General features: G+C 44.9%; 3 protein-coding genes and 2 long non-coding RNA genes across 7 annotated transcripts; 2 read left to right on the forward strand and 3 right to left on the reverse strand.

Annotated features, from left to right (window-relative positions):
• Positions 1-3,590: 3,590 nt before the first annotated feature.
• Positions 3,591-47,329, reverse strand: PVALB (parvalbumin). Of its 2 annotated transcripts, none has more exons than XM_081879553.1 (5): positions 47,305-47,329; positions 15,227-15,295; positions 11,403-11,535; positions 6,993-7,102; positions 3,591-3,809 (listed from the first exon to the last, which is right to left on the reverse strand). In XM_081879553.1, exons 2-5 carry the CDS (start codon positions 15,285-15,287, stop codon positions 3,781-3,783), a joined length of 333 nt encoding a protein of 110 aa, XP_081735679.1. In that variant the 5' UTR covers positions 15,288-15,295; positions 47,305-47,329; the 3' UTR covers positions 3,591-3,780. The 2 variants fall into 2 exon arrangements, with proteins under 2 accessions (XP_081735679.1, XP_081735678.1); XM_081879552.1 differs by lacking the exon at positions 47,305-47,329 and adding an exon at positions 24,237-24,393.
• Positions 41,109-42,923, reverse strand: LOC309350589. The gene is made up of 2 exons (XR_014160465.1): positions 42,664-42,923; positions 41,109-41,366 (listed from the first exon to the last, which is right to left on the reverse strand). It is a non-coding gene; the product is annotated as an uncharacterized lncRNA (long non-coding RNA).
• A 12,863-nt stretch (positions 47,330-60,192) lies between the features above and the next one.
• On the forward strand, positions 60,193-74,540 carry NCF4 (neutrophil cytosolic factor 4). Its single transcript, XM_081879521.1, has 10 exons — positions 60,193-60,390; positions 63,325-63,409; positions 64,829-64,982; positions 65,276-65,346; positions 67,873-68,000; positions 68,138-68,195; positions 68,925-69,023; positions 69,488-69,618; positions 71,037-71,102; positions 73,981-74,540. Exons 1-10 carry the CDS (start codon positions 60,365-60,367, stop codon positions 74,207-74,209), a joined length of 1,047 nt encoding a protein of 348 aa, XP_081735647.1. The 5' UTR covers positions 60,193-60,364; the 3' UTR covers positions 74,210-74,540.
• Positions 74,541-77,620: 3,080 nt separating this feature from the next.
• Positions 77,621-81,674, reverse strand: LOC309351720. Its single transcript, XR_014160944.1, has 2 exons — positions 81,533-81,674; positions 77,621-77,979 (listed from the first exon to the last, which is right to left on the reverse strand). It is a non-coding gene; the product is annotated as an uncharacterized lncRNA (long non-coding RNA).
• Positions 81,583-100,961, forward strand: CSF2RB (colony stimulating factor 2 receptor subunit beta). Of its 2 annotated transcripts, XM_081879459.1 has the most exons (13): positions 81,583-81,713; positions 83,330-83,456; positions 86,040-86,206; positions 88,564-88,721; positions 89,306-89,486; positions 90,675-90,813; positions 90,909-91,069; positions 91,819-91,961; positions 92,055-92,217; positions 93,312-93,402; positions 96,287-96,356; positions 97,240-97,319; positions 98,308-100,961. In XM_081879459.1, exons 1-13 carry the CDS (start codon positions 81,653-81,655, stop codon positions 99,389-99,391), a joined length of 2,625 nt encoding a protein of 874 aa, XP_081735585.1. In that variant the 5' UTR covers positions 81,583-81,652; the 3' UTR covers positions 99,392-100,961. The 2 variants fall into 2 exon arrangements, with proteins under 2 accessions (XP_081735585.1, XP_081735584.1); XM_081879458.1 differs by lacking the exon at positions 81,583-81,713 and having other exon boundaries at positions 82,797-83,456.
• Positions 100,962-105,175: the final 4,214 nt, after the last annotated feature.

Genomic DNA, 105,175 nt, shown 5'->3' on the forward strand with positions numbered 1-105,175 from the left:
AAGAGATGACTGCTGACATCCTGACGAAACCCCTACCAAGAGAGAGTTTCCAGAATCTACGTGTCAAGCTGGGACTCTGGGTGGTTGAATAAAGTTGTTTATGTTTTGTGTATGTTGTATTGCCTGAGAAGGGGTATGTGGGATGTAAACACAGGAGCAGTCAATGACAACATTCCTAGAGTGTACATGTTAGAACATGGGGAGGGATGTCTGTCCAGCAAGCAGGTAAACTTCCTGGGGACGGACTTCCTCCGCATGTGACCAGAGGTGGGTGTGGCCTCACCTGTGCAGGTAATGATAAAAGCACAGGGCAGGCAGCCACTCTCTTGCCTCTTGCCTCTTGCCTCTTGCCTCTTGCCTCTTGCCTCTCTGCCATCTTCATCTTCTGAAGGAGCAACATGCCCTCTTGGCTCCCAGCCAAGAGAGGACAGTACTATCTTGCTACAAGATAGATTCTAAGTGCATGTAACCTTTTTAAGCCTGCCTACCTTCTGGGATCATATTGTGAACAGAACGTGAGTAAACTCTTTTATACTTTTATAAAGACTGTGTCGTGTCTTGTATTTTAAGAGGGAACAAAAGGGGAAATTACCAGAGTAATTATTATAGAGGTTCTAGCGAACCTGTGCAAGCGTTACCGTTGCGAACTTAAAGGGGAATGTCTATAAACTCTGCTGATATTTTGGGAACTTGTTAGCACAAGTTGGATAAGGATATAATTAGTCAATATATCCTCTCCTGCACCCCAGAACATTCCAACAAATCTAATCTAATCTCTGCAAACAAAGCAGGCTGAAGGCTCAATAAATGGGTTGCTGGGAAGCAAGTACCCTCAGTGACATGGCAAGGAATATACCTGCAGTAAAACAAAAGTTTAAATCTGGTCTGGAGGGGCCTCTGGTGTGAGGCAGCCTAACTATGAGGAGAGGAAAGGTGAGGTGGTCACCTAAGGCAATGGCCTTAGTAAGGTGTAGTGAAGATCAGCATATTTGTGGGTGGGTGGGTTTAAATCTGCCTATGAGGTAGGGGAGAACCTTCAAGAGGATGCTGCGTCTGCACCTTATGATTACACAGACCAGCGACTTTAAAGCGGTAACATCTTGGAGAACTGGCACAGTGTGTGTGTTTGTGGGGTGGAGGTGGTTAATGGGGTGGGAAGGTTATTGTGACCCCAGGCAATTCTTTTGGGTGCCACAGATTTTTTTGGGGGAGGGGGGAGTTTAAAAAACAATAGGGAGGTGTGTCATGTAGATGCACCGTCAGGCTGAAATCCACACTAGCACAAATCCGAAAGCCGTTTGCACATTGCGCGTGTGGTGCTGCACATAATCTGTACTGCAAAGAGCTTCTGACTGTATTAGCAAAGTCTGCATTGCATCAGGAGGAGCAGTGTTGCAGCAACCTGGGTAGTCGCATGACACACTGCTCCTCTGAAACAAGGATATTATGACATAGGATGGCTCATTCTGCAACAGGGCAAAATCTTATTAGGAGACCTTATAGGCACCGTGTCATCTGACCTGAGACATTACAATGGGGAAAGGGCCTTCCCAGTGGTGGTGCCCCATTTGCAGAAGGCTTCTTCCAGGGCTGCTCACCTTGCATCTCTCCTGATTCCTCTTCAGTGCTAGATGAATACCTTTTTTATCTTCCCAATTTTGTCTTTGATTTGTGCTGCTTTTATCTGCATTTTTTAAAAAAGTTAGTTGTTGTTTTCCTCTGTATTTTATTGTTTAATTTTAAGCCAATGTTTTTTAGTGAATTCTTCAAATCAAAGCTGGGGTATCTGTCGTCCTTCAGATGCTGTTGGACTCCCAGTTGCAGTCAGCATGGCCCATGATGGCTCACCCTATCTGGCTGCTTTAGCCTGATGTGGCGCACAGATACGTTTGCACCGTAGCAATTGAGGTGCTTCCTGTGCAAGGTACGTGGCAGATCCACACAGCTCTGCTTTGTTTGGTTTCACAAACCCCTCAACAGTCTGCAGACTTGAACTGTTACTCTTGCACCAGAGCTTGGTGGGATGGGGTTGTCCTTCCAGTCTTCAGGTACTCTGTAATGTGCTATTGATAGCTGTGCCTCTCTCATAACTCTGATGCACCTTGCCCTATGTGGGGCACTGAGCAAAGGCTGGAGAGGAGGACTGAGGTCGAGGGGAATCATTCAGCCATGAGAGACAAGTGGCAAGGTTCAAGAGAAGGCGACTGTTGTGACAATGGCCAACGCTGAACTAAAGAATTTGTTCTGGCTTGGCGAGTAGTCAAATCTGTACCCCATGCAAAATTTTTAAAGTAATTCCTGACTAGGCGCTGTGTCATGGGGGACCTCCATGTGAATGTTCTGAACCTGCAGCTCACAGAGTAGTGAGAAGCCTCAGATGGTTGTTGAGATAGCAAAGTAGCAGATACAGTGGTACCTCGGGTTAAGTACTTAATTCATTCCGGAGGTCCGTTCTTAACCTGAAACTGTTCTTAACCTGAAGCACCACTTTAGCTAATGGGGACTCCTGCTGCTGCCACGCCGCTGGAGCACGATTTCTGTTCTCATCCTGAAGCAAAGTTCTTAACCTGAAGCACTATTTCTGGGTTAGCGAACTCTGTAACCTGAAGCGTATGTAACCTGAAGCGTATGTAACCCGAGGTACCACTGTACCAAGGAGCTATGAGCCCTGGTGCTGGAGAATGGAAACAGTGGAGAAAATAATTCCCTTTTCCAGGTTTCTGACAATAGCACTTATGCTTCTTTGCTGCAGAACAGTAGCAAGGATCCAGGAAGAAGATGCTTTTCAGCTTCAGAAACAGCCTTCATATTGGATCAGATTTAAAAGCAAAACCTTGCTTGTTGTCAAGGATAAAAAGAACCCTACATTATTTTTTCATGGGGCAGGAGTGTTACTAGTTTTGCTGAGGTCTCAGTGAAGTGATTTCTTTTCTAATCATCTAAATTTCTTCATAGCATGAGTCACTTTATTTCCTGTCCTAAGCTACTAACTAGTACTACTGGTTGACACACACTGTTTCCCGTCCTAGAAATGGCTGCATTACAGCCATTTGTGAAACGATATTTGAGTTTGATCGACACAGACTGATGTAGCTGTATGGCCTTTTTGTTCATATGGCTCCCTGCATTTGGGAAATGTAATGTGCTGAATGTATTGGGGAAGATTTACTGAGCATTTAAAAAAATGTTTGTGGGGAAATCCGAGGCAAGCCATTAAAACATGTTTTACAGCTTCAAGAACAGTTAAATCAAAGGAATCGGCTGCCAAATGAAGTTGTGTAATTGCTATCACTAGAGATTTGTCAAGGCTAAGTGTGCGCGTGCGCATGAGTGCGCGTATCTGGGAGAGTATGAAATCAGTCTTGCCGCAAAGTGAAATGAGATTAAATTATTTGCCATTGGCATATCCCTACTGAAATAATTTCCTCGGTGCTGCTGACCTTATACCAGCCTAAGCTGCTTCGGCAAAGGGGTATCCAGATAGCCAAGAGGATTATGTCCCTAACCTCATCCTACTTTTCTTTGCCTTCCCTCCATCCTTTCAAGTCGGAATAAAATGAAGCACATGTCAAAGGCAAGGAAAATGGAGCCCAGATTGATGTGACCTTTATTATTTTAACAGCATCTTTCAGCACAATTTACAGAGTTGCAGGGCTGCAAGGAACAGAGTTGGAGTATAAAATAACATAAATAAACAGAAGAGGAACCAAGGAGGTCAGCAAAAAACAGTTGGAATCAGGCAATGAAGGGTGCATGAAGGGTTGAGATTGGTCAATGCCTTTATGCTTCAGCCACCAAGGTTGAGAATTCTGGAGGAAAAAGAGAGAGGAAGAGGAGACAGTCACGTTTGCACCCTATGAGGGCTGTGATGAAAAGGACCAGCCTCGTTGTTCATGTCTTCTGAGATCCAGTTGTCAAATCACCAATTTCACTGGTGTCAGGAGCACAATAAGGGAGTAAATGTTTTAAGGCAGTCTGCACCAAACTGATCCCCTCTCCAATGTTTTGGACTAAAACTCCCATGATCAGCCCCAGTCAGCATAGTTGTGGGGCTTGGAGCTGATGGGAATTATAGTCCAAAGCATCTGGAGGTGGTAGGTTTTATTTCTCTTTACTCAGTCAAAAACCACTTATTTCACTTCGTTGTTTCCTGACAATTCATAGAATTGTAGAGTTGGAGTGGACCAAAAGGATCATCTAGTCCCACCCCCAGTTGCCAGGTTGGGATGCAGGAGATTTGGCATTGTTACACAGCTCTGTACACAGCTCCCACCCTGCAAGCCGGGCTGACCTGGGGGAGCCTCAACCTGCATCGACCTGAGGGCTGGGCTAATGTTTAATTAGGGTTCACAATTAAACATATGGTCAGGCAAGGAGCAGGGTGGGGAAGGAGGTGCAGCCTCTCCCCATCACCACCATTGTGCTGAGAATAGGTCGGTTGAATCCTGCAGAGTGGTACTTTCTCTGCAGGGAAGCCACTTCTGAAGGAGTACCCTGTAGTCTACAGGATTGAATTTCTTGGGGGGCCTGCATCTCCACAGCACATTCCTGTGGGTTTTGTGTGTGCCTCACTTTCTCTTTGGTTTCTCAGCTGCTCTCCTTTACCTCTGTGGAATCTTAGGGCAGAAGGGTTCCTGCACATATCACCCAATTCAAAGCAACCAGGAAAAGGTTAGAGACCTTAGCTCTTAACAATATTGACACCCCCATTTCCTAGTCACTATGCAAATCGAGAGGCCCATCTAGACTGACTTTTATTGGCTTGCTTAGAGATCTGTTTGGAAGGGCCACCTTAGTAGATCTCCATCTCCTTCTTGGACTCTCTTTTGCCTCTTAATGGCCATGGAAGACTGCCAGATCAGCACATGACATGTCCCTCTCTGTTCCTATGGCCAAAGACACAACTGAAGTGCTGGCTCTGGGACACATGCCAGCTCCTGTTTCTAGTACACCAATATGACCTAGATTTATGAATCATGCATTTCCCCTGGTATGCTTCATGGAAAGCGGTGGTGGCACAAGAATACAAACATGGTCACAGTAGAGCCAAAAGGGTGGAGGAAGGTGTCTTTTTTGCAATGTATGCATATACCTAACACATATACCTACATGCTGTCCTGGCAGATTAATCAACAGCAGGAAGCTAAAGCCATGTCCCTTTGCTTTATTTCACATCCTTCACCCTCAGCTGTGGGTAGCAAAGGTGGCAATGATGCTAAATTGCCAAGTGCATGTGAACTGGCATTAGCTCTTTGCTCAGACCCTTTGGCAGTTGCTAGGACCCACTAGTGCTGACACCTGTCCTGGGCTGCCTAACTTGGTCTAGGAGCCACATTTTTAGTTTCCTCCAATGCCCATAATGTAGCAGTGCTCTGTGGGATATTTCATGCAGTCAAAACAACAATACGTGTTTTGCCAGATAGGCACATGAAAGGGCTGAGGCTCACAGAGCTTTCCTGTAAACTTGCTAGAGAGAACTCTGTGAGGTCACTTCCCTTGTGCCCTGACAGGCAGAATCAGCAAGCAAAGACCACAATTTTAAGCAGTATTTCAGATGCCCAGATGGTGCATGATAAGGAGAGTGATACCGCAGCCCAGATTCATGAGAGTCTGGAAGTTTCATATGGATTTGCAAACAAATAATGAAGGGTTTGCTTAAATTGAGACTGAATTCTAAGACAGATTATGCTAAACATGTGACAGAGTTCTTGAGAGAGAGGAGAGATCCAAAGCAGACACTCTGGGGCGTTGTAGGGAATTAAAATGGTGGCTAAGACATGATTCTTTTGTTATCTGCTGCCATTGCCAAGTAAGCTTGTCAGGACTTGATGGCCTAGGAGGAGGCCCATCACACAGTGCTTTGTCAAGGTTCCCCTCATGTCTGAAGTCAGCTGTGCTTTCCCCCTGAAGCCTGCCCTTTCACCCAAGTCCCATCACTTTAGACTAGCATTTCTCACCTTCTGATAACTGTGCCCCACTTATGTTCTGAATTCAAAATGGAGATACACCTCACCCTTATACCCGGGAGACTCTTTAGACAATGACAGAATGAGAGGAACTCACTCTCTGAGGCATATGTTTGCATGACTGACTGTTCTGCCCCAAAGGATGTGTACCCAAAGCCACGACTCTTGCAGAGATGCAGTGGGCAGCCTCCTGCAAAGAGAGGTGAGTGTCCTGCTGCACCTTTGGAGTGGAAATGATTGCACTTGGGAAGACTAATATCAGTGTACTGGAAGAAGCAAAGATCACCAGTGTTGAAGCAATGATTCTTCAACATCATCTCTGTTGGACTGGTCCTGTTGTGTGGATGCCTGATGATCATCTTCCAAAGCAACTACTCTGTTCCGAACTTAAAAATGGAAAGTGCAATGCTGGTGGTCAACAAAATAGGTTTAAAGACTGTCTCAAGGCAAATTTAAAAAATGTAGCATAAACATTGACAACTGGGAAACACTGGCCTGCGAGTGCTCCAGTTGGAGAACAGCCTTTACCAAAGGTGTCATGTGCTTTGAAGACACTCGAACTCAGGACGCAAGGGAGAAACGTGCTAAGAGGAAGGCACACTTGGCAAATCCACACCGTGATCAACTCCCACCCGGAAACCAATGTCCCCACTGTGGAAGAACATGTGGATCCAGAATTGGCCTCCACAGTCACTTACGGACTCACTGTTAAAACTGTGTTTACTGAAGACAATCTTACTCAGCTACGAGTGATCGCCAAAGAAGAAGAAGACCTTCCAGTGCAATGATGTGGCAGAATGACTGATTGGAAGGAGATGGCAGAGACACAGTGGACAACCACCTTGGAAATTAGATGCCTTGGGGCAACAGGAGTATCAAATTACTGAATTAACATCTTTCTTGTGTCTTGTTTCTTGTGTCCCAGCATGCATTTTGAAAATCATTCCTTTTCAATGCATGGTTGTTCTTGGTATTATTTCTGACCTGCTGGTGTTACACTTGAACTCTCCAGGGCAAAGCACCTACCATCAACACCGATTTTGCCATCTCCATCCTTATCTCCAGCGGCCAAGAATTCCTTGGTTTCTTTATCAGTCAGGTCCCTGGCGTCAGGGGTAAAGCCCTTCAATACAAACCTATCAATGAGAAGAACGGGGGAGGGGGAGAGGAAGCTAATTCATGAGAACTCTTGAGTTACCCAGTTTTTAAATTTCGTGCGTGTAGCACATATTTGCTATCTAAATGTACAGACAGCATTTCCTCTGAAAGGTGCTCCAAAGTGGTTCAAAGCACAGAATAAAAACACAATCAAACATAATTTTGTTCTGTTTTTAAAACATTTCACAATAAAAAAGTAGGGCAGTACTAAAAATGGCAGAACAGGAATTAAGCCATATGTAAGGGTCAGGTAGAGCAAATGCACACCCACCAGATACTGAAAGGCCTTGGGGTTTGAACTGCAGGTCTATTTGGTGAAGGAATACCATACTTCAGGCATAATCATAAAAATAAAACAAAATACCAATTTCTGGCCACAGGTGGCATCACTTAAGATGATGGTGGCATCTGGAGCAACATCTCAATTTATAGGGGTGTGTGTTGTATATGGGACAAGGTGCTTCCTAAGTTTCAAAGGGCTTTCAAGGTCAAAACTAGTGCTTGAATTTAGCCCAAAAGCAGACTAGTATAAAGGTAGCCAATGTGGTGCCTTCCAGATGTCAGAGTACAACTCTCATAACCCCTGTCCATTGGCTACCCTAGGTGGGGACACAACAACTGGCTACTCCTGGACAAGGAACTAGTAGAGCTTTCAGAGAATCAGTGTTACACCATGCCCCCCCCCCCCCCCGTGGATAGTACCATGTAAAGGTCACACTGCCTCCTTCTGGACCACCTGATGTTTCCAAATTGTCTCAAGAAGAGCCTCGTAGAAGGCATGTTCCTATAGTCAAGCTGAGTGGTTTACTATAACATGCATAACAATGGCTAAGTCCCTGCTCTCTCTTTTTTTTTAAAAAAATATTTATTAACAGTTTTTTAATTTAGTTACAATACCAATAAACAATACAATATAGCATATCTCTTAACATATTTTTCTTAACTTCTTTGGACTCCCTCACATCTCCCGCTCCTACGTTCCTATTCAAAAAAAATTTTTTCCAGCAAAATTTATCCCCTTGCTTCCAATCTTATTATCTAGTTTTCTGATGTTATGTCTCTAATTTTAGATATCCTTTATTCAAATCTTAAAAAATTAAGTATAACCTAAAAATTCTCCAAAAATTTATCTTTTCTTAAATTTTACTTATCTTCATATATCACTTCCTCTATCTTAATGGTGCCCAGTTGTTTATAATCTAGCATCCTTCTTAGCATTCATATAGTTTACAATATTTTTGTAGATAAATCTTGAATTTCTTCCAGTCTTCTTCCACCGTCTCTTCTCCCAGGTCTCGGATTCTGCCAGTCATCTCAGCTAGTTCCATATAGTCTATCAGTTGCATCTGCCATTCTTCCAGTGTGGGTAAATAAATCTTGAGTTTTCCAATACTTAGCGACGAGTATCCTTGCTGCTGTGGCTAAGTCCCTGCTCTCCAGGAAAGGGTACAGCTGGCAGATCAACCACAGGTGAGGGAACATGCTCCTGGCTAGAGTTGTCACCTGAACATCTGAAGCTAAGAGCGCCCCTTAACCTGCAAACTTAAGGAGGGGTGCAACCCTTTTCACAAAGCAGCATTTCCCCCAAGAACCACCATCAACACCTCTACCTCTGCTTTTGCCTTGCCTGGATTGAGTTGATTTGCTCTCATTCTGTCCGTTACTGAGGTCAAGCACAACAGGCTAACATGGAGAGGAACAGTTGGCCCTGCCCTGCCTTGTGAGGGTGACCTTCCTAATGTCGCTGAAAGAGAGGAAATTGTCACATGAGGCTGCTTCAGGTGGAAGAGAGTCTCACAAGGGAAAGCTCTATTTCAGATGCTTCAGCAGTTATTTCAAGCCACGTTACAGATTCCTTCCATCCGTTCTCTTTTGAGAATACTCCTCTTTTTAAGTGCTTACTTCATGAGCTCAGCCCCTGCAAGCAGGGCTGTAGCTGGGTGGGGGCAAGGGCTGCAAGCCCCCCTCAGGGGATAATCCAGATCCCCTTCCTTGAATTTTCATCTTTCATCTCAAAAATAAAAAGGCTAAAGCCCTCTTACTTGCAAAGATATAAGGGAAAATAACATGCAGGCAATATTTGATCCAGTAAGAAGGCAAACAACTCCAACCCAATCAGCACTTGACACTGACTTTTTAATTTTTTTCTATTAACATGAAATGTTATTAAAATGTTTAAATAAATGATATACCTTTAGGCTGCAGTCCTAAACAGTAAGCCTGATTTAACGCAATGGACTTACTTCTAAATAGGCATACATAGGGTTGCACTAATATTTTTGATTAACTATGTCCATTTCTGCTGCTCTGCAGATGTTTAGGCTGGAGAAGAAAAGACTGAGAGGGGAGACATGATGACACTCTTCCAATACCTGAAGGACTGTCCCACTGTAGAGAACAAAGACTTGTTTTCCAGTACACTGGAGGGCAGGGCATACCTAATGGGCTTCTGTGAGATGAGGGTAGATTTTGGTTGATCATTAAGAGAAACTTCTAAAAAGCAAGAACAGTTTGATGTTGAAACTAAATACTGGGGGTGGGAGTCTCACTCCCCAGAGGTCTTCATGCAGAAGCTGGACATCCAACTCCTGGAGATGCTCTTGCTTTGGATTTCCAGCCTCAAGAAGGTTGGGCAAGATGGCCTACAAGATTCCTCCAAGTATATGATTCTTTGACATAGGACTTGAATGGAGAACCTTTGGCCCTCCAGAAGTTCCTGAACTACAACTCCTATCAACCCCAGCAAGCATGGTCAATGGCTAGGGATGATGGGAGTTGTAGTTCAGCAACATCTTGAGGGGCAAAGGTTCCCCACACCTGATTTAGGATTACCCTTAGGATGAGAGCCCTTAGGATGACTTAGGATGTAACCTTAGCCTTTCTTCCCCCATGTCTGGCTACAGAACTGAATTTAAAATCACCGGCTCTTACTCTTGGTTGAGCTCTTGGATCTGCATTAGTTGTATTTCACCAGTCAAGAACATTGAATAAACTCAGCTTATCCTGGTTGGACAAGTGACAACAATTTTTCATAAAGCAGGCCTTATCACAAAACAAGATATCCCTTTGGGTCCTAAAATGGCACTTAAACAGCTCAGAATCACTTGCAATACCTAAAGGATTGCCTCTCCCCATATAAACCACCCCAGACCCTGAGATCATCATCAGAGGTCCTTCTTCATGTGCCTCCTTCACAAGAGGAACATGAGTTTTCTGCAGTGGCTCCCCAATTGTGGAATGCTCTCTGCAAGGTTTGTCTGGCACCTTCATTATACACCTTTAGGTGCCAGGCAAAAATGTCCCTTTTCAGCAAGGCCTTTGGCTGATTAACATCCTACATCATTTAAATGTGTGTGTTTTTCGTGTGTGTGTGCTATTGGCTTGTTTTGTTCTTGTTCTTTTTTTTTATTATGCACTTTATGGTTTTATTCCTATGAACCGCCCTGAGATCTTTGGATGAAGGACAGTATACAAATATAAACAAACAACTATTCAGAAACTGTTCCACAACTTTCCCACAAGGATCTCATTATTCACCTGATGACTGAAGTTTGGCTGACTATTGCAAGGCATTGGAAGACACTAAATGCAGACTTACTCCATTTGAGTTCTGGATCTCACAACTCTGGGACTTACCGGTAATATTACTGGAGAAACTGACAACCCTTGTCCAAGAGAGCTGAACAGAAAAGAAAACTACTACTTTCTGATTAACCCGGCATAGTTTTATTACATCATTGTTGTTGTTTAGTCATTTAGTCATGTCCGACTCTTTGTGACCCCATGGACCAGAGCACGCCAGGCACCCCTGTCCTCCACCACCTCCCACAGCTTGGTCAAACTGTTTTATTACATATGCAACATCAACAGAACATTGTTATAGGCTTCCAAGGATACATGGCAACCTGTGGAATGTTACCTTTGATTAAAAACTGAAATGACTTCAAAGCTAAATGGAATTAAACAGACATTTGGTGCTTCTGCTGGGGGTGGGGGTGATGGTTGGTTGTTGATTGCTTCTCCTTGTATAAATAAGTGAAAACAAAATATTTTGACGGTGGGGAGCAAAAAGATCAATTAATGTTTAGGTATGGGGCATGTGGATATTGTCTTTTCTGTTGGCTGATATTAGTCATATGATGGCTGGTAGCTTAACATCTTCTATGCATATATTGATATGACCAGATGCTGAAATGTTTAAGACCAGTCCATGCTGCACATTATTTCTACAACCCATATTTTAGTTGGTATATGAGAGGAACACGAATCTTTCCTTACTTTAGTTCATCCTCCTCAATGTAACCGCTTTTATCTTTGTCCAGAATGTGGAAACATTTCTTCACATCTTCTTTGCTCTTAGCTTTCAATCCCACCAGCTGAATGAACTTCTTGTAGTTAAAAGAATCGGGAGCTGCAGGAAGATGGAGAATTGAAGAGGGCACCTCAGTTTTAGAGTGGCTGACAAGGCACTTTAGCAACCTTAACTCTGTAAACAGGCCCATTCATCTTTCACTTTTCAGATGGCATGGGGTTGGTTAATTCATGCCTGCTCATTGGTAGTGACAGCAACAACACCAGTGGATGCTTGCATGTGCGAATGGGCCACCGTAGGTCTGGCACCACAAATAATTTCAAACGCAGTGCTTTCCAGTAGAGTCAGTTCACGCATTCTGTGGCAGGCAGCTAAGTACAGAGAAAATTATTATCTATATCGGAGCAGGAAATAGATCTGTTTGAAAGGCCAGCTCCTTGTCTCTCCCACTCTGTGGGCCTAGTTTGACAAGTGGGCAGCTCTGCTCACCTGTCATTCACCCAATGTCACAATGACATCAGGTGATCCATTTTGGCCTCTGGTAACAATCAGTTGATTGTCAGGCCTTGCAAAGTGCCTGTAATTTGTTGTTGGAGCTTGCAAAGCACCAGAGAATTCATATGTATAGATTCCCTTCTCTCCCTGTTGACGGAGGCGCAACTACCGTAAGTATCAGAGAGGATTACAACAAATATGTCTCCTTTCTTCAGTTATGGAGCTCAATAGCAGGATCCTTGAGAGTCCCAAGTAGTGTTCTATCCAAATAGTGAATAGAACCAGAGCTTGTAAGCTTTAGCAAAGTTGCTGCATTGTCTAACACCATGGACATAACTGGGAAACTGCACCAGAATGACTATGGTAATCTGGAAGGTAACTAGTTTCTGCCCCACACCCATCCCCCTTGGGGCTGTTGAGAAAATAATAGAATTGTAAAGTTGAAATGGACTCTGAGGGTCATCTAGTCCAACCTCCTGCAATGCTGGAATATTTTTGCCTAGTTGGGGCTCGAACCCACAACCCTGAGATTAAGAGTTTCATGCTTGATGTGCCACAAATGTCTAACAGAGGTCTGTGTGAGCTGGGAACCTAGAAGAAATATTTGTGGGCTAGTCACTTTTGTGGCTGAGAGTGGTGGAAATTATTGATTTTATTATAGCATTTCTGTCCTATGTTTCCCAATGGTTTGAAGCAATTGGACATCATGGGCTGGGTGGTGGGTGAGAGATACAACTTAAATATAAGCCAAGGGTGATTTTGACTTTATTTGGAAGAGACTCCCAGAGGTATTCTAGCTCCTCACCCACAACCAACACACACATTTCAGGAACCAAGACCGACATTTTTCTGGTCCTCGCTGGCTGTCCATGAGACAGGCACATTTGTAAAGCAGAGACAGGACAGAAAAGACAGGCTTTTGAAAAAGGGTGACTCGGGTAGCTCTGAATGTGGTATGACCTGGGAGCAAGGGGTGGTGGAAGACACAACATTTCAAACACACCTCCCTCCCCTAAGCATCACTGTAGCAGCCCTGCTGCTGGGGAAGACAACAGAGGCCTGCTGTTTTACTTGTCATATTTTGAGTCTGTCACCTGCCCTGCACACCTAAGCAGCGGGGTGGTGGAGGAAGTGGAATAGAGATAATAAATAGCCCCACAACTCGTAGTCAGGTGTGCTGATAGATCAAGGTTTTCTCCAAAGGCTTCCCCCCTTATCATTCCTTGGTATGCATATTATTTAGGGCAGTTACCCAGAGACTGCTGTAGCACAGCACAGTGTTTCTTTTTCTCACTCTTGCAAATAAAGGACATCAGAAGCTTAAACGCTTCTGAAATGAAACTTCGAGACCCGTCTCGCCAAGGGCTCTAAATCCCGGGGAGGCGCTAGAGAAATCGAACGCAGTGACCTCTAAGAAGTGCCCTGATTAGGCCGGCCTCCTTTGATGTGGGCAGCAGCTTTTGTCCGCCGCTGCATGCAAATCAAGAGAGAATCAATGAATGAAAAAGAGGGAGAGAGGAGCGGGGTGGGGAATCAGCCTGGTCTTCATATTGGCCCGTATTTCCCGCGGGAGGCAGACTTGCGAGAGCAATGAAGTGCCAAGGACTAAAGCGATTTGCAGACGAGCTCGCCTTCCCTTCGAGTTTTTGGGCTGCTACTGCGATGAGTTTCCTTCCGAGCTCAGCCCTTGGCTTGGGCGTTCTCGGCAAGGTCGCTGCGTGAGCAGGGAGAAGGAGAAGGAGGCAAAGAGGACATCGTAGTGGTTTAGGGTTGGGGGCGGGGGGGGGAGGTGGGTTGTAGCATGTCCATTCAGGTCGAGGCCAGAAATGTCCTGGTTGGTTGGAAGTTGCTTAGAACACAGATAGCTGGGCAAAGCAAATATCTTGTGCAGGCGATCTTCGGAGAGCCACAGACACCTGGGAAAGGTGGATCTGGCCTAACTGGGGTGTGATCCTGGTTTTGCATGCTAACCCACATGTCTGAGGGTATCATGGACTGCAGAGTTGGAAGGGGCCCTGAGGATCATCTAGTCCAACCCTCTGCAATGCAGGGATATGCAGCTGTCCCATACAGGGATCGAACCTGCAACCTTGGCGTTAGTCTGCCTATGCGTGTGGACAGGGCCGAATTAAAGGTTTCTCTATTCAGTTCTGTCATTGCAAGCTGCCTTATACGGAGTCAAACCATTTGTTCTTCGAGCTCAATATTGTCTACACGGACTGGCAGCACAGACAGGAATCTCGCCCAGATTTACCTGGAGATGCCGGAGCAAGCACCGACCCTGGGACCTTCTGCAATCAAGGCAGGCACTCTAGCCACTGAGCTATGGCTCTTCCCAGGCCAATGATCTTCATTGACCTTTATTTACACCCTCACCTTCCTTTCATAAGGGAATCCAAGGCGGCGTAGATGTGGCTCCCAGGAAGTCTCCTCCAACCCAGGCGCTGGCCAGACCCTGGCTTGCTTAGCTTCAGCAAGGCGGTGACCTCACATGCCTCCAGACCCTGACTTGGGACTGAAGGCCTGCTTCCAAGGAGGGAGGTCTCCGAGTGGGAAATGGGAAGGTCCCTGCCTCACATCTAAGCAGTGGGACTGCCAAATCCTGCAGCCGGAGTGGGTGGGTGGTGGATCGAGACCCTTGAGTTAACACTGTCCTGCCCACAGTCCTGAACCGTGGACAGCAGTTTGCATGTTCAAAAAGAGGGGAGGAAGCCTTTCTTGCAGGCGAAGTTTGGACCTTTGCAGCCACCACACCCGCAGCCCCACATGACTGAAACCCACGGAATATCTTTAAAAAGTTATGCATCCTGAAAAGCAGACACTAGCAGAGCAAGGGATGCGAGTCCTTGGAAAGATGGATAAGGAGGGCAGGTCGTAGCTGGGGGTGGGGTGTGGGGTGCTGCCTTGCTGCCAGAAGGGCTCCAGATTACTCAGGGCTCCCTATGCCAATCTTTGGGGCTGTCCAAAGGTGGGGAGTTCTCCGCTAGCTGCGGCGCAGAGCCCTCCCGCAGTGGATTCTCCGGGATCTTAGCAGTAAAATCAACGAAGCATTGCCTTGCCGTGCTAGAGGTGTTCCGAGGAAGTTAGCAAGCAGTGGAGGACGTGAGCCCCGGACTTGGACCGGCTCAGCTTGGCAATATGCGCTTGCAAAACCCCAACCGCCCCCTTCTCTCCGCATCTCCTTGGGCCGGACTTTGGAAGATATGCGCCCCACTCTCCGCAATGCCTCCCCCACCCCACCCCCCGGCCACCCCATCTATCCCGCCGGTACTTGGAAGTCTCCGGCGTTGCTCACCTGCACAGGCTGCCACCGCCTTCTTGATATCGTCAGCGCTGAGCACGTCAGTCATCGCCATCCTTGCAACTGTTGGGAGGGAAAGTGCCAAAAGATTTAAGAAGAAGAAGACGGGAGAGGACGGTGTGGGGAGGGGGGCGGAAAGCGAGGGAGGGAGGGAGGGAGGGGGAGTGCCCTCCTCATCATTTCTGCTCATATGACCAAAACTGCAGTGCCGGGCGGGGATGGCACACCGGGAGAAGGGCTGGAGGGGTGCCAGCTACAAGCAGAAGCAGCAGAAGGAGGAAAAGAGCCACGAGGCTGTGTGTGTGTGTGTGTGTGTGTGTGTGTGTGTGTGTGTTCGCATCTCTCTGACTAGCACCAGTTTGTCCAAAAAGAGAGGGGCCGGTGCAGGCTAAAGGGGTTGTGGCCGGGGCAAGAGGTTTGTGTACTTTCTCTGCATCCGCAGTCCCAAGCAGCACCTGGCGTGGCGGGAAAGAGTTGCAGACAGGAAGCGAGAGACAGTCATGTCAAGGTCAACCTGTCGGCCGGTACAGGGAAAGATAATGTGGTGGGACAAAAAAACAAAAACAACAACAACAAAAAAAAACAGAGGACGACAGGACTGCCTTTGGAGCATCTCTTGGTGGAGATGGGAGGGACAGCGATGTCTATAGACATATCCCTATCTTGGATGGGAGGGTTTCTAGATTTATATCTAGGACTGGAGTGGTCCTATCTATAGATAGATGAAAGCTAGGATGAAAGGGGTGGCTATCTATCTAGGATGGGAGGGATCTATCTACAGTGGTACCTCGGGTTAAGTACTTAATTCGTTCTGGAGGTCCGTTCTTAACCCGAAACTGTTCTTAACCTGAAGCACCACTTTAGCTAATGGGGCCTCCCGCTGCCGCCATGACCCCAGAGCACAATTTCTGTTCTCATCCTGAAGCAAAGTTCTTAACCCAAGGTACTATTTCTGGGCTAGCGGAGTCTGTAACCTGAAGCATCTGTAACCTGAAGCATCTGTAACCCGAGGTACCACTGTATATCTCTATATACATCTAAGATGGAAAAGAGCTATGTCGAACTATAATCTATCTATCAGCTATCTCTCAAATATCTACCTGTATCTTTGTTGGGACTGATACCTCTGTCCTGGACGGGAGGGAGGGATGTAGGATGTATCTCTAGGTTGAGGGCCATAGCTTCTCCTCTCCTTCCTTCCCAATGAATCCTCACAAGAAATCCATAAATAAGTTTTGTGGTGGAGCTTAGCTCCCCACCCCGTTTTTTTTTAAAACAGAGCTTACTGATTGGCCAAAGTTCACTATCACTGTGAAGATTTGAATCCAAGCCCTCCAGGCAAAGTCCCCCTGCTCTAAGTAGGAGACTTTGTTTATTGATTCTAGAGAAAGGAGAGGATTTCTTCAGGTGTAGCTTTTGCCCAACCCTGCACACCTTCCCAAATCCCTTTTTCTGCACAGTTATATAAAGTACAACCCCACCAACATCACCTGCTTCTTCCCATCCAGTCACCTTGTGGTGGTTCCACCTGTTAGCAAACCAGCAATGGAAGCAGTAGAAAGCCTACAGGTGAACCACAGCATCTCCGGTGTGCTCTAGGATCCAAGCTGCTGTCCTGTAAGGTAAAGGGACCCCTGACCATTAGGTCCGGTCGTGGCTGACTCTGGGGTTGTGGCGCTCATCTCGCTTTATTGGCCGAGGGAGCTGGTGTACAGCTTCCGGGTCATGTGGCCAGCATGACTAAGCCGCTTCTGGAAAACCAGAGCAGCTCACGGAAATGCCGTTTACCTTCCTGCTGGAGTGGTACCTATTTATCTACTTGCACTTTGTGCTTTCAAACTGCTAGGTTGGCAGGATCAGGGACCAAGCAATGGGAGCTCACCCCGTTGCAGGGATTCAAACTGCCCACCTTCTGATCGGCAAGTCCTAGGCTCTGTGGTTTAGCCCACAGCGCCACCTGTACTGAGGAGTAAAACCCCACTGAATACAGTATGGCTTCCTTCTGAGTAAATATGCATAGGATTGGGGTTCACAAGAGTCTACTACTTCATAGGCTTGTTGGATCATGCCAAGGGATCTATCTCATTCAGCGTTCTAACAGTGAATAAACCATATGTTTCTAGGAAGCTCACAAACAGGGCATGGAGACATTTGCCTTGCTTGCCCTCCAGCAGATGATACTGAGACAATTTGCAGTCATAGAGGATCTGTTGAGTTATCATGGCTAATAACCATGAATTTCATCCATGAATTTGTCCTTTTCAAAGCCCACATCCTGCGGCAGCGGGTTCCACAGGAATCTTCTCACATTTACTTTTATTAGGTGTCACTGAGTTCTAATATGACAAGAAAAATGTCTCCCTATGAACTTACTTGGCAAGAAAACTCAATGGACATAAAAAAGGAGAAGCTTTGAGAAGAATGTGAGAGTTTCCAAGGCATGCTCTGGTTCATGGGGTCACGGAGAGTCAAACACGATTAAGATGACTAAACAACAACAAATGCACTTACTGCTCATCACTCAAGATTTTAAAAATATTGACCATGCAACCACCCTAAACTTATACTAAGAAGCTCAGAATGGTTTAGCCTTTGCTACTAGGGGAGGTTCAGAAAAGGGCAACCAACTCCTTAATCATCATGGCTGTCCTTCTCTGCATCTTTCTCAGCTATAGGATATCTTTTTTTAGATTAAGCGATCAGAAGCACATGTGATATTTCAGATGAGCTACAGATTTTTTATAAACACAACATGAAACACAGCATTTGATTTTCAATCATTTCCTAATGACCCCTAACACAGAGGGTAACATTCAACTAATGTTTACTCAGAGTAGACCTACTGACATTAATAGACCCAAATTAGACATGGCCATTGGTCATTAATTTCAGTGGGTTAAAGTTAGCTGAATACAACTCAGTACAGTATTTGATTTTTCAAAACGCCTGCTGCTCACTGCGTGATGTATCCATCAAAACATCAATATCTTTTTTCTTGATGAGTGTCAGCCAGTTCAGAACCATCCTATGTATACAGAATCATCGAATCATCGAATCTTAGAGCTGGATGGGACCCAAGGGTCATCTAGTTCAACCCCCTGCAATCCAGGAATCTCAACTACAGCATCCATGACAGATGGCCACCAAACCTCTGTTTAAAAACCTCCAAGGAAGGAGTGTCCACAACCTCCCAAGGGAGAGTGTTCCACTGTTGAACAGCTCTTACTGTCAGAATCTCCTTTCTTGTAACTTGAAGCCATTGGTTCGAGTCCTACCTTCCAGAGCAGGAGAAAACAAGCTTGGAAGTGTATTTGTTTTTTTGACCATAGTTTCCTTTTCACCCAACTTGGAGAGCTCTTTCTGTCCTCTTGGTTATCAGATAGCAAAGAGCTCTCAAAACTGGGTGAAAAGGAAACAGAAATGTACTCTGCCCCCAACTGCAAATAATCTGCAGACCTGTCCATCTCATTACTTACCTTGTATCATATCATTTATAAACAGATTAACTCTTTTCTTTCTTTACTACATTTATAAATTTCCCTTCCTCCGAAAGGAACACAGGGTAAAAGATAAGACAGCAAGACACATCAGTAAGTAAAGCACATACGCACACAGCAATCTCAGCTCTTCAGTGTTAAAACAACAAAATATTGATCTGCAAAGGTATCCTCCCTAAGCCACTGTGGGGTAGTGGTTAGAGGTTCAAATCCCCCACTAGGCCACAAAGCTCACTGTGTGATTAGGCTGAAAAATAAACAAAACATTATTAAAGCTGGGTGACCTTGGGCCAGTCACTGCCTCTCAGCCTAACCTACCTCACAGGTTTGTTGTGGGAATTAAATGAAGAAGAGAAGAACCATGTATTCCACCTTGAGCTCCATGGAGAAAAGGTGGGATGTGCATTAAATACATAATAATTAACACTAAAAGTGTTTAGCAGTGATAAGTGGAGAAAGTGATAGAAGCTGGGCAGAGAGAGGGGGAGGGAGACACAATGAGTTTTAAGAAGCCATTTGAGCATGGGCAAAGGAGCAGCAGATCCCAAAACGAGAAAGGAATCACATTCTGGAAGTGAGAACTGATAACAGAGAGGAGGAGGAGAAACAAGGACACTTATTCCAGAAAAGAACGAGCGGGAACATAGCAGCCAAAGCAGGAGATGCATGTGAGCGAAGCAATTACAAAGATGAAAAGTAGAATTTTGTATGCCATGTTGAAAATCAGCAGAAGATAAAGAAGCCCAAAACGCAAAAGAAAACATTTGCTTTGCGGGAAATCAGGAAATAAATTGTGTGGCAGCATTTGCTAAGTGTTGACCACTGAGGGGAGTCATGTAACTCTTTCTATTTTCTCTCACTCCCTCAATATCACCTTCAGAAATGTGGTCAAGGGGTGACAGTAGGCTCCAAATATTATATTACTTTTCTGAGCCTGCCGTTTCCATCCACAGTGATTCTGCGTCCTTTCTATAGCGTTTATGTCCAGGGAAAACTGTATTCTGTTGACTTCTCCTTGTTCCACCAGGTCCCTAATACACACCTATCCTCTTTTAGTACCAAGCATTCCAATGTTTCCATTTTGTTTTGTTTCTGCGTTTAACACAGAAGCGCCTTTAAATTGTGTCGCTCTCCAAACAAAATTTCCATATGCAGTTTTGCCATATCATTCTTTGGTCTCCTTTTGTTTGCTTGTTTATTACATTTATATCTCATTCTTCCTCCAAGGAGTTCATTTTATCTCCACAACAGCCCTGCACAGTAGGTTTGACTGAAAGATAGTGATTAGCTTAAGGCCACTCAAGTGAGTTTCACTGATGATTAGAGAAATGAAATTGGGTTTCCCAGGTGCTAGTCCAGTACTCAAACCACTTGGCCATTGTGTTGCCATAAGTGATCTTTCTGCAGAAACATTTGGCTCTATTTGTGCTAATTTTGCCTTATTCCAGAAGAATCAAGTAGCTGCAATCTACACTAGCCCACTGGCCTCTACATCACCCATGCTTACTGCAAGGCAGGCCACAGATGGATCAAGCTGCCTTTCAATGGTACACAGTAAATATGTCCATCTGCTAGCAAACAGAGGAAGATCTGGATGGGAGAATCTGCTAACGGGCATTACATGCCTCTCTGCAGTTCCTCAGTGGAGGGGCTGATCCCAAAACAAGAGAGTCTCTTGGAAAGGCTGCTCACAATGTGCAGAAATGCTTTCCAACACTCTGAAATCAAACCTTGGGGAATGAACGCCTCATTTATTTTATGGCTTCCAGTAAAAATGCAATGCGGGGCTCCAAGATCACTGGGATCTAAAGAGATACCTATGTCAGCAGTAGGCCCAGGAAGAGACTCATAGGGCAGGGCTGTAGCAGACTGTCAAGGCTGTGGATCTGACAGCATAACCCTGGCTTTGGCAGTCATTTCTGTGCTGAAGTTAACAATATGAAACAGCAGAGCGACTCTTCTGCATAAGATTTTTATTTTTTATTTTTTTATTACTTTCCATAAGATTTTGTAGGCAACGGCAAATGGGTGACGCTGTGGTCTAAACCACTGAGCCTCTTGGGCTTGCTGATCAGAAGGTCAGCAGTTTGAATCCCCGCGACAGAGTGAGCTCCTGTTGCTCGGTCCCAACTCCTGCCAACCTAGCAGTTTAAAAGCATGCCAGTGCAAGTAGATAAATAGGTCCTGCTCTGGCAGGAAGGTAAACAGCGTTTCCGTGAGCTGCTCTGGTTTCGGTGTTCCGTTGCACCAGAAGCGGCTTAGTCATACTGACCACATATGACCTGGAAAAACTGTCTGCAGACAAATGTTGCCTCCCTTGGCCTATAAAGCGAGATGAGCGCCACAACCCCAGAGTAGTCTGCGACTGGACTTAACTGTCAGGGGTCCTTTACCTTTTAGCACTGCTATAGGTTCATGCTTAGAAGAACCTGTGATATATGCATGTTTAATCTTAAAGGCAGGGCTGGGGTGAGGAACCTGCTACCCATCATATGTTATTGGGACTACAACTCCCATCATCCTCGGTGATTGCTTGGGGTTGATGGAATTTGGAGTCCAACCATATCAGGAGGGACCACAGGTTCTCCTGCTCCACTTTAAAACATGACAACCCTTTTTGCAGCTACTGTGGGCCACATCACTCTTCTATGCTTTCAAGGAGGAAGCAGTTTCAGAAGTACAGTAGAGGAAGCTGAGGACCGGGATTTTATCCATCCTCTTCTCCCCGTTATGCACTCTCATCCAGTCCAGGAGTTTCCAATCATCTTCATAGGCCAAACTGCACCCAACATTAAATACCCCTTTAAAAGGTGCTTCAGCTGGCCACTTTTACTTTGAAGAAAAAACTGCCATGGAGCATCCAATCCAGATCTGATGTGGTCCACACGAGTTTGCCTCTTGAAAACCCTCCCTAGCTATTGTCAAACACACCTAACTACATAGGAAACGCACCCAGGGAAGGTGACCCGCAATGGTTCTCCTCCTGCCACTGCTTGCTGTTACAAGGCAGAGGAAGAGCTCTGTGAAACTCCCAAACCGTGTGAAATTCGGGTCAAACATAACTTTCATGCTACCACCAGCTGTTCCTCTGCCTGGTATGAGGTTGCAAAATAGGGGTGTGTGTGTAAAACTATCGCTGCTTTATTGCGGATCTGTAGGAGAATGCAGGTTTTCCAGTGACACAGAACTCTTTGTCGGGCAGAAACGTGGTCCACCACAAATCACATCTTGAGGTCCTATTTTAACAGAGAAAGGGCGTGTTGGGGATGCAGATCACTCACCATGGTTTGCCTCTCTTTCCCCAGTGCTTTACCCCCCCCCCACACCTTCAGTACAGAAGAGAGAAAAATGCTTGGGGTCTCCGCGGAAGCAGTGAGGACGCCCATGGGAACAGGGAGAAGTTTCACTTGCACCCTTTATCCGCGCGTCCCTTTTGCTGTTAAAACCAGAGCCCCCCCCCCACCTCGTTTCTTCCTACACGATCGTGTCAGCAGATCCTGGTTTAAACACAGTTTGACCTGTCGCCGTGGCGTCTGGTTTCCCCCCAAAGCACCCTAGGCTGTAACTTCGTCTCTTTCTCTCCCACTCGCCCCCCACTGCTCCCGATTTGGAGAAGGCGGCTAAGTAGACCCTTGCTTGAAAACTCCCGTCTTTCCATCCAGAGAAAGAAGGAGAGAGAGAGAAGCGGGAAGGAAGGAGCTTGGTGGTGTTGATGCAGCAGCACCTGTTCCCTACGATACACCCGATACTTTCTGCCCTGGTTGCCGAGGCCCTTACTCAGCAACCCCTCGCCCTCAGGCGCCGCCTCGGGTCACGGTGCGCCAGATCTTCCCTTGACCGCCCGCCAGACCGCAGAGATGCTCGGCTTGACGCTTGCTGCTGCTGCTGCGAGCGGGACTCGAGTTTCGCACCCACTCCGCTCAGCTGAAGGTGCGATTGCCTTTAGAGGACTGCAACCCGAGGCCCGCCTCCAGCCTACTCTGCTTTTGCTAGCCCATCCGCAAGTAGCCAAACCAGGCTGGCGCTCCTCCTGCGCAAGCCTTTACTTAACAGGAAAGATGGAGGTGATAGGAGGCCGAGGAGATGCCCTTATCCCCCTGCTCCCGTTTCCGAGGTTAACAAGGAGTTACCAACGCCCCCAAGGGGGGACTAGAAAGAAAGTAAAGCAATTACATAAAGAAAAATCCAGCGGAGGGAGGGTCTTTGGCATGAAACCAAATAATGTCGGCGATAGTTGAGCCACCTTTGCAAGCAAAGTTAGGAAAGCAAGCGTTAGAATAACACAGGATTCTTCGTCAGGGAACAATCGTTCCTTTAGGCTTTAAGGAACTGGTGCAAGGAAAAATGCTGGACCTTACATTAATTTAAAAACTACATAACAACTGTTCTAGTAACCATCTGTGCAATCTGCTCCAGTCCAACTTATTTTGGGGTTGAGTGGGGAAGCCTCTTTCAAGTAGGGCAACGTAAAGCGTAAAGCGTGGGAAAAGCCAACAGGGTTCTATCACCTACGCACTCACGAAAAGCGAACATAAAGCATTGCTCTTCCTGTTTTTGCAAACTGAGAGCTGGGCTCGAACCTCTGAGGCGTCAATGGGACCGCCGCAGCATGCATTGCGCTCCGCAGGCCCTCAGCTCTGCGCTCTCTCGCTCTCTCTGTCTCTCTCTTGACACCTGAGCGCTCTTTGGTCCAAGCCGCAAGCAGAGATGGAAGAATACGCCCGCCTCATCTTTGCAGTTCTCAGTTTTCCTGCCTGCCTCTTTTGAAATCATCTCCAAACTTTGCACACTTGACTTTAAACACACACACACACACACACACACACACACACACACGCTTCTTCCCCTGAAGAAATGTGGCATGTGCTGCTCACGTTTATATGCAGGGTTTTTACGAAAGAAAAACATACCCCCGAGAGCAAATCGGGGGCAAAACGCACCCAAAACATTCGGGTTGCCATCATCTTCGGGGTTACAAGAGAGCACGAGGGCCCAGCTAAACAGGCAGCCGATGAGGGCGCTTGACAATCCCTTACTCAAAGCGATTGTTCGTTCCCTGATCTCGGACTTTCCACGCACAAATACGCACCGAGATCGAATGCTCGCCTCCGCCCTTCTCTCTAGTTTCAAAAAAGGTCTTTTTAAGGCACACCGTGGTTGAATTATTCCTCCCCTTCCCGTGCTTTCTCAATAAATCCCGCTTCTCGCTTCCCCATGCCAGTTCCACCGCCCTCTCCTCCCTCCTCCCTTTGAAGTTTCCTCCTTTTTGGATTTCCCCCCTTCACCTGTTCCGATTGCCTTGCTGGGGAAGGAGAGAAAAAAAACAGCCCCGAGCTTCTTCTAACGCGGGGGATACTTCTGTTTTATTGGGGTGGGAGAGTTGTACCCTACAGGTAGAGAGAGACACCGCACCTTTAGAGACCCACCCCCTCGTCCCCCAAACCCACAGATGAATCCTTCTTGGAGTAACGGGATCCACTCTCTCTGCCTCCATTCCTGAAACTTACCTGTCTAATGTTTGTGCCAGGCGCGCTAGGAAAGGCTGGTGGGTTTTTGAAGGTGCTCACACAGGAAGGTGAAACCCCGGGTGGGCACCCCACTTATATAGGCTCCTTGCCTCTTCTATTTCGGGAAGACGATGTCCCCCTCCTCGCCGGTGTCAGATACTCAGGGACGGTGATGGCAGTATCACATTTACCTTTCCCTAACTAATCAAGCGGCACTATTAATAATCCTTGGCACCCACCTTCCTCTCGCTCCCGAAACCTATTACATCGGCAATCTGGCGGGACGCTCTGATGAAACTTCCATTTATTTGTCCCCGGAGAATCGAAATGACATCCCGTCCCCGCGCGGCTATTTAAACTGTGTGCCAAACGGGAGGGAGGATGGGATTGATTGGAGGAGCCCCCGCGCAGAGCGGCCACACCTGGGTGGGGAGGAAGGAACCAGGGCAGAGCCGCGCCTCTGTCAAGGCAGGTACGGTGGTGGGTGTATTATGGAGCCGAATCTGAGCTCAAAACACTCACCCCCGGATACTGGCCATCAGGAAAAGCAAAGATCTGTGAAATAACAACAACAACAACAACAACAACAACAACAACAAATAATAATAATGAAAATTAAGCTAAGTTGTATGTATTTGCTTAATTGGCTTCTACTAGACACCAGGAGGCTCAGGAAACATCACGTCATTCCATGGATTCCTGTAGAAAGAAGAGAATTATACAAATATTACATTTTCTTGCCTAGTGCTTCATGACATATATTTAGTTGCCAGGCTAAAAGGTTTCTTTGTAACCAGGCCTTTGGCCTTCTATGACCTTTGAAATTGGGGGGGGGGGTTGCCTTGTTTAGGTTTTTGGAGAGGTTTCTGGAGAGCTCAGTGATCTTCAGATGAAGGGTGGTATACAAATTACATACATACATACACACACACATGCTATTGCTTAGCACTTTTTGGCTTCTGAATTTTTTTAAATTGTTCAGTTTCATTTCCCCAGTCATAAGGACTAAGAACTTTTAAACAATGGAGGAAAAAAAGAAGTCCTTTTAGGAAAGTGGGAAACTGCTTCCTACCAGGATCAGACTGCTTGTCCCTCTGCCCTGAATGGCGCTGGCTTTCCAGGGTCTCAGGAAAAGATATTTCCCCATCACCTGTAACCCGATCCTTTTAACTGGAGATTCCCAGGATTGAACTTGCAGCCTTCTGCTTGCAAAGCACCTGCTCCTGAGCTGTGGTCCTTTCCTCCTAACCCCAGTTGTAAATTGCAGACATATAGTATCCTCATAATCCATGGTAAAGTTGAATGGCCAGAGGACCTTTGCTTCCTTTACCCTTCTCCAAAGTGTCTTGCTTATCCCTGTTTCGTAGTCATCATGCACCAAATACAGAAGTCTGCCTTTACTCATCTCTGTTGGTGGTCTCTTGGACATGTGGCAGGCTTGAGCCCAATACTAAGGAGCAGACCATGCACTTCCTGTTACTGAGAGTGTGCTGGAGTGCAAAACAGGAAGTGCAAGTCGCCTTTGCCTCCTTTTTGCCCCCCCCAGGTCTCCAACCATCTGAAGCCAATCTGAGGATTTTAGCATTAGCTTTATAAGTCAAAAGAGCTGTGAGTCAAGAAGATCAGAGTGTTGGGACATTCCTGTGATAGCAACAATGCTGGAAGATGCTGTGATAGGATCTACAGCCTCTGTTCAGAACTGGGTGAGTGTGGGGGAGTCACAGCACACTGTAGTGTGTTCAGATGAATAAGTCCTGCCATGCAAACAATTTCCCGCTATTGGGCGCTGTGTCCGCAGGAAACTGCTGCACATACCCCTGATTAAATAAATGGTGCCCGTAGACCGCATTGATCCAAGGCTAACTAATCTAGTCCCTCATGCGGCCCTCAAGGACTTTTTGGTGGCCCTCGGCAATATTTGACACTCCACCCCCCTCCCCTGCCAGCTCTTGTGCTTCTTTCCCAAAGCTGGGTAAGCAAGGTGCTGGGCTTTGGGGAGGAGGTGTGAGGGCTCTGATAGGGTCCTAGAGTCTTCCAGTCTCCTTCCCAAAGCCTAGTTAGTACTTTCCCAGTTTTGGGAAGGCTCTCAGACCCTGCCAGAGCCCTGTGCATTCTCCCCAAAGTCTGGCACCTCACTTATCTGGCTTTGGGAAGGCAGCATGGGGAGGGCGTCAAATTTCGGCCTCGCTTCCCTTGCCGCCTGCATGACATGGCAGCGTGCAACCCATGGGTTCCATGTTGAAGTACTCTTGTGGCCCATTTGGTATGAGGGCTGCCCTGTTCAAGAATAATAGAATCACAGAATTGTAGAGTTGGAAGGGACCCCAAAGGCCATCTAGTCCAACCCCCTGCAATGTATTATGATCAGAACTCAAGGGCAGCTTCTAGTCAGGCACCTTGAATGCAAAGCACAGCCAGTGAAGGGAGTGGCTGGGGGAGAATTCCGAGGGCCAGACAGAGATGGCTGCATTTGGCTCCTGGGCCTGAGTTTCCCTACCTCTGCTCTGTTTATTATGTCACACACCCCGGGTTCCATGGACCTGCCACATATACAAGCAGCTTAAACCAACCCTCTTTATATGTGTGCACTTTGATTTTTATCCCTTTATATGTGTGCACTTTGATTTTTATGTGTGCACTTTGATTTTTATAGGGCAATGGGGAAATTTGTTTTCCTTTGAATTAGGGAGGGATATTGTGGAGCGATCCTCTATTACTTACAGGTGATTGCTAATCACATTTGTCTGCAGGCTTGTTGTCTTTGACAACTGGGGGGAGGAGGGAGAGTTCCATTTCCCCTCTTGCAAGCCAATGCAAGATGCATCTGTATAAAATCAACTGCCTTCAAGCACTGGTTTCCTTGCTACTTTGGACAGCTGCAGCAATGGATGGCTACAGCATGCACATCTGGAAGTTCCAAAGCTGAAAATCCCAAAGCCAGGATGCAGGGCTTGCTGCTCTAATAGAAAGCAGCATTACTCAGTGGGAGTTTTGTTGAGCAGTACATACTACACAAGCACACAAAAACCCACCCAAATCCATGGGTAATCAGAGGAACAGACTGAAATAGTTCCTTACCCTTTGAAAGCAGTCCTTCAGTGTGGCTTATTGGCAGCGCAGCTCTCTGTGAAGGAAAGAAAATCTATAACTCCCATCAGCCAGGGAGAGAGGGAGAGGACTCTGTCAAATGCTAATTTACCTGGCAATATTTCACGAGCCAGCAAGCACTTTTTCCACCTGGCAGGACTGAGAATGAGATGCAGAATTTGACATCTCTAGGTCACCCTTATGAATCCAGCTCTAGTTAGGAGTCATTGAAAACTGTCTCTGACATCAGTCTAGGTGGTGACATTAGATGGACATGGAAGGGGGAGGTCACTGTACAATGGTTTACTGTTTGATGCTTCTCAAACTTCTTGGTACTGGGGTCTTGTCACGTGAGCAACTTTTGGACTTTGTAACCCTGGGAGGAAACAGTACCACATTCAAAGTGATAGGAGTACCACATTCCCAACCAAGCAGATACCATGGGGCAGGGGCAAATTCAGGAGGAGACAAGAGTACCAGGCTCAGGGTGCACTCTGCTAGGGGGTTCCTGGCACTTAGCCTTCTATTCAACTATCCTGTCAGTAGTGAGAATAATACCAACAGTTAATCTTCATCTTGAACTTTGTGACTGGTTACAGATAGGTAGCCGTGTTGGTCTGCCATAGTCAAAACAAAAAATTCCTTCCAGTAGCACCTTAAAGACCAACTAAGTCAGTTCTTGGTATGAGCTTTCGTGTGCATGCACACTTCTTCATGCACACTTCTATCTGAAGAAGTGTGCATGCACACGAAAGCTCATACCTAGAACTAACTTAGTTGGTCTTTAAGGTGCTACTGGAAGGAATTTTTTGTTTGTGACTGGTGTTAATGTATTAAAAATTATTTGCCGGGCTGGCAAAAAGTTTAGGGTATTGCACTAGATGCTGTCCTCTTATGATGAATGGGGCACTGCCCCACTAACTCAGTTTGTCCTCATTCCTGTAGGAATATGCAGCCAAAGTCTAACAATGTGTGTTTGCTAAAAAAGGATACAAAAGGGTTAAGACTCACAGAGTTCCTGATTTCATTTTGAAGTCAAATATTAATTTTATAATTTAGTAGCTGGATTTGCCCACCTTGTTTTCATTACTGTTACTGCTGGCATCAAGTGCAAGACTCTATGTAAGTAAACACTATTTGTATGCTTAATCCACAGTCTGTTGCACTATTCATTTAATTAAGAGGGAAAGGGAAGGGAAATCCAGTCTGTTACAGTAATAAGGCTACATGGCCTAATCCCAAAATTTCCACTTTAATGCTGCCTATAAACCCAATCCAAAAGCTCCCACCCATCTGCTTTCTTACTTCCATCCAGTGTCTGCCAGCTACTTCCTCCTTAGTTCTAAGGATGGAGAGAAAGATCCTCTGGCTCCACCTGCTCTGTCCTATGTGAGGATGGCACAGAGCTCCAGAATCTGGTTCATTTCAGTACATTGAGGCCAGGTACAGCCATGTGTACCCTGTGATATATTGTCATCTGTCCCCCACCCCACCCTTTTATCTCCATTAAATACTATATGATGTGAACACAAGCATCCTGTCTTTATTTGCAGCAGAACAAACAGACAATAACATTGGCAGACTTGAAATATGGCCCCTGATGTATGTCTTGATGATTTTTTATCTAGTCCTGGCTAGAAGTTAATTTTTCCTGGTTATAGATTATTCATGGCAAGGCTAGGAATAGATCAAGGGGTTGCTTATTGAAAAACATGTTAAGGCATCTGAAGTGAAGCTGCACATCTACCCAGGGGCATAAAAATTTGGACCTTAAGGAGAGTATTGTCTCATCATGGGTCAGCTATCATTTGAGGTCACTAAATAAACCCTCCCTCAGGCACACACATCTAGCTATAAGAGGTAAAAGTGTATTGAAGTGGTTAGTCTTTGAATTGTTAATTAGCTGTTTTCCTTTGAATTGTTAAATAGTCTTTGAATTGTTAATTAGATCCATCATGCCTCTTTCACTCTGAGCACAAGGGCAGCTTTTGTTAGATTCAAAGCCAGACAGCTTTGGAGAGGGGTTTCTGATGCTTCAAGTGCAGAGTTGAGAAACACAGAACCTTCTGGTTGCTTTTGGTTAAGCCCTCTTTTGCACACTTGCATTCTTCCAGTGGCAAGGAGTTCCTCAGTGAGAACCAGAAAAAGGTAAAAACCTAACCATCTGTCTCTATTTTCTGGGAATTTTTATGATACACATCATACTCCCAAACCTCTCATTTTCCTTCTTCTAGCATAGGGCATTTCAAAACATTTAGATCTGTAATCTAAAGCAACTGCAGTTTTATTTATCCCTGTGTGGCTTGGCGTAGTTTAGTCACAACACTCCACTGTGTGATTTATATGCTTTATTATTTAGTTTCAATAAATGAAGGTTTCATTATTTTTGCATGTTTTTTCTTGGTTCACACATCACTCAGGCACACTTAGAGAGGCACCCTTCTCATTTTCTGTTGAGGTCCCATCCTTCTCTGTGAGATGGGTGTTAGAGGGATCCAGTGAGCAGTGGATGAAGTCAGACATTCCTAATGCCCACCAGTCTCAATGAGCATCAGCCTCTGTTGGGTGATTGTTGACATGGCTCAATAGACATCTCCCCTGGCAGAAGTGGCTATGGGAAGCCAGCACCAAAGTGCTACAACTTGCAGGACAGCAACAAACCACTTGCCTTTTTTAAATTTTCCACAGTGCCCTGATCACAGAATCATCAGTATGTTTCCGAGCACAATTCAAAGCGTTGGTGCTGGCCTTTAAAGCCCTAAACGGCCTCAGCCCAGTATACCTGAAGGAGCGTCTCCACCCCCATCGTTCAGCCAGGACACTGAGACTTCAACTCCGAGGGCCTTCTGGCGGTTCCCTCACTGCAAGAAGTGAGGTTGCAGGGAACCAGGGGCCTTCTCGGTAGTGCCATCCACCCTGTGGAATGCCCTCCCACCAGATGTCAAGGAAATAAACAACTAGCCAGTGTGGTATAGTGGTTAAGAGCGGTGGACTCATAATCTGGTGAACTGGATTCGTGTCTCCGCTCCTCCACATGCAGCTGCTGGGTGACCTTGGGCTAGTCACACTTCTCTGAAGTCTTTCAGCCTCACTCACCTCACAGAGTGTTTGTTGTGGGGGAGGAAGGGAAAGGAGATTGTTAGCCGCTTTGAGATTCCTTAGGGTAGTGATAAAGCAGGATATCAAATCCTAACTCTTCTATCTGACTTTTAGAAGACATCCCTGGGAACAGTCACCGGTTTTGCGAATAAGTCCCCGGACAAATTCCATCCCCAGATGTCCCCAGATTTCATCTAACGTCCCCGGGAAATGCAGCGGCAGCGGTCTTAGCAGCCCAGAGCAGTTGGCTTTGGCTGGCTTCAGGAGCAGCTCAGAAGTCCCCATATGATGGTGGTGGAGGGGCTCGAAGATGCAGCTTCCGGGCTGCCTCCACCTTTCCTGACCCCAGCAACTAAGCTATGAAGGGAGGCTTCATGCTGCCTATCGGAGCAGCCTCCCAATTCCTACTTGCGTGCAAGCAGGGCGGGGATCTCTCAGCTGTGAAGGGAGGCTTCACACTGCCTTTCGGAGCAGCCCCATCCCAACTCCTACTTGTGTGCAAGCAGGAGGGGGCAGAGATCTCTCAGCTGGGAAGGCGGGCTTCCCGTTACCTAAGTGAGAGATTCCTACCCCCTCCTGCTTGCACACAAGTAGGAGTTGGGATGGGGCTGCTCTGAAAGGCTGTGTGAAGCCTCGCTTCCCAGCTGAGGGATCCCTGCCCCCTCCTGCTTGCACGCAAGTAGGAATGGGATTGGGGTTGCTCCGATGGGAAGGGAGGCATTGCACTGCCCAAGCCTCACTGCCACCGCCGCTCTCAACCCTCCTTCTCTGCCTTCCATGCTTGACCCACCGCCCACCGCTTCCCCACCACCACCACCAAAGAATAACCAACAACTCAGGGGCTGTCTAGGCTCATGGAGAAAGGAGATAGAAGCCTCAGAGGAAGGGGAAACGTGGCGGTTGAGGTCAAGGCAGCAGCTGCTCCTCTGCCACCGCCATCGCTGCAGCATCAATGTCCCGAACGTGTAGTAATTAATTAATTAATTAAAGTGTTAATTCATTGAAAAAAAAACTCTGGTAACCTTAATCTAGAATATATCCAATAATGGTCCTTTCGGCCTTGCTGAGCATTGCCTTCCCACTGAAATCATGCTGCTGTCAGATTGTCTCATTTGCCTGTTTCTGGAAATCTTAGGCCCAAGAAATTGAATGTCTTTGCATCTGTTCACAATGAGATACCCCCCTCCCCTGTCTGCTACTCTTAGTTGTAGTTTTATGCTTGGGATCATGTGAGGGAAATGCACACCATTGTGCAAATGGCTCGGATTGGAAGACATCACATGGCTGTTAATCTTACAGCAGCTTAATTTCTTTGGTTGAAACATTTCGGGTCCACCTTTCAATAAAATAACAACCAGCAATAAAACAAGACAGAAAGCCACAACAAATAATGAATGCAAAACGTAATTTTGGCAGACTGTTTGGAGGTTTGTTTGTTTTTACAATCAAGCAGCATATAAATTTTCTGAAATAAATAAATAGCCAAAAAATAACCACTTTGAACCCAAGTGGCAAACTAAGGTTGCAGCTCCAACTAGCAAATTCAGGGTTTGCAAGCTAGTCTGAAAAGAAGACTTTGAAGTTTTGCGTAAAGTATCTAATATTCCTCTTCGCCCAGGCCTTTGGCTAATTAAACAATTGATGGCATTTTAAACTCTCTCTCTGTGTGTATTATTTTTGTTTGTTACTATGTGATGCATTTTTGTGTTTTTTTATTTTGAAAACTGTCCTGTGACCTTCAGATGAAGGGCATCATAGAAATTTAAATAAATAAACAATAGACTTCTTAGAGTTGTTCAGACTCCACACTCCCCATTTAGTGAACATGTGAGGAAGAGGAAGCATTGTGCCTAACAGGCAAGTTCGGGTTGAGGCTGACACACTGGTGATGATGCTCTGTTGTGGCTGAACGTTTGGTAATAGTATGAAGGGAGCACTCATGTCAGCATGAGGGGGCATGACAATTCCATTCATGACTCAGAGTTGTCTGGACACCACTTTCAGTGGTGATGGGTCCATAATTTTAGAATTGTAACAGAAAAAGGCTTCATTCACATGGCAGCCTATTCTGTTTCCATGAAGTTTCCCTAGCTTTTAATTGCCACATTTGAGCTTCTGCACAATGTAAAAGCCACTTCCAGAGCTATAGTGGGTGTATAGTAGAATAAAAGTCAAATTGAGCACTCATATTATTTGCAAATGGATTCTGGAAGCAAATAATATGGAAATTAAACTTACACTATATTCTATTATAGTTCCAGAAGTGCCTTTAATGTCATGTGGCAGTGCAAATATAATACTGAACTTAACAGTTAGGGGGGAAATTATGAAAGCAGAATAAATTGCCATGTGAATGCAGCCTAATTCTATATCATAGAAATCATAGAATTGTAGAGTTGCAAGGGACCCTGAGGATCATCTAGTCCAACCCCTTGCAGGACAGCTGGAATATTCAGCTGTCCCTTCTGGGGATCGAACCTGCAACCCTGGCATTATCAGCATTTTAACCAACTGAGCTACCCACATCCAGTGCTTTTTTTCTAAAAGAAATGTTTAGGGGTACTCTCATTTTCCTATTCATATTGAAATATTGCCCCTCAATGAGGCCAAACTTAGAATCACAAAATGTTATGGGGCATGCATACCCCTGTGTCCCCCCAGAAAAAAGCACTGCCCACATCCATATTGTTGCTGCTATATCTCATTGCATAGGAAGGTATAACAAGGTACTCATGGAATGAATTTAACCTTGCTGTGAATGTCCTGAATCATGGAAATTTTTTTTTTGCATTTTTAACTGGTAGTATGCAATGCTTCTCAGGAAGTCCTGATACTGAACTACATCTAGCCTATTTTAATATTCCGAAGCAGTGCTGAGGAAAAGCATCAACAACTATTGATATTACTTTAGTGGCCTTGTGTGCAATGCTGCTGTATATATACTGTGTTTAGATATAGATCTAACCTTGATTTGTCATAAACTATCAGACACAGGCAGCTGTCACATACTGTCAAATATCAAACATTAAAATCAAACTGCAAAGTCAAATATCTAAATCAAAGCATGATTAGTTGTCAAATAGTGACACCAGATATTTTGTGAATATTCAGCAGACACCTGAACATTCTGAGAACATCTCATGAAAATTTGATGTCCATTTGCAGAGGAGAGTACAAAGGAGATAATTTGCAAACAAAATAGTTTCCATTGTATTTTGCAACCATTCACTATTTTCTCAGTCCTTCCCTTCTTTTGTTCTCTCTTTCTCTCAACACTCTGCAATATCATTTCCTCCCTCTTTCTGCAAGCTGTAGCCTCTGTGCTCTTTGGTCACACCATCTTTCTGCATATAGTAAAAGACAGTCACAGAACAGAAACATACCCAGGGGGTCATTTAGCCCAGACTTCAATCCCTATATGTTCTTAGACTCCAACTCCCATCATGTATGACCACTGGATAAGCTAACTCGAGATAATGTGAGTTGTAGCCCAACAGCAGTGGAGCATGAGACTCTCAATCTTAATCTTAGTCTCCTGAGTTTGAGCCCCACGTTGGGCAAAAGATTCCTGCATTGCAGGAGGTTGGACAAGAAGACCCTCATGGGTCCTTCCAGCTCTACAATCCCCTGATTCTATGAACATCTGATGTTGTCTATTTCTGTTCCAAGAATCATCTTCCGTGTGTTTGCTTGAAAACTTGCAAAGTAGAAGATCTCTCGCATTCCATTCCCTATATAATTCCCCCCCCCCAATATAACCTAATTCTACATCAGGGGTACAGAACCTGTAGTCCTCCATGTGTTGCTAGACTACAATTCCCATCATCCATAACTTTTGGCTGGGTCTGAGGGAAGTTGGGGTCCAACAACATTTGAAAGCCTAGAGGTTTCCCACTCCTTTTCTACTTTCTTGTATGTAAGGTGCCAGACGACTTAACCTGGGGTTTCTTATAACCAGATGTAGGCAATCTACTCTCTGCACCACCATCACAGCGTGTCATAAGAGGGAGCTGACGACCTTCCCTTTGTTGCGCTTTGGTACTATAGCTTCTATTTCAGCAGGTGACAGAAAAAGGCAGATGAGGTTCCACCTGGCACTATAAAAAGCCTCAGAATCTGTTTTGGCTCCTCAGAGTGAAGACTGCCTACAGTATTTGCCAAACTACCCATGCCTCTGCCTGCTGATAGTTTGCATTGCCTTCAGACAGACAGCCCTGCCGTTGCAGTGAAAAAAACCCAAGAATTTGCCATACACCTAGCAGAGAGGGAATGCGATTGTGTCTTTCTGAAATCCTTGTAAGGCTGCAATCCTAGGCACATTTACCTTGGAATAATCCCAAATGAGCGTACCTGGACATAGTTCTGAAAAAGCACGCATAGGACTGGGTTGCATATTTAACATCATCAACCGCTAAATATCCTTTTATCAGAATAAGTTCCATCAATCTACCCCCACAGGATTTCCATTCAAGACCCATTCCCTCAAGATCCTTTCCAACTTATTGTCAACACCTTTCTTGGATTATTATGATGCTTACTTTTCAACATGAGCTTTTCCCAGTAAGACTATGTTCTTGCTACCTTTTTATGTAGGATTCAACCTTTAAGTCCTTATGCTTCTTCCTAGGCATTTATTTCCTATTTTATATTCTGAAAGATTTATTGCTTTATTACCCTCTTGGAACCTGATTCAAAACCTGATCATGAAATGTGGCTGTTCATATGAGGTCCCCATTGGGTCACTACTGTGATGGGAAATTTGTTTCTTCCTTTTCATAATTCATTTTAAATCACAGAGAGTACTGACCCAGACATTGGTGGGTTGTTCTCAATCAGCATGTGGAGAATCAGCCTTCCCCCATCATACAATTCTTTTTGTGAACTCCCCCCCCCCCATGTGAAATTTTCAGTGTGTGACTTTTGACACCCAACCCTTCACTCTGAGCAGTTGAAACAATTGTGAACATTCTGTAATATCATCAATAGCTGGGGGAAAGAAACAGATAGCCCTTGCCTTTTGCCTGTGAAATACAAATTCATTGACAGCTTGCAAGCATGGATGCATACCATTCTCCCCATTTTGCAGCTGCTTCAAGGGTATGAAGGGGAAACTTTTACAGCTTGGTATTCTGTCCTGTCTTATGCCTTGATCTTGTATAAGTAAGGGCTGGAGTAATGATGCAGGTTCCACAGAAGAGGAGTTCTGAGTGTGGGTGCAGCCTCTGAGGATCGATAGGTTAGGTGATCTATGAGAAACAGTTAGTGAACCTGATGGTGATGTTCCATAGTGTGGTGTCGATGTGAAAAGTAGAGATGTCAATAACTCTTGTAGCAGCTAGGGTTCATTCAGTGAACTGTAGTTGGTAATGGGTCAGCCAGAGTATTTGGGTCTTTCCTAGTTTGACTTGTATTTCTTGTATCAATATAGGATTGCCTTTTTGCAGAAGTCTGTTAGGTGGTGAAAACTTTTGGCTTGCCTTTTCTTTACTTGGAAGCTTTAGAATGCATTGTGGAATGGTGGGTGGTGGACATGGGGAATTAGTGGGGATAGGGCTGGGGACGGTTTCCTCACTTTTTCTTTCCATGCTTTAAACATGGCCTGCGTGAACCTTTTGTTGTTGTTGTTGTGGGGGTTTTCTTGAGTTTGTTTTGGAGAAATAGATACACTGTCACGGGGGTGTTTCAAATTATATCTGTCTCCATTTACACCCTCCCCCCTTTGCTTCATCTTCTAAGATGTATGGAATTAGGTGGCATACTTGGTTAGGGATGCAGTATAATTCTATATTGGGAATGCGGGTGGCGCTGTGATCTAAACCACTGAGCCTCTTGGGCTTGCCGTTTGGAAGGTCAGCGGTTCAAATCCGCACTAAGCTCCTGTTGCTCTGTCCCAGCTCCTGCCAACATAGCAGTTTGAAAGCACACCAGTGCAAGTAGATAAATAGGTACCGCTGTGGTGGGAAGGTAAACAGTATTTCCATGCGCTCTAGTTTCCGTCTCAGTGTTCCGTTGCACCAGAAGCAGTTTAGTCATGCTGGCCACATGACCCAGAAAGCTGTCTGTGGACAAACACTGGCTCCCTTGGCCTGAAAGCGAGATGAGCGCTGCAACCTCATAATTGCCTTTAACATAGTTGCCTTCAACCCCGTCCAGGGGTCTATATATATAGATGCGTGTGTGTGTGTGTGTGAGAGAGAGAGAGAGAGAGAGAGATTCCCCAGCCTCCTTCTGAGGAAGGGAAGTGCAGGAACTTGGGAGGTTATCGGTTGCTTTTTATGTGAGAGGATAAATGAATGGAAAAGAGCCAGTTCTATAAGCAAAAAGGAGCTTATACACCAGATGTTTGGTGTAATTGCCACTGTGGCTTTATTCACACCAGGCTAGAAAAGCCCATGTAATTATTGCTGCAGGGGTTTCCAGGCCAGTATAAACTAGCTCAGCAGAAGCCAGCTACATTGCTTAACCCCCTGCCTACTTGAGACTGAGTGAGGATTAAAAAGATTTCAATCAGGGGAAAAGTAGTTGATTGGGATTCTCTCATGCATCCATTTTTTTGTGACAGGTGGACATGGGCACTATGAGAAAATGAATAGGCAAATTTTGCCAAAGGTGTCCCCTTCTTCCATGCTGGACTTTATTATGCTGCTATGACTAAGTGGGAACCTGTTGCACTGGTCATTAGAGCTGTCTGCCAGTTCTTCCGCACTTCCTTTGCCTTCTAGTTAATGAGGACCAGTTACATCAAGCATAACTGAGGCCACTTCATGGGGGGATGACAATGTCAGTGTGATATATTAGTTACATCTGGAGAGTCACAGGCTCCCCATTCTTGTGGTAGACAATGCTACAGTACACCATGGATCCATGGTCTGACCTGATGTATGCAGTGCTCTCCCCCCCAAAAATGTTTAGTGGTACTCTCATTTTGACTCAAGAAAATCACCATTTTATAGTTCAAATTGGGAAAAATAAATACAGTAAATGGACAAAAGTACAAAGATTCACAAAATGTTTAGGGGTATGTGTACCCCTGCATCCCCCCAGAAAAAAGCACTGGATGTATATATCCATGTAATGATAAAATGAACCTACAAAATTGAGATGGAGAAAATGATCACAATCAACTAAAGCCTCTCTGTTTTTTTACATGATCTGTTCAAAATCACTTTGTTCAGCAGCCAACTATTGAACTTCATATAGCTCAAGTCACAGCAAAGCATGGTTTGCCTACCCTTGCCTATGCATTCACTGTCATTTTTGAATGTATATTCCTCAAGGACAGAAGAGGTGGATTATAAAGTGTGTGCACAAGATAAGATGATAGTGTCAAGTGGAATATATTATTTCATGCCACCCCAATCCTTGAGTGGTGCGAGATTCCAGGGGTTCTGGGCATTTCCCCCAGGGTTTCCTTTGGAATGAGGTACAGTGGAGTCTTTGTGATATATTGCTAGCTTATAAACAGCCTGTGATGGAGGAATATTGCTCGCAGCAATAACACCCCAAGAAGCTCTTGCTTCTCCCATAGCACAGCCTTGGATTCAAGCAGAAATCAGGCATGGCTCCATCTCTCAGCTACCCAACCAGCTGCAGGCTTCTTATTTCTAGCTCACACACCTCACCTCTGACTCTTTGTCTTTCTAATTACCAGACAGTTGAGGGAGGGAGGCCCACCCATTTGCCCTCTGGCACAGGGCTACTTCCTTTGTTACCTTAAAGACCCAAACTTAGGGGGCAATTATGGCCCTTGGCTGGCTAATTCAGCAACTGAATCCCTGCAGAAGGGATTCTGGCATGTGACCAACCCCCCCAACTCATAACAACATCTTAGTCTGTCACAACCCTTTTAGGTTTGCTGAATGCAACTGCCATCACCTGGACCGACCAGCTTCATAGTGGCACCTAATGGCATCTTCAGTCAAAGGGTGAGCATAGGCCTGGTGCCCTCCAGATGTTTTGAACTACAGCTCCCATCATCCCCAGCCAGCAGAGCTTATGGGTCAGCAGCATCTTTGTAAGAAAGAGAATGGCCGATGCAAAATGGGCTTGGCAGAGTATGCCCTTTAAATAATGGAGAGGAAATAAGATAATCACATAACATTAATTCTGAGAAGCGCTGGCCAATTTGGACTATCTTGCTGCTTTTTCGCATTACAGTAATGATGCTTTGATGTGCTTCTGTATATTTCTACAATTCCATCCGTCCCAGCCAGCAGAGCTACACAGTTGTAGTCTGAAACATCCGGAGGGCACCAGATTGGCTACAGGAGTACTGACCAATTCAAGTTCCTTTGAAAACTAGGTATTTGTGAATATGCATATCATGGCCATCTGCATCTTAAATAAGAGTAAGAGAAAACAAACACCAGAAGCTTTGAGAAATTAAATCAAAATGAACTTGTAACATTCTAAAGTGGTACATACCCTCATTACCAGTTATGTGGAACAGGGAGCATAACTTGCAAAACATTCGTTTGGTCCCAGATGCTATTCATAGTACAAAGCAAAATTGGATTGATTATAGATGTTTACAAAGATTCTGTTTTGTTTTTTTTAATGCATTCATTTTATATCTCTTAAAAATGCTGTAAGCCATCTTGAGCAGTGCAAATGCATTTGACCATGACTGCAGCCTTTAAAATCCTGGTGCTTATATAGGAGATGGCCGGAGCTGCACTAAGGAGAACATCATAGCTCTGATCCCAGAATTTTGATCTGGGGGGTTTCCTGCCAACATCCCAAGTGAAAAGTGCTGGCTACGAAAGTCTAAAACTAGCACGAGGCAATGAGTGAGGATTCCGTCAGCTGGCAATGCACCTTAGCAATATTTCACTGGTCAACAGTTTTTTTCCCCTTAAGTGACAGGCTCAAGAAAGTGGGCTATATCAGCCAAGCGTGCAGCAGGTTTTGCAACAAAGGCATGCTACTTGGGCTCAGCTGTGTGATTGTTAGCCCGTCCTCCTTGCTGTGCCCTCCCACCAAACACTTGGGAGCACTGCAAGGAATTCATATGACAACTGGTGCTGGAACAGAAGTGATGCAAACAGTGATGACTGGTGCCCATTGAAAATGATTGTGCAGAAAGCACGCAGGTCAAGGGTAGGCGGAGCAAGAACCAGCTACTTCTTCTCTCTTGAGTTCTACAAGGGCAACACTGAAGAAAGAGTAGGAAGCCTACAACCAATGTCACCCACCAACCCCGGACTAGTTCATAGACTTGTAGAATTGTAGGGTTGGAGGGGACTGCTGAGGGTCATCTGGTGTAGGAATCCTGCCAACAGCAATCCCTGGGTGGGCTCAAACCACCAACCTTCTGGTCAACAGCCAGAGGCAACGACCCATTGTGCCACAGGACTAGTTGTAACTAAGAAGGCAAGCAGGTGGGTGAGGAGAGACTAAGGTTGGTAGGCAAAACCCCATTTGCTTTAATGGACCAGCTTCACTGGATGCAAATGACTTGCTTTATGCAAATAGTCTACTGGATGAAAATGACCTGTTCATGCAGAGGAGGAGCTTATTGCCAGGACACAACTGAGATTTAGAAAGAAGGCCCCTCCTCAGTGTGATCATTCCCCATTGTGTTATTTTTGGAAGTCTTAATCCATCCTTCTTGCAGATCCACTGAATGCCAAAAGCAGCAGAGAAGGTGTATTAGGGGTTGCACTAGGTCTAGCTCAGTGGCTCCCTCAACCATCTATGGTTCCTTGGCAGCTGTCCATACTCACTGAGTGCTGGTGCTGGTCTAGCATCCTTTGGCCATTCACTGCTTTGCATCCTGCCTAAGCCGATGGTAATTAAAACCATTATATTTAGCATCATAGGAGCCAACTCCTAGGGACCGAGGTCCCTTTGGCCCCCTCAATAAAATATTTGAGGTTTCCAGGCTCCCCCAAAGTAGATCAGCATTGCCATTCAAATGGTGTGCATGCACTGCGCCTTGTGATTAATTATGCGGGGCTTATCTGCCCACCCCCTATATTATTCAAGTTGTCACCCCTGTTTAGCATATATGCCACACTTGAGAATGCTCAAAGCCATTGCACACATTGTCTCAGTAAGCCTTGCAAAAACCTAACCCAGATTTTGGGGCTATAAAGCTCTCCTCTTTGAGGTAGGTTGTTACGAGTCCCTCCAAATTCATTCCATAGCCTGAGCTCAGAGAGCCTTTCTGGCAGCACTAGTTGATTCCATGCATGCTTTCCAAACAGCAGCAAGTCTGGAATCATGCTAATTGGATTGCAAAATGTCTGGCCTTACTGGAGATATCACATTATCACATTTGAGAAGGGGTGGAGCTCAGTAGCAGAGCATCTGCTTTGCATGCAGGAGGTCCCAGGTCCAATTCTTGGCATCTCCAGGTAGAGGTTGGAAGCATTGCCTGCCTGAACCGCTGGAGAGCTGCTGCCAGTCCGTGTAGACAAAACTGAGATAGATGGACCACTGGTCTGGCCCAGTACAAGGCAGCTTCCTATGCTCCCATTGCAACTCCAGAAACAAGGGACCCTCTTTAAAAAAAACACCCTAAGGTGTATGTGAAAAATCTCCAGCAGGGAAATACATATGTAGAGTTCAGAAAACCAGTGATTCTTCCCGAGTGCTGATGGACCAACAGATCTTTGTAAGGCAGAGAATGTCTGATGCAAAATGGGCTCGGCAGAGTATGCCTTTTAAATAATGGAGAGAAAATAGGATCATTACATAAGGTTAATTCAGAAAAGCCCTGGCAGATTTGGACTATCTTGCTGCTTTTTTTGCATTACAATAATGATGCTTTGATGTGCTCCAGTCTTCTGTAGATTTCTCAGTAGTGAATTACTTAGTTCCTCTGGCAGAAAGCACTAGTGGGCGTCTTCTGTGATATGAAATCTCCATATTCTTTGAGTGTCCATGCAAAAAATCAGATATGCAATTCTTTTTCTTTATTTTTTCACCCCTTTGTTGTACCTTATGACAGGGACAGAAAACGACGCGCTTGTTATTACAACATGCAATTTTGCCTCCTTAAGAAGCATTCCTGGTCTAATCACGCCAGTTGCTTTGACTGTAATTGCAAGTTTATCCTAATAAAGGATCAATCCATCTTGTTTTCTAAACTACTTTCTTTATGACATACAATTATTGGTGCTAGTGGTTTCCATTGTTGGTTCCAAAGATATGAGTAATAGTAAGAGTAGCAGAAGCTATCAGCTGTCATGACCCCAGAGCAGTAGCAGTTGGTTGGACAGGGTGTTCCCTGCCGTCCTTGTGGTGTAGTGGGAGGGTGAGGGGCTAGGCAGCAGTGTGGATGGTGTGGTGCAAACTCACCAACAGAACAAATCTGACACTGAGATTTATTCTCCCCTCCTCCTGACTGGACAGTACATCACTGTACTGTACTCGACTGGACTACTGCAATGCACTCTACATGGGGCTACCTTTGAAGGTGACCCGGAAACTGCAATTAATCCAGAATGCGGCAGCTAGTCTGGTGACTGGGAGTGGCCACTGGGACCACATAACACTGGTTCTGAGAGATCTGCATTGGCTCCCAGTACGTTTCCGAGCAGAATTCAAAGTGTTGGTGATGACCTTTAAAGCCCTAAACAGCCTCGGTCCTGTATACCTGAAGGAGTGTCTCCACCCCCATTGTTCAGCCTGGACACTGAGATCCAGCGCCGAGGGCCTTCTGGTGGTTCCCTCATTGCGAGGTTACAGGGAACCAGACAGAGGGCCTTCTCGGTAGTGGTGCCCACCCTGTGCAACACCTTCCCTTCAGATGTGAAGGAAATAAGCAGCTATCTGAAGGCAGGCATCTGAAGGCAGCCCTGTTCAGGGAAGTTTTAAATATTTAACGCTGTACTGTTTTTAACACTTGATTGTGAGCCGCCCAGAGTGGCTGGGGAGACTCAGTCAGATGGGAGGGGTATAAATAAATAAAATAATAATAATAATAATAATAATAATAATAATAATAATAATAATATCACACCAACAGTGGTGATGGGAGATTAGGTAAGCAGTGCTCCTTCAGCCCACCTATAGCTACTGCCCCAGAGTCCAGCCACTATATCACCAACAGAGGAGCTAGCCCACATTTCAGGTTATATCTAATAATGGTGATCAGGGAAAGACAGAACCTGAGGCCGGCAGGCAGAAGTTCATCGAACCAGATCCTACCTTACCAAGGCCCATTGAACCCCTACCAGGACCTTCCTGGGTGCTTTTTTTCCAGATCCAAAGAACTGAGTGCCTCCTATATTACCTTGCCAGTCTAATGGCACTGGGAGCACACCAGGCAGGTCATGGAGCATGAGAGAAGTGTCCATCTTCAGGCCAGAGAGTTGGCCCTTTTAGAGACTCTATTTCTTTAAAAGGGGGTGAAGCCCAAGAGAGATGGACTGGAGACAGAGGTTCAAAAGACCTCAGATGACTTCTAACCCTTGCCAGAGCAGGTTGCTAACGAGGAGCTCTCCTTGGTGCTGCAACAATAGAACTGCCTTGCCCTGTGGGCTTGTCTGCAGGACCAGAGCAATTGTGATGCCATTGATGCCACAGGAGTGACATGCATTTTAGAATGTTTATTTTGCATGGCCTTCAAACAGCCCTAGGTCAGTCTGAAACCACAAACATTGGCAACCAAATGAGCAACAAGCGAGACTTGGTATATGACTATTGGTTTGACCAATTAAGGAGGGAAATTGGGAAAGGAGTAAGATGTCAAAAATATGCCTAGCTAATGATGGATAGATGTCTCCTCTTCATAAGTTGATGCTTTTCACCTCTAATAAATTGATGGACAATTCTACAGTTTTTCTAAAAAAATAATGGACAGCTCATAATTACAAACTACCCCTAACCAAAAAGGGAGGGCCCACATAGAGCAGTGGCAGAACACATGCTAGGTCCAATCACTAGCAATTCCAGGCAAACAGCAGCTTAATCAGGTACCAGGTACCTGGGATAATGAACTGAGCTTGAAAAAATGAAGGCAGACAGTGCAGATCCTTCAGAATCAGTGTTACATGAGTCTAGCAGAATGAACTGCTCAACATTCCGGCTGCACCAGTTGTAGTTTCCGGGCCATCTTCAAGGGCAGCCCCATGTAGCAGGCACCTTTTCAGTAATCAAGTCATAAGGCATGGATTATCGTGTCTGTCCTATCTCTGTCCAGGAATGGCTGTAGCTGGTGAGCAGGTTATAGTTAGAAATAAGCACACTACCACTAACACCACTTGGGTCTCCTATGACAAAGCTGGATTGAGAACTACTGCCAAGCTTGGGGTGTCTGCTGCTTGCAGTTTGAAAACGTGTGGAACTCTGCCAAACCAATTCCCAGTTCTGAGAATCACCACCCCTAAGTGCCTCCACCTTGTTGAGTTCCAGCCTCAGTTTATCGGTCCTCATACAGTCCACTATTGCCTCCAGACCACAACAGCCCCACTGAACGCAGTGGAATATTGAGATACACAGAATTACACTGCACATGTCCCAATTGCCCAAGGGACTCAATCAGCCTAGTGCAAAATATATTTCTGCTTATTGGATGGAGAGGCATCTGTTTCAGTGGACAGGCTGGTCATTTTGCTCTCAAGTTACTCACACTCCTAATCCCTCTCTAGCTTCACATGTAGACTCCAGCAAAAGAAAAGTAAGCACTATCCAAAAGGCCTTCTCCCCCTCCTGATTCTTCTTCTTCTTCTTCTTCTTCTTCTTCTTCTTCTTCTTCTTCTTCTTCTTCTTCTTCTTTTTGCTTTATGGACATCATTTATTACTTTTTTTGGGTAAATCTTAATGACCAGTTAGCACATCCTATTTCCAGAGATGGACATTTCACCTGTATTTCTGGCTAAGGAGAGGAGGTTCCTCTCTTCTCCAATTGCTGGTCTATTGAGGCCATAGAGTTTCTTTTGGAGGTCACTACTCAGTCTAAAAAAACATTTCAGTCTCTTCTTACCCAGCAATTCTCCAGTCAAATATGCTGTTTCAGTTAGTGATGCAGGTTCATTTAGTGCCTATTGGGACATTGATACCGGGAAATGATCACTCTCAGTTCTTTCTAGCACTTTAAAGGTATTCCATTAAAAAAGAATAATGATAGTGAGATCACTATGTGGTCAGTGGCATCACCTTCACGTTTGCTCAGGTAAGCATAATGCATATGCAAATTCTAAAAATGTTAGTTCCCTTGCTGATTTTATTTACTATTCATGGAATTACACAACGTTAGAAAACTGTCTTCCAACTCTAAACCTAATGGTTGCAAAAGACCTGCTGAGACTGCTCCAATTTGAGCACTGAAGTCCCCACAAAAGAAATATATGTGCTTTGCAGAATGTGAGATGAGTCCATTCCAGTAGAAATCTCTCCATATCACAGCAGTCACTGGGAAACAATTAGTAGGGGGGAAGAACCATTGAGACTATGTAAGAACTCTTGCCTGGAGGAGAGGAGAAAATAAACAGAACAGCGCCAGAAGACCAGGCACCAGTGCTTCTGCTGAAGCCATTTACTGACCTGTGACTAGCATTGGGGGTGAGGGGGGTGGGGCTCTGGCATAACTCCCTCAATGTAACCCTTACCATGGAAAAGGCAGGATATACAAACTGGGAATTCTCCTAGGCTGCATCTGATTATCTGGGACATTCTGTGCAAAGTGGGAAAGGTAGTATTATGATTAGGACAGTGGGCCCTCTGCTGGTCTTGGGGCTCTGACGAAAGCCCAGCTTGGCCACCCTTTGGAGACAGATCTGGAAGGTAGCTACAGGTGGAAGCAAAGTCTTTGAAACCAGGTGATCTGATTTATTCTTGATGGGATTTCTTGTACTTCACCCCTGCCATTGATTTTCGAGGACAGCTGATTTACTTAATTTACTTAATTATTATAATATTAATAATAGTAATAAAGAACTCTACAGCTTTTCTGCAGTTCTCACCTCAGTGTGGAGCAGGGTAGAGAGCAAACTGGGAGTCACTCTTTTGGATCACTGTTAAGGGCCAAATTAGACTGAGAGGGGAAAAGAGATAAGGGCAGAAGGGCTGCCTTTTAATATTTACCGGTAATTCCTTTTAACAACAACAACACCCAGCCCATCTGGCTGGGTTGCCCTGGCCACTCCAACAATTAAAAGTAGGGGTGAGAGCTCTTAGCCCAAAATGTCATAAACTATTTTTCAATTTTTATTGGATGCATGGAATAAATTACAGTATTAAATTGAAAAAATCAGTTGTTTAATATGGAAAAATATACGGTACATCTGCAGAGCCAAAATTCAGTGCACAGAGAAGCAATCCATTGGAGAATCTACTAATCTACTAATATATTTTACCAGCCTTTTTTCAAAAATAAAATAAGTTTTTAGTCTTCATGTGGTCAGTATATCAAAAGTTCAGAAGGCGTATGTCTGCACACTTCCTCATCCTTTCCAGGAGCCCCAGACCACCTCCCTCAGATATTACAAATACATTGCCCACTTACGGTAATCCCACTTAATAGAAATCCTTTTCTATCCTCAATCCTTGTTGAAAATTAAGCAATTTCACATATGCTTGGAATTCACTGTTGCTCTTAAGAGGAAAAGAGTCATAACTGGTGATTTCTAGTTTCAGAAGCTGAGCATTTCAATGCACAGATTTCAAGCCTCCATTAATTTTTCTGCGAATCCCTTCTGAGGGAATCCCTTCTGAGGGAAGGGGAAAGATGTTTTGCTGCATGCACTGGAAGTCAGGTGTTTGTGTCCACATATGCTCACATGCCGGGGCCACTTTTTTGCGTTACACTTTCAGGTCTGTGCCTGTTTTAAGCGCAGATCTAAATACAAAATGTATGAATGTGACAAACACATTTCATCTAACCAGGGCTTTTTCCCCAGTCGGAACTCAGTTCTGACACCTCTCAGGCGGCACCATTGCCTTTATAAGAGAACAAGGGAGGCGTTCATGGTGAGTTCTGGCACCTCTTTTCGTAGAAAAATAGCACTGCATCTAACACATGTACAACACAAGGACACTGATCTGCGTATCTGCCTGCAGCTTCCTATTGATCCAGCTTTGCCCCTGTCTAATGTAAGAAATGGCTTTGGATAGCAGAGGATAAGTGTGCGAGAGACTACATCTGAGTAAGTTATGGGAAAGGGCACAGGCATTCTCTTTTTATTTTTTTATTAATTGACATCCAAGAATATCATACACAATCTTAAATACACATACAAAGAAAAGGTAAAACTACTACTAATAATAACAACCTTTATACCGTTAAATATTGATTTAAATTTGTACTTATATGTGCTCTTTTCTTATACTTTCTAACTAGACAAAAATAAACCAAAGTAAAATCCAATAAACTAAATTATGTCAAAATGTACTTCCCGTCATTTCCCGATGTAAGTTACATTTACAACATTGAATGTACTTATACTTCTTACCTTACTCTTACTATATTTTCTAATACTTTCTTATAACATATCGTACCATTTTTCCTTATTTAATAATATTTAATTTACACAAGGGTCATTCAAACGCTGCCATAGATGTTACGTCATTATTGTATTTTTGTAGGTACAGTATTTCTTGAACATATCCCATTTTTGCATGAATGACTGTTTTGTATTTCCCCTTAATCTATTTGTCAATTGAGCCATTTCTGCATAGTCTAATAACTTATTCTGCCATTCCCTTACTGTTGGTACTTTCCCCCCTTTCCAGTTCGATGCAATTAATAACCGGGCAGCGGCTGTCGCATATAAAAAGATTTCTCTTATATTTTTCTCATGGATGCACACTTGCTATCAAAGACCACAAATTTGCCATGAGATCACAGTGTCACACATGCAAACATGCAGAGACAGATCAAACCTTGCAGTCAATGCCTGGCATGTGTATGTCCAGACACGATACTCAGACACACCTGCTGGACAGTAGGTGTTTTGATTGGCGCACTGCACCCCTGGATCAGTTTTCCGTCATGTCGAAGCCACCAAAACTGTAACAGGCTTGAAGAGGTGAGAAAGAAGCCTCTGGTGTGAAGGATGGCTCCCCTGGCAGCTTGTAATTAGGACACTCGCTGGTTGCAGCTCCACCTCCCCTTAACTCAAGTGCATCTGATACACTCTACATGGAATTCCAAAGTTTAATTTAGCTTAACTCTTGGCTAGAATCAACAGCTGATAAATTTAGTTGGAGGGATTAAGGATTAAGACTAAGACCTCCATAAAAGGAGCCCAAAGACAGGAGACAGCAAAATCCAACAACCGTCACAAAGCCCACCATGAAAAACTGACGCAGAAATGCAGTTCCTGCTTCAGGCTAGGATGGGTATCCGCTGAGGGCCACAGTCTAAGAAGGAGCTCTCTGATAAGAGCCCTCAATGCAATTTCAGACATAAATAAAATTGCTGTTTGTGTGGATGGGAAGTATGTTACTAGAAGTAACATATCCATCATGTTTAGTGCGCCCTGGTAGCCTTATTCTCCATGAGCTGATCTTACAAAAGGCTAGGGCTTTTTTCCCCAGCCAGAACTCACCGGAACTAGGTTCCGGCCCCTCTCAGGTGAGCACCATTGCCATTAAAAGAAAACAAGGGAGGCATTTGTGGTGAGTTCTGGCAATATCTCTTTGTCCACCCATTTCTACTAGGACCTAGCTGGTGAAGACTTGTCCAATAAAAAAGCCTTCCCTAGACTGCATTTCAGGTTTCACTCAGAAATTTATTGAAGGAAAGACTTTTGCTGATGAAGCTCTCATTTCAAATGGGTTTCTCAAGGGTGTTTTTTATTCTCTTAGCAGAAAGCATGCTGATAGAAATGTTTTCAATACTTTCAATACAACCAAGGTGAACGTACAGATCACCTGGTATACCCATTGTGCTCTTGTCCAAAGTAAAACTGACAATACACATGATCAAATGTATACGATCACCAAGCCTCATGGAACATGTGCACATACTATTTCCATGAAGAGGGAATTGTACACATTAACTGGCCAACATACACTGTGTTCATAAGGCTATGGGGAATGTGCACATCTAGGCTGAATTTTGTACATTCTCCAGCCATTATACATGATCCCCAACAGGCCTTGTGGAATATGCATCTCCCCCCACCTCACCATCCCAGTATAGCTTAGGGCACCTATAGACTGTCAGAATTTTGCAGGATTGATTGAAGTACATGCTGAGGAATTTAGGGTTGTCCATTTGCAGTAAATTAAAGTGTTCTATCTTCCTAGTGCAACAGATACAGTTAAGAAAAGAAACAGAGTTTTGCAGTTAGGAAAGTAATGGGGAAATGCATTGAACGGTGTGAAATGAATGAATGATTAGCAGGCAGATGTACAAGGACCTAAGAAACAAATTAGGATGAATGTTCATAGGCTGCTTTTGATCCTGGCCTTTGATGTTGGAGAGAGATATTTTTAAGACTTCCAGTCTAGTGGTGGTTGTAATTTGTTTTAAAGTGTTTTTAATATTGTACTTTCCATTGTTGGATCCTTCAGAATGAATTCTCAGTAGAAACCAGACATTGTGTAACCTCCATATAAGCTTTGTGCAAGCAAATCATGACAGATGCTCAGTAAATAAATGCTCAATAAATAAGTCATTTGGAGCAGCCCTTAGTCACAGACAGTGTCAAATAGCATTTCAGAAGGGGTATTGGCCCAAAGAGATTTCTGGTGCTAAACCCTTGCTGCTTATTTTACAAGAATCATTAAGGCAGGCCTGACTTTCCATGGGATTACCGGGTCAGTTCCTGCCCTGCATTCCAGAGCTTCCTGTCGTGCCTCACATGCCACTTGATTAAGAGGGAGCTGAAACCGGCAAGGCAGGGGCCAAAGCCAAGTCATTAGCTGCCTTGAGGAATTCCATTCTCCTTCTTTCAAGGCCAGAGATGGATGGGCAGGGGAAGGAATGTGGGAGGTGGTGGATACAGAAGAAGGCTGTGCCTGCACAAGATTTTGCAGCGGGATGGATGCACTTCACTAGTCCATCTTTGAATTAAGCCTTGCCTGCATGGTCCTAGGTGTTAACACAATAGCATTTAGATCAAACTTTTAAACTGAGTGGACACATCGCAGCCAACTGTAATCCTAAACAACTGCTCCCTTTCAGACCCTGGCCTTTGTCCTGCTAACTAACTCAGACCTGGAGTCGGGGCATCTCCCAAGGGCCGTCTGGCAGGGTCCCCTCTCTCTGGCTTTCTTAATGGCCCATTACCTTCCCTTGGTCTTTGGTTAATGACTGATTTCATGAACATGGAAGTTTGGCTTGTATTTTAGTTTGGCCTATATTTTACACTTTGCTAAATCTGGCAGCCAATTGTATTACTCCAAGCCTTGATTAAATTCTAACACCTATCAGACCCAGGAATCAAGGGGAATCTGGAGTTCACAAATGCTGGCACCCACAACTCAAAGCACTATCATGAAGGTGGAATGTTTGCAGTATAGAAGATATGTTGTATGATTTTGTGCCTCTTGTGCAGTGAGTCTCCTAGTAGTTGGATATCACCTCAAGGTATCTCTGTAAGTTTCTGAACCACAATCATGTGTGTGTAGCAGACACAAGAGGAGTAGTGGGCTGGAATCTTGTTCAAGTCATGCATCCCAACCCTCCTGTCTACATGGCTTAGCCAAGAGGAAAGATTTATGGCTAGCTGCTGACTAGTCCATCTTAGTGCTTCCCATAAATTAAAAAGCAGGACATATGTGGGTCAGGTTTTGGAGCTGTACTGTATGTCTTTGAAGACCGGGTTGGAGACTCCCACTCTCCCCACTTGTTTGCCCTTCTCGTTCTTATCTGCTGTGGTGTGGTGGTAAATTTTGAAGTGCAGGAACTCATCAAGACAAACTCAAAAAATGCAGACCCCTCCTCTCCCTCCCTCCTATACATAGGGATGGAGAGGACGTTTGATCCCCCCATTTTAATATGAAACCATACTTTTCAAAGCAATGTGCAAGCTGAACACAACTATCATTTCAAATTCACATTTCTCTGAATTTTGTGATGCAGTTCTCCAACCAGACAATATTAGCATAATGTGTGTACATAGGAAGAATAACATAAAAATGCATTATAGAATGAGACATTACTATCTATCTATCTATCTATCTATCTATCTATCTATCTATCTATCTATCTATCTATCTATCTATCTATCTCTATATCTATCTATATCTCTATCTATCTATCTATCATCTATCATCATCATCTATCTATCTATCACCTATCATCTATCTATCTATCTATCTATCTATCTATCTATCATCTATCTATCTATCTGAAAATTCAGCAGCATTTTAGTGCAAATTTATCCTAAAAATACATTTTTGTATGATTTTGACACACACAGTCAAAACCATACAAAATGTGTTTTTTAGGAGAAACATGCAGTAAAATGCTGCTGAATTTTCATAAGGATTAAGGAAAAATATCACAGATTGGTACAGAAACATGAAGAACTGGAAAGAAGATGGGAAAAATGAGAAATGCAGAGAACCAAAATTGAGAGATTTGTCCATCCCTACTTATATGCATAGACATGTGTATTTGAATGTTTGTCTCATACATACTGAGGGAGGGCTGTATATAGCATAATTCCCAATTTACAGAGATCACCATGACTGCCACCCTGTGCATGGCTTCCTGAGCGTACAGCTCTATTAAACGCTATAGTGCTTACTTCTGACTGCAGAGGTTCAACTTGTCAAATAAATTGAGCTTAAACAAAAGGTCTCCAGCCTTTCAATCTGATGCGCAAACAATCTTGCAAATAAAAGTGTTAACTTCTAAACCAGTAATATGAAACAGGAACTTCATCAAAAGCAAGAAAGGCATATTCAGTGCATGTTTGGCTATTCCCCTTATCCTCCGACTTCCTCTAATCAGTCACAAACAAACCTGAAACCTCATTATCACCTCATTCACTTACCAGAACAGGGAGGGTTCATCAGAAAGAAAGAAGTCCCAGAGCTGTGCTCCTTAGCACCTTCCCCCCGCTACACCACTGTAAATAAGTATTTCATTTATTGAAAATATTTTACTCATCCTTCATCACAAAGTTATATTAGGGTTGGGTGCAATAACATAAGTCACAATAAGAACTTTCAACTTCAAGAATGAAACTAACAGATAAAAGAGATAAGAAGCATAGCAAAGTCATCAGGGTTGGCCCTCCCATGAGACAAGGTGAAGTGACTGCTTCAGGCGGCAGGATCCACGGGGCAGCAGATCCAGCCTTCAGGGAATTCATTGCCTGCTGCTGCCGTAGTAGTAGTAGGAGCCAGTGTGGCATAGTGGTTAAGAGCAGTGGACTCGTAATCTGGTGAACTGGGTTCAATTCCCTGCTCCTCCACATGCAGCTGCTGGGTGACCTTGGGCCAGTCACACTTCTCTGAAGTCTCTCAGCCTCACTCACCTCACGGAGTGTTTGTTGTGGGGGAGGAAGGGAAAGGAGAATGTTAGCCGCTTTGAGACTCCTTAGGTAAGGTAAAGGGTAAAGGGACCCCTGACCATTAGGTCCAGTCATGGACTGTGGGGTTGCAGCGCTCATCTCGCTTTACTGGCTGAGGGAGCCGGAGTACAGTTTCTGGGTCATGTGGCCAGCATGACTAAGCCTCTTCTGGCAAACCAGAGCAGCGCACGTAAATCCCTTCCCACCAGAGCGGTACCTATTTATCTGCTTGCACTTGACATGCTTTCGAACTGCTAGGTTGGCAGGAGCAGGGATTGAGCAACGGGAGCTCACCCCGCCATAGGGATTTGAACTGCTCACCTTCTGATCAGAAAGCCCTAGGCTTTGTGGTTTAGACCACAGAACCGCCCACATCCCTTGAGACTCCTTAGGGTAGTGATAAAGCAGGATATCAAATCCAAACTCTTCTTCTTCTTCTAGTAGTGAAGGCTGCAGTTCACTCCTTGGAGGCAGGATCCGTACCTCCTTGGCAGTCCCCCAAATGGCACCTCTAAAGGGACCTCTGGGTGAATTGGAGGTGCTGCTGGTCTCCTCCCACCCGCAGGTTTCCTAAAAAAAAGAAACTTGTGCCATAGTTGCAGTAGATATGTCAGGGAATTATGTTCCACAACCTTGTTAAATATAATTAAAGTCAACAATAAACTAAAAGCAGATTAAAACAGATGCAATGTCCACGTGTTTGGGAGGGGAATGGGGTATTCCTAAGAACTCTCAACACCCTTCACAAACTACAAACCCCAGAAATCTTTGCAGGAAGCCATGGCAGTTTAAAGCGGTACTTGGTTGCACACTGTGAATGTGGCTAGGCCATCGGGAGGGTTGAGAAAGGGAGTGAGGGGGAAGAAGGAGGAAATCTGTGCAGATGCTGTTGCACAAGGCCAGGAGTTATCCAAACATCCTGAGGCCAGCTTAGACATTTGCCTGATATCTGCTTCTCGGCAGCACAGGACGGGTGTGTGCGCCTGGGTTGGCAGGCTGCTGAGAAGAGTTTCAAATTACAGAGCATCAGAGCCCTGGGCATAAAATTAGCAGCAGAGCTTTTTGGAGTGAGGCGCCAGCAGAAAATGTCACATTCAGCAGAAGGAGAAAAGCGGGAGACCTGGAACCTGAAGAATGATTTCTCACCACAGCCACCTTGCTGTTCCCCCACCCTTCCTCTCTCTCCTTCTATAGTTCTGTGCTTGCTGTTCCTGGGAGACCCCAAAGCCTACTGGCTTCTTAATAACAGAAGTTGGAGGCAGAATAATTAGATGGCGTGGCCTCCAAGCATCATCATCAAGGACTTTGGCTCACATTTTATTTCCCTCCTCTATTCCTATGCAACCCCTTCCCTCAAATATGGCAAGAATTCACATTCTCCCTTCCAAGAATTTGCTCACAAAGAATGCCCCAAAAGACTAAGACGAGAGTGAGGCAGCCTGTGCTCTGATTCCTCCAGTGTTTCGGCCTAATTCCTGCTCAGCCGTTTCTTCCTTTGAAGGGAGGACAGCAGGTCACAAATTGTCCATAGATGGGAAGCATCAAAATCAGTGTAAGTTTTGGAAGCAGAGGTGAGGAGCAGAGGTACCAAGGTCGGCAGCTTGCCAGGAACATGTTCAGAATGACCTCTCTTCACACCTGAGTTGAGGGAGTGGGAGGACATATAATGGAAATCTCCTCTTGCTCTCTCTTCCCAGCCACCCCACTCCTCCTCTAGGGTGACCACTAGAGAGGGAGGAGAAGTATTTAGTTCACATTTAAAAGCAAATCTAACAAATGTGCAATTTTTGAAAGGAGGCCACCCCCACCCCCTGAGTAAAGAATGATGGGAAACATAACACAATATGAAGAAGGGGGTAGGACCAGGTCCCTGGCTATTACAAGAAGCAGCACAGAGATGAAGGATCTTAAAAGAAACGTTGTACAGAGTTCCTTTGCTTTGGGACTGCTTAGCATAACCTGACCACATGTACTGTGGTAGGGAATCTTTCCCCCTTACCCTGACAACACAGTATTTTTTCCAAAATAAAAATAAAACCACAGTATGATTCTCATAATTATTTCCTCTTTCTGCCAGGGGTGAAGGAGAAATTCATTTTAATTCCTATTTAAAGGTGAATCTAACAAATTCACACTTTCTGAAATAATACGAAGCTTAGCCATCCTCTGAAATTTTCACTTCTCTCAATTTTGCAATGCATTCCTCCAACCTTGTAATCTTTACAAAAATGCATACACTAGGGTGAAGTGTGCAAAAATGTACGTGTTAGAGAAGACAATGTACAAAAGTGCATTATATTAGGGAACACTGATTTGCACAAATTTGCATATCGGGGAAAATGCATGTGAGTGTGTATTTTAAGAGAAAATGGCACTAAAATGCTGATTAATTTTCTTGAGGACTTTTTTTTAAAAAAAAGCACACTGATGTGGAAATGCAAAGAGCTGAGGGTTGAAAAATATGAAAAAATGAAAGAAACTGAAACTGACAGATTTGCCCATCCTTACCTTCTGCAAGATAAACGCCATCTTGCTTATCTGAAAAGAGATGGGTGTTTGGTATTCATGACAAGTAACTCTAACAGTCGCTGGCACACCTTGATGCTGGCAGGTACCAGGTCTCTTGTTCAATATCCATGCAGTACAATCCTATGCACATCTACACATGTGTAAGTCCCACTGTGTCCAATGGGGTTTACTCCCATGGAAGTGTGCACAAGATTGCAGTCTGAGAAGCCTGGGGCTTAATGGTTCAGATGATTTCCTCTTCCTTCTCTCTGCACCCTTTGTACTTTTCATCAATGCTGACATGTGAGGTCCAGGGTTATTCTCCATCATCACTGCAACACTAAAAGAGGCCCTATGTGCTCCTATCAGGGCTCTTCCTTTTTCTTTACACATCTGTAAGGGCTGGATCTACCAGTTGGCAGAGTGAGGCAGCCAGCTGATTTGGGTGTTACAAAGAGGCAGTAAACTATTTATTATGAGTTAGTTATTTAATTAGGTACACATGAATCTGCCTTATACATACACCAGCATTTTCTGCACTGACTGGCAGCAGCTCTCTGGTGTTTAAGGCAGGGGGCTCTCTCAGTCCCACCTGGAGATATGAGGGATTGAACCTGTGACCTTCTGCATGCAAAACAGAAGCTCAGCCTCTATGGCCATTCCCATTTTTTTTTCATGTTATCCTTTTTTTTTACAGCCAGGGAGGGGATGCTTGTAGAATCTGCTGTCTCAGCTGCCAAGATAACTTATCTGGCCTTGGGCACCATGCACCTTGACTTGGATGGATGGGTGAGTGTGGGGTACCATTTGTTGTTCTTCCTCAGTGTCAGGAGTCTGGGAATCCAATCCCCCTATGGTAGGCTTCCAGGAACAGATAGACAAGGAAGGTTCTTACCAATGTCTTTTATTCAATATTCACAGAGAGAGGCTTAGAAATGCAACTTCGTGGAGTAGTGGCGTTGCTCCGAGCAATCCCCACCCCCCTTCCCTCCTCAATCATCAACAGCACCACCCACCTTACGGTGGCTGCTTAGGGCCATTTGTCTCTGAGCTCATTGCTCTCCTACTTTCAATGCTCGCCGGGTTCTGGGAGAAGGGGGGTCTGGAATGTTTTCTAGTGATAGCGAGTCAGCCAGCTGCTCCAGCTCTGCTTCCCCCTCCTCTTCTCCCATTATTTCCCAACTTTGCTCCTCATCTACCTCTGAGCTGTGACCTCCTGCAAACCACTGTGGTAAATCTATACTTTCTTGCTCTTCTCTGGAAGCTTCAGGCTGGGGGTGGGGTGGTCTCCACCATTCCTCCTATCTGTCCAGTCCCTGACACTCAGGCAGTAAAATGTTGCTGTTGTTGTTGTTTTACACTGTCTCCAGCAGGTCCAGTCCAGAGGCATTTTGCTGCCTGAAACAAAAGAGAAGATGGTGGCTGAATCTTACTTGAGCCCTGGAAAACAGGACCACACCCTCTGGCTGCCCACTGTGAGATCAGGATTCTGGACTAGATGGGACATTGGCCTGATCCAGCAAGGGGCTTTTTCTGTTCTTATCAGTGGCTTTTTGAGCACAGGACAGGCATTTCACACACAGCTCAACACCTCACCACCACTCCACGTCCTGCAGCATCTGCTGCCTGAGGCTGCCACCTCCCTCTGACAAAATGGCAGGGCTAGCCCTGGCCTCCAAGTTCCTTTCAAAAGGAAGACATTTGTCTGACGATAGGTGCTCTAGCCTAGGCTTTTAGTGGTGCTCAGGAATATGCTGATGGTGTTTCGTGGCATCTCATTCCTCAACAATGTCTCTGAAGAGCAGCCAAGCAGCTCAAATGCAACATCCATTAATCTGTTCCTCTAGAGCAGCTCAATCTGGTGCTCAGAGAGGGGAAAACCTTGAAAGGAGATTTGTGGACTGTCTGCAGCAGACCTTGTCCAGCTCTCTTGTCTTGTCCTGGTCCAATGCCAGAGGAAGTGTGGGGCTCGTCAAAAGCTGCAGTACCCCGGAGAGCTCCAAGTAAGCAATTTGCTCCAGTCAGAGGTTGAAAGCAGAAGGAGGCCTTTAAAGTCCTAGTCCCCAGACTCCCTCCTCCAGCCTCTACCCCCTGGTGGAGAACATCAGAGGCCAACCCTCTGGCCTGAAGATGGGCACTCCTCTTCCTCCTCCTCCTCTGTTCTGTAGCCTCCTTCCCAATGCTGCTGGTGCCAGTGGGAATCTACATTCTGGGTCCGAGTGGTTCTTCTGGGGGCTCCTGTCCAGCAACCTCAGGCCCACTGGTGTCCTGGTCTCCAGTGGTCGGCTGAGAGCCCTGAACTTGATCTGGCTCCATAAGCTCTACAGCCTCTGGCTCTGTGTCTGGATTGCTGGTGGGTTCATGGGCCATGTCACATCCAGACACCCCAAAGGGTATGCAAAACAACAACAACACCTTAAACAGGGAACCTGCAGCTCACATTTTATTTTTAATCACTGTACTATAAAACATTAGTATATTGTACGGTCTGTATTGCAAAGAAAAGGCACGGCTAGTGTTGGGGTTGTGCATAAACCTCCAGGCTCCCCTGATCTAACCTACATCACCCTCAATCTTGTGAGGATACAATGCTGCTCTGCCCTCATCGGAAGACGACTGGGGTTCAGGTGTGCAAGAGAAATAAAACGCGCTCGCGATCTTAAGAGGCTGGGAAACCATGGCAAATCCCATAATGTAAAAGTCAGTGTGACAAAAGAACTTTGAAGTGTGTGGGAGATCCAGAGAAAGATGCTGTTTCTAAGGCTCAAAACAATTAATATCTGTCTGTGCCCTTGTTAACCTGCGCAGAGGCAAAAGCACAGAGCTGGTTCTTTAAATAGGCTTAAGCCCACAGCTCAAAAAGGCAAGCAATTAACCTGTGGAGAGGGCACAGCGAATACTGAAGAATTTATTTAGTGCCCCTTTTATAGCATTCCCTGGACAAAGAGAAAATACTTGAAAAGCTGGAGAAGGGTACCTCGAGGAGACACGACTTTGCATTTCAAAAATCACCTGGTGTTTCATAATCCTTACCTTTCCCCCCTTTGAATAGATATGGTACCTTATCTGGGATTGTTATCCTGCACACCGGATTCAAGTGTCTCTGAATTCAATAGGATTTACTTTTGAGCAGATATGCACAGGGCTGCACTGGCAACTTGGCTCTTGTGGATGTGAAACCTTGCACTGGTTTAAGGTGAAACCAGAACACACAGGAATTTCAAATAGATCTTAAGAACTGCTGATCTGATTCAGAAATAAATACTTTGTGACAAAACTATGTATAAAATCTGACAGTGGATATGCGTGATATTATTTCTGCTATATATCTGTGCTGTCTCAGGAACAATGCTCATGTCCTCTCCTGAATTCACCTCTGTTGGGATATTTCTTTTTTTTTTTTTACCAGAAAAATAAAGTGATGGAGAATCATATTGCTAAGCACTGCCAGATGCATTTAGAGCTGGAGATGTAATGCAATGTTGCCCCCACCAGAGAGGTAAAATTTAAAGACAGTTGAAGTCATAGGGGTTGGTGGGAAGAAAATTGAACTGTAAGCAGTACATTTGATCAAATCTTAAACTTCTGTTAAACCACTTTTAAGAGTGAAATGTTTGAAGGGTAACATAGGAAACACACCAATACCGTTCTGTGCTTCAGCAAATTTGTGAAGTATAAATACCTTAATTAAAATTACTATTGCAAATACATAGATATGCTGCATCCCAGGTCCTAGTCCTATACTCTAACCACTACACCAAACTGGCTCTGCATTTTTGAATTTCCTGCATCTCTAGATGAAACGTAAACCCTATCTTAGCTGAAATATGGATATGCAATCTAACAGAATTTGTTTGTTTTGACCTCAGGGTTATACACACAGTAAATGTAGGGGTGCCTCTCTCTTTCTTTCATCTCTCCCTAATTAACAACATTCACGTATGCAGGCCCAGAGCATGTGGCTTCCTCAAACGCTTTACATGCCATGTGTAAAAATAATCTCTCTTCCCCTTTCCCTCATGAACCAACAGGCCGGATCTAGCTTTTGTGCATGGTGATCTGGCCTCTCATGTCCCTCGGGTTTTCTGAGGAGGAAGCACAAGGACTGTGGTTAGAAAGTTCTGTTAACAGACTCCCCGGAGAAAGGAAAGGTGGTGCTGAGTCTGCCTTCTTCGGTTACATGAAGACTGGACACAGTCAGCATTGCTCGAGAAACAAAGGCCTCATCTGTGCTACACATTTAAAGCAATATCATGCCACTTTTAACCAGCCCATGGCTACCCTGCCCAAAGAATCCTGGGAGCTGTAATTTGTTAAGGTTGCTAAGACTCGTTAGGACATCCCCATTGCAAGGCTTCAGTTCCTAGAGTGGTTTAACAATCAATCCTTCTTCTCTGGAAACGCTGGGAAGGCAGACTGCTGTGGTTCCCTGCAGTGCAACAAAACCAGCACCTGGAATGTTTTTTTATTATTATTATCTGTTAACTTTCTTTCTGCTCTTTAGGAATGGTGAATTTTATTCTATGATTGTGTTTTGTCCCACTTGGATTTATTGATAATACTGATTTCTCCTCACCCCTTTGCCTTGTATTGTCGTTAGGGTTGCCACCCCATCCCTAGAAAAACAGGTTTGCCCCGTTTTTGCACCAAAGTGTCCCCTGTCCTATTCGGACTTCAAATGGGACACCTTTCCCACCGTATTCAAGCTTGGTGGGCCCAAAATGGCTGTTGCATCGCTGTTGGTGCGACTGACAAGAAAAAATTACATTTGCAGCTTTGTCTCCTTGGCATGTGAGCTCTGGAAGGCTCATTGAAAGGAATCTGGCCCTCAGTGGAGAGAGCCAGTGTGGTGTAGTGGTTAAGAGTGGTAGTCTCGTAATCTGGGGAACCGGGTTCGTGTCTCCGCTCCTCCACATGCAGCTGCTGGGTGACCTTGGGCCAGTCACACTTCTTTGAAGTCTCTCAGCCCCACTCACCTCACAGAATGTTTGTTGTGGGGGAGGAAGGGAAAGGAGAATGTTAGCCGCTTTGAGACTCCTTAAAGGGAGTGAAAGGCAGGATATCAAATCCAAACTCTTCTTCTTCTTCTTCTCTGTCCCCTCTCTGAAAATATAAGTGTCCCCTCTTTGCAGATATGAGCGCCAAGGTTCCCCTCCCACCACTCTAAGTGGCAGCACCACACTTTAAGGCCACTTTACATGCAAGAAGGGCCTGCAGATGGGCAGGTGGCCTGTAGAAAGTGTGCTGCAGCCTGGAGAAACTCAAAAGTCATCATTTATCTAAGCAGCGTTTCTGCCTAGCGAATATGCTCTCATTTTCACTTTAAACACCTTTGCATTTAACATGCAGGTTTCAAAAACCAAAACAGCATCAGAGGGGCAGTAGGAGGGGACTAATAATCAATAGGATCAGAATAGGCATGGAGGAGAGGAATTAACCCTTTCCTGCCAATTTAACCCCTCTTAAATGCAAAAATGCGTTTAACATCATCTGTCCTCATTTCACCCTGAGTGTATTCTCTGCCTGGCACATCCTGACTGATTCATTTTACATTTGTGCAAGTGGGTTCTTCAAAAAGGGGGTTGGGTGGGTTGCTGCCTTTTAAATGCTCCAGAGCCCAAATCTCACAGCTTTGTTCAGGTGTCAATATTTACTTGGGTAGGAAACTGGCTTCTATTGCAGTTTGGCCTTACTTGTGCATGTGTGTGTTTTAAAATAGGGTCAAGCATTTTTTACACAGGCATATGCACAACTGTTCTCTCTGTTTCAAAAGCCCCGTTCTTTCAGTTGCACTTCCTCAAATTGGATGAGGGAAGGGAAGGCCGATAAAAGGCAGACTCTTCTGAAAACAGAGAAGTATTCGGAGGTCTCTGAAGCCTCACAGAGAGTTTGCAGCGCACATTTTAGGCCAAGGCAGGGTGCTGAGTTTGCCTTGCCTGAGCTGTCCGAGGTGTGGAGAAGCTGAAGGACCATTAATCCCTTTGGCTCTCGTGCTGACAAGGAACTGTAGGAATGTCTCAGCAGCTGCGAGGTGAGAGGTGAGTCCCTCAGACACTTTCTCCTGGATACTCTAGCTTTCGCTTGAAAGAAAATGTCAGGAGCAAAGGGGGACAGGGGGCTCCCACATCTTTAATAGTTGTGTAGAAGAGGGCAGTGATGGTGGGCACCCATTGGAACTGGTAGCACAGAAGGCAGGCAGCCCAGCAATAGGTGGAGCCAGAGCCAATGACAGGCAGAGGCCATTAATCCTGGTTTTTCTTCTATCCTCCTCTCTGCTGAGTTCTGCAAAGAGGGGGAAGCTGCCAGGGCCACCCAGTGGACTGGATGTAAGTAAGAAAGCAGGCAGGTGGAGGGTGACTGAGGATAGACTGAGGTTGGTGGGGCACTGCTCCATTAGATTCAGTGAGGCAGCCTCCACTGGAAGATTGACGAGCAATCCTCTTCTACAAGACCAGGGGGCAGCAAACTTTTTCAGCAGGGGGCAGGTCCACTGTCCCTCAGACCTTGTGGGGGGCCGGACTTTTTTTGGGGGGGGGGGAATGAACAAATTCCTGTGCCCCACAAATAACCCAGAGATGCATTTTAAATAAAAGCACACATTCTACTCATGTCAAAACACGCTGATTCCTGGACCATCTGTGGGCTGGATTTAGAATGCAATTGGGCTGGATCCAGCCCCTGGGCCTTAGTTTGCCTACCCAGGTACAAGACTGTTGGAAATGCAGGAGCCTACAGTCCTCTTCTCATCTGGCCACTCTCATTTGAACAGCTCTCTGGAAAGTTTGTCTACTTGATCCAATGTTTGGATCTGCCTCTAGAAAACATAACAATGTCAAACACTGGTGAGCTTCTTTTGGGGGAGAGAGTCCTACGAGACCTGAGCAGATACTAAGGAGGCCCTGGTCTTAGATGCAAAAGAGGGCAGGACTCCTTTTGCAAGGAATACCTGGTAAAATTCCTTCTTCTACATAACTATTTGAGGAGTGAGAGCCCTGTCCCCTTTTGCAGCTGGCCCCTCTAGTTTTAAATTATAAACTGTTTCAATTCTTCAACCCAGTGGTGGGGAATCTTCAGGCTGCAGGCCTAACCAGGCCAGTCAGGTATCCTCATCTGGTCCACGAGGCTGCTTTGGCCAAACCATCGTTACCTGCCCTTCACCTGATGTCATATAAGGTTAAGGTAAAGATGTGCTTGGGCCAAACTGGAGGTTAAGCTAACCCCTTTCCAGCCCCGTGAGGAGCGTGGGGAGCATTCGTGCAACACACTTACACACTGCAGCTGACACATTTATGTGTCGCCACACACAGTTTGGAAAGCTCTGCCCTAAAGTAACCTCCTGTCCTCAGGTGCAGTAGGGAACACTGACCCATCACTGTGGGGATTCGAACCACCAACCTTCTGATCGGCAAGCCCAAGAGGCTCAGTGGTTTAGACCACAGTGTCACCCACGTCCTCTATTTTTACCTTTTTACCTTTTCCATCACCGCTGTTCAGTTGGCTATTTTAGGTGGAATGGTACAGGTTGCCATCTTGTCCTTTGCCTCAGGTAGCAAAATATCTTGCTTGTTTCATTCATTCATTCATTCATTCATTCATTCATTTGATTTCTTACCCATCCTTCACCATAAGGCCCAAGGGCAGGTTACAGCAATATATTGTAGTATGCAGTTTTAATTGTTTATAACAGTTACAATTATAAGAACAAGTGAAACCATTTCAACCAAAACAGAGCAGTCTAGATTCAGCAAGAGAGGTGGGTCCTGCAAAAACACAATGCTTTACCTGCCAAAGGGGAAAGCTATTCAGTTTATGGTGAATGTTCTACAACAGAGGTGCTAGGTGAACCTCTGTGGCGAGGGAGTTCCACAATTTAGGAGTGCCACCAAGAAAGCCCTCTTCCAGGTCAACCCCCCCCCCAACATTTCTGAGAGTGGTGGAACTATCAAATAAGCCTCTTTGCCTGCCCCAGCACCCAATGTGTTCTGTAGGGATGGAGGTGGCCTTTCAGCTAGACACCAACTTGGATGGCTTTAAAAGAGGAGTTGAAGGCTATCAATGGCAGTTAGCCATGATGGCTCTGCTCTGCTTCTATGCTTGGAGGCAGCAATGCTTCTGAATACCAGTTGCTGGAAACTGCAGGAGGGGAGAGGACTCTTATGCTTGGGGTCTGCTTCTGAGTTTCCCACAGGTGGCCACTAAGAGAACAGGATGCTAGATGGGTCATTGACCTGATCCAGCAGGCTCTTCTTGGGTCCTTATGTTCTTAGATTTGGGGGGCCGAAGTAATTTAGGGCCTGGATACCAATGTGACTATTGTTTGTGCTTTTTCATTCTATGTACAGTCATACCTCGGGTTCAGGCTGTGTTTTTTTGGGTTACGGACCACCGAAACCCGGAAGTACCAGAACAGGTTACTTCTGGGTTTTGGCGGTCGTGCATGTGCAGAAGCACTAAATTGTGCTTTGTGCATGCGCAGAAGTGCCAAATTGCAACCTGTGCGTGAGCAGACACACTGCTGCGAGTTGTGAATGCTGTGGGTTGCGAACGTGCATCCCGCATGGATCACGTTCGCAACCTGAGCGTCCACTGTATTATTCGTATTTGTAATACACCCTGATTTTTAATTCATAGGTGGGTGGGGTAGATGTCTCTTGCATCATGACTGCCACCACAGTAACGGCTGTCATCGTCTTCACTAATACAATATTGCCCCAAATATAAGCCACACTCCCCCCCCCCCAATTCTGATCGTGAAAACTTAGAGTGCGACTTATACCATGACCTTATGCTGCCAGCAAAGTGGCATGGGTCCCCACCCCCCCCAGAAGCAGCCCGGGAGCCCGGGGCAATGGCACCCATCCCGTCTGCGTCTCCTAAGCCTCCTCCAAGCTGCCAAATTTTAAAGGTACAGCTTATTTGCGGGTGTGGCTTATATTCAGGCCGATATGGTAATCTCTTCACTTGTTTTCCAGTGATTTTGACCAGCTTCCCGATGATGTGCCTGTTTCTGCTAACATCGCAGACATTGAGGAGAAGAGAGGCTTCTCTAGTTACTACGTAAGAGAAGGACTTTTCTTATGAGTTTTGATCTGGGGATTGATGGGGAAACTGGAACTGCAGGAAATGTTTCCTTTTTGGGCAAACAGAATGTATCATTTCACAAAAGGAACATTTCACATGGGAAATTACTTGCTTCACAGCACTAAATTTCACAATACAGTACTGTGATGACTGATGGTTATTACACAGCCTTATCTGTTAGACTATTTCAAACATAAGCAAACGTCCCTGATAATGTAATCCTGTACATTCTGAATGGGGAACCTGCCTCCTTCCAGATGTTGTTGTGCTACAACTCCCATCGTTGGCCATGCTGGCTGGGGACTGATGAGGAGTTGTAGTCTAACAATATCTGGAGGGCCACAGGTTCTTCGCTCTGCCATAGATGTTTACTCAGAAGTACTTTGGCCACCTCATGAGAAGAGAAGACTCCCTGGAAAATACCCTGATGTTGGGAAAGATTGAGGGCACAAGGAGAAGGGAATGACAGAGGACGAGATGGTTGGACAGTGTTCTTGAAGCTACAAACATGAGTTTGACCAAACTGCGGGAGGCAGTGGAAGACAGGAGTGCCTGGCGGGCTCTGGTCCATGGGGTCACGAAGAGTTGGACACGACTAAATGACTAAACAACAACAACAAAAGCCCCTGAGATACTCAGTGGGACTTAATCACAGGGAATTGTGCATAAGATTCTGCCTAAATATGCATTAGGACATAATGCTAAACCATAGTTTAGTGTTATGTGAATGAACTTGGGAGCAGAAGCTCTTCCCTCCCACCTCCTCTGGAGCAGCCAAGCCGAGGAAATAAGATGTGTTCATTTCTGTTTTCAGCTAACCATGGTTTGAGATTATGTGCAGAGCAGACAAACTATGATTTGTGTTAGCTATGGTATGAGGAAACAAGGCCACTTCAACCTGAGCCTAAACCACAGTTAACATTAATCCTGGTTCTGGGTTTGTACATAACAATAAACTACAGTTCTCTGAGAATTGAAGCCTAAATGGTTGTATCAAGTTCTCAGTATTCAGTGCAAAACCCACTTATACTCCAGCGCCACTGAGAAAGTCAAGCACAGAAAGATGGTTTGCATATTTGTATGTTCCTGTCTTTCCCCTGCCTGTTTTAAGGGTATAAGAAGCTTAAGCTAAGTCAGGCTACAGGTCCAATTAATTCACACCCCATAGTTCTTTTCCAGGGATGTGGAATCTGCAACGCTCCAGATGTTGTTGGACTCCAACTCCCATCAGCTGCAGCTTACATAGCCAGTGATGGGAGATGATAGGAATTGTAGTCCAGCAACATCTGAAGGGTCACATGTTCTTCATCCCTGGTCTATTTTGACAATAGTTTTCTAGGCCTTTCCAAGTCACGCTGCCCAATGTCCTTTAACTGGTGTCTTCTTCTCTTCCAGGTCTTTGTGATCGAGGTGAAAACAAGAGGTGGAGGCAGGTATATGATATTCCGCCGTTACAGCCAGTTCTATAACTTGCATGCCAAGCTAGAGGAAAGATATGGTTCAGAAAGCAAAAACAGTCGCTTTTGCTGTCTACTCCCTGTCCTGCCTGGTAAGACATAAAAACTTTCCTATACCTATCTTTCATTCTTAGATAAAGCTTTTAAAGAAATATCCAAAGTGGCTGAGTAACTGAATAACAGTAAATTCAGATGCTTCCCATGTGTTCCTCCTTTGGATTTTCTGGCACTTGTGTCTGGAGATGTATGAGGAATTCATTATTTATGAATTCAGATACAAACTGCCCTGATCTATACCTACCAGGCTAATGTGTAGGTATAGATCAGAATGTAATTATTCTTTGGATTTCACGCTTTCTGGATCTCTTAATTTGGTGTTTTCCAGGAAAAGTTTATGTTGGTGCAAAGAGGGAGATTGCTGACAGCCGAATCCCAGTACTCAATGCGTACATGAAGGTAACTCTGGGCAGAACTGTCCACACTGGTGCATGAGGTTGTCTTTATATTGGATCATAAACTGAATGCAAAACCTATTCAGGGTATGAGTGAGCACTATTCCACTCTAACAGCATTCAAATATGGCTCAAAAAACTGGGGAAGCACCAAGGCAAAGAATTGCATTTGTTTCATATGAACTTTGCCGTCACGGCTTCCTCCAAAGAATTCTGGGAACTGTAGTTTGGTGAAGGAGCTCAAAATGGTTCATTGGTGATCACTGGCCACCCTTTTAGAACTATAATTACCAGAGGTTGCTGAGGGAAGGAAATGACCGCTAAACCAGCTTGAATATTATTATTTTCCTTGCTGCATTTGGCTTCGCTAAAGGACACTAAAGAAAGCCATCCATTTTGTAGGAATGAACCCATGCCAAATTCATAGATTTTAAAATCACTCCTCCACACATACAATGGGGCCACTATGAACATGTACAGGAATTTTCATTTTCGATTTAACAAGATTTATATACCCCATAATGATTATGATATAACTTACCTATGTGTAGTAGTAGTAGTAGTAGTAGTGGTAGTAGTAGTAATAATAATAATAATAATAATAATTTATACCCTGCCCATCTGGCTGGATCTCCCCAGCCACTCTGGGTGGCTTCCAACAAAATATTAAAAATACAATAAAACAATACACACACACACACAGTTTTATTGTATTTTTAAAATAATAATAATAATAATAATAATAATAATAATAATAATAGATATAATAACATTTTTAAAAATGTAGATGAAGCCAACAGTTTTCTAAAATATAATGTGGGCAAATATGAGGTAAAACTAATTTTTCTCTTGCATCATCAGATCACATAATTTCAGCTCAGCCGTTATGTGCTAACCTGACAACTTTGGCTTAACTTCATATCAGGAAAAGGCTAAGGAAACCTGCAAGAACTTGCCTTCTCATCATGGGGAAATAACTCACAATAAATGGGTTATAGTACCCGACCTCCCATTCAGACACTTAGGCCCAAAGTGCAACTTCAAGCCTGTAGTTGCCCAACTCTGACCTAATAGTTGAGAGGATTCTGCACAGTAGTGGGTAGTCCTAGCATGCCCCTCACATGTTCAGGGATTATGTGAGGGGACTGCATTTGCAGTTCCCACCCCATAGGTACAGCTTTATAGTCACACAGAACTCTTTGCGTGGCAAGTTCCCGCCCCCCACCAGGATAAATAAAGACACGAGACACCATAATTAAGGTTAATTGGGCGAATTAGGCCACAACTTTATTGAATTCAGGAACGAGAGGCGTTGGCTTAGGCATTGGTCCTATCGACTATCCGGCTCCAGCCCATTTGCTGGAGACACGGGGAAGGGTTAACACTTTATTGGCGGAGTCTCCTGCCGAGGCACGTCGACTAGGAGCTCCCCCGGGTCACCGCTCTGGGGCGTGCCTTTGGCCCACACCTCCATAGGCTTCGGACAGGGCCACACCCCCCGGAGTCCTTTAACGGACCACCCTTCGCTCACTGGGGGGAGGTGATGGCGTTCCTCCCCCCCCACATCCTCTTAACCCCTTCTTACCAATGCCTACCACCAATGCCGAAAAGTTGTGACGAGTTGCTACGAGGTAGGCGAAAAACCAAAAGGCTACAAATTGCCAATTGGGAAAAATTCCTACCATGCCCCTTGTGGCGACAGACTTAAGTCCATAGCAAAGTCAAAGACCTACCTAAAGCATACCTAAAGGGAGGGAGGGTGGGAAAACGTGAGGGCTAGCCGGCGAAAAGAGGGCGAGCCCCCTCTGTGCCGGCCCTAAATAGGGCAGACCCAGCCGGGATTCCCCTGTTCTCGCGGGGGCTGAAACCAGCCCCCGCTCACGTGGGGGTGGGCGTGAAGCCCGCAACCCCACCTCCTGGGCAGGCCGGAAGTGGCTTTCTCCTTAATGTTGTACATATATCAGTGTTTAAGAAGTGGGGCCAATACACAAAATCCTACTTCACTTCCACATATTCATTGTAAGGTAAAAGGTAAAGGACACCTGGATTGTTAAATCCAGTCAAAGGCAACTATGGGCTTGCGGCGCTCATCTCACTTTCAGGCCAAGGGAGCTGGCATTTGTCCACAGACAACTTTCTGGGTCATGTGGCCAGCAGAACTAAACTGCTTCTGGCACAACGGAACACCATGACGGAAACCAGAGCGCACAGAAATGCTGTTTACCTTCCTGCAGCATTGGTACCTATTTATCTACTTGCACTGGGGTGCTTTCGACCTGTTGTTTGGCAGAAGCTGGGACAGAGCAATGGGAGCTCACCCGTCGTGGGGATTCAAACCTCCAACCTTCTGATCAGCAAGCCCAAGAGGCTCAGTGGTTTAGACCACAGCGCCACCTGCGTTATATTCATTATAGATGGGTGGGGTGGGGGTAAACAGCCCCAGAGATATCTTCTGTTGCTCTGGAACAGAATCTTATCAGGGGTCATGCCCCATATTCATATACCCCCCTCTCGTTTTCCTTTGACCCAGAAATTGCTTAGCTTCCCAGCCTGGTTGCTGCTAGATGAAGATGTCCGATTGTTTTTCTACCAGTCGGAGTTTGACAGTCAGCAGGTACCTCAGGGGCTGCGAAGGCTTCGCCCACGTACCCGTCGCGTGTGAGTATCTCCTCCCCAGTCTTTCTGCCAAATAAATAAGACATCTCCCCTATTTTTTTACCTGCCTGGAATTTAATCCTGTAGCTTCATGGCCATACATCCAAATGACACATTGCTCTCCCTTTTCTTGGTGACAGCAAGAGCGTTTCACCCCAGGAACCTGGCTTTGACCGACTGGCAGCCCCACGGGCAGAGGTGGGTACCTTATACAGCAAGTCGCAGAGGTGTATAAGATTGAATTTCTTTGAAGATATGGAATGTAGGGGCTCATCAACACTTCCCTTGTCCTATGCCTGGAAAGCATGTGTCTGAGCAGTTTCCCATGTTTTCTAGGTCTGGGTCCAAGCAGTTTTGCCTTTGCCCTGCTGCTTGCCCCCAGAAAACCCACACTCCAGCACTAAATTGGGACAAACAGCAATCCACCAAAAACCTGATTGCCATTTCTTCTGATTCAATATTAAACATCAGGTTTCCTTGGGGGAAAGTGGTGGAGCATATGGGGCCCTATGTTTCTAATACCAAAAAGATTGTTAAACTAACGTAGCCTGAGTTACCCAGCTTGTGCAACTAAGTATTTTGGCTTAGGAGAGCATATTGTTTAGATACCATGGGTCACCCTAGTTTGGGATTCATAAACTAACCTTAAACTCTAGTTTACAATCCTGGCTTGATCCTAACTTGTCTGGGAGCAACAACCCAGAGTGCTGGGTTTTCACGTTGTGAGAAACCAAGCTTAATAGATAGGAGAAATATAGTTGAAGTTAAGGTGTGTGTGTGTAATAGAATAATAAACTCTGCAATCTCATTTATTGGACATCCCCTTCAATGATTGGAACTATGGGGATGTGATCTTTATCTTCTGTGAGCCTAGACTCAATCCATTCCTCCAGTTCTGTTACTTTATTTGTTTGGTTCTTTCGATAGGCACTGTTTGATTTTACTGGGTCCACTAAACTGGAACTGAGCTTCAAGAAGGGAGACTTGATTTATTTGCTCAGCAGGGTCAACAAGGACTGGTTTGAGGTAAATATCAAGGCCTTATCTGATCATATATTACTGGCTTGATTTCTAATGTCTACCCAGCTTGGAGTGTGCTTTTAATCAGGGGGTGGATTAGCTTTATTGCCATTGCTGGATAGATAAAGACACCACCAAATTTTGAGGATGGATTTGTGATTCCACTCCAGGTCAGAAGTGTGTGTGTTTTAAATGGACAATCCAGACAGCTGTGTTGTTGTGCATAGTTTGCTGCTTTTTGGCCAGAATTTTGTCATTAATGGCACATCCATATTTGGGCATTTTACTTACTGCCCTAGTCTTCTGCAGCTCATTTCCCAGCACCCTCATTCCCTCTTATGAAGATCTCCTTTTCACTACGCTCATTAAAGGAGATCCTGTGTCACATCCATAGTCAACAAATTCTCGCGCAACCATAGAGGTGTGCCATCCTTTTAAAGACATTGCTTGTCCCCACCATCTTGTCCCAGGGAACTGTCCGAGATGCCACTGGAATTTTCCCAAGTGCTTTTGTGGATATCATCAAAGAACTCCCACAGGAAGAGGACACCATCAACTGGCTGCGCTGCTATTATCATGATGACAATGTCAGCAGCATCAGGTAGTGCGGGGTGGGGAAACTTCTTCAGACACGGGGCCACCTTGTGTTCTGGGTAACCAATAGTGGGTGGGGCCAGAGGCAAAAATGGGTGGAGCAAAGAATGTAAATTCACTAGGATAGTTTCCACATGCACTTCTTCCTATCCTCCACCCAGGCAAAGGAACGACATTGTTAGAGGTCAGTGACACACTTCAGCCAGGCGAAATATTCAAGGAGGGGCATTGTCTGGGGAAGATGTGTGGTTTGGGGAGAGTGCTGAGGGCTGGATAGAAAGGCTTGGAATTGCTGCTTCTGGGGAGCTATTGCAGCAACCTGGGTTGACTCTTTGTTTATTTTTATTTATTAAATTTGTATACCACCCTTCATCTCAGGGCAGTTCACAAAACATGAAAATACAAGATAAAAACGCAAAATACATAATAAAAACAACACCCCCACAAACCAATAATGCTCCCCATTGCTTCCCACAAACATATTTGAAAAGGGTATCAGATGTTAATCAGCCCAAGGCCTAGTTGCCTCTGCTGTAAATTCAGCAGATGGTTTTAGGAAACTGCTGCCTCTTGAATCCTCCCACCTAACAATATGGGAATTAATAGTTCTGACATAGCTTGCAAGGTAGTTGTTAGAGATACTAGATAATGCACCTGATTCATTGCTCTGAATGTTGTTGTTGTTGCAAAATGCTAATCTTTATGCTGAGTTGGGGAGAGAACTTGCGTATTCAAGAACCCCTGAAGTCTTATATGCAGTGTTTCCACAAAACCCGGCCATTTAAACACACACATGCCTTTCTTACTGGAACATGGGATGTTTGTATATTTGCCATTTAAGCGCTGATATAATGTCAGGTTTTTCCAGATGACCTATTTGGTGAGCATTTTTCCCAATTTGTTTGCACAAAGTTTGCCACAAGATTTTACAAAGTCTGCTGTTTGTTGAGCATGCTTTCTGTTTTGGTTGCAGAGAGGTTATCATACCCTCCAACATTTCTCCAATGAAAATAAGGACATCCTAAGGAAAAGTGGGACATTCAAGGATCAAATCAGAAACTGGGACGGCTTTTCTAAATCAGGGACGTCCCTGGAAAATAGGGACACTTGGAGGGTCTGGCTTATAAGACGTTGTATTAAGCAATTGTTATCCCACACTTTCTTGTGCATTTCCCCATTACTTTCCCTTCTGCAGAAAGGCCCGATTTCCTTTTGGAACTGGATTTGTCCCGCTAGAGCACCAACTCCACTTTAATGTACAACTTGATTTTTCTGGTCTGTGATCAAATCCCTTCTGCAAAACAGCCACAGTTTGGAAAGGGGCCACAGACTGAGTTCAAAAAGTGAAGTGCAAGCAAGCTCTTCCTGTTGGATTTCCTCTTTTGCACTTCCGCTGCAAGCTGACCTTGTGCCTCTCTCTTTTAGGGACATATCGGTGGAGGAGGACCTGAGCAGCACCCCACTATTCCAAGACCTCATGGAATTAATAAGGTAAAAAGCACAGAAAGAAAGAGCTCTCTCAGGCAAAATACACTTAAATCATTTGCTCTTATGTGCACTTTGCTGAAATTCCAAATGACCTCTGCAATTGTATCTGGGAAAGATTTTCTGTATTAGGAGTTGAATTGCTTCCAAAATAACTGAAAGAATCCCTTCATATTTTTTTTATTATTATTTTTTGCTCTTAACAAGTGGAGGGAGTCTTCTGTTCCTTGAAGCTGTTTGTGCTGCTCTTCTCTTTGGAACTTTGAATGGGGAAATTTGTGTCTTTAGTTTGCCATTCCAGTGCAAGTCTCTAGTGTAGGGTATGCTCACACTGCTATTAGCGCGCATAGTCCCCTTACCTAATACTACGTACTGTCCTGGTTTGCACTCCGCTTCCTTTATTTAGTGCCAAATTTAGCAGCTCATTAAACAGATAAATTGGTAAGTGTGTCCATTAGTGCTAACTTTAGCATAGGATCTTTCTTCCTGCTCACTGTCTTGTCCTTCCTGCTTTGCTCATATTGGGATGCTTGATATGGCTTTGCACATGTGCTTGTGAGTTAATCTGATTTTGGTCCTGTGCACTACTCAACTACTTTCACAAAGGAAACTTTAACTTTTAATTTAAAGGGCATAGGCGCCACAACATTAAAGGCCTGGTCCCTATTTTGTGCAGAATGGACATCACTATAAGATGCTGTCTGCAGGAGGCCCTTACTGAGGGAATGCAGTGTTCAATACTGTAGGGTATATAAAGACTGATAGGCTATTTCAGGTATCCTGGTCCCAAACTATACAAAGCTTTATACACCCAAACCAGCACCTTGAACTTAGCCCAGTAGCTAATTGGTGACTCATGGTATAAACATGGTGATGATATCCTTCCCCAGTGACCAGCCTCAAGGGCAGTACCACACAGAGCACATTGCAGTAATCTAGCCTGGATGTTACCAGTTCACGGATGACCACGTTATGAGAATAGAAGGAAGAATAAAATGTAACTATTTAGAGAGAGAGAGAGAGAGAGAGAGCGCGCTACAACCAATCAGGAGAGGATGAAATATGTACCAGTATGTGCCGCAAATCAGTTGCACAGCACACACCACTTCAAGAATGTATATTGTCCAAGGACAGCCAGAACCAATGGTCCAGGGACAAATACTGCTTGCAGCTGAAGTTCGCTGATGAAGATGGAGTCTGAGAACTGAGTCAACCATGTCACCATTTTTAATGAAGTTGAAATTTGTGTGGAGGACCACAGGAAACTTTCACATGTATGGAAACTAACTTGGTTTGGCCTACTTGTTTGCATTTGTGAGCGTGTGTGTGTGAGAGAGAGAGAGAGGGTTGGGGGGTTGGAGTGGGAATGGCTTTAAAAGATTTAGACAGATTCCTGGAGACAGTGCTTTCAATGGCTACTAACCATAATGGCTACGTTCTACCTCCCCTGTCAGAGGCAGTATGTCCCTGAATTCCAGCTTCTTGGAATTGTATGTGGGCAGAGGGTTGTAGCGCTCATGTCTTGCTGGCAGGCTTCTCACAGGCTTTTGGCTGGCCACTGTGAAAACAGGATGCTGGACTATAGGGGCCATTGGCCGGATTCAGCAGGCTCTTCTTCCATCCTAAAAATCAGCCACACCCACAGGGCACTGTTTTTATACCCTGCCACCCCCAGGTCACACTACAAAGCCTTCACATCTCTCTCTTTCTCCCTCTCTCCCTCTCTCTCTCTCCCCCCCTCTCCCTCCCTCCCTCCCTCCCTCCCTCCCAGCTTGGTCTCCTCAGGAGTTGTTGCCAGGACTAAACACAGGAACGTTTGCTTTTGTGTATGGCTGCCCCATGTGGTGAATGTTCAGAATTTCATTTTGGAACATTTGCTTTGCAAAAACATGTATGCTAAGCTTGCAATTTATGCAAGGGTTCAGTTCCTGGGAACTGCACACAAACACCAAAAATGTGTATAGCCAGGAAGGCCCCTTAATCCCGTTAAAAAAATAAAATCCAATGAAGAAAAAAACACCACTTACCAACAAATGATGGCTGTGTTACTTAGTCTTCCTCTTCCTCTTCTGAGCCTGGTGTTGCTTCAGGGAATGAAATTACAACGGGGGTGGGGGTGGGGTTTCACCGGTAGCCAGTAAAGAAGACGGTAAGCTTGGCCGTGGTCCAGCTTCAGAGCTGGGGTCGGTTTCTAGATTATGTCCCCTTGCTCTGAGACCACCTCTGCCTGTTCTCTGTGCTCTCGCTGGGCCCTATATCAGTCTCTGACTCTCTGACAACACCCAAACACTCTCCCAAGGTTAGTGCAGTTGCTGATGGGATTGCCAGCTCCTGACATTTTTCTACTGTGCATTTTGATTTTTCCGGTGTTTTTCCAATTTCTTTATTTTCCAATCGCCTGTGTATTGTTGTGTTTGTGTAAGAAAGGTGAGTGTAAGTTGTGGGCTTGCTGTATACTAGGCACAATTGCACAGAAGAGCATGTACATCTGCAGACATTTGCACTGAAATTCTTTTGAATTTTCATGAGGACTTTAGAAAAGAAAATCACAAACAGATGTGGAAATATGGGTAACTAAACTTTAGTAAAATGAGAAACCCAAAGAAATGAAAAATGGAAAATGAACACCTCAGGAAAAACAGAGACTTCCCCTTGCCATGTAAGTTTGGCTTGCTCTGTTCAAACAAGCAGCCCCCTGACTTGCCTTCTGAGATTGTGTGGTTCAGGGGTGGAGGACTACATTCACTGGTAGCCTTTGAGAGGTCAGGGGTCAGGGTGAGTGGGACGAGAGGCAAAACTGGCCAGAGCAGTGGCTTTACCTTTGTGCAGTAGGTTGTAGGTTATCAGGAGAAGCCATACGATTAAAGTCTTCCTCTTTTTCCAGGCGAGCGTTTGCACGTGACGATATTGCCCTGAATTACCGTGATGCTGAGGGCGATCTGATCCGCCTGCTGTCTGATGAGGATGTTGTACTCATGGTGAAGCAGGGCAGGAGTTGGCCTTTTGAGAAGCACATCTTCCCGTGGAAACTGCATGTTACTCAGCAAGATGATTACAGTGTCTATGACCCAGCGGGAGCTGGAATTGCAGCACAAACAGCAACAGGACCATGATCCTTGTTGTTTGTGCTGCTCAAGAGGGGTGGTAATACAACAACCTGGAACCATGTGGAACTGTCCTGCAGGACTTTCTTTATATTTTACTACACATTTTCTTTGGTTAACAATATGCATTGCATTATCACAGAGGGTTATTCTGGGTTTCTCCTAAATACGGGTCCTCGTGTTGAGTTAGACTGTACCCACGCACCTCTCTTCTTGTGGGCTTTTTGGCTACTATGTTCTTGATGTAGAAGATTATTATTATTATTATTATTATTATTTTATTATGTTAATGTAAGTTATATGATAATATTGTATTGTAGTAAAAAAGTTACTATAAGCATGCTCTGGGTTCTGTCAGTCATTTTTAGGTTCTAACAATCTCATGATAGTATTATATTATGGTTAGCAGCTACAACAGTTTCCTTTAGCTCATTTAAACATGAGTTTAAGATTCATTTCTCTGGCTACCCTGTAAATAAATGTCTTTACTCGGGTATCCAGCTATATGCAAGCTTATGTTTACCAAGGCATCTATTTATGTACAAAGACTAATCAAAGATGGGTTTTTAAAGAACGCTCGTTTACAGCATTGTTGGTTTCACTGAACTATAGAGCATGCCAGAGCATAATTCTTTTTTGAAACATCATTCCCTCTGCTTCTGATGCTTAGACTGTGAGTGACAATGCTTATGCTGTTAGAATGGTACCGCTTGCATACAAGGGCGAGGTAGCAGCGGGATTGAGTAGGTGGCCACTGACTACGTTTCAACACTCCTGGGTGGTTTTTGTTAGTTTGCTGCTTCAATAATCACACTGATGTACTTGGGGAAAGGGGTTTAATTGCTGGGAATTAGTGTGTGTTGTGTGTTCACTTTTTATTCTATTCTATTGTATGTGATTTTTAAAAAAATAGTTTATGACCTTAGAATGTGTTGTATGTCACCTTGAGAACTTTGTGGTATTCAGCTAACAGAGAAATCCCTGTGACTTCTTGCAGGACAGATCCCCTGTTCTTCTGAATATCTTGATCCTTGAACCCCTGGACAGGGCTCTGGCCTCTCTGGGGCAGCAGAATTTTGAGCCACCGGGCAGGCATGATAGGAACGGGACGATGAGATACCAGACACATGTGCAGGGATAACATACTTAGAGAATGGTGGTTGAATCTTAAAGACTGACAATGCTAGCAAATAAGACAAACAAGATTTCAACTAGACAAGGGGAAGAGATTTTCCAGGGAAAGGGACCTCAAAATATGGGGGCTGCCTCTGATATGTAAGGAGAGTTGAATTTATACCACCAGTGTAAAGCTAGGTGGGTATGGGTAGACAGATTTCATTTCTTCTGGTTTTTTTTTCTTCATACCAAAATCCAAAAGTACTTTTATTCAGAAACAACACTCACCAGTTTCAAGGGAACTTGGAGCTGATACAGACATGAGTGTCCTTCATGGCAGTGTGGGGGTGGGGGGATCCAAAACAATAGCATGTTGTGTTTGCAGCTGTGCTAAGCGGTCAGATTGAGAGAGTCAGCATGCATTCAAGGAAAAGGGAAGTTCTAGTCCAGAGGAAGTGGGATTGAGCAATTAATAACAGACCGTGCAAACTGCCTTGGCATGGTTTAGGAGCCACCCACATTTTAAAAAACCCCCAAACACCTTTCTTTTGAAGTGTGTTTCACTGATACTACCACAATGCAGTTTGAGTGGTGGATTCTCTGCAACAGAAGTACAACCTGGAAGGAAGATGTCTGTAAATAGCTCCCTTTAGGTACTGCATTGGATCACTGTCCTACTACCCATCAGCCTGCTAAATATTTCCTGGATGGAGGATTGAGGGCACTTTTCCCAGGAGGATTTTATTTATTAATTCCACAGCGCCCTCAAGTGTGCTAAGCGCTCCAGAGAGAGAGAGAGAACGCACAGGTATAAAGAGATATTTTCTTCAGCAGTTTTTAATGTTATGGAAGAGAAGAGGATTTTTCTTTTCTTTTTGGTGTTGCTGCTTGAATAACCTTTGGCAAGCACTCTTGCCAGCATGAGTGTGCTGAAAGCTTCCCTCTCCTAATTGCAAAAGCACTGGCACTTATAATCCATGCAAATTTAATTCTGCAACCAATTAGCATTCCTTTCTGGCTTGGACAGAGGCGATGCTTGCTGAAAACCCAAGAGATAAGAGAGAATGCATTCTTTTACAGCTAAATACAACCAAACTCACTTAAGATGCTAGAAAGAGGAAGCTGGCAGGGGCAAAGGACAGCTGGTTGTCATCAAGCCACACTTTGAAGTCGCACATGCAGGGGAATAGTGGGGGGGGCAGGGGGTTGTGGCCCCGGTCATTGAATTTTGAGGGGATGAGAGCCAGGCGCCCCCCCTCACAAGCACCAGCTTCCATGGGGATCCCCATCCTTCACTATTTGCTGCCAGGGGTCTCTGGGCACCAGAGCCCAGCCCAGCTTAGCCACCAAATCCCCAGCCCCCTCCTCACTCGGGGCAGTTCCTGGATGGTGAGTGAGGTGGGCAAAGGGTGAACCCAGCCCAGCCCAGCCCGGTTCTCCTCTCCACAGGCATCAGGTTAATTTGTCCACCAAGGGCTGCTATGGCCAGTTGGGCTTCCCCCTGCACAAGCGGGCAGGTGGGGCAGTGCAGCCCTGCTTGGCCCCGGTCAGGGCAGGGGTTGGGTTTGCCCCAGTGGGGTAGACGTCCAGAGCCCAATTCAGCAGAATGAACAGGAGAGCCACAAAACACAGTAAGGCAGGTTTGTCCCATATTGTAGTAAGGGAAGCATAACACAGCACCGTCTAAAGACCCCCACTGATCATTCAGTCAACAAGAAAAACCTCTAGGTTTTATCACATTGTGTTAAGAGCTTTTCAAGTTCATTTAAGCTTTAAAATGCCATGAAATTACAGCTCTTAAGGGCCACGCCATTAATGGATGTGCTATTCAAAAACATTTGTGCTGCTACAGTGTGATATCTTATCCTATGGTCACTAACGGTTGGCAGGATGCAGCTGCTTCCCTGACCGCCCATCACTGACATTGCTGAGGCTCACCAAGAGAGGAAAGGGCAAAGCAGCAGCAAGGTCAGCACAGTGCAAATGCATTGGCAGAACCAGTCCAGGGCTCCTGCCAGTATGTTTGCACCGCACTGGCCTTGCTGCCGCCTTCTTGCCCCTCCTAGTAATGCTGGTGATGCCATGTTGGGTTAGCACCACCATCATCCTGACCTGCCAACCACTACTGCCTGTGGTTTGTTCCAGCTTCACCCCTACCTTGAATCTGGGTGGCTGTTGGCAGAGTGGTTTGTATGAGCCCCAGACCTGTCTGCTCAGTGGGATGGAGTCTATGGAACTGAAGCTAAATGACATCATCTGAGTGGTCCCAGGTTCCTCACTTGTAGTTACTATGCACGCACAGTCTTTTATTTCCATGTTGTCTCCAAGCAGAATGTGATAGGAAGAGAAGAGTGGCAAGAAGTGCTCATTCGCCAGCCCCCAAAACATGTCACACTTTGTCAGAAGAAGCAGGAAAGTTGTGCAATCTGTATAACAATGGAAACAGAACAACTTCCTCTTCCATCCCAGAATCGATTTTGAAAGGAGGCAGGGTATGAGAAAAGGAAACCGAGACAAAATTCTCAAGAACAGCTCTCAGGCACTGAATGTACGATTCACCCAGGCTATTTGAAGACCAAAGAATGGGAGATCTCCTATATCTCTGAAGAAGACCAATAGGCTTAACCCTCCCTTGGCTCTAGAGGAAACCATTACATCTCTTGCTTCAGGTAAGGAAACTATCTTTCTAGAGACTTGGAGAATTAAATGACAAAATCATTGGATTTTGGGGTGGGAAAGAAAGGGCATTTCCGATGTGTTTGATGAACTGAACATTGTCATAGGACAGCCTCCCCAAACCTGGTTCCTTCCAGATGTTTTGGACTACAACTCTCATCAGTGCCAATTGGGGAAGGCTGGGATAGCAGATCAGTATACTCAGGAAAATGGAAGCTCTCTGCTTTGCTCTTTCAGGTACAGGAGACAGGGGAGGAAAAGCAGGAGAAAAACACAGTCTTTCTCTCTCTGAAATGGAAGCCGTAGCCTTTTATAGGAGCAACCAGCATACTTGGTCCCATTTGTTCCACCCTGAAGACTTTCCCTTGAGCTGATGATCAGAGGCACCTGCCTGGCAGTTCTTTGCCCTGGAGAAGTGCTCCTCAGTGGGCTGCTGGTGGGGTCAGGCACAATGCACACTTTTCCAACCTTTTGTTGTGCCCTTATCTGGCAGATAGGGACACGGGTGGCGCTGTGGGTTAAACCACAGAGCCTAGGACTTGCTGATCAGAAGGGTGGGGGTTCGAATCCCAGCGACGGGGTGAGCTCCTGTTGCTCAGTCCCTGCTCCTGCCAACCTAGCAGTTCGAAAGCATGTCAAAGTGCAAGTAGATAAATAGGTACTGCTCTGGCGGGAAGGTAAACGGTGTTTCCATGCACTGCTCTGGTTCACCAGAAGCGGCTTAGTCATGCTGGCCACATGACCTGGAAGCTGTATGCCGGCTCCCTCAGCCAATGAAGCGAGATGAGAGCTGCAACACCAGAGTCGGTCACGACTGAACCTAATGGTCAGGGGTCCCTTTACCTTTACCTTTTTAATCTGGCAGATAGGGACGCGGGTGGCACTGTGGTCTAAACCACTGAGCCTAGGGCTTGCCGATTGGAAGGTCAACAGTTCGAATTCCTGCGATGGGGTGAGCTCCTGTTGCTCAGTCCCAGCTCCTGCCAACCTAGCAGTTCGAAAGTACGTCAAAGTGCAAGTAGATAAACAGGTACCGCTCCAGCGGGAAGGTAAACGGCGTTTCCATGCACTGCTCTGGTTTTGCCAGAAGAGGCTTAGTCATGTTGGCCACATGACCCAGAAAAACTGTCTGCAGAAGCAGACAAATGCCGGCTCCCTCGGCCTGTAAAGCAAGATGAGCGCCGCAACCCCAGAGTCATTCGTGACTGGACTTACCGTAACTGTCAGGGGTCCTTTACCTTTACCTTTTTTTAATCTGGCAGATAGAAAAAGGTGTCTTTCAAAAATTATTCTTTAAACCCCCCCAAAAAACACCCTTGGCTATTTTGTCTACCATGAAACATACTTGAAACATTGCCTCTGGTTGAAGCTTGCTCTTGCACAATTCCATAGACATTTTTTTTTAAAAAAGATGCATGTGCACAGGTGAAAAATACCTGCGTACATGCCCACAATGAACCTCAAGTTTCTGGAACTCACGAAGGGGTGGGGAAATACTAACTGAAGGAGGGGGCAACAACACATAGTACAAATGCACCCCCTCAAGCACTGCCTGCTAATGTGAATGTGAAACATTGAGATTGGTTTTGGAGCCATGAAATTGAAAGCACTAATATGTGTACAATTGGGGGGGGGGAATGATACACACACGCATTCCTGTGGACACAGCTATAGTCAATAGCCAGGGAATTGGTACCCTGCCCTAAAAAGAAAGGGATGGAGAAGAGACATAAAACAGCAGGGGGATGAGGCAGATGGACCAGAAGGTAGGCAGGTGGTGGTGTGTAATGTTGTGAATCCATTCATGTCATGCAGATTGCTGCAACCTTTTCCTGATAAAAGTATCATTCGCCAAATAAGGCCCATTTTACACTCCTACGGAGCGTATTAGAGAAGTGTCTCTTTCCTGGTCCCTCTTTCCTTGGAACGTAACTGTGTTTTCAGGGCAATAAGCATTCATCCTGATAAGCTTGTGGGTTGTTTACATGTCTTCTCATTAGCCATTTGTTGATGCCACAGCCTTAATGCACCTTCCAAGCAGCAAGAAGTCCAGTTTTCATTTATTGTGCTAGGATGACAGAGAACTTTAATCTACTTTAATCATGCAAACTAAAATTCCTACATGCCTTTGAATCCCCACCCGCATGCAAAATGCTACAGGCTGGAGGCATCCAGAGTTTGGAAAGTGAAGTCAAGGATAACAAACCTCCATAAACTCACAGTTAAACTGTAGGTCTGAGACAGTAAGTCAAACAAGCCAATTGCTTGAGTTCTGAGAATGGTTTAACAATTGATCCCTCTCCCTCTTCCCAGGGAACACTGGGAATTGTAGTTCCATGTGGGGAAATGGTTCCCCAACAACAACTCTGAGCACCCTTAACCAGCTACAGTTCCCATGATTCTTTGGGGGAAGCTGCTAAAGTGGCGTAAGTGTGCTTTAAATGTACGGTGCAGATACAGCTAGGCAAATAAAACGTCAGCAGGAGATGTGATCATGGGTCACCCACATCATGACTAATGTGATCTTGAGTGATCACAGGATTCTTTCCTCTCATCCCCACACATAGAAGTTTCTCCATGAGATGTGGCGAGAGTGAGAGTCCTTGTTTTAGCTCTGTAGACCAGTTTCGGTCTGACCTGAAAAGAAACCGGAGCAGTTCTTTCTGGAGGTCATAACGATGAATCAGAGCAGTGGGGGGGCCAAGGCGTTTCAGCACCTGAGGCATGCCTCCTGAGGCAGCTGCCTCATCCAGCCTCATGGGTGAGCCGGCTCTGAATCAGTCTTACATTAGAATGTAAGAATAGCATTGCTGGACCAGGCCAGTGGCTCATCTAATCCAGCAAGCTGTTCATACAGTGGCCAACCAGATGGCCGTAGGGAGCCTGCAAGCAGGGCCTGCGGTTTCTAGCAACTGATATTCAGAAGCATAATGCCTCTGATAGCAGAGGAAGAACATAGCCATCATGCTTAGTAGCCCTTGATGAACGTGCTTATCCTGCCCTTTATTTGTGCTGACTTTGCTAGACGGTTTTAAAAGTCAGCGGTGGTTTGGCACCAGGGGGTTTCAGAGTGTCTTCTGGGGAATTCTAGCATTCCTTGAAAGCTGATCATGGTTTCTTGATTGAGAAGAGCAGATGCGCTTCCCTGACAGGTAACTTTCCTACCGCTTTCAAGCTTCACCTATCATACAATTACAGCAGAGGGTTCTCCGTTTGCTCAGAGAGGGCAAAATGGATGGCAAATGCTCTACTTGGACTGGGCTGTTTGCTTATTCCAGCAGCCCTTCTCAACCTGGTGCCCTCTAAATATTTGTTAGACTACAACTACCTTCTCTCCTGGTCATTGGCCATGCTGGCTGAGGTTGATGGGAGTTGTTGACCAAGACGCCTGGAGAGCAGCAGGTTGGTGAAGTCTGACCCAAAACAAATAAGAGTTTGGGGCAGATATCAGACAAGGCAATGTAGGTGAGTAGGGGTTCACTGAACATAACAGTTAGATGGGAAGAGAGTAGTACCCTTGATTTACACTTTTACTCCCACCTTCAGCAGGTGACCCAGGAAGAGCTGCAACGTGAACAGGTACCAAGAAGTTGGGCATCAAACAGCGATCAGCCCAAGGAGTGGGACAATTATTCAAGGATAAACAGAGACGAGAGGAACATGAGATTCTGCAGGGTGGCCTTGGCTTTGAGCCTCTTCTCTTATGTTGTTGAAGCTCAGCGTGAGTTTTGTATTCATTGTCTCACTCTTCCCTCTCTTTTTTTTTCTATTCTCCTTTAATTTATTTTCTTTTTCCTTGCTCCTCTGATGCCGGGTGTTGTGTTACACCGTAGTGCAAAGGTCGCAAACCTTTGGAGGCCTCTGAGAACATCTGGAATTTTGAGAGTGAAAGCTGTGAGCATCATCAACTCTGGCTGATTCTTTCCCCTTCCCATCCCCCGCCAACAGATAGAAAAAGAGAAAGCACACACACACACACACACACAGAGAGAGAGAGAGAGAGAGAAAGAGAGAGAGAGAGAGAGAGAGAGAGAGAGAGAGAGAGAGAGAGAGAGAGTCTTTACCTTTCCATGAGATCTAGGTAAAAGTTGAAGCCAGTAGAATTAAAATGGATCTTTGTGAATTTGCATGATTTTACATAATATCCCACTGACCAACACATCAAATTTAAGCAGAGGTCACCAACTTTTGGGGGTCTTCTGGGAACATTTGCAAGCCAGAGAACCCATTGTGGTTGCCACAAAACAAAGCACATCCCCTGTAGGCACATGCACATCTGCAAGCACCATGTTGGCAACCACTGTGTTACACCAAATCATATCTAGAGACACGGAGGTCACCGTGAGGAGATTTAGCTTGGACCCCTCATGTCATTCAAAGCATGCCCCTTTTTCCCCTCCCATACAAGGGAATGGATGGCATTTCCTACAAAGTAGAAATATAAATCACTGAACTGAGAGAAAACTTTGCAATTGGAAGGGAGCATAAATTCAATGTAGCCCACATTTAAAGTCGAACCTACCAAACCCACATTTTCTGAAACAACACGCAAACGGAAACACAGCCATTTTTCAAAATCTATACTTATCCAAATTCTGCCATTGCAATTCTCCGTGAAAGTAATGTGCACAAAAAGTGGTAAAATATGTTCAGAGACAGCTATGTGTAGGTTCTCTTCAAGGATTTCTCTGAATCAACATGCTACACGATAAGAATCCATAGTCCTGAATCAAACCTAAGATGAAAGAAATGAATTTTCTAATAAAGTGAAATTAATGGTTTTATGTTGGAGTCTCCCTCCAGAGTTCTTGCTTTCAAAGAGGATCATCTTAAGGACAGTTACAGTGACCTGATACCAGGGAGATTTATAAAAACAATCTAGAAATCCAAGTTGATTACCCGTGGTCTGAATCAAGATTATGAATTTTCATCACATGGCATGTGTTGAATAGTGTACCAATGTCCAGTTGTTTGTGTTCTCAGCAGTAAAAGATTTGCTAGTCACCAATGAAACTATTTTGCTGGCCAGTTCTTCCTCCTGCTCCTCTTCATGTCCACCATCATTTAGGAATTTAGGATTATACTTCATACTGCACATGAAATTGACACTAGTCCCTGAAAGCTCATGCCATAATAAATGTGTAGTTCTTTAAAAGTGCCACAAGACCCTCCATTCTCAAGACTATGAAGCTAAGAGGAACATTTATGTTCCTTAAATCCATGAACAACCACCAAGAGATTAGAGAATGTATTATTCATTAACCATTTGTTCCCTGCTTCTTTGGCTCTTCCCCAACACCAGTTTATATACTTATGAATGTTTCCTTTCCTTTGCAGGGAAGTCACCTATGGAAACCCTTGACTGCTTCAGTGACTATGTGTCACACACAGCCTGCACCTGGAATGAAAGCCGGGATGCAAGGAACTTTGTCAAGATGAAGCTTCTTCATAGCGACACAGATCAGTGAGTGCCTAACCTCTAATCCCTGAGGATAGGGAACCTGCGGCCCTCCAGTTATTGTTGTACTCCAACTCCCATCAGGCCCAGCCAGCATGGCCAATGGCCAGGGATGATGGGAGTTGGTCCAAAAGCACCTGGGGTAGGGAACAGGTACCCACCCTTGTCTTATCCATTGCAGAATGATGAAAAGATAATGCTGGAGGCTGCTGGGCCTAAGGGCGGAGATGCCTGAGGAATTACCATAGATCTTTGCAAATCCCAATATGAACAGGCCTGATCTCTGCCTCCCAGACTAATGTACGGATTCATTCACTTAGTTATCAACCAGGGGTATTTTTTGCACTTTCCAAGTGCTCCTGTGCAGTTCTCGGCTCAAAAACTATTTTCAAAAATTCTGTATTTTGAGCGGTAGAGAGAAAGAGAGAAAGAGAGAGAGAGAGAGAGAGAGAGAGAGAGAGAGAGATGTTTCAAAATGTGTATTTTAGATAAATCCAAACTAATAGGTTCAAATTGCAAGAAAGGGGACTGAAACTAAACACTGGGAAGGGATTTCCTTGTGGTACCCACAGTGGAATAGGCTGACTTGGAAAGTAGTATGTTCTCCTTCCTTAGGAGTTCTAAAGAAGTGGCTGGCTGGATGCTGTGTAGCAGCAAATTCCCTGCATCAGCTGGCAGTTGGACTTGACTCCTTGAGTCCTCTTCCAACTGCAGGATTCCAAAATACATTTAAAAATGTGTAATTCAATACATATTCTTCAAGGAAGGAAGGAAGGAAGGAAGGAAGGAAGGAAGGAAGGAAGGAAGGAAGGCGTGGATGAATTGAGAATTGGGATGGGGCAGACCGATGGGTAAATACATGTGAAAATGGCATGGACCAGAAATAGACAGATTCACCCATCCCTCAGGTTGCTCTCAGAGAAAGAACGCCTCCTCCTTGCCACAGTCTCCTGCCCTGCACCTCATTAAACAAATTGTCCATTTAATGAACATGCATTTTAATGAACACGCTGAGACCAGGAGGGGGGGCAACGCTTGCAATCATGTTCCCCTCTGCACATTCTTTGTAACGTGCAGAAAAGGGCTATGGTCCCTTTATGCAAGAGGAAATAATAACGAGGGAACGGATTTGTTAGGCGTGGGGGGCACTTCTCCAGAAGATGAAGTGGTGATGTTTCTTTCCATTTTCCATCTTCCTCTTCTGTGTTCCTTTGAAAGAGGAACTGAACCTTAACTTAGCCTGACAAAGGGAAAAAAAGGAAGGAGTGGTTGTTAAGAGTAAGAGGAGGTGGAGGCCAGCAGGATATAGAGGCATGAAAATGGCAGACAGTGTGGTGTGGTGGTTAGAGGAAAGGAGTGGGACCTGGGAGACCAGAGCTCAAATCTCTACTCACCCACAAAGCTCACTGAGTGGCATGGGCGTAGCCAGGATTTATTTGGGGGAGGGGGCAGGCTTTATGCTGTAGGGGCAGAACTGAATTATCTGTGATGCAATTGGTCAGTTAGTTAAACATTATTTTTTATTTACTTGATTTGGGGGGGGGGAGCTGCTCTCCTGCACCCCTGGCTATGTCCATGCTGAGTGCCCTTAGTTCCAGTCATTGTTGCTCAGCCTAACCTACCTCTCAAGATGGTTGGGAGGATAAAACAGGGAGGTGACGAGAGCAATGCATGACACCTTGAACTTCTTGGGCAGGAGCCTTCAATGTACTCTCTTACCAACCTTTTTCAGCTAAACAATATTTTTCTGGCCAGATCTCACAAGCAGAGAATTGTGCCCCATATTAATTAAGGACATGAGCAGAGGTGTAGCGATCTGGAGTCACGGGGGTTTGAAGAACCATTAGTATTTCTGCAGCAGGGGCTCCTTGTATTCAGGGTCCTAGAGCCACCCTATCAGCATGAAAGGGGAAGTTTTTAGTCACTGAGAAGATATCTTCTTGTCCTTTGTGCTGATTGGAGCCAATAAGAGTGAAAGGAGCTGAGTCCGCCATTGAGGATTGGCTCCTAAGATCACTCTGGAGAAGGCGAGTAGTAGCTCTGTGTGTTCGAAAGTCAAGCATTTAGAAACATGAAAAGCACACGAGCCCTTAGTTTCAAGAGAAAAGTGTGCAAGTTTTGTTACACACAAAGGATCTTCAAGCAGAACAAAACTTAAGTCTCTCTGAAATAAGATACTGGAACACTCCAAATCATTTGTAGATCTAGCTGAAAGGCAGCACATGGAGATCTGCATTGATCATTATAATGCATCTGTAATTATTATTATTGTATAATTGTAAGGTTATATATCATAGAAGGTTGTATTACCTTAGAATGGGGCATGGCTGTGACTATCATGAAGGAACCCTGCTCTGGGCAGCAGGAAGCGCCTTTTCTATGTTTGAAACATTGGGGCAGGAGATCTATAGTCCCAAGATCCCCCCTCAGTCCTGTTAGCTTACATGGCCCGCCTTTTTTATAGAGTTGTAACAAGCATTGTGTATCATCAGACTCATTCTCTGGGACTCTGGGTTGTGAATGAATGCTTGTAGAATTAACAACTTTGCTGTTACCAGTAAATAAAATGAGGCTTTCTGGTGCTTATAGGAATAACCTCACACGGATGACATGTCATTCCAAAGAAGAAGGTTCACAGATACATTGGAGCTGCCGCAAAAAACAGACAATTTTCAATGTCTGGTTGAATAATATCTTCATTTTCAAACCAGATCAGGAACTGAAAGTCCAGGTGAATGTCAGCCTCTTTGATAATGGTATGTACTCACATCTCCCAGAAATGTGAAAGGTGGACTCATGCAATTTGTCTAACAACAATAATTTATTTATACCCCGCCCATCTGGCTGGGTTTCCTCAGCCACTCTCGGCAGCTCCCAAGAGACTATTAAAAACATGATAAAACATCAAACGTTACGGTATCCACTGAAAAGCACAGGGTATAGCAACCTTGCTGGAACTAAATAGATCTGTGCCTTGATGGGAGACCATCAAGAGCTCTGTGTATCAGCCTTAAATCCCATGGAAGAAAGGTGGGAGTGGGAAATAACATTACAACCCCACAGAAATTGTTGGGTTTAACTTACACTTACACTTAGGTGTTGAGGTCACAGAAGAGAACAGTGACTGTGGTCAAACTTCAAAGAAACAAGCTCTCCATTATTATTGGCATCTCCATTCCTAGGCTGTCAACCTGTTGCCCCAGATGATGGAGACTACAACATGCAGCAGCAGCAACAGATAGCATGACGCAGCCCCCGGGCCGGACTTTGGACATGCTTGGTCTAGGTTAATGTATGGTAACCCCTCTAGCCCTCACCATAACCTTTCCACATCACCATCAGGAGGAAACAAAAATACATTTGGGGGGCTCATTTTAAATCTGAAGGTGCTGAGAGCCCAAGTAGACATTTGATGAAGATATGGCATTCTGAGTCTGTGATGAACATTGAAATCAGGGATGGAGAACCTTCAGTGGCAAGGATGTTATTGGACTCCAACTCCCATCAGCCTCAGCCAGCAAGAAAGGGGAGCTTAAATATTTCCATCCTTCTGATTCTTCTCACCCTGAATTATTTTATCTCACTTGTTAAGAATCCACTTCTTCCCTCTAAGTCATGCCCTCACACTGTTTTGGAGATGTTGAGTAGAGATGCATGCGCCTACAAGTTGATATCAGTCTTCCCCTGAATATCCTGTTCTGCAGCATGACAAATCTCATATGGAGGATGCGACAGTGGGCTTAATTTAGTCCAATCTTGGTGGTCTAAGGCAGCCACTGATGGTGATGTGGAAAGGTTAGGGTGGAGTCTTGAGGAGTCAGAACAAGCAGTGTCCCATCTAGGCCACAGGTGGCCAATGTAGTGCCATCCAGATGTTAGACTCCAGCTCCCATCATCCCTAGCCATTGGCTATGCTGGCTGAGGCTGATGAGACTTGGAGTCCCACAACATCTGGCAGGCATCACGTTGGCAACCTCTGAAGCAAGTGGAGTCACTTTCAGGAAATAATTTGGTTCAGGAAAGTGCAGCAGAGGGCATTTAGGTTCATGTACAGCATGTGCTCAGCCTCCCTCCCCAAACCAATAACAGGTCCACTTAGGCACAAACTCAGTGGCTTGGAAAGAGCAGAATCCAGGCTAGGTGCTATTACAAGGAAAAGGATTAGCAACAATCAGTCCAGTCCAAGAGCAAGGACCAAAGTTCAAGAGTTTGAGATTAGCAGGAGGAATTCCAAGGCTGCACGGGAGTTGCAAAGTTGTTGATAACTGAGACAGCCTGACATTGGGAAACCAATTAATGCACATAATGTGCTAGAACGTCTATGTCTTCGTTCATTCCACAGGAGATAGCATTGAACCTCTCAATTTATTGTAATTTAGCAGTTTCACATTGTCATCTCTTTGCGATGTAAAAATATTTGAAATATCATTAAGTTAGACTTCTAAAGCTGACACAATCAGTGTTTTGTTGGTGAAGACATCGGATCAATAGACCTTGGGCATTGACTGAATGTCAACTAAACCATCTTTATTGCTTTCTTGAATTGATCCACAAGCTGCAATCTTAAGCACACCTCCAGGGTGGGAAATTCCACTGAAACCAATTGCCTCCTGTCCCAGTTAAGAGTGGAGAGGTCCAAGGTGCAAGAAATGAAGATTTGTTTGTTATACTTTGTTAGATGCTTTATAAAAGCAACTTATCTAAGCATTGTACGGATCAGTTAAAATACCTGTACAATGCTTGTAGGACAATTGCACAGTAAATGTTAAAACTCCAAGAGCCAAGCAGAAGACAGGGAATAAAATCAGGTGGTCTTAAAAGACTTGGGGAGAAGGAAAGGTTTTTAGCCTGACACTGAAAAAGTAACAACATAGATGGTACGTGACTTTCCCTATGGGGAGTGTTCCATAGCCAGAGGGCCACCACCGAAAAGGCCCCCCTCTGAACTTCAGATTGAAGGAATGCATAGAGAAAGACATTCTTAGATACAGTTAGCAGTAGGTAGATACAAGAAGAGGCATTCTGTCATGTACCATGCAGGTACCATAGGCAGATCTGTACCTTTCCACCTGAGCAAAGATTAACCTGTGTTTTTCTTTATTCACTCTTCCAGTACGACCTCCTCCACCCCAGGTTCGAGATGTTGTTGTCACAGAAGATGGTGACTACCTATTGGCTTGGGAAGCAGGGGGTGGAACAAATAAAATACATTGGCTGGATGGAGCCCTGGACTTTGAAGTGACCTACAAAAGGCGCTGGGAACTCTGGGAGGTATCTATGATCAACATAGATATCACGTCAACATTTCTGCCTGCACTTAGTCATGCAATGAATATTATTATTATTATTATTATTATTATTATTATTATTATTATTATTAGAAAAAACCACCACAAAATAGTATTCTACACAAGAAGTGTATTCGATACCATTAGTAGAAGTGCTGACTGATTTTCAAAAATTAAGAGTTTTAAATGGAGTACAGAAGGTAGCACTATAAAATTCACTACCCCAAGATATAATGACCACCACCTTGGATGGCCTTAAAATGAGTTTAAACAATTTCAAAGAGGATAAAGCTATTAGTAGCTGCTAGGCATGGTGTCTCTGTACTCTCTCCAGTATCAGAGGTGATAGACCTCTGAATACCAGTTGCTGGAGAGAACAAGCGTTGGGAGTGCTGCTGTGATTAGCTCCCACTTTTGGCTTCCTATAGGCCCCAAAGCTGGCCCCTGTGAGAAAGGGTGGCTGGAGTATATAGAGTATATGATATACGGTGTCCCACCGCTCGACTATGGAAATGTATTTATCTTTCTTTCCACCCTCTATGCAAATTTCTCTCTCTCCCTTGCTAGGATTCCACCTCTATCTTGGTGCCAAACACCTCCAGATGCCTTTTCCTCCATGATGACCTTGTGCCTGGGAGCCCCTATGTTGCTCGCGTTCGAAGCAAACCAAGACAAGGCAGTGGTCTTGTTGGCCATTACAGTAAATGGAGCCACAAAGTCTATTGGGAGACACCGAAAACATGGAAAGGTAATACTGCAAAGAGATGGCTTTTCCTTATGGTCATGGCTGTATGTTCTAAGCTGCTGGAAGAGCTGCATGCCAGTTGGATAAGATTTATGCTGGAAGATTAGCTCTGGATGAGTTGCACTCAGTTGCTCAAATACTCTGGATGCTCTTGCACATGCATATCTCATCGCTGTTCTTCTGTAGACACCCATGGTGTTGGGCAGCCTTTCCCAACTTGGTGCCCACCATCAGCTTTGTGTTTGTGATGCCATTAAGCAGCTTGTGAAGAAGCTTCAAGTTTTTCACTGAGATGAAGCGAAGATTTGAGACACACCCAGACATTTTGATCACTCTTGGAAAGAACTCCATGATGCTGGTGGTTCACCTCAAAACATGATGGGACGTCTGTTGGAGTTAACCTGTACCTGTCATGACCCCAGAGTCCAGCAGCAATCAAGACTCAAGGTCATGAGCTGCAAAGTCTACAGCTAAGGAGTCTGACCAAGAGCAGAACTCTGAGTCTGCTGCTGGAGATCAGGAGATACCTGAGCCAGAAGATCCTAAGTCTCCAGAAGATGCTTATAATGACTCGGTCTGCTCTCAACCTTTCTTGGAGCATGTCAGAAGCTGTAAACTCTGATCTGCCTTGTCCATGACATCCAGTATTGGACCAGGAGGTGATGGTACCTTTAGCTGTGCTCATTCTAAATAGACTTAGCCTATTGCATACAAGGCTTCCCTCACATTTACTAACCCACTTCCCATCTTATTGTTCCATGCACCTTAATTCAACAAGTGGTGAGGACTCCAGGGATGCACTGTGTACATAGTTTCTGTTTCCTTTGGAATTAATTCATTAGATGCTCCCTGACCTTTGGCCTTGATGTCTGCGTCTAGCAATATTTGGGGGACCCAGGCTCCCCATTTCTGATCTACTCATTGGTGGCTTCCACAACACTAATGACAGTTAATTTGCACTGGTGTCTTCTCTGCAGGACAACCCCTATTTCTGTTTTGATCAATGAATTGTTTTGTGTTATATAGTTTTGTTTGTCTTCTCTGAGAAGCCTGATATTTAATGGATCCTCTTTTTCATTTCTAGTTGCACTTCTTACCAAATACCTCCACAATGTTACTTCCCTGTGTTAGCTTTTGCCAAGCTCTGCATGACACTAGACAGGGCTTATTCTTTCTGGTTTCTCCCATTAGATGATGCAGAAGCTCAGCCCAAGAACCTCCGCTGTCTATTTAATGGCATTGATCAGCTAAATTGCAGCTGGGAGGTGCGTCAAGAGGTCACCAATTCAGTCTCATTCACACTCTTCTACAAAGCCAGCCCAGAAACAGGGTGAGATTTTCTGTATGAAGCAAAAATACCTCCAAATATCCTTGCCTTTAAAAAAAACCCTTAACTTCCTCTTGTTGTATCTTCCTTGTTCCTAGAGAAAAGGAATGCTCCCCAGTCCTTCAAATGGAACTGCCTTCCACCCGATATGTGCTGCAAAGCTGTTTGATCAATGTCGCCAACCCCAAGAGGATAAGCCAATATCTCGTGACTGTGCAGCCAAAAGAGGAAGAGAAAGTGATGGAGGCAGCAAAACACAGTAAGGCCCCTTTAGAGTCCACAAAGCTTAATTCTATGGGGCACATACGGGCTCCTATGACTTTTCTTTTCTTTGTGACTTACCTGGGCAATGTCACCTGTATGCAGTCATGAAGAAGCAAATGTGAGGATAAGACAAAGTCACGTGGTCAAACCCAGTGCCAGTGCCTCTTACAGGCAGACCAAGTGAGGGCCAAGACTCTGAAGGGAAAAGGTGCAACAACCTTGTGGGAGCTGAGCAAGTCTGGATCTGGTCCATAGCTGAATGGAAGACCCTTGTCCCATTATGGAGGGAACAAGGGTTATAATGACATAAAATGAATTAGCAGCCACTTGGGGTAGCACAATTCAAGAGATACTCCATAGGGAAAGAAGCACATCAGTCTGAGACTCTGAGGATGCTTTTGGTGTTGCCACTTCTCCAAGGGAGCTGGCAATGCATCCTAGTCCCTCAGTAAAGTCTATTGATGATTAATGCCTATATGCAACCCTTGCATTGTATTTGTGTTAACCAATCAGCAACAAGCACGTATGTGGCAATGCTGTAATATTCAATAAAAGGGACTCCCTGAGACATGCTCGAGAGATGCCTCCCATATGACACTTGTCATTCGTTTGTCATTTATTTCAACCCAACATGGGGGTACACTCCTCTTCGCTTGGGCCCACCCTGACCTTACCCTTGCAAATACTCTTTAACAGGTTAACAAAAGATAGGTTTCTGTTCTTGATGCATCCTTTGTTTTCCAGTCAAGGCAGGCCCACCTTTCAAGCTGTCTGTGTCAACCCAGGACAACCAGGAGTACAGCCTCAAATGGGAAGTTAGGAATTCGACTCTGCGAATTCCAGAGACATATCAAATCTCATACTGGAAAACCGGAAAGCCTTCGGAGGTGAGCAGTAAATAAACTGCGCTCCAATACAGTAGTTTGAGAAAAGCAAAGTGTTATCTCCTCCCTCATTTTTCTCCTCTTTTCTCTTCTCAGGACCATTTGGGCAACAGTGATGACACATGGTTCACCTTCCCCTCAGAGTTGCTGGAACAGGACACAAGTTACACAGCGAAGGTGCAGGCAAAAGTCCGTGGTTACTCATATGATGGTCCATGGAGTGAATGGAGCAAGGAAATTGACTGGACAACACACAGGGGTAAGCCACAAAGGGCTCTAGTCCACCTTTCTTCTCTAGGGGGAAAGGTTTTATTGCTGTCTTCAGAAGGCGATATGCTGAAGAGTTGGTATGGACAGGCACATACTGAGCAGAGGCGTAGGAAGTGGGGTTTGGTGGGTGTGGTCCGCCCCGGGTGTCATGACAAAATGGCAGGTGAGTGGATGGCACACCTCTCGCCCTGCGGCAGCAGCTCTTCTGACCTGGCGGCAGAGAGCAGCCCTCCTCAATCATGGTGAGGCACACCCGGCCGCAGCAGCTCCTGCAGAGAGCAGGAGAAAAGTGAGCATCAGCTTCCCTGGCTCTCTCCTGTTAGAATTCCTGCTCAATTATTGCAGTCATGGGATTTTTGTCTATCACATGACGGTATATGTTTGGACTCCACAGAGTGGGAAGTGATGGAAACAGGATGTTTGTGTTACTCTGTTCCGTGAAGTGGGAATATTGTTCTTCGTTCTTTTTTTCTTTGCTGTCTGATGCTAGAGAGAGAGGGAGCCATGTTGCAGTGCTCCATGTGTGTTTATATGTAAATAAGGTAGATTAGCCAAAATGCTGAGTTGCTGAGGTCTGTTACGCAAACTGCGCAAACTCTGTGGATCCCTAAGTTTGCCGGTGTCGGTTGGCATCGGTCGCTGTAATGTTTGGGCAGAATAAAGCTTTTGAAGCTCCCGAACGAATGACCAGGAGGGAGAGAACATGCCAGTCAAGCATGTGTCTCTGCCAGGATCCTACTCAAGTGTAGGCAGAGCTCCCAGCATCTCCTACCCTGAACTGTGGCATGTGAGAGGGCACCCTCCACACCATGCCCCCCTCGGGAGCGCACCTGCCCTGGGCAGTGCGGGCATATGCTCTGCCGCTGATGCTGAGGGCACATTACAGTAGTCCAGTCCGGAAGTCTGCTTGACATGCATCTAATGTTTTCCCTGGGTGTGACTTCTTAAGAACACTTGAAGCAAAGGCAATGCTGCTTTGATTTCAAAGTCAGTTTTCAATTTTGAAGTGCAATTTGCTTTAACTTTCCTTTCAATTGATCTCTCAGCATTCTGGTGATGTTGCAATCCTCTGTTTGGTTTCAGTTGTGCCTCCTTGGAGCATTATACTGATTGCAGCAGTCTCTGTAATTGTGATGATGGCAGGCATGTGCTTTTGCCATAGTTATCTTCTCAGGTAAGCATGTGTTGCAAATGGGTTGGGCATCTGGATACATTGGCACACAATGTAGGGTGGGGACTGGCTGCAAGGAGTTTCACAGCTCTCAAGTGGTGGCTGTTGCCATATAGTGAACAGTCCATATCATACAGCTGTTTGTTATGTGGACTGTATATTGTCTTTTTAACCACACCTCTATAAATATTCCAGAACATACATTTGCATTGGTGATGCATTGCACATGGACAGCTCACAATTTGTTAACATCCACAAAGAGGAGTGTTCTCCACCCTTTCTGCATCTGAAATATGTATATACATGTAGGCTATGCTTGGTGGCATAATGCCATGGCAGTGTTATTATTATTTGTCATGTACAAAGTGCATAGAATTTATTCTGTGCTGTGTGTAGATTAAAAACATTGTGGTTCCTGCCCATAAGCAATCCAAAGGCATGACACAAAAGGGATAAGGGGTGAGGAGGGAAGAGGAAAACAAGGAAACTCGGGCGTCAGTTCTAAAAGTGATATACTCGCTTTTATAAGGGTTGAAGGGGGTGTAAAAGGTAAAGGGACCCCTGACCATTAGGTCCGGTCATGACCGACTGCGGGATTGTGGCGCTCAACTTGCTTTATTGGCCAAGGGAGCTGGCATGGCCAGCATGACTAAGCCGCTTGTGGCGAACCAGAGCAGCACACGGAAATGCTGTTTACCTTCCCGCCAGACTGGTACCTATTTATCTACTTACACTTTGATGTGCTTTCGAACTGCTAGGTTGGCAGGAGCAGGGACCGAGCAATGGGAGCTCACCCCGTTAGGGGGATTCGAACTGCTGACCTTCTGATCGGCAAGTCCTAGGCTCTGTGGTTTAACCCACAGCGCCACCTGCGTCCCTCCAAAGGGGGTGAGGGTATTCCAAAAATCCCTACCCTCTTTGTGCATGGCAAAATGTGTGTGTGTGTGTGTGTGTGTGTGTGTGTGTGTGTGTGTGTGTGTGTGTTGGGGCATTGTTGCTGCTGAACAGTCTCTGGCTAGGGTGCAATTCTCCTGCAGTTTTGGAGAAGGCTACAAAAGAAACTTTCAGAACCTTTCTCAGAAATTTCTCTTCTGTTAATGCCACTGTTTGAAGGAAGCAGTGAACTGAAAGACAAGAACTGGAAGGTGCAGAGGCCAAGCCCACTGTTTCTTTCGACAATATTAAAATAGCATGAAACAAAATTAAAAGTGGATCTGCAAATTGTGCCCAAAATTCTCTCTCCTATTCCTAGGATGCAAAATTGGGAGTGGGGAAGTCGGCTGACCTAAAGAAAATTTGGGTTTTCTGAGAATTTTCTTACGCCCCCCCCCCCCGAACGTAGCATTGTGGACAATTTCAGTCTCCTGTTGAAGAATGTTCAGCCAAATTTCAGTCCACATCTAATGTGCATAATGAGTAGCTTGAATGGAAACTGTTGTGGGGAGGGGGGAGCCAAATTGACTTGGTCTCTAACCCAAGCTCATTGAGAGGTCCTGGCTGTCTCATCTCTCATTCTGCTGCTGCCAGGTGAAATGGAGGCTTTAAATGACTAATAATCTGCTGACCACATGCTCTCAGCACTGCCAGATTTGCCTGGTTGCTAAGCTGGCAGCAACCAGATGTCATCTATTATTTTAGACATCCTCTCAACATCTGGAATAAAGTCCATGCATCACCATGGTTGAAACAACATGTGGAAAACACTTGAAAACACTTTGGGTGGCAATAGCAGCAGTGTGGAGATCCTTCTAACGTGGTGGTGACCTTCTGATCGGCAAGTCCTAGGCTCTGTGGTTTAACCCACAGCGCCACCTGCGTCCCTCCAAAGGGGGTGAGGGTATTCCAAAAATCCCTACCCTCTTTGTGCATGGCAAAATGTGTGTGTGTGTGTGTGTGTGTGTGTGTGTGTGTGTGTGTGTGTGTTGGGGCATTGTTGCTGCTGAACAGTCTCTGGCTAGGGTGCAATTCTCCTGCAGTTTTGGAGAAGGCTACAAAAGAAACTTTCAGAACCTTTCTCAGAAATTTCTCTTCTGTTAATGCCACTGTTTGAAGGAAGCAGTGAACTGAAAGACAAGAACTGGAAGGTGCAGAGGCCAAGCCCACTGTTTCTTTCGACAATATTAAAATAGCATGAAACAAAATTAAAAGTGGATCTGCAAATTGTGCCCAAAATTCTCTCTCCTATTCCTAGGATGCAAAATTGGGAGTGGGGAAGTCGGCTGACCTAAAGAAAATTTGGGTTTTCTGAGAATTTTCTTACGCCCCCCCCCCCCCGAACGTAGCATTGTGGACAATTTCAGTCTCCTGTTGAAGAATGTTCAGCCAAATTTCAGTCCACATCTAATGTGCATAATGAGTAGCTTGAATGGAAACTGTTGTGGGGAGGGGGGAGCCAAATTGACTTGGTCTCTAACCCAAGCTCATTGAGAGGTCCTGGCTGTCTCATCTCTCATTCTGCTGCTGCCAGGTGAAATGGAGGCTTTAAATGACTAATAATCTGCTGACCACATGCTCTCAGCACTGCCAGATTTGCCTGGTTGCTAAGCTGGCAGCAACCAGATGTCATCTATTATTTTAGACATCCTCTCAACATCTGGAATAAAGTCCATGCATCACCATGGTTGAAACAACATGTGGAAAACACTTGAAAACACTTTGGGTGGCAATAGCAGCAGTGTGGAGATCCTTCTAACGTGGTGGTGCTGGTTTAAGCAGTGAACAATCCTATGGATGCCACATTGAGCAGCTTCCATTTAGAAGCTGTTTCATGCGGCATTTCTATACTTCTAGATGGACTGATGTTTGCCAACCACAGAGAGCAAATGTTTGCTGCTGAGCAAGATTCCACCTTGGTTTGACTGACGTTGCTTTAATGTCTTCATTACAGGAAGAGCAAGAATTGGAAGGAAGCCATCCCACACCCTCCCAAGACGCTTCTTCTCCCAAACCTTTTCCCGGTGAGAGAGATTTCCTTTGGACTGGAATTAGCATCTCTGCTTCTGCCTTGCAAAAGTGTACTGGGCTTCTTTGTTTGAAGGCATTCCTTCTGATCCTTTTTTGTATCGAACCATCTTCCATGAGATACTTCAACACTGTGTGTTTGGCCTTGGTCAAGGTCCAAGGACATTAAGGCTCTCCCATGTGGGTGACCAATTTCAGGTCCATGTCACTTCTGACTGATTCACCCCAAGTCTGCTTCATTCCATTTCCACATTAAAAAAAAAATACCCACATGAACAACTGCATTTAAATCCATATTTTCAAAACTATGCATTTAAAACTCTCTTATACTACTTTAAATATACTACATGGCTTACCTCAAAGAATCTTGGGAACTCTAGTTTGGTAAAGGTGCTTATAATTCTTAGGAGAAATCTCTCAGAGCTATAATTCCCAGCACCTTGAACTAAATACAGTTCCCAGGAGTCTTTGGGGAAAACCATGACTGTTAAAGTGATATATAAAAGTGATTTCAATGTATGGTGTACATGTTGTTTTGAAAAAGCAAAGATATGTTGATACTTTTTTAAAGCCAAGATCTGCACTGGAACAGTCTGGAAATGTGAAACATAGGAAATTCTCTTCTATTAGAGTCAAACCATTGATTCACCTAACTAATAATACACAAGGTAGGATCTGAATGAAGATGAGACCAGCTGCGTATGGGCACTAAGCCAGCACACAGGTGCCCATGAGAAAGCAGGAATTTGCAGATGCCCTGTATTACTAAAGCACTTGGGACATGATCTCACCCGCAAACACCCTGTGTTTAACTTGTACCATGCACAGTGGCACTTTCGTTCCAGCTCTTTCCTCAACACTGCCCTTGTGTCCTTTCAGAGACTTGAGTTGCTAAATGGCTCAGAGGACAGTAGTAGCCAGAGCTCTAGGGAGGAAGTGAACAGCTGTACGTTGGAAAGGTAAGTACATCTAAAGGAAGGACACACTGCTTGTCCAAGGCATTCTCAGAAAACTAGCTGGCATGTTTCCGGGCCATGTTTACACCAAGGCAGCAATCCTATACACATTTATCTGGGAGTAAGCTCTGTTTAACTCAGCGGGGTTTCCTCTGAGCAGATAGGCAAAGAATTGTACTGATTTCTGTCACTCTAATTAGCTGCTTCCTGTTCACTAGCAAGCCAACAATGGCTCGGAAAGTGGGCACATAGAAAGAAGCCGCAGACCATTGGTCCATCTAGTTCAGTATTGTCTACACTAATTCTCAAGCAGCCCCCATCCACTCCGTTTCAGGCAGGGGACAGTCTCAACACAACCTGGAGATGTTAGGGGCAGGGGTGGCTGCTGAGCCAAGGGGGCAAAATATCAAAACCTAGTAAGCAAGGTGTTGGGCTGTGGGAAGGAGTTGTTGGGCTCTGACAGGGTCTTAGAGTCCTCCCAGCTCCTTCTGAAAGCCTAGTTAGTGCTTTCCCAGCTTTGGGAAGGAGGTAGGAGGGCTCTAGGACCATGCCAGAGCCCTTACGCCTCCTTCCAGAGCCAGCACTGCCTTACCCACTTTTGGGAAGGCAATGCGAGGACTGGTTGTTTGTACACCAAATTTTGGCCTCACAATGGGTGCCATAGTATCCAAGTCAGCCACTAGCTGGGGGTTGAACTTGGGACCTTCTGCAGGCAAAACAGATGCTATGGCTCTGAGCTATGGCCTGATAAGACAGGTTTCCTGATCCCAGCATCTTCAGATGAATTCCTCCTCAGACTTCCCTCTCAACAGTTGGTGCATGGGAGGACGCTGAGGTGGGACTTGCATGCATGCCCCTTCCCACTCCCCACATTTAGCCTACACACACTCAGGCAAATGCTCGAGTAGGGGTATTGTCTTGGAGTAACATGTTTGGGTGGGAAGATCTCTCTTTACTGACCAACATTCTTCACTTATTTCCTCTGCTGCAGCCAGAAGCTGGTTAGTCACCCAGAGTCTCTTGAAGCCTCCAGTTCAGGGAAAACAACACCACATTCCACTGCCTTCCAGCATGTGAAAGGAACAGAACTTCCTGTGGCCAATGCCAGCCAATTTTTGGATCAGCCCAACAAGCCACTCTGTAGCCACAAGGCTCGGAAGTTTGATTTTGATGGCCCATACTTACTCTTCCCACCAGAGTCCTCTCTGCCTGAGAACCAGAAGGACTTGGAAGTTGCCTCTTTGGAAAGGAAGGAGACGCCTGTGGCTCTGCAATTTGTAGGACTGCCTCATTGCTCTAGTTTCCAGCAGCTTCCACCTGTGGGGAAAGAGGAAGAGCTGCCAGCGTCTCCTGTCCTAGTCCGAGAGCAAGAGAAGCAACAACTTCTTCAAAGGCAACAAAGCCGTGTGGCAAGTGACAGGTTGGAGAAGGAGGCAAATGAAGGTTTGAGGTCACAAAGCCTTACTAGCACGAAGAACCACTGTCAAAATGAGTCCTTAGACTACATTGCCACAGAAGATCTATCACTAAGTAAAGAAAGGGACTTCTTGCTCCCCTCACCTCTGTTGACCTCAAAGGATGGAAGTCTTCTCTGTTCTGGGATAGCCACAGCTGCCTCACAATTGACCCCAACCATGGATGATATCTCAAGCTCACAGCTGGTTCAGAAGAAGGAAGCAGATCCTGGGCACCCAGCTAATGCTCCAGTCGTGTCCCAGGACTCATTTAGTGACTACGTCACCAGCATGCCCCAAACCCCAAGATCTGTGCCAAAGGAAGGGCTTCCTTTCTCCCCAGATGAGCCTAAACACAAGGGCTTCCTTTTATTCCAACCTGGTGGCAACAGCAGCCCAGTTTTATTAAGCCAGGTAGGTGAATACTGTTTCTTCCCTGGCTCCAAGACCATGGCGGAAGCCTCTAAGAGTCAAGCAGGATCTGTACAGGAGCAACTATCAGAAGTTATTCAGAAAGGTACCAAGCCTCTCTGCGAGGACAAGCATCTTGGGAACAAGCTGCAGACCACCCCTGCCCTCTGCCAAGACTTGAGAGTGGGCATGCCTCACGGACATACATGAACATCATTCTGTTGTCTTGCCTTTTGTCACTAGTATTGAACTTTCTTCCCATTGTGAAAAGCAGAGGGGGGTGCTTGTGTGTGGTCCCTTCCAACTCTACAGTTCTTTGATTCTGTAGGAGTGGCAGCAGGGACAAGCGCCCCCTCCTCTCACAACACAGACCTGTTTGCCCTAAAAAGGGATAAATCTGTCTGTTTCAGTGTCTCCCCAGTTCTCATTTTTCCTCAGTCTTCAGTTCTCCACAGCTTCATATTAACATGTGATTTATTTAGGTATTTTTTAAATGTCCTCAGGAAAATTCACCAGCATTTTAGTACAAATTCTCCCCCCCCCCAATACAGTATACACATTTTTATGCCATTTTCCCTAATACACACATTTTTGCAGAGCATTCTGTTTGTTATTTTCAGATAGATAGAAATATAGATAGATAGACAGATATATAGATAGAAGGATAGCTGTATTTCAGTTTTCATATTGTTCTGGAAAGTGTGGATTAAGTACGTTTGCCTTTAAAGGTGAATTGAATTGAATTTCTCTCTTCCTCCCACCCCGCTGCCCCATTCTCCCTCTCCTTTCATGTCAGCTATTTATGTATTTATGTATTTATTTTTAAAAAGCAAGCCTATCAAGGCTAAATATTAATAGTGCCGTATCTAGTTTGGCGAAATATTATTATGTGTCAGAAAATGTATAGCAAAACAAATAGTGAAGATAAACATTCAGGGACTCATCCTGCCCACTGAATTCCCAAACATACAAACCCCATAGGATAGAAAAGATAAAAAGTTTCTCCCTCTCTCTTCCTGAAGGCCATTGCTCCCCTAGTACAAACTGGGGCCTCTCTGGGGGAAATTTTTTTCTTTAATTCTGGCTGCTCAGCTTTATATTGCTGCATGCCACCTCAACTTCTGAGTGATGAGAGATTCCAGGGGTTCCAGGCGCTATATACCCAGGGCTCAGTCTCTTTGGAATGAGGAACAGTGGAGACTGCAGTGTCTTTAGAATATATGGTTTATTTATAAATATATAGTGCTCTCTTTTTTCAGAAAATAAGGTGCCAGTCCTCATCTGTAGGAGCATTGCTGGTTGTTCCCCAAGATGGCAAGTTAGAGCTGGCATTGCAGGGCATTGGACCAGATGGGGTCTCTTCTAACTTTACAATTCTATGATCCTATGAGGCTCATTTGCCAAAAGCAAGAAACTAAGCCTGTAGTGTCTTCAGCTCAGTATTGTGGCGTATTCTGCCCATAGATATTCCAAAGATGTCTACTGTTTCAACTTTTAAACACCTCCTGAAAACTTTTCTATTTCCTCTGGATTATGCAGGCAGTTTAGAGTGCATCTTTCCATAATAGGGATCTGATTTCTGATTTTAATATTTTTCTGTCATTTTTATTGTATGGTTTTATGTATAATTGTTGTAAACCACTCAGGTTTTCTTTAAAATGAATAGTTGTATATAAATATTTTTATGAATAAATAATAAATGCTGGACTAATTGTTGTATGCCAGAGCTAACCCTTAGTGTTACCAAACAGAACAATTAAAAGGTCCTTTGGTAAGATCGGTCATGTTATTATTTCTGCTTCTTTTATAATTTCTGCCCCAAACTTCTTAATTTGGGGAAAACACCCATAAGATGTGTTGCATCCCAATACTTTCTCTCAACTTTTCTGGGGAAAATGTTGATGTCGTTCACTTGAGGGCTTCAATTTTCTTTAAAGTATTTACAAATCTAAATATGTTCAGACATACATTGCCCATCACTATAATGCTTTTTGTAATATTAGTTTTAATTTGGAAGATGTAAATCATCTCCAAAGTAAAGCTTTGGAGAGATTATATCTATATCTATATCATCTCTCTATATATCTCTATAGCAGAAATTAAATGATGTCATATTAACCATGGAATGCTTAGATAAACATTAAACCAAACATTTACTTACCTAGCTATATCAGCTATTAAATGATGCAATATGTGATTAAGCTATTAAGTGATTGAATGATCACTAATTAATCATATTTAAGTGAACATTCGGGGAAAGCAAAAAAATAATAATTATCTATATTTGCTTGTAATATTTTTCAAAACAGATTACAATTTGAAAAGACGGTCATGAGCCCGCCATAGTTAAGCACTTTAAACACATATTGAATAGACTTAAATGTGCTTCACTTTGGCTAGGTCATTTTCTGAAGCCAAAGAATATTAAGGGTTATAACAGAGTTCTGACGAAAGCAACGTGTTGTCATTATTGAATCCTACAGTGGATCCTGGCCATCAATTTAGGTCTGGGACAGTTTTTCATACACAATCCAAGTGTTATGGCCCCAATAAAGAGTAGAGGAAAGAGATTCCAGTATGACTCCATAAAGATGTGACACAGGGCTTTTTTCAGCCAGAACTCAATGGAACTCAGTTCTGGCACCTCTCAGGTGGATGCCATTGCCATTACATATAAGAGAACAAAGGAGGCATTCATGGTAAGTTCTGGCACCTTTTCCCCCTAGAAAAATAGCACTGATGTTAAATAGTTTAAAAAGCTCATAGATAGATCAAACAGAAAACCCAGAATTGCCTTTCAACAGTTGTCAGCATTTACCTCAAAACACTGTGCATTTATTCTTCCAATTTTGAAACTCCTGTTCAAAAGCAGAAGAGCTTGAGGTTCCAGTCAGTAGGACTTTCCCTTTTTATGAGGATCACATAATGATAAACATCTGTACCTTCTGATGAATGGAAATTATTTATTGACCAGTTTCATCTACTGGCAAAATCATCTTGGTGCTGTGAATGCAGAGATGGCTGCTCATTTATTTGCTCATCTGGATATTCTGTAGATATGGTAACAACAACAACAGCAACAGCAGCAGCAGCAGCAGCAGCAACAACAACAACACTATGCTTTATAGTGCGGAGGTCAGTGAGAGCCAGCATGGTGTAGTGGTTAAGAGTGGTAGACTCGTAATCTGGTGAACCACGTTCGCGTCTCCGCTCCTCCACATGCAGCTGCTGGGTGACCTTGGGCTAGTCACACTTCTCTGAAGTCTCTCAGCCTCACTCACCTCACAGAGTGTTTGTTGTGGGGGAGGAAGGGAAAGGAGATTGTTAGCCGCTTTGAGACTCCTTAAGGGGAGTGAAAGGTGGGATATCAAGTCCAAACTCCTCCTCCTCCTCCTCCTCCTCCTCCTCCTCCTCCTCTTCTTCTTTGCAGGCCAGATCTGGCCTGGCAAGCCACAGGAAGTAGCCCACCAGTTCCCACAGCTATTTTCTGATGTCAGCACTGAGCTTGCTCTCCTAATACCATAGCCTCCTAAAGCTTTAGTTTGCATTCTGCACTCAGCCTCATGGGATCAAATGACTTGGCTGAGCCATAACTGGCAAGCTCTATCTAATTCAGGAATTGTAAACCTGCCCCCCCCAACCAGATGCTGTTGAATTACAAGTCCCATCACCCTGATCATTGGCCATGCTGGCTGGGGCTGATGGGCCCTGGAGTCCAGCACTGTGAAAATATGCAAATAGCCAATCCGGCTAAGCACCATTGGACACTATTCAAATCACATATGTGCCTCATTCCATGACATCCATACTTATACTGAACATAACTTCACCATTACAACTCGGGTCCATCAATTGCAGTTGTCTGCAATGGCCTTGCAGACAACTTCATTGTCCAGAAAGTGGGAGAAGCAACAAGAGTAACAGCCATTTTAGATCTGGTCCTAACCAATGTTGATGACCTGGTTAGTGGAGTAGAAGTGGAAGGATCATTAGACGCGAGTGATCATGCTCTTCTGAAGTTTACTATACAGCGGAAAGGAGCAGCCAAGCATACTAGGACTCAATTTCTTGACTTTAAGAAAGCCGACTTCATAAAACTTAGGGAAGTGCTGGGTGAGATCCCATGGACAGTAATGCTAAAAGGAAAGGGAGTTCATGATGGCTGGGAGTTTGTTAAGAGGGAGATAGTAAAAGCACAACTTCAGGCAATACCAATGAAACGGAAACATGGAAGGTGCCTAAAGAAGCCAGGGTGGCTATCTAAAGAACTTTTAACTGAGTTAAGATTAAAAAAGGATGTGTACAAAAAATGGAAAAAGGGGGGAACCACCAAAGAGGAATTCAAACAAATAGCCAGCACGTGTAGACACAAAGTCAGAAAAGCTAAAGCACAGAATCAACTCAGGCTTGCTAGAGAGGTTAAAAGCAACAAAAAAAAGGCTTTTATGGGTATGTTCGTAGCAAAAGGAAGAACAAAGAAACAGTGGGGTCACTCAGAGGAGAAGATGGTGAAATGCAAACAGGGGACACAGAAAGGGTGGAACTCCTCAATGCCAATAAAGTATTGCACTTGGGCAAAAAAAATGAGAGGCACAAATACAAGATGGGTGACACCTGGCTTGAGAGCAGTACATGTGAAAAGGATCTAGGAGTCTTGGTTGACCACAAACTTGACATGAGCCAACAGTGTGACGCGGCAGCTAAAAAGGCCAATGCAATTCTGGGCTGCATCAATAGGAGTATAGCATCTAGATCAAGGGAAGTAATAGTGCCACTGTATTCTGCTCTGGTCAGACCTCACCTGGAGTACTGTGTCCAGTTCTGGGCACCACAGTTCAAGAAGGACACTGACAAAATGGAACGTGTCCAGAGGAGGGCAACCAAAATGGTCAAAGGCCTGGAAACGATGCCTTATGAGGAACGGCTAAGGGAGCTGGGCATGTTTAGCCTGGAGAAGAGGAGGTTAAGGGGTGATATGATAGCCATGTTCAAATATATAAAAGGATGTCACATAGAGGAGGGAGAAAGGTTGTTTTCTGCTGCTCCAGAGAAGCGGACACGGAGCAATGGTTCCAAACTACAAGAAAGAAGTTTCCACCTAAACATTAGGAAGAACTTCCTGACAGTAAGAGCTGTTCGACAGTGGAATTTGCTGCCAAGGAGTGTGGTGGAGTCTCCTTCTTTGGAGGTCTTTAAGCAGAGGCTTGACAACCATATGTCAGGAGTGCTCTGATGGTGTTTCCTGCTTGGCAGGGAGTTGGATTCGATGGCCCTTGTGGTCTCTTCCAACTCTATGATTCTATGATTCTAGGATTCTAGGAATTGCAATCTAACATATTTGACTGCACAGCCTGCAACCTGACATATTTTACTGTTTGGGACAGTTATTCAGAAGAGGGAGGTGGCACAGCTGGTTTATTATCTAGAAGGTATTACTTGACCTAGAATCAGCAACCTTGGTCAGTGGCTGCCATTTCAGACAACTCACGCTGGTGGCCAAGTGACTCCTTAATGTTCGCCATGTACTGTTGCAACTGGCATGATAGGGTGGTCCTAAATTCCCTTTTCTAGACACCTATTAAAGGTGCAGGAGCTCTGTGTTCTTTTTTCCAACTGGAAAAGCTTGACCTGGGCTACTTCCACCACAATGCTGTAAGCAATCACCCTGAGAATCTAGAGATACTTGAAATACCAACATTTTACATGTGAATGAGGTTGCAGTCCACAAAGCACATACTTATGCTAAGATTATCCATTGATGTTAATCATTGCTAGAGAGGTTTGTTTAAACAAACAAGGTGCAATGATTATCTCAGGTTTATTGTCCTAGAACAGCAGCCACAATCTACACCAACTAGGAAGTCCAGGCTGGGTTCTTCAAGTTTAAAGGGGATCCAGGGCCGGGGAGCCAGGCTCTTTGAATCTGAGCAAAAAGTCCAGGTTTGGCAAAGTTTGCTGACAGTCCTGATTCTTTCATGAAGCAGCTGATGCTCT

The sequence above is a fragment of the Podarcis erhardii genome, assembly GCF_964252035.2.
Source record: "Podarcis erhardii genome assembly, chromosome: 10".
In the NCBI taxonomy this organism is placed as follows: domain Eukaryota; kingdom Metazoa; phylum Chordata; class Lepidosauria; order Squamata; family Lacertidae; genus Podarcis; species Podarcis erhardii.

What these genes read in the sequence shown, in the direction of transcription:
- PVALB (XM_081879553.1), bottom strand. Translation starts at nt 15,287, where the DNA reads ATGGCGATGACTGACGTGCTCAGCGCTGACGATATCAAGAAGGCGGTG. An exon ending in GGCGGTGGCAGCCTGTGCAG is followed by an intron (nt 11,536 to 15,226) that starts GTGAGCAACGCC and finishes ATCTTCCTGCAG; the next exon opens with CTCCCGATTCTTTTAACTAC. An exon ending in ATTGAGGAGGATGAACTAAA is followed by an intron (nt 7,103 to 11,402) that starts GTAAGGAAAGAT and finishes TCTCATTGATAG; the next exon opens with GTTTGTATTGAAGGGCTTTA.
- NCF4 (XM_081879521.1), top strand. Translation starts at nt 60,365, where the DNA reads ATGTCTCAGCAGCTGCGAGGTGAGAG. An exon ending in CGCCCACGTACCCGTCGCGT is followed by an intron (nt 68,001 to 68,137) that starts GTGAGTATCTCC and finishes TCTTGGTGACAG; the next exon opens with CAAGAGCGTTTCACCCCAGG. An exon ending in TGGCAGCCCCACGGGCAGAG is followed by an intron (nt 68,196 to 68,924) that starts GTGGGTACCTTA and finishes TTCTTTCGATAG; the next exon opens with GCACTGTTTGATTTTACTGG.
- CSF2RB (XM_081879458.1), top strand. Translation starts at nt 83,239, where the DNA reads ATGTATTATTCATTAACCATTTGTTCCCTGCTTCTTTGGCTCTTCCCC. An exon ending in GATGGAGGCAGCAAAACACA is followed by an intron (nt 91,070 to 91,818) that starts GTAAGGCCCCTT and finishes TTTGTTTTCCAG; the next exon opens with TCAAGGCAGGCCCACCTTTC. An exon ending in TTCTCCCAAACCTTTTCCCG is followed by an intron (nt 96,357 to 97,239) that starts GTGAGAGAGATT and finishes GTGTCCTTTCAG; the next exon opens with AGACTTGAGTTGCTAAATGG.